At 38.3% G+C, this 144,179-nt stretch overlaps 1 protein-coding gene across 1 annotated transcript; it reads left to right on the forward strand.

Annotated features, from left to right (window-relative positions):
- Positions 1 to 21,915: 21,915 nt before the first annotated feature.
- Positions 21,916 to 114,713, forward strand: FSHR (follicle stimulating hormone receptor). Its single transcript, XM_014057013.2, has 10 exons — positions 21,916 to 22,160; positions 57,342 to 57,413; positions 74,872 to 74,946; positions 75,856 to 75,930; positions 81,406 to 81,477; positions 83,235 to 83,312; positions 95,343 to 95,411; positions 96,085 to 96,159; positions 104,519 to 104,704; positions 111,661 to 114,713. Exons 1-10 carry the CDS (start codon positions 21,940 to 21,942, stop codon positions 112,826 to 112,828), a joined length of 2,091 nt encoding a protein of 696 aa, XP_013912488.2. The 5' UTR covers positions 21,916 to 21,939; the 3' UTR covers positions 112,829 to 114,713.
- The last annotated feature ends 29,466 nt before the right edge of the window (positions 114,714 to 144,179 follow it).

The following is a 144,179-nucleotide window of genomic DNA, read 5'->3' on the forward strand; positions in this document are numbered from 1 at the left end:
GGCTTTGTTTACATGAACAAGGGAAATGCAATTTCCCTATATACGTGATGGTGAACCTATGGCATGCATGCCAGAAGTGGCACACAGAGACATCTCTCCAGGCATGCGAACCATCGCCTGTTGCTCTTCCAGGTTCCGGCGTGCCAGCCAGCTGGTCTTCACTCACGCGGGAGTGCCAGAAACCAGAAGAGCAGCAGCCTGGTGTGCATGCATCCCAGGTGGCTGCTCTTCCATTTTCCAAATGTGCACTGGCCAGCTGGTCTTCATGTGTGCATGCATGCCAGAAACCAGAAGACCAGGTGTCTGGAGCATTTGCGCAAGTCAGAAACCAGAAGAGCAACTGCCCTCTGTGAGCATGCACGCCGGACGACTGCTCTTCCGGTTTCCAGCATGCACACACACTCCTGTTTCAGCACTTGGTGCCAAAAGGGTTACCCACACTGTCCTATATATGGTCCCTCTAACAAAAGATGGTGGAGAAAAGGTGGAGAAAATGTTGCAGCATAGAGATCAGTGCTTTGCAATTGTATTACTTATATCAAGGTAGTTTTTCATCATCATTTTTTTTAATATTGTCTTTATTGTCTTTAACTGTAACATCCAATCAGAGCTTTTAAGCTCCTTCTTTCTGTGGGGTGCCTTCATCTAAATCTTAGCTTCCTGCAGCCCTGGAAAATTAAAATAAGATCTCTACATTTAATACTTATAAAAGCACCTGCAGTGCAGTTGGCACTCATTATATTCTAAACAAGCATACATTGGTTTGCACCTGAAGGCTCATTATCTAACAAAGATGCCAATTGCTGATTCAGCTTGAGTTCACTCAACAGCAGGAGTGAGCATGACCACAAGATTCAAATCATGCCTCGCTTCTATGACTCTGGAAACAGCCTGATTCATAGTCTATCTAATTAGGATAAAATCAAAAACAGTATTGAAAACCCCTGTAGCTTTGCCTTTAATGCCTATGAGGAAAATCTACCAAGATGTGCCATAAAGTAGACCTTGCTGAGGTAATGAACTCTGATAGATTTCAGAGATACAGTTGTAGTCATCTTGGTGATAAGCTCCTAAAATGTTAATTGAGAGAGAAAGAGAATGAATGTGTTTTTCAGACAGATAGGTGAAGAGGCGCTGAAACAGGACTGAAGTGGATTAAAAAAAAATCTCAGATCTCCCCAATTATTTAAAATATATTTCCTGTTAAAATTTCAGAGCTGTCCTTCATAAATCAACCTGCCCAATCACAAAATGAGAGGTACAGAGGTTTTTACACTAATGTGATCGATGTTCATTTTAAGGTGGGAAGGGAGAAAGCAAGAAGGGAACTCTGCTTCATATTCTCTTGCCAGAGACAATGAAGAGCAAAAGGAGGTGAAATGGAACCTAATGTCAAGCCCTACAGCCTGGATGGTCCAACATTAACCAACATCTGAGCATTCATTGCCCAAACTCGTCACTGCTATGACTGCTTACTGCTAACAGCCTAAGAAATCCTGCTTAAGCACATTGTTTCATGTCATCATATGACTGTTTGGGCACAGCAAAGGATGTCCATTGGAGAGGGTGTCAAACAAAACTGAAGATGACAACCATGATGGTGCAATAACTGCGTTGCCTGCCTAGTCTTTGTCTGAACACACCCAGTGAGGGAGAACAACAATCTCTCTGAGTTATTTCTTTGCAGCACTGTTTTTCCTATAAAGAAGTTATTTCTCTAACATACACCTGTGACATAGGAGATCTCTTGTGCACTAAACAAAATATATATCTTCATATATAATTAAGTTATTAAGTCACATTACTTAATGCTAGGAAAAAGACAGAAAATTAAACAGAAATACCACCCAAATTTCCACATAAACTTTGGGTGTAAAGTAAAATATGAGTTTTTCAGATCATGTTCAACTTAAGAGGTTGGTTTTTTGTTTAATTTGCTTTTGTTTCATTTTCTGGGTCACACAATCCTGTAAAATGTTTTTGCTTTTTTCTCATACAATACATGCCAAAATGTTCTTCCATTGAATGTCATGCTTTCTGATTCTCTCAAAACCTTTAATATTTTAAATAATGTAATACACAATAGAAATTCAGAGGGTGGGCAAATTAGAAGCATAGACAACAGAATAACATATTTGTCTCCTAGATAGAGAGTGTTTTAGCTGTTTTTTTAACATGTTTATTGCTCATTGAAATGAAAAAATGTGACTGTTTAGTTAGCCCAATAGTCTAGTTAGTAAAATTTGTTCCTCTTCCATGATCTCACTTACATTCCTGTAGGATTCAATATCTTAATTCCCCATGTCTAGCTTGATTGGGAATGTTTCTTTGGCTTATGGTACTATATCAATACTAAACAGGACAAGTAATGAATAAGATATTTCCAACCTCTTTGGCATGTGAACTGTTTCTAGTCATGGATTTAAGGGAATGGCTTTTCCTGCTTATGCAGCTGATTTATATAAAGTTATCTAACTTTTTACGGAATCTTGTTAATTATTTTCTGAAACCTAACAGATTCTCCCCAGAAGAGATGCAGGGATATCACAAAAGCCAGCAAAAACCTCAGGGCTGAAAGAAGAAAACAAATCAAGAAATATTTGTTTACAAAATTTACAAGATTATTAGCAGAAAGATAACCCTCTAAAAGTAAATTAAATCGAGGATCAGCTTTCTTAAAAAACTAAAAGCATGGCATGAAGAGTAGAGGGAGATGTTTATTGATGAAATGTAAATTTTTATTTGCAGTGAGTCACAAATAAAATGCTTTTAATACACTTTTCTCCCCTTAAGGGAAAAATGAGGGGGGAGGGATTTGAACACCATATGCTGAGCTGACAAAACAGAGGAGGAGAGAATCCCAGTTGATAAACTGCTGGCTTACAAGGACACAGAACACATGCCAAATGAAAGATTTTTATGTGTGTGTACTACTACTACTACTATTACACACACACACACACACACACACACACACACACCTCTTGTGATAGACATATTTCATGAATTACGAAGGCCATTTCTTAAAAAAAATCAGATCAGATGCAATCCTCAGGGTCATTTCTTAGCTCTGCAGTTCCTCCTGGCTACTCATTAATAGCCAAGAGGAAAACAAAATTGGAAGAATAACAAAGCATTTGCAACCACGATTTGCAAAGTGGGACAAACATCTAGCACAGGGATGTCAAACTTGCAGCCCACGGGCCAGATGTGTCGTGTGCTGGCCATGCCCATGCCTGTTTTAACGAAGGGGGGGAAGCAATATATCACATGACAAGGCCATGACAATGTGAGTTTGACCCTCCTCATCTAACAGGAGTGTAGGGGAAACAGACTAATACAGATCATACCTCCATTGCTCTCCATTTTATACACTGATTTCCTTTCAGGTCTAAGATGAAGATTATAGAATTGTAGAGTTGAAAGGGATTATAAAGGATCTCCAGTCTGACCCTCCACAAGTGGGTGCTATCTGCCACTTTGGAATCCCTTTTTCATGGGTATCCAATTTCAGTTTGAATAGGTAGCCTATTATTTCCCCCAAAGTTTTATCCTTATTTCTCATTTGTCTTCAGATTTTCTACACCTGATTTTTCAACAGTTCCACAAATGATTCATTGTCCAGGACCCAAACTACCTGATCTGTCTTTCCCTGAATACGGTCAAGTTTGTCAGAGACAAATAGCACAAGCTTAGCTGAAAAAACTCAGCGCTGCCTAGACTTAGCCAATTAACTTGTGCTCACCACCGTGTTATGCTTGTTCCTGTTTTGTATTTTCTCATTCATCTAGTCTGCTGAGGGAATTGGTTTCTTTGTTTATTGTTTCTTCCCATCCATACCATATGTTCACTCCCCCTTTTCTATGTGAAGTTTTGAAAAAAAATCCATTTAAAATGGTTACCAAAAAAGTGCCCTTTTAGCACTGATTGTAAAATGGAATAAACAGGCTGATCTTCATAACCCTCATGGTCTTCACTACATCTGAGGCTAGATAAGATCCATAAATTGTATACAGATGTGATGGTGAACCTATGGCACGCATGTCAGGAGTGGCACACAGAGCCATCTCTCCAGGCATATGAGCTGTCGCCTGTTGCTCTTCTGGGTTCCAGCGCCAACTGATCTTCACACATGTGGGAGCACCAGGTCTTCGTGTGTGGATTAGAAACTGGAAGACCAGGTGGATGGTGCACATGTGCACGCCAGAAACTGGAAGATCATCCTCCTGGCGTGCACATGTGCACCGGGCAGCTGCTCTTCTGATTTCCAGCATGTGCATGCTCCAGTTTCAGCACGTGGTGTCGAAAAGGTTCACCAACACTGGTCCCTGGGGTTTAAAAGGCACTTTCTCTTATCCATCTTCATTGTCTTGCCAAATACTTTTATTCAGTGACTGTGACCAGCTTGCTCTTCAGCCAACTTTTTCCTTGAGGACTTTGTACTGAATTTACAGAACTTAGCATGTACTTTAATCATTAGGACTCAATAGCCATGTTTATGAATATATAGTTTTCCTGACTGTTTCTGTACAAAATGATATAGATACGATAGCAGAGTTGGAAGGGACCTTGGAGGTCTTCTAGTCCAACCCTCTGCCTAGGCAGGAAACCCTATACTGTTTCAGACAAATGGCTATCCAACATCTTCTTAAAGACTTCTAGTGTTGGGGTATTCACAACTTCTGGAGGCAAGCTGTTCCACTGATTAATTGTTCTAACTGTCAGGAAATTTCTCTTCTGTTCTAAGTTGCTTCTCTCCTTGATTAGTTTCCACCCATTGCTTCTTGTTCTACAGTCAAGTGCCTTGGAGAATAGTTTGACTCCCTCTTCTTTGTGGCAACCCCTGAGATATTGGAACACTGCTATCACTTTTCCCCTAGTCCTTCTTTTCATTAAACTAGACATACCCTGTTCCTGCAACCGTTCTTCATATGTTTTAGTCTCTAGTCCCCTAATCATCTTTGTTGCTCTTTTCTGCACTCTTTCTAGAGTCTCCACATCTTTTCTACATTGTGGCGACCAAAACTAAATGCACTATTCCAAGTGTGGCCTTATCAAGACATTATAAAGTGGTATTAACATTTCACGTGATCTTGATTCTATCCCTCTGCTTATTAGCCTAGAACTGTGTTGGCTTTTTTGGCAGCTGCTTCACACTGCTGGCTCCACTAGGACTCCAAGATCTTTCTCAAAGTTACTACTATTGAGCAAGATACCACCTATAGTGTACCTGTGCATCTCGTTGTTGTTTTTTTTGCCCAGATGTAGATCCTTACTCTTTTCACCATTGAATTTCATTTTATTAGATAGTGCCCAATGTTGTCAAGATCCTTCTGTATCTTAAGCCTAGAGAGAGCCGAGGTGGCGCAGTGGTTAAATGCAGCACTGCAGGCTACTTCAGCTGACTGCAGTTCTTCAGTTCGGCTGTTCAAATCTCACCGGCTCAAGGTTGACTCAGCCTTCCATCTTTCCAAGATGGATAAAATGAGGACCCGGATTGTTGGGGGCAATTATGCTGACTCTGTAAACCTCTTAGAGAGGGCTGAAAGCCCTATGAAGCGGTATATAAGCCTAACTGCTATTGCTATTGCTATTGCTATCTTCCGGAGTCTTGGCTATTCCTGCCAGCTTAGTGTCATCTGCAAATTTGATGAGTTCTGAACTTTTTCCCTCATCCAAATCATTGATGAAGATGTTGAAGATGTTGAAGAATACTGGGCCTAAAACAGAGCCTTGGGGTACTCCACTGCATACTTCCCTCCATGTAGATAGATGCAGTTCCATTGAGGACTACACGTTGACTGCAGTTGTTCAGCCAGTTATGAATCCATCTGGTGGTGATACTGCCTAACCACATTCTTTTACTTTATCTAGTAGTAGGTTATGATCTACCTTATCAAATGCCTTACTGAAGTCCAAGTAAACCATATCGACGGCATTCCTCTGGTCCACTAATTTTGTCACTTTGTCAAAGAATGCAATAAGATTAGTCTGGCATGATCTGTTTTTGACAAACCCATGTTGGCTTTTGGCTATTACTTTGTTTACTTCTAACTGTCCTCTAATTCGTTGCTTGATTATCTTTTCCAGAATCTTTCCTGGTATTGAGGTCAGGCTGATAGGTCTGTAGTTTTCTGGATCTATTTTTTTCCCTTTAAAAAAAAAAGATCTTAAAGACAGTCTTATACTGTCTTCAAATATATTTTAAGTTATTATAGTTTTAAAGGTTTTGTTTAATAAGTCCCATCCCTACCACTTATAGTTCAATATCTTTATTCCAATCACGTTTTACCATTAGTCAAGAAGTAAAGAAAAACTCCTTTAAAAATATCATTTTATTGAATTTTTTTAAATATATAATTGATGGAGACTAATTCATCCCTTTTAAGTTTGTAAGATTTTATACATAAAAAGCAACTTCTCTGTGGTTTTCTGTAAAATAAAAAGGCTTTGTAGTTAATGCAATTTAAGTAATTAAATTTTATCAAGAAACTGACTACAATCAAGAACATGTAAACCTCACTTAATAGTTGTCCTTATTACCAACCCTTCAAATCTACAACAGCACTAAAAAATAACTTGCAACCAATCCTTGCACTTATGACCATTGCAGAATCCCACAATCACATGATTACCACTTGCGTGCTTGACAACCACCTTCCAACAAAAGCAGAGTCAGTGAAGAAGCCAGCAATAAAATCACAAGTCATGGTGATGTGATGTTTCATTTAACAACCTATGGTGATTTGCTAAACAAACAAATGGGAAGTGATATAAGATCATGATGATCAAGTGATGTGTCACCTAGTGGCCACATCACTTTAACGATGGAGTTGCCAGTCCCAACTGTGGTTGTTAAGTGAGGACACCCTGTATATCAAACCCTTTACTGCAACAACAATGCAGGATAGATGATACTATTACCAGATGCATTCATAGCCAATAATGGACCCATATCTATGTAAAGGAAAGTTTGCAGTATGGGTATCCTAGGGCTCTGTCCTTGATCTCATGCTACTTAATATTTTCATATATGACTTGACTGAGGGGATAGAAGAATTGTTCATCATTTATATATTTATTTTTTATCACACCTTTATTATTTTTAGAAATAACTGAAGGAAGGAAGTCTATGGAGATTCTTAGTCATCCAGGTCATGGTTGTGCCAAAGGTGCTTTTTTCAAGAGGCAACTGGACTTTCTTGTTTTTCTTTGAAGATGTTTTGCTTCTCATCCAAGAAGCTTGTTCAGCTCAGAGCTGAAGGAAGGAAACACACATAATATGCCTTCTTCCTCCTATTTTCCTAACAACAGCAACCCTGAGATGTTTTGGAGAGAGGGGGGAGGGAGGGAGGGAGAAGGAGAGAGACTGACTGACTTTCATGCCTAAAGCTGGACAGGAAGAAGAATTCTCCTGCCTTCTAGCCTGGTGCCTTAATCACTAGATCAAACTTTCTCTCATTAAATCTGCAGACAACACAAATCTGGCGATGGGAATTGATAACACCTCAGAAAACAGATTTAAAGCATCACGATAAGCTTGAACATTGGTCCTTATCTGACAATATGCAGTCCAGTGGAGAGAAATGTAAGACTCTGTATTTAGATAAATTTTGGTAAAACCAGATATGCAGGCATAAAATAAGTGGCACCTAGCTTGACAGTAATACTTGCGAGTAAAATCTAGGCATCCTGGTAGACTACAAGTAAAGCATGAGCTACAGGGTAGCAGTTAACAAGAGTCAATGCAATCTTGAGCTGCATCTAGAGAGGTGTAACATTGAAATCATGGAAAATAATAGTTTCACTCCATCCTGGACAGATCACATTGTGACTACTTTGTCCAGTTTTGGTTGCCACAAAAAAAGAATGCTGTGGAACTAGAAAGAAAGTAGAGAATAATGAGAAATGTGGAGAAGGGCTTGGAAGCTAGATGTAATACTTGAAGGACCATCACAGGAGAAAGAAGAAATGATATGAATTAACTCTCCATAGCATGCAATGGTAGGATAAGAATGGTAGGACAAGAACCAATAGATGAAAGCTTTACAGAAGAAAATAAGGGATTTTCTGATCAACGGAACAGCCTGCATCTTGAGTATGAGCCATGGTGGCATAGTGGTTAGAATGCTGTGTTGAAGGCTAACACTGCTCTCATTGCCAGGAGTTTGATTCCTTCAATTCTAACTGGATTAAGGTTGACTCAGTCTTCCATCCTTCTGAGGTCGGTAAAATGAGGACCCAGATTGTTGTGGGCAATAGGCTGACTCTATAAACAGCTTAGAGAGGGCTATGAAGTGGTATATAAGCCTAAGTGCTATTGCTATCTGGCAGCCTTGAGTGCTTCATCACTGGAGGTTTTCAATACAAAATTGTTCAACTGTTTCTCTGGATAATATAGTTGTTTTTATATAAAGAAGGGGTAAGACTAGAAGACTTCTAAAGTCCCTTCCAACTTTATAGTACTACAAAATTATTGCAGAGTAATGCAGTGAAATATCAAAGAAACGCATACTCTAATTGCAAATGCAGCATTTCTTTTCTTTCAGATTAAATTATTCACTTAGCTCTTGGTGAATTCCATTTAACAGTTGTTGTTAAAGCTTATCCCTTATCCAAATCAAAAGATCAGCAGCAAAGGTATCATGGCAAAAATGTGAGCATTTCCCTTCACATGAAATTATCCCCATAGGAGGTTATCTCTGATTAAATAATTGCTTCAATTCTTGCTTTGATACAATTAAAAGGAGGAGAGATGACAGTTAATTGAGGAAAATTGGATGCGAACACTTGAGATAAGCTACTTCAGAAGAGGTTCAGATTATTACCTGCCTCAGGCTGCAGTCCCTCCCCCACCCCCACGTTTACACCAAAACCACTTGCACTGATAACAGTGGAATTTAATACAAAGCAAGTATTAAACCATTAGGCAGAGCTACCAACTGTCCCCATATCTCTGATTAGGCATTTACCAGAGACTCGCTTGTCCTGTGCCCTTACCAACTGCCATAAAGCCAATAGCTAGAAACAAATGCTCTTACAGGTGGCCTTGAATGCCTATCCAGAGATGACCTGGTACCTGTGCCCTGGCCTTTGCAGCAACAAAGGTCAATTTCTTATTTCTTTTACAACACCTTCCTGTTTCTGGTTTTATACTGTTCTTAATAATATATTTTTCCACTTTTATATTCTGTGTGCATTTATATTTTATGGAAATGAACTGCATTGTAAATGGTTCAACTTGTTATGAGTGACACAAAACTTCAGAAAATAAAAACAAATATAAAGGAGCATTAAGAAAATATAAACAAACAGGTAAAGGAGCATTATTGAATATGAAAGTGTGTGAAAGCCATTAAGTCTTCAGGCAATTCCTCTTATTTTTCTCCTGCTTGTTTCCTGCCTCCCTGTTCTTTAATTCTTTTTCTATAATCACTTTAATAGAGCATCCCTCCTTTTTGTTGGCCCTGTAAACATGAGGGGAGATTAGGAATTTTGGGCAACTACTTTCCCTGACAAATTAATCTTTCCATGGACATATAAACGATAATATCAGCTGTTCAATCTCCTGCCTTTGTTTAATCACTACAGTAACATGCAGTTTCTCTTGAAAATTGATGTCACGCAACAGGCTTGATTGTTCATGCTAATACAGTGAAATGACTTCTAATATCAGAAAACTGATGACTTTATTGGAACTAGAAACAGGAATCAGACAGAAATTGTTCAGACACTTAAATTTGTAATTATTATTTAGTCAGTTTTCCCCTTAGTGTGCGGATTGAGTTCCAAGCAGTGGTGGGTTTCAAAAATTGTTTGAACCTACTCTGTGGGTGTGGCCTCCTTTGTGGGAGTGGCTTGCTGCCCATGTGACCGGATGGGAGTGGCTTGCCGCCCATGTGACCGGATATGAAGATGCCGACGACACTTGTCAGAACCACCTTAAATTACCTCATACACAGCACTGGCATGCATAAGAATATGATGTAAACTTGTTTTTTAAAAGGCATCTTTGGTTTGCGTTAAAACAACTTCAACACACGCAATGTTCTGATTGCACCACAAACGCAGTAGTCATCCTTACCTTTCAGAGGCACTGAGTTTTATAAATATGAGCATGATAGTGTAGAATAATCATAACCAGTGGTGGGTTTCAAAAAATTTTGGAACCTTTTCTGTAGGTGTGGCCTGCTTTCCGGGTCCACTGCTGGAACCTCTTCTAACCGGTTCGATAGATTTGACGAACCGGTTCTACCGAATAAGTGAGAACTGGTAGGAACCCACTTCTGGTTCCAAGAATCCCCTGCCAGCATGACTGTCATTGAGAATTGTCGGAAACAATGTGGAGGATACCAGATTAGAGAAGGCTGGTCTATTCACTTGCAACATCATCATATTATCATTTTGTCAGCAGAAATAGTCTGTCCAATCATTATTTAATGGTCAGTTATATCTCATTGCCTGTTTTTTAAGAGCCAAGGTGGCGCAGTGGTTAAATGCAGCACTGCAGGCTACTGCTAGATCAGCAGGTCAGCGGTTCAAATCTCACCGGCTCAGGGTTGACTCAGCCTTCCATCCTTCCGAGGTGGGTAAAATGAGGACCCAGATTGTTGGGGGCAATATGCTGACTCTCTGTAAACCGCTTAGAGAGGCCTGAAAGGCCTATGAAGCGGTATATAAGTCTACTGCTATTGCTATTGCTATTGCTATTGCTATTGTTTTTTGTTTTTTGTTGTTGTTTATTACACATCAGGATGAATGAAGCTCATTGACTATGATCATAGCTAGCCTGGAGCTCCACAAATCTGTAAGCTTTCTTTCCTGGATGGAAGGTTACTATATTTCTGACAGGGCAGAATATATGACAGCTGGATTATGTTCAAATAAACAGCTGCACTCAGCAAAATGTGTCCTCTAGCACCCTAGTTTCCTGATTTATTTGCAGGTGGAAAATGAAGACGGGTTATTGATCTGGACATTAAATTACCCTGGGAGCTTACCAATAACAAAAATGAAAGCAGCAGCCTCCCAACCTACCTTAGCATTTATTTGTTTTCAAATCCCTGCACTTCCTTTTATATTTGAATGGTAATCCTAAATGTACGTCTCACAAATTAACATGTAATCCAGGGCACATCTCTTCTGAAATAAACCTCCCTCTGTTCACTGGGTTTTATTCCCCGGATAAATGAGTACAAGACAAGAGCTGTGAATGGTAATCCTATACCTATGTACCTGAGCTTCAATCCTATTAAGTTCAATGGAGCTTCCTTCTGAGGAGAGATTTATGGGATTCTACTGCTCTGCTGATTTAAGTGGCTTATTGTTTTGTGTGCCTCAAGGATAACATACTGCTTCAGTATTGTAGAAGTTCCATTTATTTATTGCATCTAGCATTAACAGATCCATCTTAAAGGGATATAAATAAATCCCATGGGAGGGTAGCATAGATGTATCTAGGAAGGCACTACCAATCAGTGTAAATGGAATTATAGTCCAGAATCAAGTAAAGCAACTCTTGCCTTCTTCAATTAAATCTTCTCTATTTTCAAAAGTTCCGGGCTTTATATTGGCTATATTGGCTATTCTTGCTTTGAAAAAGATATATACATGTCTCCTAAGAATGTGCTTCAGAATGCTGTCTTAAATGTCCCTAGATGGTAAGAACTGAGATACCTTTGCAAGTGATATTGCTTTTCTACTCTAGTTTCTCTTTTTTCTAATTATTATTATTCAGGAACAATAACTTAAAATAAAACAAGATGCTCAAAAACAAGAGATTTCCTAAATTTTCACCTTTGTGTTGTGTAAAATATTTTCCCATTCAACCTGCAGGAATAGAAGGTCAAATAGTCCACTAGTTGTAGACTTAATAGAGAAAGGAGAAACATTTGCCATTATAAATAGAAATGCAAAACTGATTGGTAACCATTAAATCAGTGGAGTAAGCTGGCTTCTGTATTTTTCCCCCTTATGGAAAATTGTTCATTGCATGGCTGTTGGTGAGGAGGACAAATTCAATACCTTTGAGTCATTGTTGACTCCTGGAGACTGCCATGACAGTCCCTGCAGTTTTCTTGCCAAGGTTTTTCAGAAGTGCTTTGCCATTGTCTGCTACATAGGGCTAAGAAAGACTGACTGGTCCAAGGTCTCCCACGTGTCCCAGTTTCTAGCTTGATGCCTGAACCTCTACACCAAACTGGCTCTCATTATATGTATCTGATATCAGATAATAATGATGAATTATATCAGGGGACATCTGAGTTGATGTCCCCTGATATAATTCTGTACATTCTGTATAGATATCTAGGAAGGGGCTATTAAAAGTCTGCTTCCAGCAAGAGGAAGAAAAGACATCAACCTTCTGTATGATGATTCCCACTTTTACAGAATATGAGGCTCCCTGAAGGGCTCATGGGCTCTAGATTGGCATTCAACATGATTTAAAAACATTACCTTTATATAGCAATTAATGCCTAGCAATGATGTTGGGGTGACCATGTTTTCAATTTTTTATTATTATTTGCTTTTACAATTCAGAGAAACAATTTAACTGTAATAGACTATATAAAAATCTTGCTAATAAAACAACAGAAACAATTATGACATAGAATTCTAGCTTTCGGTCTTCTTTCCTTCAGGACATCTAACAATAGATATATTTAAACTGGGAAACATGACAGGGATAATCACAGTAGATGATTACATTCTAGCCCATACATTAGGCCAAGAAGAGTAGATGAGGCCAATTCATATTGGGATTCATGAAGATTGATTTCTCAAGAGCTCTAAGACTAATTGGGCTTTTCTCTCATTTTGAATTCTGTGTAAAATGTTCTAGAAAAAAAAGTGTTGGATGTGGTACCTAATTTGATTAGCAAAACTGTGAATTTTTTTTATAGAAATAAAGATAGACCATATTTAGAGTTTCCAGTGAAACTATATAATGTTATGGAAAACAAGAAAGTAAAAATCAATCAATACCACTTCCTTTCTTTTTCTTTTTACCTCCAGTCATGTAAGCAAGACCCCATTATAACCATATAGGCCAATTAAAAGGTCATTTGAAGAAGCCAAGCTGTAGTAAGAAATAGTTTCCTCTATAATCTGAATTATGTTTTGCATCAGGTAAATTGAACCACAAATCCAAACCAAATGTCAGTTCAAGAAGATTCCTGTGCTTGTTGGAAAATTACAATGGGTAATTTCCAGTTTAGTTTGCACCTAGCACACTCCCAGCCAATCTCTGTATCCAGAATAGAGAAAGCTACCACACTACTCAATTAAGCCAGCAAAAATGTATAGCTTGATGTTTATCAATTAAACATCAACAAACATTAAAAATAAATAGTTTGCAAAAATGAGATAAAAAGCAGCCAAAAGCAGAGGAAGTGAGTGAGGTTCTACAGGCAAGAGTCTACATTATCTACATGCCTATAAATTTATAGACCGAAAGGCAAAGAACTTTCCAGAGCCATGTGAAACAATTTTCTGGATAATTAGCATGGGAAGTCCCGAAGGGAGTGGCCTTTGGTTATTCCAGCCTCAACCTTCTAATTCTGCTGCTGTTATGCAGCAGAATAGAGATGGAAAGTAAGACATGGGGTGATCTCTTCTCTATTCTGCACCATGAAAAAGACAATTGAGTGGATTGGGAGAATGTATCCTATAAACTTGCCAACAATTTTTTGGGATAACAGTAACAATAGAAACATGGACAAGAAAACAAAACTGAAACTGAAAAACAACAAGCAAAAGCAAGCAACAGATCAAGTCCCTAGATGGCAGCAGTTCATGGCACAAAAGTTCTTTGGAAAAGCCAATTCTCCAATGTCTTTCTAATATGGACACTCCCAGAGGGGATTATCCTGATCTCAGCTGAGAGGCTGTTCCAAAGAGTAGACACTGCCAATGAAAAGAAGAGACTTTGTACCTCAGTAGTCCTCGTTCTGTGAATGTGGACTACCAACAACAGCTACTACTGGCATGTTCAAGTCATTTAGATTGATTCTGGGAATATAGCCTGGAGTTATCTAGTCCCAAACCATAAAGGACTAAATAAACCAAAAACAACACTTTGAATTGCACTCAGATATCCACTGGAAACCTAGGGAGAGTCTACAACATAGGTGATATGAACTATTTAATAAGTGAGCCACTGAAATTTGAACAACCTGCAACTTCTTGATGGTCTTCCGAGGCATTTGTATTGCAGTAATCCAAGCAGATGGTGATGACAGGATGAATTACTGTGACTGAATTCTTTTGCTTCTTTTAGAACCAGAAGTGGTACACACCCATTGTTCAGCAAAGGCACTCCTAGACTCAGCCTTCATTCACTCAGCTAATAGTAGCCATGGGTTTAGGACAACCCATAAGTTGTAGATCTAGTGCTTCAAAGGATAGTGCTACCCTGTCTAGACACAACACTAGACAAACAGCAAGCCCGTTTTATTAAAAAAAATGGGAAGGCAAAAATAGCATATAAAAGCACCAATGAGTACTATGTTTTGTCTAATCTAGAACACTGGATTAGAGCCATTTTTTAAAGATTAACCTTATTTATTTCAGTGGCTCTATTTTCATTTACAGTAAGTCTGATTCCAACCAACTCACTTTAAGTTTCAGGTATCCAATGACTATAGGACCACCGTTTGGGTGATCAAACTGGAAGAGGAGATAACAATGCATCAACTCCCCCCAACCTTAAGAGCATGTTCTGTGAATTTAAAGAAAAATGGATCATGGATCACGTTCTTCCTGATGCATCTCTCTCTCTCTCTCTCTCTCTCTCTCTCTCTCTCTCTCTCTCTCTCTCTCTCTCTCTCTCTCTCTCTCTTCCTCTCTCTCTCTCTCTTTGAAAAATAAGATCAATTACCTAAATAATCTCAGTTTACTTTCCTCAAAACAGTGCTGGAACTTTGTATTCTGTTTGGAGACTTGGATAGATGTTATATTTCTTTCCCATTTCCCCTTTATGTTTTCTGTTATAATGAACCATCCAGATTGGCCGCATTTCCCAGAAGGATTCTCTGAATATTTTATGTCTTGGTTCATTTGGAGCAGTTCTTTTTCATATGCAGATCTGGCTTGTCTGAAACCATGCAAGGTCAAGTACAAAGGAGCTGTATGTTGTTTTTAGACATTACAGAGTGTGTGGCATGTGAATGTAGGGAGCACAAACATGCAGCAAGGCATCAGAAGAAAATGTGTGTTTCTTCCTACCTACCTCCTTTGCGTGATGCAATAGAAGAGACTGGCTTTATTGCTTTTTTCCTTCTAATCACGTCCCCTCACAATTTTCTGTGAGTACCCCAGAGCAAGACACTGAGGGCAAAAGAATCCAGATGGCCTGAGGTTGCATTGAAGAAACATTATTGTTTTGCTGCAATATTAAATTCTGTTAACGGTTGCTCATGTTAAAAGCAATGGCAGGATCAATTCTATGGCTGGGTCCAGTTAGGATATTCACCTATACATTCCACAGGGTCTTTGTTTAAGGAAGGCATGTGGAAGTTGTCAGAATAATAGCAGACCCAGATCAGAATGCTACAGATTGCAACCCCAATACATCTTGAGAGCCTCCCAGGGACAGACGTCATAAGTGTATTTACTCATTGTGATCTATCATAGAATGAAATGTAACAAAGCACAATGAGGATCAACAATGGGAGAACCACTATCACTTTGTTAGGAACAAACTGGTTTTACCTCATAGAGTAAGTGAATGTATATTCCTGTTCATTTGTATATTTGGTTAGCATGACACAATCAGAAGTAAATTTTAGAATGTAGATAAAGTTGATTGGTAACTACACAAAGTCTAAATAAGAAAATTCAATTTGTTTAGGTTTGCTTAGTTCAGTTTTGAAAACTATAAGTGAGGTTTAAAAAAACTGGCTAGAAATGGTTAATACTCACTTAAATTTGCCAGATTGTTTCTCTGTGGAATTTCCCATCGTGGTTCTCCTACAGTGTCAAATGATTTCCTTCTAATCTGAGGTTTTGTGGACAATTGAACCTTGCTTATAGATAGATCACTTTGTAAAGTAGATTTACTTCTTCACAGAAAAATAGTTTGATCAGTTAAAATATCCTCCTTACCTCATGAGCTACCCCTTAGCTAGGCTTTGTTGATCTTGAAAAGGCTAAGCATGATCAGAATCGGTTAGTACTTGTATGGGAGACCAGCACAAATCTTGAGACTATAGAATAATTTGAAAAGGTATGGAAAGAAGCATCCTAGGAAAAAGGCAATTGCAAACGACTTCCAAATTTTTGCCAAGGAATTACACAGATAAATTCAACTCCTGGAAGTCTTTCTCTTTAAGTCATATCTGCTAGACCAGAGTCTATACTTTTTATCTCTTTAAGGTTTGATCTCAACCTGATCCCCAAATACACTGCTTCCCATACTTCTTCCTGAATGTGCTTTGACTTCAGGTCTTTCTCTGATTTTTGCTTCTTCTTCCTTTCATGTTGCCTATTTATTTGTCTCTACTGGTATCAGTACTTTGAAGTAGACCAGGTTAGGAAAGAGACCTCACTACAACTTTTTGAATTCTAATTTATTGTTATAGGGAAAGTGATGGCTAACCTTTTCTGGAATGAGTGTCCACCACCCCCAATGCATGCACGCACAGCCCCCACACACACATGCCCCACCCCCATGCTTCCACGCGTGTGTGCACCAGAGACCCAATAACCAGTTGGTCAGCAGGAGGCGTGTGTGCATGCATGGTGGAGCTGAACTAGAGCAATGCGTGCCAGATGTGGCACACGTGCTATAGGTTCACCATCACAGTTATTAGGTATAATAACAATAATAGAATATCTCATCTTCTCATTTCTACCAAATTGATTCAAAGTGGAGCAATCTTGAATTTCTTTATCATGCACCCCTTATCCTTTTAGATGTCAGCATTTTGAGATATCTCAGATAGGAAACATATAGGAAACAGTATTATGAAAGTTAAACTTATTTTTGTTGTACAGACTCTTGCAAGTCTGAATGCAATTACCCCTCCCCACTGCCTCATCTTCATGATATCTAGGAAGGGTCATGTCAGTGACACTTTTCAAATTGTATTTATGGGTAGGAAGCAGATTTATTTTGTCTGACTGTTGTTTTGGTAGCAGTTCTTCCTCCTGTTCTTCAAGGTTATTCCTACTGTCTATTACACGGCAAACATCAGGCTAAGCTCATGTTTGCATAATGACTCTTGCATTCCTTCCTCAAGGCCATTTCAAGTGGTCTAAGCCCCCCCCTCCACGAATGGCTGTTCTTGTTTGAATTTTCTTATCAAACTAAACTTATCAGATGATTGGTGGCACAAGCTTGAAGCTCCACTACTAAATTTAAAAGATGCCTACACAAAGATACCTGTCCAAGAAATAATACCAACTTAATTTTCTAGGACATCACTTTATTGCCTAAAAACACTAGGTTTTCAATTATATCATGTTAGTAGTTTGCAGTCAATGCAGTCTTTCTTCTTGGATTAGTCTATGACCGATCCAGTCCAGCATTTTCCATTATACAGTGGGCAACTGGATAACTTGGGAAATTCAGAAGTGTGTACAGGAGGGTGAATATTTTCTTATCACATTTAATTCAAGACTTATCTTACTCATCTGACATTTTCTCTCACAGATGTTTAGAAAAAAATAATGCAATGCCAATCTTAAAGTTTATAAATACTCAAAACAAGAACAAAAAACCCCAAATAACATGGCCTACATCTTAATGACCATCAACTGATATTTCCATTTTTCCATTAAGTTTCCAGATCTACTCATAAGCCAAATATTTTCTCTCAGCTGATTGTGGCTCTGACTTTTGTTGTTGTTTTATTTCCCATTTCAGCCAACAATGAAGCTTGCTACTTCAATTGCCTTCAATAACATCTTCCCATACTTGTCTAGTAATTATGCTTCTTTCACTGTCTTCTGTCAATAGAAATAGTCTTCAATAATGCTGCAACACTTTCATTGTTCTTTTTCAGCAACCAGCAACTGGGATTCCTAATTTACATAGGTTTGAGGAGAATGTAACAAATTTCAATTTGCCATTTCTTTTATGAAGCTTCAAAGTAAGAGGGAAACCTGTTTGGGTCTCCTTCAATCTCACGCTTTCCCTGTCTTTAATAAACAGTACATATTTAAAGTTCAAAATATGATACAAACTGGAGAAAGGTCAGGTGTGGCAAAGAATTTTACAAGTCGTACAAGTCACAAGAGATGGGTGGTTTAAATTTGTTTCTGCAGCTAAGGTAAATAATTAGCCTGATTTTTTTCCCTCCTCATAAGCAGGTAGAGATGACATGTTTTGATCATATCACATTCAGAAAAGCCCAAAAGCCTAACTACTAAAACATCATTGATTCCTCAATAAACAGCTAGACACCTCAAAGAATTACACATGAAAGAAATAATCTTCCATTTCTTGATCCATGTCAGAAACAGACATTCTATGATTGTAGGACAGCAAGTGACCCTTAATAAAGATTACAAAGATTCATTCTTTCCAAGAAAGAAAATATGTAGCATTATCAAATAGAATAAAAATACACTTAGAATACATGAGGTAACTGGTGTATGTTGTGCAGCGGAAGCGAGTAGATTGCTTATACTAACACTGGATTCTTTCAGAACAAGAAGCTATATGAATGGTTATGAAGCTATATGAATGGTTATGTAGTATCTCAGGAAGTTCTCAGGAAGAAAATCTCTAACCTTTTTTAATATGTTTTTATTAGGCTATAAAGTATTATAAAATACAAAAGCAAATAAGAGGACAGGGAGAGGGAAGGGGAAAGGGCAAAGAAAAGTGAAGAAGGGTAGGGAAAGAAAAAGAAGCATTGACGTCCGACTCTATCTGTTATAGTAGAATAAGGCAAATCATATTTCTATAAGTTCTATCAGTCTAACCTCTAAAACTCAGAATCAAAGTTTCCTTCTTTTCCATCTCAAGCATGAAGTTTAGAAGCATTTTCTATGTGGAAAACAAAAGTACTTATGTTCTTATCTTTGAACAGAGTAGTCAATTTTGCCATTTCAGCCAACTCCATCAGCTTCTGCAATCATTCTTCTATAGTAGTGTCCTTCCATTTTTGTGCATACAATGTGCACAAAATGTGCATGCTGCTGTCAACATGTATATTAACAAATTTACAAACTTATTCTCCAATTCTTTTTCCAATAGACCCAAGAGGAAAAGTTCTGTTTTCATATTTATGTCCATTTTCAGGATTTTCTATATTAAGATATGGATCATAGTCCAATATTTTTTGCCTTATCACATGTCCATCATAGATGGAAAAGGTCCCTTCTTTGTTTTCACACTTCCAACATACATTTGACACACTTTTATACATCTTAGAAAACTTATCTGGTGTTAAATACCAATGGTGTTAAATATCTAATCTAGGAGGAGTCCCTTGTTGTTGTGAGCATGTCAAACTTTTTAACAATTAGGCAGTGATAGAGGAAACAATTTTGTTAGGCTGGATGGAGTCCCACTTTGTCCTCTATTGCATTTTTATTGAATCTTATACTGTGACCTATCAATTCAGTCTGGAGGCAGGTGGAACCTAAACTGAATGAAATAAATAAAACAAATAAGCATATATTTTAAAAGTAAATGCAACTTTTATCTACCACACACACACACACAAACAATTTAACCTCATAAACTTTTCACAGCTTTTAATTTAAACATTGGAATTAATATTTGGTTGTTAGGTTGTTTAAATTATATCACATCCATCTCACTTTTCAAAGTGACTCTTAATCATAAATCAATGGCTCAAAAACCTGTTTATGGTTTTAAAAGAGTGTACCTTCCCTGTTCCATTACCCCAGCTTCTAATACATGCCTTTAGTCTGTCTATCGTTCAACCTCCAAATGGTTTAACTAGAAACATTGCAGAATCTAAATTGCTCCCTGTCTGAATAAAAAATGAGAATCCCAAAGGTCCAGGATGACCTTCAAACCTATGGCCCACAATTGCATTTCAACCCTGAAAAAATATTTCCTGATTTAATATCTGTTAGTCACAGTTGCATCATAATTCTCCCCCCCCCCCTCTTCTCTCTTAAGCCTCAAGTTTCTTTGAATACCACTATGGATTAAATCTTAACTAAACAATCCTTCTTAGCACTTAAGCAACATGAAAGTATTTTTGCCAAGAGTGTACTTTCTTTGTCTAAAAGCAACTAGACCACTTTCAGGTCAGAGAGAAAGAAGGCATTTACTATGTGCCTACAAATTGTTTATATATACACATTATCAAAATACTTGGCAAACTTTGAAATGAATGCCTACCACATTGTGTCAAAGAATATTTATGGAGCATTTTTCGGTAAGTATGACCTGAAAGCTTCTGATCCTCAACAGGGCACTTCCCACAAATGAAGTATGAGATGATAAACCAGTATGAGTTTGGACCGAATGAATTAAATATAAGGGCAGATGATCACAAGATGCTTCACATATTTCAGTATTAATTTATCATACTTTTAAAAAAATAGAGTAGATTCCAAGGGGATGAGTTTGAACCTAGTCCTCTCCTTAACACACTAATTTTCTACTCAAGTGAAGGTTTATTTAATTTCCTTGCTTGGTTCAGGAAAAAAAAATCATTCAGTCACAACTGCTCCAAAGTGGAACTATCACCAACTAATTCCCTTATCTTAGCATGTTTATCAGAGGTCTAAAGAAACAAGGCCCTCTGACTTAGATACTTACAGATACAGAATAACAGAATTGGAATGGACCTTGGAGGTCTTTTAATCTAATGTCCTGGCCAAGCCGGTGATCCTATATCATTCTGCACAAATGGATGTCCGATCTCTTAAAAACTTCCAGTAATGGAGCACCCTCAACTTCTGAAGGCAAGCTGTTCCTTGGTTGTAAAAAAAATCTCTTATCTCCTGATAAAAAGTTTTTTTTTAATGATGACAAGAAAAATTTCTGCATGAAATTTGGAGGGGAGGGGCTTCTAGAAATCATAAAATATTGAAATAAATCAGCCTTCCTCAACCTTCTAGAACAATTGGATTACAACTCACAGGATTCCTGGTTGGATAGGACTAAATATGTGTAAGGAAGTTTAATAAATTTCCATGAAAAGTGGTTCTTCTTTATTATTTTTCTTCCTCTTTGGTTTTGCTTTGCTTTCTTTTTCACTGTGCTTCTGAGTCCATCATCTGTGTTATCATGTCCATAAATTATTTTAGGCTCCTTTTTATTTTCTCTCCTGACATTCATCTTCTTTTGTAGATTCTAAAAACATGAGAAAAACAGAGCAGCTTCCATATTCCTTTACAGGACAGAAATCTAACAGTTCACAATAACCTGGTCAGGAAATATGGTGCTCCCATAAAGCAGAGGAGTTCATCATGGGGTCCTAGGGTAACATGTGGCCCCCATGGTGGCGTAGATGCTCAGGTTCCTACTGAATTTTAATTGGTAATATGAGAGCAGGATTCTATATTTAACTCTGTGGGGAATAATCAAATGCACTGCACAATTAATTAAGTGTGGATTTAAATTTAATCAAATTTAATTTTTAGTAAGACCCTACCCACCTTGGAGAGTGTACTTGTGGCAATTCACTTGGCTTAAAAATTGTTTCCTAGTCCTGCCTTAAAGAAAGTCAGTCTATACTGAATTACATGGACCAAGTGTAAATGAATGTCAGCAAACAAAATTACTTTGAATATTGCAGTGTGCTAAGTTCTCTCACTGATGCCAAACACCCAGATCTAGAGTGTAAAAAGTACATGACAAGCACATGAAACAGAAACAGTCACATCGTAACTCCACCTTTTCTGAAACTCTGATAGGCTGAAAACCCTGATACACAGAGATGTTCTTCCTTGGGCATCACATGACTCACCACAAATCTTGAAGGCGGATCCTCAGGGAAGAGAGTGATGGTGGGAGGCAGGAGGAGCTTATTTCCCAGTTGCTCAGGGAGGATGGGCAACGTAGAAGCAAGCATGGCTCTGTTTTTCCTCAGCCTGTGGCTCCTCTTGGGGGCTTGCTTAGGGTGCCAGCATCCCCTCTGTCAGTGCTCGGACAGAATGGCATTCATCTGTCAGGAGAGTAAGGTGACTTCTGTACCACGGGACATCCCCAGGAATTCCACTGAACTGTGAGTAAAAAAAGAGAAGCAGACAAAAAAAAAAACAGCCAAGTCAACAACAGCTTTTGTTCTTGTCTTTCTGGGTCAGCTTCTCATTTGATAGGTCCGGTGAACATTTTCAATGTCTTTGTGTGGGGTGGAAGCTTTTGGGGATTGATGATTCTTTCAGAGCACTGCAGCCCTTGAAGTTCATTCCCATGGTATTTTGCAGCTGCAAAATAAGATAAGCCACCTCAGACAGAAGTTTAAAACAAAGTTTCTTTTGACAGCAATGGATGCTTTCAAAGTAATTTATATCAAAACACCCAGTACTTCCTCCCTAAAGCTTGAATTTTAGCCCAGTTGAAACTGAACAGAGCACATCTGCTTGCTAAGAAGCTGGAAATCTGACAATGGTCACTTCTTCAGGAAGAAGGTATAGGTTTCTTGGCATAAATTTGGTGGTTTGTGTTAGGATCACAGCACTTTGCAGAGTTTTGTAAAGAGGCAGGGTGACTCTTACAAAAGTCAGTGGAGCAAATGGTCCTTGTGAAGAACAGCTAATGAGAATAAATGAGGCAGTTTCTCCAGCGGAAGAGTTTCTTAAAGTTTTCATTCATTTTCTACAAACATGAAGCAATTTACAAATTGCTTCCTCGCTCTCCTGGAGCACCAATGCTGTTACTACCTTAAAAATAATGGGTTTTTTTCCATCTCAAAAACGGAACAGTTTCTCCGTCTGCCTGCAGAATACCAAAATGTGCCCATATCTCTGAAGGTACAAAAGGAGTTTATAGCATTAAATCTTGCTTGATACACTTGAAGCCTTTAGATGTCTCAGGGTTCAGTGGAGCTTAGTCCCAAGAAAGTGGGTCTAATGTGACCGTCCTAATGAACCTGATGACATAGCTGTAACTGCAGAAGAGCTGCCTTACATCAGTAAAGTTTTACAGGATTATTGGGATCTTTACAAAGAAGGGACCTTGTAAGTGAATTTGTAGTTTCTTTTTCTGGGCAAAGATCAATGCAACCATGTCCCAAAAGCAAGAATGTATAAAATTTAGACATGAAGATTTCTTCTCTAAATAAAGATGTAATTTAAAAAATATCATATTTTCATGCAAGTCATAGCAAAAAAGTAAATAGCCTGAGAGAGAACTGAAGGTGAGATCATCTACTAGCAAAGTTGTGTCTGGCTGCACCACTTTAGTGTGCAGGTTAGAGTCACCCCTCAAAATGAAAATCTCTCTCTCTCTCTCTCTCTCTCTCTCTCTCTCTCTCTCTCTCTGTGTGTGTGTATGTGTGTGTGTGTGTGTGTGTGTGTGTGTGTGTGTGTGTGTGTATATATATATATATATATATATATATATATATATATATATATATATATATATATATATATATATATATATATATATGCGCGCGCACACACACACACACAGATATGTGTGTGTGTGTGTGTGTGTGTGTGTGTGTGGTGAAATAGCATTAATGGAGAAATATGATACTGAGCAGCTCAAATACACTTTCAGGGCCTTTCCATGGCACATAACTGCCCAGCAACTTTTGTTTCTATTGTGTCCTCATAATATTGCCTTTATCTTATCCCACTCTCCATTCTTCATAACTTACACAGCTTAGAGCCAAACATTTATTTCATTGTCAAATTTATATGGCTGCCCATCTCACACAAAAGTAACAAAGAATAAAACCACCCATTAAAATGTTCTACAAAAGTAGTTACAAATCATAAACACAAATAAGATCAGATAAGGGAATGCATAATTGGGGACCCTCCATAATTAAGCACAGTCCAAAACAAGCCCATCAGGCAGCTAATTGGACAAGATCTCCTTTAAAGCAGCATTGATGTTTGTGGGGACTGTGAAAAAAAGAAAAGAGTAGTTAGAATATCCTGAGGGAAGGACAGGGCTGGTGAGTTGATTAACAAAAGTTCCCCAGATTTCATTCTTTTGTTTCAGACCATTTGTATCCATTAACATTTAGTTTGTTTTTATTTCACTCTTTCAGACCATTAGGCAAGAACATTGAAAAAATATTATGGAGGAAGACACTGCTAAATACCTTGCACTACTGCCAAACTGTATAGTTGTGTTCATGTAAACATTAGGAGTCAAGCTTGACCCAAGGGCATCTTTACCTTTTCATTTTTTGGCAGTAAACCAATGTTCTGGTTTTGTCTCTTAAAAAAATATGTATGTATGTATGTATCCAAATGTGTGTGTGTGTGTGTGTGTGTGTGTGTGTGTGTGTGTGTGTGTGTGTGTTCTGCTTGACAGAAAATCTTAGTCATAGTGTAGAAATGGGCAAACCACCACCCCACATTTCTATCCTAGATAGAAATTATGCTATCAATTGTATTTTTAGTCTTCCTGAGTCTTTTTATGTAAGGAATAATCACAACTCTGCTTTAGATTTTGTTTGAGACTAAATTTCCACAGCAGTGTGCAGTCTGTCTCTTTCGTAACATATATTCTTCTCAGCTGTTCCTCTCAGCTGTTCTTATGCAAAAGTATTCACTCTGCAATCCAAATGTGGTAGAAAAGCAGATGGATGAAAGGAAAAGATAAAAAGTGTCCATTAATCAAACACTTAATAGGCATTGGACCAAATATTGATTCAATGTCTTCTTTTGAGAGTTCAAGAACATTGTGAAAAGTCACACTGGCAATGCCTGGAAGAGCATGTTAGGCCCTAAGGATTTAATAGAAAGATAGGCCATATAAAATCAAGAGGTTCAAAAGAATTATTTAATTCAATCAAATTCAATCCCCACTCAATGCAGGAATCAAATAATCATGCAGGGAGGTAGTAGGATTTCTTTCCCTCTTTCCTCCTGAATCACAGAAAATGTTCCCCATAACCTTTTTCTGTTAGGCTCCTTAGCCCAGTGGTTCCCAAACTTGGCAACTTTAAGACTTGTGGACTTCAACTCCCAGAGCTGGCTGGAGAATTCTGGGAGTTGAAGTCCACAAGTCTTAAAGTTGCCAAGTTTGGGAACCACTGCCTTAGCCTGTTGAGCTGAGTCAGATGGTCAGGATGGGCTACTGTAGTCCCCCTTTCTGTTTTCAATGTTCCATTTGTGCATGAATATCGATGAAAGCAATTCTTTCTCTGGATTTGTATGGTGTGATTAATTCTATCATTGAAAGATCTAGCTGGTCCTTTTATACAACATACTAAACTTGGTTAGTTGCAATTGAGGTTGTGGTATTGTGTGTACGTATGTGCACTTTACAAAATGGGTTTATTTACTAAACAAGCGTATTCACCAAATAAAGCAGGTCCAATCATCATATACAGGCCTACGCAGATTTACCTTGGAAAAAAATCCCACTGAAGGCAACACTTACTTTAGAGTTCACACACTTCCTTACTCATCAAAGTGTTTAGGTATTCAGAGATGTGGAAATGTAGCAAAAATCTCCAAAAAAACCCTCTCCCCATTTTACTCTGATTATTAAATAAGACTACTACTATTAAACATCAATATGAAGATACTGCTCAAAATATGTATTTCTCAAATGCTATAAATATAGCAGTTTGTGCAGTAACTTTGTGCAGAGAATAACAGAATAGCAGAAAAGGGGAGTAGATTATTACAAAATGGTTAGATTAATTTATAGAATACTAACCATTTCTTTTAGTGACTTGAGTTTATATATTTGCTAAAATGTAATATAGTCTGATTTTGGCTTACAGTTCTGCAATATTCAGATACATCTATGCTCTAGTGTGCTTTTATAGATCTCATAACTTGGGTATTCAGATAAAGGAGTCATTTCTAATACAGAAACAAACTTATTTGAAATCATTGCCAGCTCACTGCTATCTAGCATGCTATAAAGTAAAATTTAGATGACCTAGCATTATTATTGCAAAGGTATCACTTGAGAATATCCACAAGTACAGTATGCAGTAAATATGATAGTGTATGCATATAAGAGAGAGAATATAGTTGATATAAAAGAGTAATATAACGATAGCATGCCAGATGTTGAATATTAGATATTCAGAAATGCCTTCTGAGACAAGGAGCTCACTAGATAATCTAAACGAGGCACAATTCTTACTATAGTGAGGATAAAATGAAAAAGGAGATCAAAAGAATATGGGGATCTCTCAGGGTTTCTTTTCAAGAAAAAATGGGTGAAAAATAAGTAGTAAGAGAATATAAATAATTTATTAAATCTACCCAACAAAGTGCACTACAAAGATCCAAGGCAATGCTTCTGAACGTTGGCAACTTTAAGATGTGTGGAATTACCCAGCCAGCAAAGTTTAGCCTTTCATGCAGTCCCCAGAAATGTGTTGTACTTTTCTGACTGCTCCCACACACCTCCAATATCATGTTTTTAACAAGTACATATGTTAGAACCTTGTTTTTTGGCCAACATTTACATGACAGGCTGAGCTAAGTACACTGTTTTCACACTAGAAATAACAACGATAGAGATTATAGAAGTTTCCTGCCCTCACTAGTTTGAAATATTCCTATGAATTTCGCAAGCAATCAAGGTTGCAGAAGATTGTTGCTGCTCTTTGTCTGCTAACTATTGAGTCTAGACAGGGATGATGAGAAGCCTAAACAAAAAGTTGGAATATAGACATCCAACGCTGATTTGCTCGCTCAGTTTTACCTTTAAGAAACAATTCTTTTAAAAATTACTGTCTTTCTGATGACACGTCCTTAAAGTAGATTGCACACTGAAAGATCCAAATTTATCTGCCAGGAATTTTCAATCATTTCTGCTGTCTGATCTATGAAATATAAAAATAGGGATGAGGTATATTTAATGTAATTGCATTCATCAATAGACTTCTCTACCAACCAAAGGCTTGTAATGCACTGCAGACATCAATAGAAAAACCTTCAGATTAAACAAATGCATGTAGTTTTGAACCCGGAACATTCTATAAATAAATTTACTTAAGAGGTCAGATCCCTAGTCTGACCTTGAAATAGCAGTGTTTGGAAGTCAATTATAAGAAGATTTATTACTGGGAAGTTGTACCAACTGACTCTATTAAGTTCAGGTTGGGACATTTCCTTCCAAAAGACAGAACCTATGAGGAATCCAGAACTTTTTTGGTAAAAGGTGGAAAACTGTCTTGATTTCTGCTTCAAAAAAAACATATCCTGATTTTTTTCCCTCCACACTGGTGGCCATTGATAACTATGCTTGGTCTTACATCATCTGCATTGCATTATTTCTAAGATTCACCCTTTATCTTTACTTAATGGTAGAGAATAATTTATGGAGAAAATTAGTTTGCCACTCATTTAGCACCTGCTTCCTATTATAGCAATAACAGTTATACTTACATACCGCTCCATAGTGTTTTTACAGCACTCTCTAAGCAGTTTACAAAGTCAGCATATTGCCCCCAACATCTGGGTCCTCATTTTACCAACCTTGAAGGGATGGAAGGCTGAGTCAACCTTGAGCCTGGTCACATTCGAACTGTCAAATTGCAAGCAGCCGTCAGTCAGCAGAAGTAGCCTGCAGTAGTGCACTCTAACCTTGGCTCTCTCGCCACCTCAGACCCTATTATTTACTTCAAAACAGAGCAACGTATCTGCTAAAATGTTTGACAGGGGTGTCAAACTCGCATTGTCACGTCGCCACGTGATGTATTGTGACTTTTTTCCCCTTCGCTAAACCGGGGTGGGCATCGCCAGTGCCTGACACATCTGCTCGCAGGCCGCAAGTTTGACACCCCAGGTCTAAGCCAACTGCCTCTCTGTCCACCTTCTTAATCAGGACTAGTCCATTAGCACTAGGACAGTCATTCCAGACTACCAGGTATTTTTTTATTATTGAATTTATGTGTATTCCAACATCCAAGTGAGTTTGCAATAGTAACAAAACTGAAGTTTCTTTCTCACCTACCTAATAGTCTAACTTCTAAGAGCCAAATCTTCAGAAAGATATTTTCTGTTGACTGACAGTGGACAGGCTCATAGCAGGTGACGTAAACCTGCAGATTACCAGAGTCTAAGCCATTTGGGGCTTTAAAGGTCAACAACTTTAAACTGTGCAAGCCAGTGGTAGGATTCATTTTTTTCTACTACCAGTCCTGTGGGCGTGGTTTGGTGGGGGTGGCTTGGTGGGTGTGGCAGGGGAAGGATACTGTAAAATCTCCATTCCCACCCCTGGTCAGAACCTGCTGAATACCATCTCTGGTGCAGGCAGTTGTTATCACTCAGTGATTGCAGGCTTTTTCCTTAGGTAAAGAAAGTGAAAATAAGGTAGTAACGTTAGCCCGTGCAGGTAGTCATTTTTGGCACAATAGCAATAGTGTTTTGGGAAAATGCAACCCAAACCTGAGCAAATTTCACCTGAGTCCCAAAATTCATTTTTCCCTAATTCATAGCACCTCTATTTATCTGTATTGAGTTTCAGCTTGTTCGCCCTCTCCCAGCTCATTTCCAAATAGGCATCATTCAAGTGTACTAAAAAGCTGGGTATCATCAGCATTCTGACTGTATTCAAAACCAAATTCCAAATTACTCCCTCAGTGGCTTCGTGTATATGCTAAACAGCATAAGAAATAACACAGAGCTATGTGGAATGGCATGAAATCTTGAGTCATTCTGGACTGGATAGCCTCAGCATAGACTCTGAATTCCTGCAAAAAGTCTAAGACTTAATACTATGGCAAAGAAGAATAGTACACTACATAGTATTCCTATATTTCCCTTGTGACTCAAATGCAGCAGCATTCAAATTTGGCCAGCTGATGGGTGGCGATCCTGTATAGTCTTAACACCTCTCTAGGTTAAAGTTGCAGTTTAGACCCGATTTTATTTTTTGTTTTTTAATGCCACATCAGTTGCTGGTAATATTTCTATAGTTGTTGTTTTAACCATTCAGCCATGTCTGACTCTTAGCTCCTTGTTAAGCACAGCTTCTTTCAGTTGTTGGATGTTCATCTTTGTATCAGTTTTGATGTTATCAGGTCAGCATGTACTTTGCTTGCCCCTTCTTCTTGTTCCCCTAACCATTCCTAGCATCCCTGACTTCTCCAATGAAGTTGCATGCATGACATGGCCAAAGTAAATCAGACATAGCCTTGTGATTTTGGCTTTTAATGATGTGTCTGGTTTTATATGATTCAGCATCTCTCTGTTGGTGGCTCTGGCAGTCCGTGGCATACCTAATAATTTATGCCAGCACCACAGTTCAAAAACATCAATTCTTCTTCAATCAGCCATTCTTAGTGTCCAATTCTCATACTCATACATCATTATAGTGAAGACTATTCTCTAACTAACCTGCTTTTTATATTTATATCAATACCTCTGCTTTTCCAGACCTTATACATGTTAATCATTGCAGTCGGCCTAAGGTTTTCCTGCATTTGACTTCAGGAGCAGAAGTATCATGGTGAACAACTTTTGATCCAAGGAAAATGAATTCTCTAACTAATTCAATTTCTTCTTTATTGATTTTAAACATTGCATGTCTATGTGCACCTGTTATCATTATCTTTGTTTTCCTTATGTTAAAACTAAAACATTTAAATATTTAACATTTAAACATTCAAATGTTTCTATTATCAAGCATTTAATCCTAAATGAAATTACTAATCTAGTAAATATCACAGGGAAAGAAAGGACCAACTTCTTCCAGTTCGTCTACCAGGATATTCTGTAATGCAACAGGCTAGGGACTGACAATGAAGAAGTAGCCAAGTTGCAGCTTCCCATCATATTCCCACTTTGACCGGCTATTTTAATTTTTGACCTTCAGCATTTAATATTCCTGCCCCTTGGCTGCAATAAATATAAATAAAAATCAAATAACAAAAAAAGAAGTTCTTCCTACGTTAGAATCTCAAAACACTCAATGTTTAGTTGTGTAGATGAACTTGTTGATTCCACTCAAGGAGCTCTCATCCCCTCTGATGATGACACCATCAGCAGGGAGTGAGGTCTTATTTAGCCTAAGGAGCAAGCTGATGAAATCTTTAGGCCCGAAAGCTCCTTATTGGGAGTTCTTCAACGCCATAATTCTACAAAGAAAACTGGAAGCAGGAAATAGCTGTTCCCTTCTGCAGAGGTTCCCCCAGTGTGTGCTGCAGTGGGACTTCCCAGGGAAAGAAAGTGACCTGCTATTGGTGGTTCTTAACCTTGCTGCCTAAGGTAGCTTCTCACTACATTGGTCCTTTGGTAAATTAGTCCTTTGCTAAAGGTTGCCATGAGACCAATCTCAAAACATTTTTGTGGTTTATCAGATTATCAGAATGGTCAAAGGTTTAGGGGAAGAGGGGGATTTCAAGGGAAGTCCATGAACTCTGAGAAGACATTGAATGCAAGAATCTCACTGTAGTCACCCCATTCTCATTTTTCTCATCTCTCCTTATCATCTTTTTCATATGAGAGGCCACAGAATGATTCAAAGTCTATTACTGAACATTAGACATGAGATCTGGTTGCCAAGGCAGTTGTTATCACTGGGTAAAGCCATCAAAAAGGTTTTACTGCCAGCATATCCTTGAGGAATATAGAAGATTTACTGCTTATTCCTAGAGAAATTTGGTATGCTGTTTTTGCCAGGGAAGTAGCTTGCCAGAGAAATAATTTCAAGAGGTCATTTGTGCATAGCTTTAATAAACCTTATATAAGCCAGATGTCATTACCACTATGCAGATGATTTATTGCTTATATACCATTCTCAGATAGGCTTGTACAGAGAGTTAAGAGCTTTGGATAGCTGTTGCTCCTTAAATTATCTAACTGAATGCAGAAAAATCAAAGGGGTTCCTCTCCCCACCCCCCACCCCCGGGTCTGAAAAAAAGGAAAAGATAGAAATGGCGAATTGGGAAACATAAAAGTAGAGCAAGTATTTACTTACATTAGCACTGTCCACAAGAGTTATTATCACTTGCATAAGTGGAAATCATAATACTTCCACATTAAGGGGGAGATTTTTTGTTTATTATGAGTCTATAATTTTACTTGTAAGGCAGGTTTAATGTGGAAGTGTATTCCAATACAGTGAATTATACTGTTCAATGTTAGCAACTCCTGAAATAGCACAATTCCATTCTACAATTGCTCTTATCACAATGAAACACAGGGCTTCTTGAGTTACTGTCTCTCATGGGTAAGCAAACAAGGACTCTGTGTACTTCTTGAAATTCCTTGAAAGAAATACTTAAGACAAATCACAAAAAAGGGGGAACAAATAGTTATTAAAACACAGATAAAAATGCCTCTACAAACAAAAGTCTGCTTTCATTCTCAGGAATGAAGGGCTATGTTTATTTATTTACACAGTTAACATGAACATTGTTATTTAACATCTTTATTAAATAGTTAAAACCAATTATTTGGAGATTTGAAAATGTTTTGACGCTTGGCTGTTGTTTCAGTAAGTCAGCCGTGTTTTCCTTCATTATAAGCTGGACTATGCCTCTCAAGTCATTTTCAGGACTCTCCCATAAAAACATTTCTTGGATTTCTCTACTGATTTTATTGATTTATTTAAAGCATTTTATGGCCACACAAATCAGACAACATGGCAATGGATTTTAATAGGCAATAGGTTCTTTCAACTTCATTGATTCATTCTATGAATCAAGAATTTATACATGCAGACGATAAGTGGCTCTGCCCTTTCTCTCTCTTTGTTTACTTTATACATGTCACATGCCACTCAGCAACCTTTTTATATGATCAAAAATTGTTCTCTTTCTAGAGAGAGAGAAAAAAAGATATTGAGAAAGAGACTGATACATATCCCTATATAATTTTTTAAAAAATTATTAGAAGAATTAAGAGTAGTTATAGAAATAGGAAGCCCAACAATATTAAATCATTTGCCTTCTCAACTATCCAGAGAACATGAAGAAGCAGCAATTCCAAAATCTGGCCGTTTTCTACCAGATGTCAGTGGTATAAACTTGAGTTGCTAGGGATGCTGTTTACTTTCTATTATTCGATATCTTTGAGCTCCGCCAACTGTAAATTAGATCCATAGTAGAAAGGAAAACAATGTAGGAGCAATTATATGTAACAAAACTGCAGTTTGAAAGTATAATCTGAGTTGGATAGAAATGAATAGCATCAAATTCCAACAAACAAAAGTCCCTCACTGAATTCATAATTTGCAAATTAAATTCTACTGCTGTGTGAAGGAATGATAGTCACTGACTTAGATGGCTTTAAAAAGAAATAAGAAATTAATGGAGGTCTAGAAAAGGCTATTAGTTAGCTAAATAAATGGTTCACCTCCTGAATGCAATTACATATTAATTGATGGAGGGCAAAGAGGGATTTGCTTGGTCACAATTAGGCCCAGGAATAAAGAATTAAATAAGGACAGGATTATATCCCATGGATAGAAATTGCAAGACAGTGTATTTCAGGTAACCTTTTGGGGAAACTTCTTAATGATAAGTGCTATACAGAATGGAAATAGGGCTTCTTGAGAAATGATGGTAATATTTCATTTGTAAACCCTGTTTCCCTGAAAATAAGACTTCCCTGGGATAATAAGCCTAATTGGGCTTTTGAGCCCATGAGCTAAAATACGCCCCCCCCCCCCCCTGAAAATAAACTCAGCCATTAGGTGACCACGCTCACTGCCTCCTGCACCTCAAAAATAATAAGATCTCCACAAAAATAAGGCCAAGCGCTTATTTAAGGGATCAAAAGAAAATAAGACCCTGTCTTATTTTCGGGAAAACACGGTGTGAGTATAAACCCAGCTTGTTATTCCTTTTGGGAAAAGCAATGTTGCACAAAATCAAAAGTACAAACAAATAAAAAATAGAGTTAAATGCAGTTACAGCAACACCAGTCTTCATAACACTCCACATTTTTCTACTCTTTTTTTAAAAACTTCTCACTTCTATCTTTTTTGAGGATCCCATTAACTTCATCCAATCTTGACTTCCTTGGGCACCCCCTTTTTCTGGAGCCATCCACCCTTCATACATTTATAACTATTAAATAATATTTGAATATTTTTGTTATGTGATTCTCATTCATAATCTCTCTGTAGGAGAAACCCAACTCAGTGTGCTGACTTTTATACTGGTCATTTACTTTAATATTCAGTCCATATATATTCATTCAGCATTGAGTTATTCTTTATTTTATTGCTTTTTATTTTACCATACACACTTACCATTTCCTTCATTCAAGCTATTTTTATGTTTCTCCTGAAATATGCACCTTTTGCTTCCATACAGTGTAACAAAATGGGCAAAAGCTCTCTCTCATTCACAGCCAGTTTTGCTTCTCTCAGCAAACATTCATTACTCCCAAAACAGTACATAACATCCCAGTACCACTCTACTGGCATTTGCATATCCTAAAATTTGTCCTTCCATTTCTCATCTTTAGTGAACATTATATGAAGATACACAAATATATCTATGTCTTCAATGTGTTTTTTTTACTTGCAACTGTTCATTTCATGTTCACTGTTCATTGTTCATGTTCATTGTCAAATATAGCTATTTTGGACTTTGGTACATTTCTTTTCAAATCTATACTTATTACATCACACATTCAATCTAACATTTCATTGCAAGTCAGTTGCATAGTCAGCCAACAATACAGGATTGACTGTATACATACATACATACATACATACATACATACATACATACATACATACATACAAACATACATTACATAAATACGTGTGCCCACAACGACACATTACTTTCATTATATAGCATTATTATTGCATTCATGAACTGTCAATTCCATATTCCCTACTTTTTGGCTAATAAGTGTAAATACATACACTTATTAGCCAAATCTGCCCCTATCCAGATAGGCCAACTTTAATGTTTCCTGATTACATTATACAGTGATAAGAAATTCTGGACTCAGTCAATAAACTTTAATCTCTATTATTTAACTTTTACCCTTTTACCCCACATTGAAGCCTTTCCTCCATTTTCTATCCTTTAACCTAAATTATCTAGAACTTCTAATTTTCTGTTCTGTCTCTTTCTATATGCCCTTCGTCTACTAGCGCTTGTTGCTCTGTTAAGAGAATTTTACATCTGTACCACCAACAGCAAATTTAAAGATGGGTGAGGACATTTGTTTTTGTTTGCTTGCTTTGGTTTTGTATACCTGAATTTGTGTTAAATTTACTACAGTCTATGGGGCTGCACAGAGGGCACACTCATTTTAAACTCACAACAGCAGATGGGAAACGCTTCATGTACTAGTATTTCTTGTCGCTCCTTTGCTGTTTCAAAGCAAAATGGGCCTCTACAAATATATTTCCAGATTACAATCTCACAAAAGGGAGTGAACTGGAATTCTACAATGATTTGTATCAAGTGCTTTTGAAGAGTCTTCTCTGAAGAAATGTAATTAATTTCCTAAAGCCAGAAGCAAGATTTTCTTTTCTATAAGGTCTCTAAGCTGCTGGAGAAGCTGGGGTGGTGTTTATTTTTCTTTAAACTTTTTTTTTATTTTTGAACAAAGACAAACATAAACATTTTTAAAAAATGATCTTCCATTACAAATTGTAGAAAGCGTGTCAGTTGGTTACAGTATTTCCATGCATCTCTTCCATAGTCACCACCTGCTTTTCATATCAAATTGCATATTTTAAATTCACCTATATTCATGTATATCACAATTATTATATCTCAACCTTAATTTGACTATAAGTGTTTTTACATCCTTTTATATATAATATTCAAAATCTGGAATAGGATTATATGATAACATTCCATTAAATCATCCTAAAATCATCCAATCACAATACATCTTTATAACATATTCTAGATAAAACTTTCAAACCTCCTCTCATATCTCCATGTGTTGTTTATATAAAATTTCATATTATCAAACTAATATATCTATTTGTATTGTTATCATTATTAATCATTATTTAACTATAGCTATTGTCGCTTCATTTTATACATACTACTAGTAAACTAAATTTAGCTTAATTTTTTATTATATAGTCATTGCATCAACCTGTATCTTTCCAGTAATAGTACGGTGTTATATCTCTTGCCATTTGTAGCATTAATATTCTAGTTACTTTCTTAATAAATCTTGTATAAACGTATCTTGGCAACATGTTATTCCTTTCGTATCTTATAAAAGCTTGAAACCTAACATCTGTTCTTTCCATCAGCTTATCTTTGGTTATCGCTAGTGCTTCTGTCAAGATTTCTCTCCTTATCTCCATCAATTTTTCTCTCTTTTCTTCTTCTGTGCTTGGAAGTCTGGGGTAGAGTTCCAATCCATCCATCTCCCCTTTCCATATTCCCCTCTTGCCATTATACCAACCACACTCTCTTTGTTGTCAGAATCCACAGATTTCTTATCTCTTTGCTCATTTTTTTCTTCCATCTTATGAACTCTGTCTTCCACTTTCTTCATTTGTAACCATCCTCAGTTTCTCCATCAAATTTTTCTGTTTTGTATTCCATATTCTTCCATTTCTTTTCAATTCTCTCTGTCACAACTAATAGATTTTTAATTTCAAACATAATCATTTGCAATGTTACAGTTTCTTTTTCCTGCTGAGCCATTCTTTCAATTTTGCAGACACTGCCACTATAGAGCTCAAGGCTATTTTAATAAACTTCAAACAGGTTCAATTATTATCTTTCAAGTCAAAATATTGTCTTCCCTCCAATAGCTAGTGATAGAACTTTCAAAAGGCACCTGTATAAACAATTTGTGCTCTTCCTACTATCACTGTTAGTAAAAAAACTGAAAGAACCTTGAATCTCAAGTGATCAAAGAGAAAGAAGAAAAAACAATGTATCAGTCTCTAAGTGGCAGTGTAACTGCTTTCCTGTTGTTACAACCCTCTTTATAATTCTTATTATTATCTTTTTTATATTCCAAGCTTAAGAAAGGGAAAAAAAACCTTACATGGAGATCAAAAACAATCCAATCAATCAAATCAAGGATTATAAAAAAAAGGAGAATTTTAATCCATAGGTATAAGCAAAAGTGAAAAAAGAAGAAAGAATGAATGAATCCATTAAGTTTAAAAAATAGAGAGCCCCTGCAAAAGTTCCATCTATGAAAAAAAATTAGAAACTGGATAACACACTAAATTCAATGCAGATCAATCTCGCCACCTACATTCTTCTGTCTTCAATCTTAACTTAACTTAATTATTTTTTCTTGGGCAGTCTCTTCCTCTAATAATAAAATTTCCTCACCAATTCGACACACTTTCTCTTTCCGCTTTCTTCCCATTCTGGAGCTGTCCCAATTTTACCAGCTTCATTAGCTGCGTTTCGGTTGCCAGAAAAAACGGGCTATTCCTGGATCTTTCAGGGACTTTGCAGTATCCCTGAAATCAGCAGGAGGTGCCCTTCTCAATCACCATCTCTGCAGAATGGTTTAGGTCCACATGGACCGTCCAGCAGCAGAAATTCTACTGCGATCTTGGAGCACCAAGATCGCACATTGTGCCATCGTGACGTCAATTCTCCTCCCTTTCTGTGCCACTGTACTCCCAATGGCTAGAATAGTGCTCTTAAAGAAACCCAGAGGATTAAAAGCAACAGGACAGTAATAAATAATATACATTCCACTGATGTTGACCATCATGGGAGAACATTGAACATTCCCCAAATCATCTCTCCCAGAGTCATGGATTTATTTTTTATAGACAGTAATTAGGAATAAAGTAGTCTTTATATATGGAAGCCATATATTCTGTAAAAAGGATACCACCATTGAGCCAGTCCTGCTATGAAGTACCTGTAGATGGAATTCTTTCAGAAGTGGACTCCCAGCATGGCCTCCCTCCCTCCCCCCTCTCTCTCCCCCCCTCCCTCCCTCCCTCCGTCCGTCCCTCTCTCTTTTCTTATTGGATGGGGAGATTCACTTCAGAGTAGGCAGTCTTGAAGATAAATCTTATGGATGCTGAGTATCTTTTCTTTTGGGAAGGATTCTTTTGCCCCCCCTCCCCTTTTTTATTCTTCTTTATATAGAAATATATAGAAATATGGTGAATGAATTTTTGTCACTGTGTTGAGCTTTGCACCTTGGTCTCCTAGACACAAACCAAACATTCTAACTAATGCATCACATTGGTTTTCCCCTTCCTGGATCCACCACTGGCCCTGTGGAGGAAGAATTTCTTTCTCAATGCTGCTAATCAGTGGCTTAGGGCAAAGCATGGATTGGATTTTGTTTTTGTGCTTTTCTCACTAAATTGCTAAGTGTGATGCTTTTCAGAGTGTCTCTGCGAATCAAGGGTACTTGGATTTGAATAAAAATATGCTTTCCGTTGATAACATTTTAAGAATAGTTTTGGATAATGAGACTGGAATCTTATTATTTTTTTCTATTTTTATTTTAACACAAAGTATCGGTAAACAAAGTTTACAGCAAAAAAATGATTTTCAGAGAGCTGGGATTGTTAACTCCTGTCTTTTGCCTGTAAAATCATATACTCTCACTTACAAATCTGGTTTCCCAACAAGAACTATATGAATGAAAGTGGTCTATTTTTCCTTCTTTGAAAAAGAAATGTAGCTTAAGGTTGTTGTTTTTTACAGAAATGCTTTATGAACTTTACATGCTGTGTCTCCTTCCCTCCCTGCTTTTAAACACACACACACACACACACACACACACACACACACACACACGCTAATTATATAGAATTTTAAATAAAATATATTTGCATCTGCTTTTGTTTGTGAAGTATCTAGATGGAGAAAAATAAGAATGCCGAATTTAAAACAAACTTCTCCAAATAGGAAGACTGATCTTTTTGTCTCTCTAAAACTTTGTGCAAACTCTGCAGGTGTTGAAATAAACTCTGGCTTCATTCCTTATTTTTGCTGATAACCCAGGTGGCTGCATTCTTTCAGCCTGGAGGACATCAAGCCACCAAATCTCTCCCTCAAATGAAGGCTGAAGGAATAGCATCATCCTGCAGCTGGAGAAAGAGGAATGGAAAGAAGTCAAGGGGAGAGAGCTCCCAAAACCTTGAACTAAGTCTGCAAAGAAACAACTATTCATTCAGAGATATAATTGATCCAATAATTTAAGAAAGAAGAGATTTGAAAGGCATGCTCTCCTCCCTTCACTTGGTTTCGCTGAACATTAAAAAACTGGCAGGCCTTGGGATCTGCCCTTGAATAAAGCTTGTATTTGCTATGCAGAGACAGGCATTGCTAGTATAAACACCTTCATCTGGGAATTTTCTACTTAACATAATTATGGTTGCACAAAGTCTTTTCTGTTGCTAGCATCAGGGCTTATCCTGGTTTTTGGTGGTGGTCCCTCCGCTCTGATTGCTGTAGTGTTGTCCAACATAAAAATAGGATAGAAATTTGATAAATGTATACTTTTAAGAAAAAAATATTACTAACACTAAAGTAAACTAACCATGGACAATTGGTTTGTAAAATATGGAACATTACAGCTCTGTGTGGCATTATATGCAGGCATTCATCCACCTACCTGTTTAAATATTTTTCTTTCTTTAGAAATGTATTGAATAATACTGTACCCCTTGAATGAAACAACCCACCTACTGTGTAAAAGGGTGCAGTTTCCATCAAGATGATTCAACTCTTATCTACTATAATGATAGCCCTCTCTGTAAAATGCACATTTTCTATAATGGCAGCTACTTGGTTTACATTTGTCTCCATTCAAAAAGCACCTGAAAAAGTTGGAAGGATTGGCAGTTCCATTTACTATTCTCCCCTTCTCCAGCACAAAGAATTCCCCTTTATTCCTGAAATAGAAGCCAATCCACCCATTCAATTTCAAGTTTGTGATGTTTATAAAGATAGAAAAATTTGGGACTTTAAATTATTTCTAAATCAGCACCTGTAAAAGCACATAGAAGATCAGAAACTGAAAATAATCTATTAATGTAATGCTGTCATTTTAAAAGCTACATCAGTTATTGATTGATTGGTTGATTGATTGACTATGATTATGACTATTAATTATGTGCCATCAAGTTGTTGTTGACTTCTAATGACCAGATAGATAGATTTGTTCCATGTCCTTTGAGTACAATTGGAAAAACAGTGCATACAAACCATGAGAAGTGTTAGTTCTATCCTATTCTATGTTTGTCATGCTGCATCGTTTCCATTTCTAGTTGTCACATGTTAAAGATATTGACAAAAGTGCACTTTTCTGAATTTTGTGGTATAGTTTGCAGCTCAAAACAAAAATGACTATTTAATATGGAAGAGAATACACTAAGCAAACCTAAGCATTTCAACAGAGAGAGAGAGAGAGAGAGAGAGAGAGAGAGAGAGAGAGAGAGAGAGAGAGAGAGAGAGAGAGGAGAAGAGAAGAGAAGAGAAGAGAGAAGAGGGGGAGGGAGGGGGAGAGAAGAGAGAGAAGGAGGAGAGTGAGAGATCAGTGCTAATCATAATTCCCCATCTCAGGAAAAAATAATTTTCAACATTATTTCCATTGTGGCCCTCCATCCTCCACTGGCAATAGTTTAAACATTTGTAGCTAGACTGGATTTGCTATGCATTTCAAACTCTGTACTATTATTATAACACTTTGGGGAAATTTTAAGAGCCTCTATCCATTTAACATTCTGTGATCTATTTTAATTTGTCCTGCTCTTTTAATAAGGGTGACATGTTTTGTAATCCAAGTCTTCATGTTGTTATGAATATTGTCCAAGTCAAGGGGCAAAAGCTTCACATACTGTTTTTTTTTTTTTCGAAATCTTACTTTGAAAAAACTGTCAAGATAAACTGCTGATATGCATTCCAACTAATTATCCTTTATTTGTTGCATTTTATGAAGTTCTCCAAGTAATATGACATTTTAATATAACTTATATAATCATGCCATATGTGGACATCTTGGTTCCCTCAAGATTTTTAGAATGTCTATTCATTTGTATGGAATTCATATGAACTGGAACCAGAAATGTGGAGAAGGAGCAGTTCATGTGCTAAAACATGGACTGAAAAAAAATGCTGCTTTGTCTAGGTCTACCAAGGACATAAGGATGGGAGAGAAGGTGGAACTCTTTGTAAAGGGAACTGACCTCCTAGATCAAAATTTATATTTTGGTCAATTCACTTTGAATTTTGTAGTGTAGTTTCCAAATAATTTGCAATCATACACAAACATGTATAATTATGAAAACTGTGTTTTTAGGGGAATAAATGAAAATGAATGTATCTGCATGTTTGTTTGTGTGTATGTATACATGGGTGCGTGCATGCATATGTGTACATCTTTCTGACTAGTGCAGAAAGAGAATGAAATTGATCCATGTGTTCAGTTTAAATGAAATATACTTGGCTGCTACTGAGAAAATCAGCTCTTCTGGGCTGAAATTAAAGTCCATTTTTATACTCTGCTTGAGAATTATTGAATTGACATTTTAAGTCAAGATACCGTATGAGATTTCTATCAAAGGAAACTGTTGCTTTTCTATTGATTGGGATATTAGTTTGCCTTGGAACATTACAGGACATACTCCAAAATCCATGGAGTGAACAAAATTTTAGAGTAATTTCTATCTCTCAAAGGTTCAATGCTATGTTCTTGAAATTAAGCACAGGGCAGGGAGGCAGGAGAGCAACGCTTGCTAGAAACAGAAAGATAAAGACAATCTGTTGAAATGAAGGCTGTTCTCCCCCTCTTACCTTGCCTGTTTATCTACATTTCAGCCACAACACTGATAATAACACTTGTGTACTGCAAGCAGTACAGGCCAGTAATTTCTAAGCTCTATTTGTCAAGCATTTACTAAGAGAAATTCATTGATTTAATAATAAGTGGCTCCAGTGAGTCCAGGTTATGCAAGTGTGCATATATATGTGTGTATATATGTAGACTAAATGTCCCATACCAGCAGGATTTCTTATATAACCTGTCTCCAATATGCACTAGGCTAACCTATCTTAGACTAGAGTTGTTCATACTTGGTAGCTTTATGATGTGTGGTCTCAGAATTCCCAGAATTCCCCAGCTATCATGCATTAAAAAATAAGGAAATGGATTTAGACCAGGTCTGTCAAGCTCGCGGGCCAGATGTGTCACGTGCTGGCCACGCTCATGCCCTGTTTAGCGAAGGGGAAAAAGTCCTGATACATGACGTGACACCAACATGATGATGTGAGTTTGACACTCCTGGTTTAGATTATTCTGAAAGAAAAGCAAATGAATAGGGATTTGTTTTATTGCAATTAAATATTGCTGATAGATTTATATCAGCAAAAAAAAATTATACTTTTTCTTCATGGGGAGAAACCCTGACTTGATTTTCTCCTATCAGTTAACAAAAATAAAAGAGCCATTATTGATTACTATGTATTTGGATTGCAGGACTAATATAAATGGTCTACACCAGAAGTTCTTGGCCCAAGGTAATTTTCCAATGGCTTTAAGGACTATTCTGCTGAAATATTATTACATGAAATTTAAATTTGATTTATACAATTGACACAATCATTTCTAGAGGCTTCTTTTAGTTTATTGGAAAATATGTGGCCCTAAAGCAGTGGGAATATAGAGGTAATATCAGAGGAAGATCTATTACAAAGCCAGCTAGTGGGAAATCTGGGAGTTGTAATTCAACACACATAACTTGAGGAAACATAGTTGGGGATGGCAATTGTAGAGAGGAAGTTTCCCAATGAGGGCCAAAGTATTCAATTGAATTTGGCCATTTCCTAATGGTAGGAGATTTTAACACAAGCTGATTAATCTTTAATAGCCTTCTTCTGATGTTCTGTTTTCCTATAGCAGAATTGGTTAGTCCAGAAAAACTATAGTTCTGAGCATACGTCACTATTGGTCATGATGGCTGGAGTTATTAGGAGTTGTAGAAAACCAAGCAGGTTTCCCATTATTGCCCTAAAAGTGTTTTATAATGTGACAGAATTGTTCAGATTGTTTTTTGGATTATATGCCAACAAATAGTTTTCAACACCTAGTGACCACATAGACACATTTTCCCCATGACAATTTATTTCTAACCCGTTTTCTCAGAACTCCCAAAGGTGCACCCATCATCACTGTAACTCAGACCATCTATCTGGTGTCGATTATTTCTTTCCACCTTTCCAACATTAGAGCTTTTTTCAGAGAGCTAGGTTTTTACATAATGTGTCCAAAGAAGAATCATTTGAGACTGGCCATGTGGGCTTTAAGTGAGAACTCTGGATGGATTTGTTCGATGAGTCATTGATTTGTGTCTGTGTCTGTTACAATATTTTCACTAATCTTCTTTCCAACACCAAAGTTCAAAGGTGTCAATACTGTTCTTATTTTGCATCTTCAATGTCCACCATTTGTTTCCATAGAGTGTCACATTGCCTGAATAATTCTGGGTTTTGGGGGTATAGATACACTACAGCATTTGACTATCTTTTCCAAGGCCTTCATTCACTGCTACTCTACCAAATGCAATACTATCTAGTATTTCCTGATTCCTTTACTATCAATGGTTGATCCTAAAAGGCAGAAACTATCCACTATTTCAATACTTTCATTGTCAAATCTAAGGCTGGTTATTCTACCTATTGTCATTAGTTTGTTCTTTATATTTAATTTTAGTCCCATTTTTTTCACTGTGCTCCTTAACTTTAAGTACTAGGTAGGAGTTCAGATTCTTGGCTATCAGGGCAGTGTCATCAGCATAGCACAAATTATTGATATTTCTTCCTCCAATTTTAAAAACACATTCATCTTCTTCCAATCAGCTTTCCTTAAATATATTTGGCATATATATTAGACATATTATATATAGACTGAATAAATAAGGAGAGAGTATACATACACTTGTTGCATTACTTCATTTAGTCCAAAGCATCCTGAATTCAAGAGGACTGGTGAGTTAAAGGCCAACTGGTCATCAGTTCTGAAGGATGCACAGGAAGGTAAAAGACTGATAATCTGCCTGAGAAGTAAGTGTGTCTAGTGAGGAATAGCTAACTTGAATATGAGGACATGATAGATGTAAAGCCATATGTATTCCTATTAAGTATGAGGACAGATCAGTACTAAAATTGGAAGATGGGAGAAAACTTAAAGAGGAAGATTAAAAAAAAGAACCTTATAAAACCAATAGTCCATCTAGTTTTCATTAAACTATAAGTTATACATTAATTTCTTTGACATTTCGTACAGAAATGAAATGGCCATATCTTACAAAGAATGTTGGGAAGATAACCTCCAGCTCAATGCTGGGGTTCTACTGATCTGAGAGATTAGGAACTATGATTTATCAACGATTGGAGGATCCCTGGTATAACTACTAAAGAGTGATCAAACTGAACAGATAATTTTTGAAGGATGATAGATTGAAGTGAACAAAAGCCATTAACTTGCTGAAAAAGGTTTTTTTTTAGGGTAGATTTGCTCTTCCTGTTCTAATTGTGCTGTGTGGCATTTCCTGGCAATATTTTTTGTTCTTCTGTTAGAAAATAAGCCTGAATATTAAAAACATATAATTAATCTCCAGTTCTAATTCTTAATATAATGAAGCTAAGCTCCCAGAAACATTTTTTTAGGAGAAGCAGATTATTAACTTTTCCAGTAATCACCTGTCCTGAGGTGTGCAGATTTGCTAATATGCTACGTCTTTAATGGCAAAAAAAGACAGAATTTAAGTATTTCATTGGGACAGGAAAAATCTGGTTTCAACTATAATGTACTTCCTCCCTGAGTTTGAGAAAAGTGAAGATTTAGGACATCAACCACCAAAAAAAAGAAGGCTGCTGAGCTGGAAGTACTGATATTCTCATTAATGCTATTTTTCTTGATAGGATCAGCAAGGGACATTGAAAAGAAACTCAGTATAAAAATACCCACTGAAATAAAACCAAATCTAGCAGTAGTTTTTAGAACCTCCTTTCTCAGCATGGAATGGATTCGTTTTTGTTATCTCATTACACAGCACTGGGATCATGGAGTGACAGCAGATGGATCTCAAGAAGATGAAAGATCACTTGCCAAAGTCAATTATCAAGAAAAAAAATTCTAGCCTCAAACACCCTGAATCTCTAAAATACAGCCAAAAAGAAGGTTTTATTGCTTGTTGCTTTGTTAATAAAGAGGTCTATTGGATATCGGGTTTAATGTACCAATCAATGCATGGCTATGAGTTTAGGAGCTCTGCCACAGGTGCGAGTACCTAGATGACCTAGCATGTATTTAAAAACTAAGCAGGCTCAAATGTAGTTAGTACTTGATAGATCACTAAAAAAACACCTCTAAGCTAAGTTAGAGATTGAAAACAAAATCTTGCAAAAAGCAATGACAAGCATCAAGGAAACTAAATTAAACTACTCTGGAAAAAGCTGGGATTATGTTGTCTTATCTGAGAGAATCTTGTGTGTGTATTTGTGTATGTGCTGTTTGTTTACCAGATTTATATAGCTGCCCCCATCTCACCAAAGCAACTTTTTGTTGTTGTTGTCATTATCCTCAGCCTGAATAAATCCATTGCACGATGAAGGCCTTTTCACTAGAAATTATGGACACTAATCCACAGTGCTGGCCCAATGTAGGTTGATAGAACCATGTGCCACAGTACTTAGAATGCAGTACTGCAGGCTAACTCACTGCTCACTCCAGGAGTTCAATTTCAAACAGCTCAAGGTTGCCTCAGCCTTCCATCCGAGGTAGGTAAAATGAGGACCCATTGTTGGGGGCAAGAGGCTGACTCTATAAATCACTTAGAGAGGGCTGTAAAACTCTGTAAAGTGGTATATAAGTCTAAGTGCTGTTGCTAGATAGATGTTTTTTGACTTTCCAGTCTTGTCTAGGTTTGAGAGAGCATAACTGTCCCCAAGTAATTCAACCAACTTCTAAGCATAAAGGAGCAGTAGAACCCAGAACCTCTAAGTAGACTGTGGCTCTGACTGGGGGGAGAAGGTGCTGTTCAGTTATGGGATTCAATTTTTTTTTACTACCGGATCTCTGGGTGTGGCTTGGTGGGCATGGCATGGTTTGGTGGGTGTGGCTTGGTGGGCATGGCAGGGGAAGGTTACTGCAAAATTTCCACTTCCTCCCAATCAGCTTGGACTCGGAAGGCAGAGAATGGATGTGGGGGCAGTCAGAGGTGGTATTTCTGCTACCAGTTCTCCAGAACTGGTCAGAACCTGCTGAATACCACCTCTGGTGCTTTTGTATCCCTGATATTCATGTGGAGAAAGAGAAAGCATTACATTCTTGTTCTCATGCAGCAGCAGTTTGCCTCTTCTAACTAATATACCCTATCTGGAACCAAGCAATAGGGTTACCCTTCTCAACGCTAGTCCCATCCTGGCTGTCACTATACAGTACAGGAGAACAACAAGACATTCAGTGTCACTGTTGTTAAAGGACATTATGGTAAAGCTGGGAATGTGCAAAAGCTCAGTAAGTGCATTTTCAAGAGTTTCAAAGATAATTTTCCAGATTAGTCTATGCATTAGCCCTTAATTTTTTTCCAGTCATCTTTCTTTTCCTTGAGGGAGATTGAAAGCAAATTATTTATTGCAGAAGTTAAATTGTGATTGTGGTGCATGAAAAAGTATTTTCATCTTCATTTTTAACGGCTTGCAATTGCAGCCTTGAGCACAAAGTTGCACAGATGAAATAGTTCTGCATGGTGAATGATTAAAACAAACATTGAATTCTTTTGTCCTGATAACTCTTTTTAGGGTATCAGTGTTGAGACTGAGAGCATCATGTTTTCATGACTAAATCTACTTGCTGAAGGGCAAGTTCCTGAATTATTTTGTGATGTCCCAGATTTTAGCAGAAGTACCAATACAATATTATATTTTTATTTTGGTTCCTCTTTCTTTCACATTAATTCATTCTGTAACAAAGTTTCCCATTATAGTGGTGAATAGAATGTATGTGGAAAGCAATTTTGTACATTAGAGTGCATGTATGCTTTTGTGCAGGCAATCTGTAGTGACTGAGACAGAGAAACTCTCTGTACTGTCCCTGTTCCCAAGAACCTTTTTTTAAAAATCATACTTGATAACCCAGAATAGGTTTCTATATTCACTGCAAGAAGCGTTTTTCTTTTCCCATTCTGGTTTTTGAAGAAAAAGTTAAATGGGGCACTCGGGTAGTATGTTTTCTGTAGTGGAAGCCCTAACTGGTTCTATATATTTAATATAGGAATAGATTTCAAATCTTCCTACTTGTTCACCATTTATATGCCATTGTTTCCACTGTGTGTGTAAAACTATAAAACTCTTAAACTTGTGAAGACTCTTTTCAGTAATGTCTCCCAAATACACACTGGAACATGTGTATGGGTGTGTGTGAAAATAAAAATTCCTTTCTTACCTCTATGTGTAGTATGTGTGTTCCTCAATCTCAAATCCTCTACCAGGGATGACTGGACGTTTGAGGGTTCTGTGCATTTTAGCTGTTCCTAGCACTGCACTCTTACAGAGGACTCTGATGTTGTGCCTGGGAACTGTTGGAGGAACTCTCCTAACTTTGGAGTCACAGCCACATACCACAATGTCTGATTGATTGGCCAGTACCTGGCTTCCACCTGGATTTGGAAGTCCCACAGTATCTTGACCCTGTAATTCTCCATAATCTTCCCATCTGGACTTAGGAGATTCTAGCTCCGTGATGGCGAACCTATGGCACGCATGCCAGACATGGCGCGCTGAGCCCTCCCTGTGGGCCTGCGTGCCTTCGCCCCAGGCCAGCTCCAATCACATTTCTCCACCGCATTTCACTCAATCAATTCCAACTTCTCACAAAAGAAAAAGATCTCACAAAGTTGGAATTGATTGAGTAAACTTTTTCACTCAAGTGCTTCACAATGGAGGGTGGGGTCCCATCCTCCTACTGGAACCCATTACGACCCAAAACCACAATACGACCCATGCAGCTCTTTCACCCCTCTGCTGCAGTTCCCTATCACCTTTTGTGGCATAGGCATGAAAGACCTGTCACCCTGTCACAGCAATGGTGATGGGCAGAGCCTTAGTGTGAGAGCAAAGCACCTCAGCATTTGCCTTTGTGCAGCAAAAGGATTCCGCCTTCATTGAGGTACATTTGCTGTTGCCACAGCAAAGAGGGCTGTGGGAGAACAGTGGGGGCAGATCTTGCAGGGTGGCTGCCATTCCCCAAGCCTGGCCTTCATCCTCTCTCATCAGTGAGGCCAAGAGAAAGAAGGGGGCGATGTGGGGAAGTGCTCCTCTCCTCTGTCCAAGAGCTGAGTACAAAAGACCAGTGGGAGGGGGGTTGACAGAAGCAGCCCTATTGGCGAGTCGAATGGTGGAAAGGCCTGGCCTGGCTTTTGCAGTGGGACATTGTTTGGCACCTTCAGACATGAGCTGCCTCTTTTGAAATGCACCACGCCTTTTAGGAAGCTGCGCAGTGATGGCTGGGGGCATGGGAGGACAGCAGAGGTATCAGGGATGCCTCCCCCTCCTCAGTAAGCCAGGCCTGGATGAGTGTGGAGAGTTGTGGGCCAAGCATTGGAGGGTCAGAAGGCGCACTCCCACATCGCCCCAACATGTGTTTCCAGCGCATGCTCCTCTGTCCCGAAGTGGAATTGAGCAGGGGGGAGGGGAGGGAGCAGGAGAAGGGTAGGGGGCTTCTAAAATGAGAATCCTATCTGACTTTCCTTTTGGCATGGAGTGGGGGGAATGCATGAGGCCCTCCCAAGCTCTATTTTCTCTGGCAGAGGGTTGCAGGAGGCCATTGCAGATGAAATAGAGCTTGGGAGGCTGTTTTTGCTGGCAGAGTGCTTGGGCCATCACAGGTGCCCCCGAGATGAGTAATGTTGAGCTGGCCATGCCCACCCTGCCCATACCCAGCCCAGTCCCTCAAGGTCAAACATAATCCTGATGCGGCCCTCAATGAAATCAACACCCCTGTTCTAAACTGTATTCATGTATTGGTTCATATAGTCCTATACCCTGACAGCTACAATACCTGATAGGACTTTCCATATTGTAAGGAGACAGGTTATTGGTTGATAGCTGAATGCTGTTGTTCCCTTGTGTGGGTCTTTCATGATTGTCACTAACCTTCTTTGTGCTAACCAGTCAGGGTGGGAGCCTGCTAGCAACTGGTTCATCTTTTCTGCTAGGAATTTGAATACAGCATGTATATCTCAAGACACTGTATTCACGTGTTCAGATCCACCCTTAGCCTATGGAAATTGACTGGGAAATTTATCCAGTCATTCTGTCTTTAACCAACCTACTTTCCTACTTCCCAATATCTTTCTGACAATTTTCCTGACAGAACAATTAATCAGTGGAACAACATGCATCCAGAAGGTGTAAATGCTCCAACTCTGGAAGTTTTTAAGAAGAGATTGGATAACCATTTGTCTTAGGGTTTCTTACCTAAGCAGGGGGTTGGATTAGAAGACCTCCAAGATCCCTTCCAACTCATTCTATTCTATTCTATTCTATTCTATTCTATTCCATTCCACACCACTCCACTCCACTCCACTCTACTCCACTCTATTATATTCTACTCTACTCTACTATATTCTACTCTACTCTGAGAACAAAGTGATGGAAAAAACTCATGGAAGCCACTGGGAGCTCCTAAAACTGCCCCTCCCAAGTAACAAATAAAAGTAGATTTCTCAATGTGCACCAATATATTTTAATAAGTATATGTATCATTTATGCATATCTATTCCCTTTTTTGGGTAATGTGCACATGTTTTATCACTCACTCCTCTGAAATCCATGCAACTAGCTAATAAGAAAAGTTATTTAAAGAATATTGGAAAATATTAAAAACAGAAATATGGCTATCAGAAATGACTATTAGTTATTAAAAGATTGAAAAATCTAATCAGTCTTAAAGATTTGACTTGAATTTTGATAAGTGAAAATGGTTTTAATCAAAATTCATTTCTCCTATAGTAACCTGGATGACCGAGAGAGTTCAGTATAAAAGGAAGCCTGCCTCCAGAGTTCTCCAACTCCCTTAGGAACAGGGGGCCAGAGAGGAGAGGCCTTAGTGAATATAATGATAAATATTTATTACCAATTGGCCATAAAATATAAAATAGCCTTGCAGTTTAAATCATGCACTCTTTGTAATAAATAGGTGTAAATTAAGTAATAACATTTTTCAGTTTGTATAGCACTCTTGCTGTAAATTACCACAGATGTCATAAAAAGGAACCAGTAATATGAAATATTATTTCTTTCATGGGAAATGAATGCTGCACACATATTAAAAATGTGTTCGACAATCAAAAATAGTTTGGGGAATCCCAGTCCTATCAAAAGGTTATAAATTGGACAAAGGGGAAAAAGCTCAACCTAACCCTGATCAGAACCTTCCCCTTACATAGATGGATATCTTTTTTCTTGGATTAGACTGCTATCCAACATTTACCACGATACCAAGCAGAACAGCTGGGAAGAAAGATGGGGAAGGTGGCAAAAAGCACTAGGCAGTGGAAGGATTAACTATGGACCCCATCTGCCTTTCTGGGCAAGTATTTCACTACAGCATATCCTCATGATAGTCAGCTCAGTGTTATTCTATTTATATGAATTAATCTTAGCTTTCTGTCCAAAGACTATTCATGATATCGCTGAATCTTTGATTTTAATAGACAAATTGCCCTTTAATCACTACTGATTCAAAATTCAGAACTTTTTTCATTGACTTCAGTGGCAGTCTTCCCATGTTTTAATGAGTACCCATATTTTTCAGAGTATAAGATGCACCTTTTTCCCCCCAAAAAGAGGATGAAAATCTGGGTGCATCTTATACACTGAATACAGCATTTTTGGCCTCCCAAAACCCTGCCCCCTTCACAAAAACAGACCTCCATAGGCTTTGGGAGGCCTGCAAATTGCTCCTGGGGGCTGGGGAAAGCAAAAATGAGCCCAAACAGGCCATTTTTTGCTCGTTTTTGCTCCCCCCGCCAGCTCCCAGGAAGTACTTTGCAGACCTCTCAAATTCTCTGCATGCAGAGGGTTTGGGAGGCCTGCAGAGTGCAAAAAAATTTTTTTTTAATTTACCTCTTCAAAATCTTGGTGTGTCTTATACTCCAAAAAATACGGTATATTTTTGTGTAATGTTGTTATTTCTGTTGTATTAATATTGGGGCAAAGCCCCCATTTTGTTTATATCATGCCAAGCTGAAGGTACTTTTATTTTGGAATGGCAGACAATGCTGGTGTGATGCAAAAGGACTGCCTGACTAAGGGAATCTTAGAACTTTTAAAAAATCAATTATGTATTGGCAGGAATTGTATTTTAGCCCCTTGCTCTCAGAACAACAGTTATTTCTCAACACACTCCCTGATTGCTCTCTGTATTGGCAGAAAGCAGTAATATACTTCTTTGATCTCAGTGCAACCAATCTGCCTGAAATCACAGTTTGCTTGGAATCAGCCAAAGGTCCCTGGGCTGCTAAGCACACAGAAACAGCTAAGTGACTTATTTTGCAAAACTAAGTGAGGTCAGACCTGGGAAGCAGTTGCACAGGAAACCTCTGGGAAAGATCAAGCTAAACTAAGATGAAAAAAAAGATCTTCCCTGAAAAAAGGAAGGGCCAACAGCATTTATACTGCTGCCAGGGAAATTATGCAGAGATGTTAATGAAGTCTCCAGAAACGAAGGTTGGATTAGGGTACTATTTACCTAACTGGTAAAGGGATCAAAATGTACCTTCCTCCTTGAGAGCCTGTTTTTGATTTTGTTCTTTTTGGTTTTGTTCTTCTTTAGTGAGGAAATCTGTTCAAATCCCTGCAAAGAACCAAAGAAACTAGTTACCACTGAGTGACAACTTGGGGTTAAACTGTCCCACACATCGGGACTAAATCAAAATCCCATATTTTCCTGTTTATCCATACTGGGAAGAAAACTCCCGAGATGTCTGGCAAGTGTTGGACTTCATGTGCACAAGCCAGAGCCCTGATTCTCACAGAATCCCCCTCTCCCCCAAGGAAAAATATGAACTGATGTCTTAACTCCAGAAAACACTGATACTAACAAATACTCTAATTTCTACTTATTCCATTTTTATAGCAATTTGTTCTGTATAATTGTAGCTTATCAATCAGAGCTGTCAAAGTCCCAACCTGCAGGCCAGATGTGCCAGATGCTGGCCATGCCCACGCCTGGCTTAGCAAAAGGGGGGGAGTCCCAATATGTCATATGACACTGCCGTGACGATGTGAGTTTCACACCGCTGCTATAGATGAAAAAGTCTTCTAATTTCTATGTCTATTTAGCTCAGCAGGACATTGAGCACAAAATTGTTATCACACCACTCCATTTCCAAGTAGAAATGGGACCGGTGGATTTAGGACTGAAGATCATACTTCTTAGCTAATGCCTTTAAAATTGTTTTAATTATCTGTGTTCTACATCAGCAGTATTTTGAATGGCTAAGAATTGAAGAAACAGTGGAAAAGGTTAAAGGCAAAGAGCTCCTTTTAAGCACTCATATTCTTCCCAATATCCATTCTAGATGGATGTCAAACTGTTTCTCCTTATGTTTTCCATTCTTTGAGTAAAACAGTGAGAACCAACTTTTCTAATGTTTTATTATCAACAAATGCTACCCAGCTCAAGGAGAATTCTTTATATGGAAGAATTTTACATTTCAAAATCATTGCATTTTTCAACAGATCCAAATTAACTTTAGTTAAATTTGATTATTTAGAATAGATGCCTGCATTTATGATCCCATGGTGATAAGATGGGATATATTAAATTTTTAGAGTTACACGTCATTGTAAAGTTTGGGAATCCATTTTGTTGGCATTATTGGGACCTAGCTGCCCCAACTTTCTTTCGTCCATTTAGATGACTCTGACACATATTCAGACATAGTGAAAAATGCCTTTATGTCTCATCTTCACTTAATTTTCAGATTTTGATATCCCTACTTCAGGGACCTACAACCCCTCCTAAACTAGAAGTACAGCTAGATAAATCCAGGGGTTCTTGTCCAGTGGCTTCTCTGTACTTGAGAGGGGAAATTAGCTTAGTAAAATCCATTCTTTGAGCCTCTCTCTCTTCCCTTTCTCCTTTAGAATTCTCTTGTCCAACCTCCTGTCATTTCTTTTCTTTTTCTTAAGAGATGTGTATGCTTTTAAGATCCTATTCTGTTCACCACTTGTGAAGGTTCTTTACTTTCCAAGGACAGAACACACCACAGCATTGCAGATTTGTACACAATGCTTCATAGCCTTCCCCAACAACAAGCTATTGCTCTCCATCCTACTAGGACTTGCAAAATGGTGTCCAAACAAACTGTAAAGTGACGTAGACCCTTTGTCTCCTACCAAAAGTTCTTACTTGTTGGGCTGAGCTGCTGCCTCAGTGTGGCATATCCTTTCCTAATTGCTCCCAAGCTCCAAGCAGGAATCCCATCATTCCTTGTGGTCCTGGTAGTCCTCTTGTCAGCTTGTAATAGCTGCCAACCTTCAAACATTGCTTCTACTTCCCCATCTGCTTTTCCCCTCACACCTATATGCGCCATCTTAGCATTTGCTTTTGTAAGCTAAGGGTCTGGATGGGATGAAGCTACCTGGACTTTAGTGTCCTTCAAATGCAGCATGTTGCTCAATTAGCCAGGCAGCTGGAAGGCTGTTGTGGATACTTATGAGTACATTTGTGAGTGGGCAAGTGAGCGAATGAATGAATGCATGAGCCCATCTCTCAGGTTTCCGGCTTATAAACTTTTACAGCCTATAAAACAAGAGCAGTGCTGGGCTTTAAGAAAGTGGAGTGGGAGCCATTTCTGCTGGCTGCAGCTGCTTTTCCAAGCACAGAAAAAAGACATATTAGCACCTGCTGAATATTTACTATAGTCTTTCTTATTTTGAAGGGCTTATATGACTAACTATTACTTTGGGAATTAATTGTTATCTAGTTTAGATAACTGCTCTGAAGTTACCTTGGCCATTTTTTGTTCAGATGGATCCACCAAATGTCCAAACAAAAGAGGCAATAGAAAAAGACTTACAGAGGGGGGAAAAACAAAATGTACAGGGGCTTGGTCACCTTCAACAGCTAAAATCCTTTCAAGCTCTTCTTACCAAGAGTGGAATGTGTTGGATGTGAATGGACCACATCTCCTGGTTCTGTTCATTGATGCCTTTGTGAATCTTTAATTCATCTCAGCTGTTGTGCATTTTATGTTTGGCATATTTATACATTTTTACCTATTTTTAACATTTAATATTTCTAGCCCAGAGTCATGTATTTGAGACAGGCAGCCATCTAAATCTAGTAAACACATTTTTACAATCAGTCACAATAGAGCTGGAAGGGACCTTGGAGGTCTTCTAGTCCAACCCGCTACTCCAGCACCAGTCTTTTCTCAAAAACTTCCAATGATAAAACACCCACAACTTCTGAAAGTAAAATGTTCCACTGATTAATTGTCCTCACTGTTAGTAAGTGTCCCAACCTTGCAGACTTTTAGGTCAGTAAGATCTGTCTTGCTCTGCAGGCCTTAGGGTTAAGATGAGTAGAGTCCCCATTTTGAAAAGTTATAATGTACTTCGCCCCCAATTAATTTTTTTGTTGTTTAATAATTTTCAATGATATGTGCCATTTTTGTATTTGTTGGCTTCAGGGGGTTTTTTACTTCCCTTTTTTATGTACCCAAAGTCACATTTTCTGAATTTGGCAATCATTAAAATACTTTAAAAAGTTTTAAAAAATACAGTACATTGAATCGAGGTAGGGGAATGGTTTATGGGGCTCACTAAATAGCAAAATCTATTATTACAGAGCTCATTACAAGAAACTTCAAGCTTAAGTCAATAGTTTCCTTTTACTAATAAATATTCTTGGAGATATTATTTCATTTAATGTGGATTGTAAAAGCACCAGTAATTGACATGCGGCTGTACAACCTCCAGTCATCAGGACATGCTCCAGAAGAATATGCCACTACTGCAGAGCTATGAATTTTGGCTCCGAGGCTGCAGGCATGATCAGTAACATTATGCAGCAGATAGAATCAAGTCAAGAGTCACTCACCCTTTCCAGGCTAAGTGAGAAATGGATGGAGTAGAAAAAGAAAAAAAAGATTTTAAAACAATATTGCAAAGAAAATTTGATTCACAGTTGCTATTAGAAAAGAAATGTGTGCTCTGAAGAGATAAAAGTGAAGATGCATCTATCAAAGCAAGATTGCTGAGGCAAGAACTGCAGTAATTCAAGAAACAATTAGCTGTCACCCCTAAGGGGAAGCAGACTGTGAAAAGTAGTTAGCTGATGATATCATCTTTATATTATGAGTGGCTTTAGAGGAGAATTCTCACTTCTATGGACAAAAAATGATAGTGAAACCTGGAGAAGTGGTCTAATCACTGGCTATTCACAGTTGTCAGAATCAACTTGTTTTAATTTAAAACCCTGTCTGCTTCATTCAATCTGCCATAATCAATGGCTGGGTTCACTTATTATATTAAGGCATTAAAATAACAGGCTTGTTGGATCAGCGAAAGCCCATCCCCAGTTTGGCTTTTTGGTTGTAGAGTAACCATGTAGATGTCTCTCGGGTGCTTGTGTAGCAGGAAACAGAGACATATTTCTCACAAAGTTATTTCCCTGCAATTATCTGGAGGCACACTACTCCCAAGCCGAGACAACAATCTACCAGCCCATAATAGACTTGTCCAGCATGAATTTATCCAATTCTTCTTTAAAGTCATCCAAGGTGGTGTCCACATTTTGGACAGGTTAATTATGTGCTATGTGAAGAAGAGCTTGCTTGTGTCTGCACTAAATTTTCTTTCAATCAGTTTGACTGGATGACTGCTTGTCTTAATGTTTGAAAAAGGGAAGAAACTTCTTCCTATCTATCTTCTCCATGTTGTGCATGATTTCATCCATCTCACTCATGCCATTTCTCACACATCTTTTTTCCATGTTAAAGAATCACAAATATTGTAGCTAATTTTCAAACTCCACTAATACTTTTGGATTTTCTCAATAGCACTTTTTCCACCTATTTTTTTTTCCTTTTTCAAACATAGTGACCTGAAATATAGACTGTTCTTCAGCTACAGACATACTGTACTGTAGATTTGTATAGGGATGTTACAGTGGTAGCATTGTCCATCCCTTTTAACTGAGATCTTTTGAATCAGTCACAATGTTCTGATTCATACATATTTGAGGCCTGTTCAAATAAACGTTATATAGGTCAGGGTCTCTTTATTTCAATGCATCAAAATGAATTAAAGCACATTACTAATTTAGTAAATCTAGCTGTTGCACTATTAGATAAAGGTAAAGGATCCCCACGCACATATGTCCTAGTCGTTCCTGACTCTAGGGAGCAGTGCTCATCTCCGTTTCAAAGCTGAAGAGCTCTCCGAAGACATCTCCATGGTCATGTGGCCAGCATGACTAAATGGCAAAGGTGCACGGAGCACTGTTATGTTCCCACCAAAGTGGTCCCTATTTTTCTACTTGCATTTTTACATGGTTTCGAACTGCTAGGTTGGCAGACGCTGGGACAAGTAATGGGAGCTCACTTCGTTATACTGGGTGATTCAAACCACCAAACTGCCAACATTTCTAATCAACAAGCTCAGGAACATAGCCACTAAGCCACCGTGTCCCTCTGTTACACTATTAAACATCCTTAAAAACCATAGTGGTTGTGTTTAGATGTAACACTAAGTTAATGTAGGAACATCCCAGAGGAAGCTTTATGACATGCTACCATTTATCCAGAGTGAGAATTCTTTTGGGCATTAATTTTGCTTATTAATCTCAGAATATAAATGTTTTACTGTAATGGTTCCCCTGTTAAACTCTGGTTAATATTAAAACAACATTCTTGGCTTGAATGAAAAACTATTGGACAGCAAGTTGGGTGGCATATGAATTTAGTAAATAATAAATAGTTATTAATTGAAACAAAAGCTTTTGATTTTCCAGGAAAAAAAATAGTAAATTTTTAACAAATTTAAAATTAACTAAAGGAAAAAAGAAAATTGTAGAATCTAAAGTTTATGCAAATAAAACTAAACAATTGTCCTATATTTTGAGATGGATAAGCTGAATTTTAAAACATTGCTTTGATCCATATTGATATCAGTTTATGAATGAATTATTTTGATGAATCAGACAAAAATGTCATCTTATTCATCAATCTATTTCAAGGAGTGAAATGAATTCCCACTGAGAATGGCTCTGGAAAGGCCATTTAATAGTGTTCCCCTATATCATGTGATACAAATTTAATGTATTTAAAGGATTATGAATTATTATGGCTGGAATCATTAAAAAACCCATCTTCCATTTAGTTGCCTAAAACTGCTTTTCAGTTGAATTAGGCTTTAAAATTTAAATTGACCTTGGATATTTTTTATCTATTTTGGTTTTGGTTTTTTTTTTTGTTATTATTCACTTGTTTTATTTATAGAACACCCAAAATCTCTAAACTGAGCAATGTTCAAGCTCTCTAATTTGGCCTAGTAGATTTGCATGGAGACCAAACTCAAAACAAGCAACTGATATGCCTTTTTACAAATAAATGTAAGGAGCTGGCACAGTGCCAATCAGATTCTTAACTTTTAGTTCTGCATGCTGCTGTTGAATTTTTGGGAACTGTAGATCCTGATTAACTCTTGCATATCCTTCAGATGATAAGTATATTCCAGCCTCTCTGCAATTTCTGCTTCTAAGCCATCACAAAAGCATCTAAAACAATACCCTGTGAAGTTTGCTTGCTAATTACTGTATGCATTTTATACAAAATACTTTCTTTTGCTTATTTTTTTATAAAGGACTCTCATAACATTGCTATATTATTAACTTGCTAAGTATTTCATTTTTATTGTGGTTTATTATTATTTTTATCCAGCCCATTCTCTCATCTTCATGGTTGAGCAGTCTTTTACTCATGTCTTTTCATTTCTTCTGAACTCTGCATTCTGACAGCTACATCACACTGGAGCCATGGTCTACTAGCTATATTTCTTCTGCCTATGATTCATTTAACCTACTCTGTTTCTATTACCAAGGTAAAAAAAAAGATGCACATTTTTCAGAATCTCACTATCAGATTTAGGAGAAAGCCCAAACTGAATAAGTTTTATAGCATCTCAATAACTTAGTATATTTTGGCATGTAATCCTAGTTGCTTTTTAGTCAAAAAGTGAATCAAAATTAAATATTATGCAGTACTTAATAAAATATGCATCTTCTTGTGCTTTTGGGATATTTTATTATGCAGTACTTAATAAATAAAATATGCATCTTCTTGTGCTTTCAGGATATTTTTCCTCACCAAAATAAGAATCATCCCCAAAGGAGCTTTCTCAGGATTTGGAGAAGTGGAAAAAATGTATGTATTTTCAAATATACTCAGTATGTCTAGTTTATATATTTTCATGCCTTGGTCCTTTGTATGCCTTCTCTTCCATGACTCACAGTGGTTTTAATTCAACTAGCCTAGAGCAACTTCATGCCTTCTAGATATGCTCGACATCAGTTCCTATTATTCCCAGCCAATATACAGAGCAGACACTTATAAGAGTGACAATCCAATTATAAGAGCTATCAAATTGAATTAAACTGGAATGTTGATGTGGATTTAGTGAATGATCTGCAAAGAGCAAAACAGAAGTAGCCTTCCAAAGCAGTGTTATCTAACAACTCGATAGAGAGATGATAGAGATGTGAGATAGATAGAGATAGAGATAGAGATAGAGATAGAGATAGAGATAGAGATAGAGATAGAGATAGAGATAGAGATAGAGATAGAGATAGAGATAGAGATAGAGATAGAGATAGAGATAGAGACAGAGACAGAGACAGAGACAGACACAGACACAGAGACAGAGACAGAGACAGAGACAGAGACAGAGACAGAGACAGAGACAGAGATTGCATTGGCATCCATCAGTTTCAAAAGACTATGGTATCGTGTTGTGGAAAGAGGTAAAGCTGGAGTGTCCTCTCCAGAGCACGAGGCCTGGGTAGATTAATATGGAGGATAGACTGTTACCCAAGTAGCATATCCCCTCTCCACTTGCTGAAATAGTCCAATGGAACGGCAGAGCTGATACGATTGGTTCCAGATGCATCGTAGGAGTTACCAGAACACAGTTGTGCACAGTCCCAAACTGCTTCCTGGACTCCGGCTCCGGATTTTGCCTCAAGGTTGACTCCTGAAACCTTTTCCAGTAGTGGATATATCCACAAGGCAATGGAGATTTGTAATCAGAGTTTCTCTTCTCCTAGAACATGGTTCTGCTGCTTTATCTGTCGTTGGGGTGTAAAGCTTTGTTCCGCCTTCAAAACCATTGACTGTCTTCTCCTATAACCCTGGAAAGGGGCCCTTACGAGGTGCTACTAGCTAGGCCAATTGAACCAAGGTTTTTTAAGGAGGTGTTACTTCTCCATTACTCACCCTTTGTCCTGGCTTATGACATGCAGAACCTGACTTCCCAAACATTGAGCCCAGGATGGCGGGTTTAGATAGAGATAGAGATAGAGATAGATGGAGATGATAGAGATATACATACACACACATATGGGTTTTATTATAACTCAGTTGAACACCAAAACCAATGACAGGATAGACATTTGCAATGTTATTGCAAGACTAAGCAGCAGACTAATCCATCAGGAGTCAGAATTCTATGTAAGGCTTGGGGGGTAGCATCACAGCATTGTGCTAGCCATCTTGCAGATTGGTACATCTCCATGGAGACACCCTTGCTCTTACTTGTTTGTTCAGAAAGGGCTTCTGAATTGAGCTTTGAATCTCTGCCCCAAAGTACTGCGCTGATAGCATCAGGAACAATAGCAATTGTTAAACTTCCCTTCTCTTTATAAAATATAAATCATCAGTACCAAAAGTGCTTTTTCAAAAGGAAACTGGAGTTTCTTGCTTTTCTTTGAAGACATTTCACTTCTCATTCAAGAAGCTTCTTCAGCTCTGACTGAATGGTGGGGCACTTGAATAGCCCTCTCTCAACAGAAGGGGAGGGATATAACATTTCCAGTCTACAACAAAGTCCTCTCAGGAGTTCCAAGAAGGTTCCACACCCATTTGCACTACTCAGGTTACCTTGAGGATACAGATAAACCTTCAAGTGGCCTCAAGGACTCTCTAAAAGAATACAAATGACTAGCTGTCTACAAAGAATATAAATCTTTCCATTCCCCATCATCCAGTCAGAGTTGAAGAAGCTTCTTGGATAAGAGGAAAGATGCCTTCAAAGAAAAATAAGGAAGTCTAATTGAAAGGAAAAAAGGGGGGGAAATAGATCCAGGAAACTACAGACCTATCAGCCTGACCTCAATACCAGGAAAGATTCTGGAAAAGATAATCAAGCAACGAATTAGAGAACAGCTAGAAGTAAACAAAGTAATAGCCAAAAGTCAACATGGATTTGTCAAAAACAGATCATGCCAGACTAATCTTATTGCATTCTTTGACAAAGTGACAAAATTAGTGGACCAGAGGAATGCCGTCGATATAGTTTACTTGGACTTCAGTAAGGCATTTGATAAGGTAGACCATAACCTACTACTAGATAAAGTAGAAGAATGTGGGTTAGACATTGGATGGATTGGATGGATCCACCAGATGGATTCGTAACTAGCTGACCAACTGCACTCAACATGTAGTCCTCAATGGAACTGCATCTACATAGAGGGAAGTATGCAGTGGAGTACCCCAAGGTTCTGTTTTAGGCCCAGTACATCTTCATCAATGATTTGGATGAGGGAATAAATGGGGAAGTCATCAAATTTGTAGATGACACCATGCTGGCAGGAATAGCAAACAATCCAGAAGATAGGCTTAAGATACAGAAGGATCTTGACAAACTTGAACATTGGGCACTATCTAATAAAATGAAATTCAATGGTGAAAAGAATAAGGCTCTACATTTAGGCAAGAAAAACAAAATGCACAGGTACAGTATAGGTGGTACCTTGCTCAATAGTAGTAACTGTGAGAGGGATCTTGGAGTCCTAGTGGACAACCATTTAAATATGAGCCAGCAGTGTGCAGCAGCTGCCAAAAAAGCCAACACAGTTCTAGGCTGCATAAACAGAGGGATAGAATCAAGATCATGTGAAGTGTTAATACCACTTTATAATGCCTTTGTAAGGCCACACTTGGAATACTGCATCCAGTTTTGGTCGCCACAATATAAAAAAAGATGTGGAGACTCTAGAAAGAATGCAGAGAATAGCAACAAAGATGATTAGGAGACTGGAGACTAAAACATATAAAGAACAGTTGCAGGAACTGGGTATGTCTAGTTTAATGAAAAGAAGGACTAGGGAGGCCTGATAGCAGTGTTCCAATATCTCAGGGGTTGCCACAAAGAAGAGGGAGTTAAACTATTCTCCAAGGGACCTGAGGGTAGAACAAGAAGCAATGGGTGGAAACTAATCAAGGAGAGAAGCAACTTAGAACTGAGGAGAAATTTCCTGACAATTAGAACAATTAATCAGTGGAACAGCTTGCCTCCAGAAGTTGTGAATGCCCCAACACTGGAAGTCTTTAAGAAGATGTTGGATAGCCATTTGTCTGAAATGGTATAGGGTTTCCTGCCTAGGCAGCGGGTTGGACTAGAAGACCTCCAAGGTCCCTTCCAACTCTGCTATTGTATTGTAATTGCCTCTTGAAAAAGCACCTTTGGGACAACCATGATCTGAATGACTGAAAATCTCCATAGACATCCGTAGAGAACTTTCTCAAGAAGGAAAGTGGGGTAGGTTTGGTTCCTTCACCCAAAGCAAAATAATTATATACTTGAAGTCTTTATGTCTGCTTTTTGATTTTACCAATATGTTAAAGCAAAGCCAAACAAGGCAAATTACATATCACCCAATTCCTATTTATTCATAAATCATAATTAAGGATACCATGGTTTATCTCATCACAGTTTAGTGTGTATATCCAGCTAAACATAATAAATATGCCACATGATAACACAAGAAATCTTCAACCAATAACCCCATTTAATACAAGTAAAACTTCTTACAATTCAAAATATTCCTTTGGCCATCAATTGAAAGTTGCTTCTCAGTAGACAACATTAAATCCCGATTCTTGGAACAACAGAACACATGGAAAATATGTAAATTGCAGTGTGAAGGTCATATCCATCAAGAAATTTGATAAGAGCCCATATTTATTATTTAATTCTGTGGCAGAGAAAGAAATATCCAGACTCTCTCATGATCCCAACTCCGCAAAGCTCAATCATCCATTTCAGAGAATACACTTATTCAAGGACTTAATGCTTCTCCTCAATGCTCTTCATTCCCAAATGCATTTTCACTGCCAGCAGAGACTTTGGAGGGATTGGCCTGAATCTAGTGTGAACTCATTTTCCTTGTGAAAGCTCTTCTTGCTGGCAAAATTTAGTACATTGAAATTTTCATTCCCATTTTCTACAGATAAGGCCTTAGAGAGAGAGCATATTTGGAACCATCCTTTCCTCTGAAAGGATGGGTGAATTTTTAATTCATGAAATCTCTGTGGGAAATATATATTTATTGTGAGATTTATTTATTTATTTAAGCGGATTGGCAGGTTGCTAGAATGCCATATATGTATTGAAGTATATAATTTGTATACTGCAGACAAAATAAATTTTATCACATAGAAGCATTACATTATTAATAGTTGTTTCCTTCAAACAGCATACTATTCGTTTTAATATCAATGTACATGTGCGTGCACATGTGCAATCATGATGTTATAGAGCGGGAGGAAGAAGCTCACACAAGGAGTTTCTTGTTCTATGTGCAGATATATCACTTGATTATGTAGTTTGTGTCCAGCAATTATCATGACTACTGCCGATAAATGTTTTAAGGCTTATATGTTTAATTTGTCAGCTATTTCATATTTCATTGCTACTTCTCATCTGCAGATGCTGCTAATGCTGATTGGTCTCATTTGCATATTCATTACATACCCCTGTTTTCAGAGCAGTTTCCCCACAGAGTTGCCATAGCACATTGGTGTATTTTCAAAAGAAAGTCACTCTTTAGCATTTAGACTTCTGTCTTTCGATTAACAGTATGTGTCCCTTGTATCACCTCCCGAATGAACACTTTTTCACATATTATACAAGGTTGGCAGCTCGTTTCCAGGTAATGAAAGACGATATAAACCTTTTACAGATAGATTCTTCAGTTGTCCCTACTCTCTAAGGAGTCTTGGTAATTTGCATAAACTGCCCACTCCAAGTAAGCACATGGAGAGCCTGCCTCATTTTCTGCCTTAGTTCCCCCTCAAGGCTCAGAAAAGTCACCAAGTGGGAGAACTGCAATCTCCCAAGAAATCATAATTTAGCCTACTGCAACACACTCTACACAGGGTGGCCTCTGAAGAACATTTGGAAATTTATTTGGTGCAGAACATGGCTGTGCAGGTAGTAAATGGCGGCAGGTATATGGTGCATATGATGCCACTTTTATGTGACCTGCATTGGTTACCATAGGCTTCTGGGTGGAATTCATAGGGCTGGTTGTCACCTTTAAAGCTCAGTTTACTTGAAGGATACCTTTTTCCAAATGTTTCTATCCATCTCCCCATTCAACATGATCTAGCAGATCAGCCAAAGAATGTCAGTTGGCAGGGACTACAAAATTGGGGTTTTTTCTGCAGAGGCCCCTGGTGTATGGAATATTATCCCTTTGGAGATTACAATGGCCCAACCCAATCATTTTTTCATAAGGCTCTATAAACATGGCTAGATTTACAAGTCTGGGATACTGAATGTGTAAAGGGCCCCATTTTCTGACTTTATTGCTGACTATTCAGGTACCTCAGCTACTATGACTATTTATTTAGGATGCTTTTATTATTTTTTACTGTTTTAAAATGTTTTAGTGTTTTAATTGTAATACACAGTTTGTTTTAAACTGTAAGCCACCCAAAGTCATTGATTGAAATAAGCATCTATAGAAATTCAATACATAAATCAACACACACACACACACACACACACACAAACACACACACACCTTGATTTGCCAAACTTCAAAATATCACTTTATTGACTGTTTAAACTCAAAACATTTCAATAACACATGCACCCATATCATAGAAATGTTGTTGTTGTTAGTTGCGAAGTTGTGTCCGACCTATCACGATCCCATGGATAATGTTCTTCCAGGCCTTCCTGTCCTCTACCATCCTCTGGAGTCCATTTAAGCTCACACCTCAGTGACTCCATCCAGCCACCTCATCCTACATCATCCATCCCCTTCTTCTTTTGCCCTCAATCTTTCCCAGCATTAGGCTCTTCTTCAGTGAGTCCTTCCTTCTCATTGGGTGGCCAATGTTTGAGTTTCATTTTCAGGATCTAGCCTTCTACAGAGCTGTTAGAGTTGATCTCCTCTAGGACTGACCAGTTTGATCACCTTGCAGTTCAAGGGATTCGCAGAAGTCTACTCCAGCACCATAGTTCAAAGGCCTCAATTCTTTGATGCTCAGATTTTCTTATGGTCCAACTTTCACAGCCATACATTGTGATTGGGAAAACAAAGCCTTGATTATACACAATTTTGTTGGCAAGGTGAAATATAGAAATGCACAACTCCGAAGAAATCTTTAGAAGGCTTCTTTATCTCACTGAACCTGAAGTATTCCTTTATTGAAGGAAAACATCCCATCCCTCTTCTTCCATACTATCTCCTTGAAGGTTCAGAAAAGGTTCTACCCTGTCTGAGAATAATGATGAACTTGGTCCATCCCATGCAACATTTGCCCTAGCAAGAATACTTCTTCTCCAGTCAGCTTCTCAAATGAACCTGGATGAGACTGGACATCATCCAAGTCTAGCTTGCAAGTAAGGCAGAAAAGCCCATAGCCATTTCTTGCTCTTCCTAACATTAAAAAGAACAAGTTATGAAATAAATATAAGGTACTTGGTTGCCCTTTCATGATATCCAACATCAGTTGTCTAAAACAGCTGCATCTCTAATGCCAATCCAGCTTTATTAAGCTACTTAGCCCCTTGTTGGTCAAAGCATGAAAGAATGCACCTCCATACCCACCCATGATCCTGTATGGCTTTGCTTTTAGCCTTCTGAGCTGAAAAGCAGAGTGTATCATAATACTGCAGAAACAGTCCAGATTTTTCTATTTTCCAGAACCATTCATAGGCAGTGAATCTAAAAATACAGACATAGCTTTTGCAGCATGGGATTCTCTTACATCTTACACGTACTTGGAGAAAATGGGGAAATCATTTCAAGGACTCTGGTAATTAGGAGTTTTATTTTATTTTATTTTAACATACATATATTCACACTTAACAAAAAGTATCAATCCACAGCACTAAACTATCTGATTATTCCCTACAAATCCAAAATAAAATCTGGAGCGTACAGCCTGCAAATATATATACTGTATGTATGTATGTATGTATGTATGTATGTATGTGTGTGTGTGTGTGTGTGTGTGTATATATATATATATATATATATATATATATATATATATATATATATATATATATATATATATATATATATATATATATATATATATATATATATATATAATGTTTTTATTTGTGCTGATAAATAAATAAAGGAAGACTAGTATAGATCTATTTCAAGCTATTTAGCTCTCATCAGCTAAATAGCTTGAAATAGATCTATACTAGTCTTCCTTTATTTATTTATCAGCACAAATAAAAACACAAATATAACAAAGGCAACAGTAAAAATATTGGGTTTCTGTCTGGATGGACTCTTGTGACGAGCCTAATGACAGAGAGTGGAAGTGTGACCTTCCTCCCACACTTGGGCATACCAGGGGTTGTGACTTTAAGTATATATATATATATATATATATATATATATATATATATATATATATATATATATATATATATATATATATATATATATATATATATATATATATATATATATATATATATATATATATATATATATATATATATATATATATATATATATACACACACACACACATATATATACACATAAATACATACATACACACACACACTCTGTGTGTGTGTTTGTCTGTGTGTGTGTATGTACTCTATGAATAATAACAAAAATGAAACAGATCATAACTTAAAATAAGACAGGAAGCAAAGTCTTCATTTCATTCCAAAAGTGAAAGAGTGGACATGTTATGCCAGAGCTACAAAACCCCTAAGCAAGCGAGCAGCTGGCTCCATGACATTATGTGTTTGTCCAGAAGGAGAAAAAGACCCATGAAGTTGCTTCGGTGTGTGTGAGGGGGGGGGGGTATTGGCTGGGAATCAGGAATGGCCAAATTTTCTAATTCCAACCTAGGATGTCAGTCTAAAGCAAACCTTGTTTGGTGAAAAATACAATTCTTTTCAGATTCTTTGATAAGTTCCACTGCATGGAACACTAGGTAGCTGGCTGTTGGGTTTGCACTTGCAAACCTTTTCAGAACTGGTAAAACAGGTTCTAGCCCCATGTACTTCCATCAGTTGCTATTAAGTATTGCTCTGAGCCCATTAACCTACACCTCTAAGTTACCAAATACCTCAAGAAGTGAGTTTACAGAAGATGTGATAAATGTAAGTTAGAAGAAAGGTCCTGTTCTCCACAGATTTATACAATCAAGGGACTTTAGAATAAGGGAAAGACAGGCAACAGAAAACAACCTCAATGATAACATTCAAAACCCACCAGGAAAAACTTGAAAGACGTTATCAGGTATTCTGGGAAAAGGATAGAAAAGCAGAAGCCTCCTCTATTTGACAAATGGTGAGGCAGAATTTTTGACATTATTTCAGCTATTTGTGTGGTTTTAAAAAGATCTTTCAGGTATCTTAATTAAATTACAATTCATAAAATGCTTCCCTTTGAATAGCATCTATATGAGTTAAATATCAAAATGCACAGAGAAGTGCATGTAGATTAGGTGGTCTGTACTCTCCACGGTACACTCTCAGAAAGCAACAATGTAGCTGTTATGCGTAATCACTACTAATGTAAATTAAGAGTATTTAACTCCCTCTTTGTCCTAAGGCCAATGTGCACACTGCTGAATTTTCATAATCATATGCATTTCTTCTCAAGCACTGGAGAATAGCCTTTAATATGCTTTTCTTATTCTTAAAAAATTGGCATATGAAAAAAAATCTGTTTGAATGGCAGAAACTAGATAAAATATGCCACAAATAGTTTGGATATTCAACCAATAGTCTGTGGGTTATATTTCATCATTGAAGTACTTTTAGTTGAGCCTAAAAGAATTTTACGGCATTTGTTTATTCTGTTGCCTACTGAAGATCCAGGAGCAAAACTGCACATACTTCTTCCTGGCGTAGATTATTGCTTAGAAGAACGATATGCAATCCTCTCAACCCAGGGGCCACAACTAAATAGCTGACTATGAAACATAAAATCAGTTATTTGCTGCTGAATATCTGCAACCTCCAAACACAACCGGATCATAATGTAGACACTCGGCAGCAAATAACTGATCTTCAGCAATGTGATTTGGGCCTTAAAATAAAGTAGCAATTATCAAATCTATTTTCCATTTCAATCATCCACCTAAAACAGCCCAAAAGGCAAAAATATGTGTTGAGTTCCTCACTCTAACAATTCCCTTCTATGGCTTGTTTTGCTCTATCCACCTAACTAGGAGAGCACCTGACAGATAGCTGTTTACCATCAAGGCCTATCAGTGTGAGTGACCTTGACCACTATGTTATGTTTTCAGTTTCTTGAAGAAGTAACAAAAAGGAGTTGATCGTTTATGTTATTCCTGCCAATAATCTACTACTACTGGCTATCAAAGAGCAGGTATTTTCCTAGATATATTTTAAAATGTTTGGAATCAATGGGCCAAGAGCAATATTCCATAAAACCATGAGACTTTATGAAACAACCAGAGTGTTAAATATTTATAAGCTCAGCCTATATACCTAGGTCAACCATTATATATACATACCTGGTTATATATGAACCATTATATGGGGAAAATGGTGCGCAGAGGAAAAGTGATATTTTCTTCTCAGCTGGGTACCAAATTGTAGCTATTGACTTATCTGCAGAACTCAGTGGGACTATTTGCAGCCTGCACAATGCTTTCTCAACAATTGCTGAAGCCTTGCAACAAGGCCACTACAAAGAGTTGGCTCAAAATGATGGCATTGATTTCAGCAACCCTAACTGTAGTTTAAAATGCAGAGAAAGAATGATAAAGTTCTGCACTTTTTAAGAGCGTGCAACATATTTTTCCCATTTATGGAGCAATTACATCCTGTTGTACATTATTATGTTTTGCTTTTATTTCTCTACAGTAAAAGATGTGTAGGCTTTTGCATTTTAATTTGCATTTTAATTTATAGCAACCTCCTGTGCCAAAACCTTAAAACATAGATGAGTTTAGAACTTTGCTTCTTAATTGGCGATCTGCAGCTATTCTGCCATTTCTGCATAATCAGAAAATACAAAAAGAAATATTTAAATGCACTGATTTTAAAGTTGTGGCGTAATGTGAAACAGGAAAAGCTCTGAACATTAAAAAAAATCATATTCATGCCTAAGAAGAAAAACAAAATGAGGTCTGTTCCTTAATTCTGCTATTCTTTCTCATTGCTTTTTAAGAAAATCCATAGCATTTGATTTGAAGCTGACCTTATTTAATCATACTGATTGTGAGAAGCTGAAGGCTAATTAGAAGACAAGTTGCTACAGTAATTTCTGGGCCATGAACCAAAAGAAAGAATATTTGGTAGTTTTACCAGAATTGTTTATAGAGAGTAGCTGAGGCTTTCAAAATTAAAAGATAATTCATCCAAATCAGTTGTGGAACACAAGTGAGTATATGATCTATCACAAGGAATATTTTTCTGCTGTTTATTTTCTTTTCACAATTTCTAAATTATGTGCCACTTTAAAATCATGCCACTTTTATTAAGAAATAATAGTGTCCATGTGTGCACGTACAAATATATAACATAGATCAGAGGTGTCCAAACTTGGGAACTTTAAGACTTGTGGCCTTCAACTCCCAGAATTCCCCATGCTTGCTTTGGGAGTTGAAGTCCACAAGTCTCAAAGTTCCCAAGTTTGGACACCCCAACATAGATAGATGGATGAACAGGCACAGTGGTCAACAATTTTCTATTGGATTGAGGCAGCAATGGAGTAGCTGCACATTTCTGTTTAAGACCTAAGAACCTGAACCAGAACTAAAATTTTGGCAGAAAAAAATTGCAAGATATTAGAATTAAACAGAACAAACATATCTTTTTCTGCTAAAGTTTACGTTAGGCTTATAGGCTAGAAGAAGAAGGATGGAAGGGAATCAAAGAATCCATCTACAATGGTAGTTGGCAAGATGTGATTGGATACTACTATGCCTACAGATATCTTAGCTGGTACTTACAAAAACCTCCATCTACAGTTTATCTTTATTTTTATATTCCTTTTTTAAGATTCTTTAATTATTTTAAAAATGAGAACCCATCAACCCATGACATACTAATCTTCCACATTTTTAAGAGTACCAGTGTTGTTTGTCTGTAAACAATCTTATGAAATAAGCAATGTAAGTGGCTGCCAATTAGTATATCCCACAGCCAGGAAAAAATGCACAGGTAAGCTAGGATGGTACAGAACAACCTGACATGTTACAGGGGATGACAGAGCAATCATGAAATGTTGTTTTCAGGTAAATGAGGGTAATGTGACCAGGTCACATCCATCATAGTGGATATTTTATGAGAACATCCACAACAAAATTGAAAAATTCAAATATGCTCATCAGCATCAGCAGAAAAAAAGTATTGACTGTTCCTGGTCAACAATCAAACGTGTGTGTGTGTGTGTGTGTGTGTGTGTGTGTGTGTGTGTGTGTGTGTGTACCTTAAAAACAATATAAGTGGTAACCATATAATATTGGTGCTATTTATATAGCACCTCATTAGGTAGCACCTAACATATTATTTTTTAAAAAAAGAAATGAAGTATAGGAAAAATAGGACAAATAAAGATTAAAATGTTTTTAAATTTTGTTTTTCCTATTTTTAACAGTAGATATTCATAAGTATTTACTTTGATTTGAATATAGTAGAAATACAGTAGTAATTCATACATTTCACTATAAAGGGAAGAACTCTGTCTGGATATTAACAATGGAGCCATTTCTAAAATCTGATAATTAACTTGGACCAGAAAGGACAGCATAATGTAGAATAACGTCTGGGGTCAAGCACAAAATTTACAGATCCTTCCCAAAGAAGTTTGCAAAATGTAACACAGGGGAACACAGAATATGACAAGGTAGAAAAAACATATAAACAAGAGATCCAGTTGTAAAAATTACATTCCTTGGAGGTGTGCTATATATGCCTGTTTTGGTGAAGACAGCTCTCAGTTGGTTAATTCTACTGGAAATTTACATTCAAGATAGAATAAGATAGCAAGAAAATACAGAAATTAAGGAACTGCAGTATTGTAGCAATTTGGTGATGAACTACTTCATCTACAAACGGAAGGTTTAGAGAAATAGCCAGGGAAAAAAACTAGACAAAGTAGAGAAGTTAAAAGTAAAGGTTCCCCTCAGACATATGTGCTAGAAGTTTCCAACTCTAGGGGGCGGTTTTCATCACCGTTTCAAAGCCGAAGAGTCAGTGCTGTCCAAAGATGTCTCTGTGGTCATGTAGTTGGCATGACTAAACACTGAAGGCACACAGAACCCTGTTACCTTCCCACCAAAGGTGGTCCCTGTTTTTCCACTTGCATTTTTACATGCTTTCGAACTGCAAGGTTGGCAGAAGCTGGGACAAGTAATGGGAGCTCACTATGTTCTGTGGTGCTAGGGATTCAAACCACCTAACTGCTGACCTTCTGATCGACAAGCTCAGCATCTTAGCCACTAAGCCACTTACAGTAGAAAGCTAGCAAGATCTAAATAGAGACCAAATATTCTGATTATTAATTTTGGTCTTCTTGAGACTCAAACCTATCTGACTAATTATCTGCCAGAACATGAAAGGAGGAAGAGGAAGGGAAGGCAGTGATAGCAGAAAAGTTTAAAATTTAAGCAGCGTAAGCCTGACTATTGGTTTTCTTCTGCTTACTTCTGAATTGCTAGACCTGCCAAAATAGTAACTTCCTCCTCTGCTTCTTTCTGCATGCTGTATAAATTAAAAGATAAATATTACAATTATTTTAAACCTAGTGCGTTCTCAAATAAAAAAACAATCCCTTTAAGAGGGAGCTAGTATTCAAGGAGGTAGAAGCTGCATCTAGTTGTTCAGCTTGGCTGAATTGCAAGAGACAGCTCATAAACCTAAAAGACACATTTTTATAGAAGATGGGTTGGTTTGTTTTATTCACAATTTGATTTTTTTTAAAGTGAAATATAGTGTCACTGTAAAGCACCTGCTGTTCCCAGCTTCATCATAATGTGTAATGTAGTGGAATTAGCAATAGAAATGCAGTTAATCGCATTTCTCGTTATGAGTGGATAATTTATATAAGGGTGGATATAAATTTTGATGTTTGCATTTTCTAAGTTGTTTATAAGGTTAATTAAATAGGGTCTTTCTCTACTGTCTCTCTCCTGGGGGAGAAAAATAATACTTAGCAGCCCAATTTATTCTAAGAACCTTGTCAAATGCCCTAAGTGGATGCAAAGAAGGTGTGAAGAAAGGAAGATATTAACATTTATAGTACATATCTCAGCTTCAGCCTCCAAAAGTTCACCTGAGAACCTGAACCCCATATTTACATATTGTATTTCTGAACCTGTCCAGTCTGCCTTTAATATACACTGATTGTCAATCAGATCGGCAGAAAATTGGTTTTTTCTGTGAAGATTTCATGTTTAATGGAACTCCTTTCTCATGGGAGATATATCTGGAATCATCAATCAACCTTTTAAGCAGACCTTTAAAAGTCATCCGTTTTGAATTGTTTTTCACAAAGTGGCTAGGAGGATTTTGTAAAAATTTCTTCATTCATAAAGCTTATGGCTTAAAATTCTATTAATTGTTAAATATACTATTTATGAGTGTATTTCTAGTCAATGAAACCTTCAAATGGCTAAATACTGTGTGATATTACAAATTTCCCATTCTCCACTTTTAAGGGCTAGGCCCAGTGGTGGGATTCAGTCAGTTTTCACCTATTCGGGAGAACCAGTTGTTGACTTTCTAAGCAGTTCAGAGAACCGGTTGTTGGAAGAAATCTCCTTTTGGTTTTTGTTTTTCATTTTACAGGGCTAATCCTGTAAGGAAGGCAGGAAGGAAACATTCTGGTGTTGTTTCTAGCCTAATCTTTATTGCCCTGCTTACAAAAACTGCCTCTCTGGTCAGGGGTGGGCTGCTGCCAGCATTACTGCCAGTTTGGCGCACAAAAAAATTTTTGCGCGCCAAAATCCGTGCAGGTGCTCATTTGCACCTAAAAAGGTCTGTCCATGTGCACAACATTAGAAAAGAGAAAAAAAAAATTTCTGCCTATGAAGATTATTCTACGCATGTGCAGGACCAAAAAACAAGATGGCACCACCGCCAATAGAACCGGTTCAGAGGGCATTACAGGCCAAGTTACTATCTACTTGGCCGAACCTGTCCGAACTGGTAGGAACACACCTCTGTCTCCGGTTAACACTTATTACATTGTAATCGCTAAGGTGAAGCACCCATTGACGTGAGTGATGTTGAGTTGGCCATGCCCACCCAGTCACATGACCACCAAGCCACACCTACCAGGCCAGTCATTAGAGTAGAGAACTGGTTGTTAAATTATATGAATCCCTCCATTGCTAGACCCATTAAGGCAGGTCTTTCCTATTTCTTTCATTGACTATTAAACAATTGTGGGCTCCTGCCTCTTTTGTCTGATTGTTTTCTAAACGATATTGCTTTCCGCTTTCCTCAAGGTGGTCCATGTATTCCATTACATCATGTTAGACATGCTACATTGAGAATATGGATTAGGTACAAATCCAGGTTGTGCTCAAAAACACCTTTGTGGCTCTCAGCACAAGAAGCATTTTAAAGGCAAGAAATAATAGGCAAATACAAATGGTTAACTTATTATGAGATACTACAATTTTGTCACAGGGAATACAAAATAAAATCAAGAGAAGAACTGGTAGCAAAGTAACATGGTTGTCAGTGGTTTCCTTATTTACAGTTATTAGAAAGATTTAAAGGAGGCAAAAGAGTGTATGATTATGATGATTGTAAGACTGAGTTTGGAATGGTCTGTTCAACCACCCCGCTTTGCACCCCAGGTATTGTTTAGCTAGGGGTGGGTAGAAAACAATGAAGGATAAACATGTTCCTCCTGGAGCTTGGGGGGGAGGGGGGAGCAGCCATTCCCACCTGTTACCAAAGGAACCTCAGGCACTTAAAGGGAATAAGTGCAGCCTTAGCTCAGCAGAAATGACTGGATTCTATCATTAGCCCACCTCGGATAATAAAGCGCTATTGCCATCCACGCTCCGGCAGGCTGGGAGGGGGGATAACTTCCAACAAAACACAACAACTGGAGAAAAGCAGCTAAGGGCAAAGAAGCTTGTCCGGTGAGAGCCACATGCTACTTTTGCCTTAGATTCCTCTCCTCCATACGCACAGCTTTCCTCCCGGGCTCTCTCCTGGCTACCTCCCCAGCTGCTTCTTTTGCCATGCAGTTTCCCAGCATGACAAAAGACTTCCTTTTCCCTTCGCCTTCCAGCCCACAAGAAGCTCCAGATCTGAGCCAATCCACCATTGCAGCTTGGCCCGGGCTGCGGGGAAACCTCACTAGCGGAAAGCACTTTCTTTTGCCCACGGTGGAGTTCAGGCGTTCTCTCCTCTCGCCCAAGACCCCACTGACCCACCTATTTGTTGGAAGTTTTGGTAGGCTCGCATCCCTCCCCCCCCCCCAATCTTCCTCCTTTTGCAATTCATGCAAGGTTAACTCAACAGAGAAGACTCAATCCATGGCAACTGGCATTGCATGTATTAAAGAAAAAAGAAAAAAAGGGAAATCTGAAGGAAAAGAGGGAGCATGGGGTGGGGGTGGGGGCATCAGAAACGGAGAAAGCGAGGAGGAAGAGCGGGCGCTATGCTGCAGCTTTAAACAGAATGACAGAGTTGGAAGGGAAGGGATCAATGACTGCACTGGACTCATCACTTACTCTGCTGCTGCTGAGTCAAAGGAAGAACCAGCGCCCTCTACTATGAGGCAGGAGAACTGCATGCATCACCTACCTCTGGACTACTTAGGCTTAATTCTGCTTGAGCGATCATAAAACGCCTAAAAAGTCAGACTAGATGAAGCACGCAGTTCTCCTGCCTCATAGTAGAGGGCGCTTTTTAAGATTCTTTTTTAAACAGTTAAGCAGAGACATCTACGGTGAGGCAGCAGCTAGCTAGCCTCATCTCAGCACTCGCCTTTTTCCTTTTACATTTTTTTTCTTTTTGTGATGGGAGTGGTGAGGCTGTGCTTCCCCTGCTTCATGTGACTGCACGTCACTGCTATACCGTATAGACTAGAGTCACCCCAAACAGCAAGATGGGTGGTAAAAATTTAATAATAAATAAAATGTCATCAGAGAAACTGTCTAGAATATATAAAGTCATTTCAAGTACATATTGGAAATGTATAAAATATTGATGATTGATCTGGAGCCTGTTCAATGGAAGTACAAAAAAATCTGGGTTTTACTTTATGTAGATACATACATACATACATATCCATCATGTTGTATCTTTTCAAGGTAAGTACATTATGCAGAGCATGGAAAGGAGCAAAAAATAGTAGTCCAAATAAATTAACGGCATAAAATTCAAGGGAAAAAAACCTCATGTGATGAAAAGATGTCAGCCTTGAAAATCATGATTACATTTTTGGAAGAAAAAGGAATGTTAAATGATTCACTGTTTTTTTTTATTCCCCTTTAACACAGGAAGATCTCTAAAGTAAATCCCACTATTGTCAAACCCACACTGAGTCCAGTTAGACTAACACCTATATATTCTATGTATGTGGACAGGGTTAATAGACCATATCAATTGAGGAAAATATTTGTAGCTCATGGTTGGAGGAAAAACAACCAAGTTCAGAAAGCATCAAGGACCCCCTTATTAATACATCATGCTAAGACATACTGCAGCCTGGTTTGCTTGAAAACTGTTTGTGTATCTATGGATATATATATATATATATATATATATATATATATATATATATATATATATATATATATATATATATATATATATATATATATATATATATATATATATATATATATATATATATATATATATATATATGATAAACATAGCCAACCTGTCAACCGTGATTAACATGTTTATTGCTGTGATATTGCACATTCTTGCAAGTTGTTACTTATGATATTAATGCCAATATGAACAAGCGAAGTTACATGGACAGCAGAATGACCTGCATTACTTTAGTTTCCAGGCAATCATGTCAATACAAGTGATGAAGATATAAACAAACCCCTGAAAATTGAAAAGAAAGTTTTTAAGCAAGTCTGTTTCTTGCTGATGGTTGATCGCAAGTACAGTACTATATCTGAAAGGAAAACTAGGTTAACATTAACCTTTAAATTGAGAAGATTGTGTCTCATTTTTGGAGAACAGCTTGTGCTTTAAAAAATCTTTTAGAGATATGATTTTAAAAGCAATAGTGTGTTTTAATGGACTCCAGTTTACAGCTTTTTAATTCTTGAAGATTACCAAATTTATGAATTATTTGTTTTCATACAGACAGTATTTATCCTATTAACATTTCCAGTCATTTTATTTCCATTTCCTTGACAGAGAGATCTCTCAAAATGATGCACTGGAAACTATAGAATCAGATGTTTTCTCTGACCTACCCAAGCTTTATGAAATGTAAGTAATAAATTGAATTTAAAATAGAAAATCTCATAAAAATATAATCAACTAATTGATGAAATGGTATGTTATTTATATTTAACAAAAGGGGGCAAAAGTCTATTTCTATCTCACCATCGTTAACTACCATGACCACTTTTCCTTGCAGCATAAAAAAAATGTACAATTGTTTTTATTTTTTTAAAAAAAAGAAATTAGCCCTTGGCTGCCATTTCTTTACTTCGAGACTGAGTAAAATGGGTAAGCAATATTTACCTACCAAGCTGTATGTAGCTTGTCAAATATAAAATTTCACTATAAACTTGACATCAAGTAATTTGTTTACAGAAAGGCATACTAAGGAAATCACCACAATCTCCCGAGGACCATTACCCTACAGAAAATACTTTTCTGATGTCAGTGTAATCAATGTGTACACCATCATATGATAACTGTAGCCCAAGTACAAGCTTATTGTAAATCAACTGTTATCGCAGTATATTTCTATTGATCTGTTCTTAACAAAGGACTAACTTATTACATAATAAGTTAACCATAAATTGATTTTTTGAATTTGATTTTGGCCAGAGTTTATCTTGAAAACTTACCAAGGATTATGATCCATCTGGCAATTCCTTTCTTTACTCCAAATCATCCTTCCTTACATTGAATAAGTCAGTGCTTTAATATTTCCCCTTTGAAACTGTTTATTGTCTTAGATTATTATTTGAAGCTTCTCCTAAGTGCCACCATTTTCAATATTAGGCAAGCAGGAAAAAAGAGGCAACCTTTTCATGACGTGGTACCACGTCTTCATAATACTCTCCATGAGAATGTATGGTGGATTATGCTTTATAGTGATTCTGTTCACTCTGAAAGAGCAATACAATACACATTCATATGGACATTTTTCTTTTTTCCCTACAGAAGGATTGAAAAATCAAACAATCTCATATATATTGATAGACATGCATTCCAGAAACTTCCCAGTCTCAGATATTTGTAAGTCTATGATTTATGTAATTGTTTCCAATCAAGTTATTTTTACATACAGTATTCTTTTTATTTTGATTTCTCTACACAATAACCATCCATATAAATTACTTCCATGTAATTAATACAATTGCTTCTGTTGCGAAAACTGTTCATATTCCAGTTCAAAAATGAAAGTTTTAATGATGATAATATTATTTTATTTCAGGTTCTGCAGCTTATGCGTTTACTGTTATATATTTTTAGTGCTTGCAAAATGTTAAGAGTGGGGATAAAATGGAATCATTCCTTGATAAGTGTGGTAGCTTCTTCCTTTTCCCATTTCCATATATGAAACATATTGTGAGCTTCTAAAGCCTTTTGGGAAAAAGTAAAGTGTATAATTCTAAGAACTGCAAGTCACTATCAGAAATATATTTCTAACATGGTTATGTTTAAGGAGCAAAGGGCAATTCTGCTCTTTCCTTTGCTGCTGTAATGATCCACATAATGATCCAGAAGAGCATCCTGGTTCTAAGAGGGTTTGTTTTTAATGTACTCCATTGACTTAATTGAAGACATGGTGCTCTTCTGTCTATGATAGATATTTGCAGTAAAGGGGCAGTCTACAGGAAAAAGTCTAATAGCCCCTCTCTTTATTATCTTCTTACCATTCTCTGGTTACAGTCAGCTGTTGGAATAGGAATTAGCACTTTCCACGTGCATCAAAGATTCATTCCTGCAGCACTGCCTACAACAGATGCTCTCTTTTTCCCAAGTAGCTCATATATTCTTTGAATATATGTGTATTGTATTAAACTTGAAAACAGGCAAATATTAATGATAGAAAAAAAAAGGCTTCACATCCTTATGGTTGAAGAAACAAGTTTAAGGATATAATGGCCTTTTCTTGTTGTTATTGTTTCACTTTTTACAACCAAAGGCCTTTTTTTTTAACCGCTACTTAATTTGTGATGGAGATACAAGAAGTTAGGCTCAGTTTGATTTGGGAAAGTGTGACCCATTTGATACTATGCTGCCATTTCTTATTTGAATTCCTAAAAACTGTGGTCTACACCTGAGGCAAATTCTACAATTTGTATTGTTGTTGTTGTTGCTTTAATTATTTTTGGCACTGCAATGTATTCACAAATGCTATGCCAGACCAGTTCCTTCCCAGTTTTATTTCACACTGATCAGTTGATGAGATATAATGGAAAGGCAAAAGAACCTCAGCATTTCATCACAGCATTACACACTCCACTGAGAAAACTTGACTGGCTTTTTAAAAACTTAATGAATAAAGAAAAGGGACGGAGCGGCAGATACCAGTGTACATTAAATTTTCCATTTCTTTCAGTCACCACATTATTTATTGTGCACTATGCCATATCTTCAGACTTTTATATTAGGAGGAAAGATGCCAAAAAGGGGATTTTGTGACTCACGCTGTCATAAGCAAATCTAGCTTCCCTTACCAGCTTTGCTTTTTGGAATCTCATTATCATATGACCACAAGGCTGTCGTAAATGCAAGTCAATTGCAAAGTGATCACATGGCTGTGGGTGTAGTGAATCTTAATTTCGAAGTCAGCTCATAAGTCATTTTTGCCCATACCATTGTAACTCTGAATCCTTGTTAACAAAATGGCCGTGATAGTAACATCCTACCTTATTGGTACTGATAAACTCATAACCGGTTTTGTATTCAGGTAGTCCTCAACTTACCACAGTTCATTTAGTGAATGTTCAAAGTTGCAACAATACTAAAAAAAAAGTGAGTTACTGTATTTTTCGGAGTATAAGACGCACCTTTCTCCCTCAAAAAAGAGGGTGAAAATCTGGGTGCATCTTATACACTGAATATAGCATTTTTGGCCTCCCAAAACCCCACTCCCTTTACAAAAATGGCCATGCATAGCCTTTAGGAGGCTTCCAGAGTGCTCCTGGGGGCTGGGGGGGCAAAAATGAGCAAAAAACAACCTGTTTTTTGCCCCCCCCAACCCCTGGGATCACTCTATAAGCCTCCTAAAGGCTATGCATACCCTTTTCTTTTTACAAAAAACAGGCCCGTTTTTGTGAAAAATAAGCCTTTTTTCTCATTTTTGCCCCCTTCAACCCCCAGGAGCACTCTACAAGCCTCCTAGCAGCTATGCATGCCCTTTTTTTAACCCAAAAATGGGCCCATTTTTGTGGAAAAAAACAGCTATTTTTGAGAGATCTGCAGAGTGCAAAAACTTTTTTTTTAATTTGCCTCTTCAAAATTTTGGTGCGTCTTATACTCTGAAAAATACGGTATATTTATTAGAGTTGGTTGGTTTGAAACTAAAGCAGCATATAAGCCTGAACAAGCAAGCAAGCAAATAAATAAACACAATCAGCCTATATGAAATCATGTTTTTCAGACTTATGATCTTTGCAACATCTCCAGGGTCATGTGATTAAAATTCAAATGGTTGGCAACTGGCTCATATTTAGGACGGTTAGAGTATCCCAGGGTCAAGTGATCACCTTTTGTGACCTTCTGACAAGCAAATTCAATGGGAAAGCCGGATTCACTTAGTAACCGTGTTACTAAATTAACAATTGCACTGATTCACTTAACAACTGTAGCAAGAAAGGTTGTAAAATTGGGCAAAAATTCACTTAGCAACTGACTCACTTAAGCAAGACAAATGTTGTATTGAATTGTGGTTGTAAGTCAAGAACTATCTGTACTGAGTCATACACAATTAGGAAATTATGTTTACCTTGCCAGATGGCATGATTTCTGGGCAAATAATATTACTGACATCTCTCATTTAGAAAAAAAAAAAGCCCTGCATTTTTATATACATGTCTGAACTACAGGGGTAACTTCGGAGTAAGCATAGACAGAATTTAGCTCCATGTCACATTTTATTTCTATTAATATATGTTTCAATTGGGAAAAAGAAATTGCAATTACTTGGTGTCCTTCTCCCACGTGTTAATTTTTAAACTCTCTAATTAACTTTAAAATCTTAATCAGGCATCCATATAGATTAATAATGTAGTTCAAACTAAAATGCTGGTCAATAACTATTTTATGCTTTCGTTGTTGAGTTATAAAAAATACTGAACATGATTAGGGCCCAATTATGTTTGTTAAATTAAGTTTGTTTCATTCATTCTTTCTCCATCTCTCACCCTTTTTTTAAAAAAAAAGTGTGCTCTTGACTTGCTTCCAAAGATTTTTCATACAGAGCATAAAATTGTTAATTGCTTCTTTCTAGCAGACCAAATGGACAATCTGTTTCCAAAATGGTAACTTGTTGCCTTTTTCAATGCTGTAGATAGAAACCTCATTAAAAGGAAAGAGTAAGGGGAATCATTATCTGTATGATAGTGTTTTGGATTTTTAAATTGCACCACTGGGTGCTTTTATTTCCACAGTTGCTTTACATTTATAATCTGGATTCTAGAATGCTGTGTCATTTCAAGGGATAGGAAAGAAATCCATCATAAATTCCTTTGTCAGGTTCAATGGCAGAAGACACCAACATGGAATCTTCCAGAACAGATGAAAACACAATGTGTTGAGTTGGCTAGCTTAGGTCTCAATGTTTCTTTTACTAGAATGGACATTTGGGAAAGCTGCATGAAGAAAAGCGTACCTTGGATAGCTTTAAAATGTGTATGTAGAAAAAGTATAATGCGGTAAAGTGGGGTACAAAAGTAGGTTTATTAGGAAAAGATTAGGAAAATTTATACGACGATTCAGGAGTTGATTTTAAAATATTTGCAGGACTTGAAAATGTCACCTTGGACATAGACTGTATTTATTTGTTTGTTTGTTTTGCTTGCTTACTTGTTTGTTTGTTCAGGCTTATATGCTGCTTCAATCACAAAACAACCAACTCTAATGATTATAATCCCATTCATACATTTTTACTCTTGAGAGATTTGATGGTTCATGTCCTAACCTACACATAGTTCAAATTTGAAAGCGGATGGGATTTCCCTGCCACTGAAATCCATCTTGAATTTGCTATATAAGTGTACATCCTTAGGGGCTGACGAGGTGGCAGGCTCCTAGCACCAGGGGAGAAGCCCTGGCAAGAGTTCAAGCTTGACAATTCATACTGCAGTAAAAGTGTTCTCTTTCGCTCCACTTCAGAATTTAAAAATATCCCCTTGTTGCAACATGGCCATATTTCACAGTGTTGTACAAACATACAGTTTCATCTCTGAAACATGTAAGCGAGAGAATCGTATTCCTGGAGAAAATCTATGTGATTGCCAAGAATTTTGTTTTGAATTGTTTACTTTACAAATAAATATAATCTAGTTACTTTTCTAAAATACTATAGGGACTCCTCGTCTTATGACCACAACTGAGCCAAAGATTAATGTTGCTAAGTGAGAAATGTGTTAAGTGAGTTTTGCCCCCTTTTACAATTTTTCTTGACTCACTTGTTAAGTGAATCACTGCAGTTGTTAAATGAGTAACACTGTTGTTAAGTGAATCTGACTTCCTCATTAACTTTGCTCGTCAAAAGGCCATAAAAGGGGATCACATGACCCAGGGACACTGCAACCGTCATAAATATCAACCAGTTGCCATGCATCCGAATTTTGATCACGTGACCATGGGGATGCTGCAATGGTCGTAAGTGTGAAAAATGGTCATTCGTCACTTTTTTCAGTGCTTAATAACTAATAAGACCTAATCACTGTATATGAAATAGGAGGAGCTGAAAACCCTAAAAGAAACACAAGCAATTTCACCATTGGCTAGATACTCTCAGGAAGTCACTGGCCACATTCTGGCCTACTGAATAAGACAAGAACCGATTTGCCACCCCTCCTTCTGAGATGCAAAAAGCAGGATGTCATCAGTATTCATAGGCTCTTGGCCGTGGTGCTTAAAAGCCTTCCTTTCCCTGCTGTTTTGCTCTCAAGCAAATGCTGTGAGGATATGAAATAAGTCAGATAATAAACTGCTATTAGGCTTTGAATGGCAAGGATGACGGAAACAGTGCAGAACATTATGATACTGATTTGAAGGTTGGCTTTGGAATGGATCCAGTTGTTCCTTATGTTGGATATGTGACTTACTGCCACATACTCATTAGCCCCTCTGTGACACAAGTTTTTTGTTGCTTCTTTTCATATTTCAGAATCCCTCCAGAATCACCATAAGTGGGAAAAAGCAAAACTTGCTTTTCCCCTTTTAGTATTGCTGAGCTGAGAAGTATGCAGCATATCTGCATAAAGTGGTTTACTGGAATCAGAAATAATGGCACTGACAAAATCACAAGATCATCCAGGGACAGCCTTCTCCAGTCTAGTACTCTCTGGTTCTGTGGGATTATGAATTCCATTGTTTTAAACCATTTTTCATCTCCTCCAAATATATTGAATTAACAGTGAATATTCTGGCTTGCAGTTACACAACTGGAGGGCATCCATGGTGAGAAGGCATTTCTCATGAGCCTTTTCTTCCTCCCATAACTAATTATGACTATATTTTCTCTTCTTTTAGGTTAATATCGAACACTGCCATCAGATTTTTGCCTGTTGTTAACCAAGTACATGCTTTGCACAAAGTTGTGTTGTAAGTTTTTTCTAGATATTTTTCCAGTTTTAATTTTAGGAACATATATATTGTGTGTGAGAGAGGGGGGGAGAGAGGCAGAGACAGAGAGAGACAGAGACAGAGAGACAGAGACAGAGAGAATCAAAGAAAAATAGATGTCTAATGAGATTCTTAGTCATCCAAGCCATAGTTGTCCCAAAGGTGCTTTTTCAAGAGGCAACTGGACTTTCTTGTTTTTCTTTGAAGATGTTTCACTGGAAACATCACTGGAAGCTTTCAATAAGAGACAGGACTGCTATCTGTCAGAAATGGTGTAGGGTCTCCTGCTTGGGTGGGGGGGATTGGACTAGATGACCTACAAGGTAGGAAATGGTGGGGAATGGAAATATTTATACTCCTGTTGTACTCAAGGAGTATAAATCCCTCCATTTTCCCACCATCTATTCAGAACTGATGAAACATTTTGGATAAGAAGCAAAAAATCCTCAAAGAAAAACAAACCAAAGTCTAGTTGCTCTTGAAAAACACCTTTGGGAAAGAGAAATAGGAGACATAAATATATATATAAAATTATAAATGAAATGGATTCCATCCAGATTACAATTTAGCTCATACAAATCTTCAACAGAGTAAAAACTCAGATTTTAAACTTTCAACACAAAGATGAAAATAAAAATTGATAGCGGATAATACATATTTTATTTCTGGAAACTCTTGAGTATTGTTCATCCATACAGTGGATAATTACAAAAGCTTCAGAATTGAACAATAGATCAAATTAAAATAATCTGGCTATGTAAAATTCTTTCTAGCAAGATGCGGTTATCAACATCTTCGAGTCTCTGGGAGGGCAAAAACTTTCTCCCCTGGGTTCCAGATGCCCTCAGGCCTTCCAAAATTTCTGGGAGGCCTGTTTTTCCCCCTCCCTGAGCCTCCGCACAGGCTTTGCATCCAAAATTGGCCACATGGAGACTCCTGAAAGGGGTGGGATGGGGTGAGAGGGGTGGAATGGTTGGAGGGGCCAGCCAGGGGTGGGATTTGGAGGTTCTCCGAACCATCCATAACTTTAGATATAAGTTCTCCCAAACCCAGGCAAACCTGTAGCAGCCCACACCTGCCTACATGCCCTTCCCCAGATCTGCTTCTGAGAGCTCCTAGCCTCTTCAGAACAAGCACCGGGACAAGATATAAAGCTACAGAGGGAAGGAGCAATTCATTCTCCTTATATCTGTTGTAACAGTAAACACACCCCACTGGAATTCATTCGTAAAATACTTTTGAAGACAACAAATTCATTTTGTGCAAGGAAACCACATAACACTGGCATTTACACAAGAATAGGTTTCCAGAAGAAATTAGGATTTACCTTCCAACTCTCTTTAAAATCAGACTTTGACCTTTCCTTGTTAATTTCAAATTCTGTTATGCTGATAGTGATTCGCAGCAGAGAGCATTATGTGTGGTGATTGCTGGTTGGAGGTTCAGCCACCATAAAAAAGAACTTTGGTACATAACAGAACTTGGTCCTCGATAAAGTATTATTAGTTGTTATGTAAAGTACTTGTTATATATGTGCATGTTTATATGATTGCAATTAGGCTCTCACTTCGTTTTTACTTTGGTATCTACTACTATAAAATCTTACCTTCCCCCTCCTCCCCTCCCAAAAAAACTTCCAAAGTTTAAAGAATGAGAAAAAGTGAGGTGCTTCTTCAACAACACTGTATGAAAATCCACGTTTGTATCCCTTCCCTTGTCTTCTCTTTTAATCTCAGAGATATTCAAGACAACATAAATATCCGCAAAATTGAAAGAAATTCTTTTCTGGGCCTAAGTTCTGATCGTGTTGATATGTAAGTTAACATCTGATTTTATACAGATATATGTTGTTTATTTTTTTGCCTATTTGCATGTATGTCAATCTTTCATTATCTCAGAAGTTTTAAAATTGAGATTTATGAACCGTTATTCAAATGTATTGTACTAAAATAGTGCTGTCTTGGAAAAAAAGGAAACAAGAAAATGCAAATTTTCTTGACAAATAAGGACAGTTTGGCAGCTGAGCAATAAAAATCACCTTGGTTTCTATTGTTGCTGATTTATCCAGCTCAGTCTCTTTTCTCACAGCTTACAGCATGTCCTATATAATGCTCCCTTTTCCATGTCCTCATTTTCTCAAGTTTATACTGCTTAACCTACATGTTTTTTTTAAAAAAATGCAGATGCTATAGTGGGCTTTGGATTTACTACAGCTTTCCAACTGATTAAATTTCATGGATGTGAAAACAGGCTTCAGTGCTGACAGAATTGAATTGCTTTACTCCTTTTGCATTCAGTCCCCCCCCTTTCTCAATATGAAGCACATTTAAAAATTAATGATGCTCCCATTCCTTCCCCCTTTCACATGCCAAGACACTCTATATCATTCAAGTGCCACTCAAAGTCAGCAGGATGGCTTCTTATTTCCTGTCAGCTCCCAACATTCCCTTCTCATTAAATGATGGGGAGAGCGACTGATTATTTGATACACTTGTGCATAATGTTAATATATCATTACTGGTACTTCACAGGACAGTGTCATGCTGCCTGCTTGGAACCTTTTGCATTGTGCAGGAGCAATCATGTCTTTTAGTAAATCAGCATGCAGCCTTGACACTTCTGTCTATTGGGCATAATGGGGAGGGAGGGGGGAAGAGATGATGGATGGATGGATGGATGGATGGATGGAGAGAGAGAGAGAGAGAGAGATGGCAAAACAAATGCCTGCTTTCTCTCACTATCATTATGAGAACAGCCAACATTTGCTTGTGCCACTTCCAGAAGCTTCATTCCGAGATGCTTCTGACCAAAGACAAGTTAAATAGAATTCAATCTAGGTGGTTTCGGCACTCTTTTCCAACATGTTACATGTTGCTATCTCTGTTTTATATCCACTTGCATAAAACAGTGGGTGGGGTGAGGATTCCTTATGTCTGTTCTCTAAGCTGCTAAAATAATGGATTCTTCTGAGTTGGTCAGGATGACCTTCTGCAAGATCCTATCCAATTCTGTAATACTGAACTCTAAGATTCTGGTAAGGTATTGCTGTGAGCAGTAATAAACCAGGCAAAAGGCAGCTGATTGCAGGCAAAATTCAAGTGTGTGGTCTGATAAGGTGCACATGATGAGCAGTGATAAATCTTCCATTTTCCTTACTGAAAAGAAGGAAGATTAAGAAAGGCCCATGTGTGTAGTAAGAAGTTAATTTGCATTGCAACTGGTTCTAAAACCAAGCCTTAACAATTTACTTGGCTTGCTGCAAGAAACCCTATCACACTGTAGATTTCTGGAAATCTTGTAAGAGGCATGAATCAAGTGTTAATGCTGGATCTCAGCTTCCATCTTAATTGGTTCCTTCATGTATTTATTCATTTTATATACTGTCTTTCTGTTCTTTGAACACTCAGTAGATTTAACAATATAGAAACACAAAATGGAAATAATATAATCATAAGGCAATTAAAACAGCAAGTGCTAAAATCATTTACATTTGATGGGCTATGTTAAAGAGATATATTTTTATTGCACTTTTAAAGGTGAAAAATGTGCTTCAAATGCAATTCCTGAATTCCATCACAAGCAGCACCCCAGGCAAAGGTCTTCTCCCACATGCTCATGTTATCTTCCTGAGCACCATCCAGCTTTCCTGCCCTACCTAAATATTTTTAAAGTTATTTTAATTAAACAAAATTAAAATCATTCCATAAAGTCTTAGAAAATAAAAATAATGGATGGCTGCAGCTGAGCGTAAGCAAGACCTCCTTCTCAGGAAACAAAAAAAACCCAAAAATCTAAGTGAAACATAAAGCAATAAAGAGATCCTTGGAACTAGAGGTTCATCTTATTTTAGAACCTCTTCTTTGAAGATCCCACACAGCCATCAATATGATCTCAAAATTACATACTTGCCTACCAACATTAGAAAGGCAGTATAGTGCAATCTAAAGCCATGTTCATATTTTTAGCTATCATACCGCAGACTAAATGAGCATCTTCTGTATTCTTTCATTCATATTATTTTATAAAGATGTTACGCAAGAAGGCCCAGGAGAAAACCCTGCAGCAGATCCTCTTTCCCTGATCTCTAACCTAATGAAAAGTTGCCAATAAGCATTATTCTAGCCTTCCAAGAGCCTCCTGTCAGGAAGTAATTATCTGTTGGATGACTTCTCAATCTGAATTTTCCCTCAAAAACAGCAGTTTGTTGTTTGGAGGTCCACCTCATAATTAGGTCTTCTCTCCAATGCCACAAGAGCTTATGTCAGGGCACCTGACAGTGAAGCTCTTTCTCTCTGGTTTGTCACCTCCAAAGGCATTATGGAAGGTTTTTTGGTAAGCTGTGATAGGTTCTGACATGTATTGAAGATGTGACACCAAAGGGTGCGTGCCTTTCACTGTCAAAAGGGTAATCTCCCCTACCAAGAACATAATTGATTTCCACATCAACCTTCACACACACTCTCGGACCTTAGATAAGTGTATCGCTTGAATGGGCAGGTTTCGCTCTGGATTAGAGACCAAGTGTGAAGGATTTCTGACAGTTTAATTAAATGATTCATTGTTAACCCATCACTCAGGCCTGCCACTTTGGGTTAAGAGTGAATGAGCCTTAGCAAGTCACAATAAGAGCAGAGAAGAAAGCAAATTATGCGGGAGGAATGATAAATATAGCTGACTGTAGATTGTTTGGGTTTAAGCAAGGACCAGAGAGAGAGGGAAAGGTATATTAACTTAATTATATCCCGAGGAACAAATTCTCAGCATGCTTTGAGATTCCCTGGGCAGACTCCTCGGGTTTTACTATCATTCAATCATTTTGCTAGCACATTCCATATTCAAAGAAATAGTATATCCTAACATATTAAATGTTTGCACAGAGGAGTGATTACAGAAGGAGGACTGGGATTGTAGAATGGTACGTTCAGACGACCAAGAACTAGCTTGAATAGCAAGGACTGAGTAGAGGGCTCACTAAACTAGTTTAGTTTAATTATCCCTTATTGGGGATGATGTAATTGAAATATAAAGAGAATATATCCCTATTCCAATATGTTTACAATCTTAACATTTGCCCCAGGAAAGGGAGACAAAAGCAGGGGTAAACATGCCCATTCATTTATACCCATTCTTACTGTATCTGTAATACATACTATAGTGATATCTTCATATTCTACTATAAGGAAGTGTGAGTAGGTATAAATTATTTAAACATATATTCTGCCTCTATTTATCCCTGTTTCCATTTCTTTCTCCCATCTCTGACAATGTGAGGACAACTCTGGCAAGCAACTAACCTTTTTGTATTATGTAGTACACTGTTAATGGATGGTGATGACTGTCCTAAACAAAACACAGAGATTTGATATTTCGAAAAATGGTAAGATTTGACTAATCAAATTTTACTGTAGGATAAATCTGAAAGTTTTAAGTTAGTATTCTTACTGGTAAATTGCAAGTTAATTAATAAATTAATTGTTATATCGGGTAAAGGAAAGGCACACTCAGGCTTAGGTAGCAACAGCTCTTTATTAACAGAAGTCAACTATGTACAATCCAGCAAAGGTTCAGTCTGACAGCAGCCCTTTTATAAGGAGCTGTCAGACCCTTCGACCAATCAGGTTGAATCTCTATTTCTGCCAGAACAGAGGACCTTGGTGTAAACCATTGTAACTGATTCTGATATCTAACACCCCTCCCCTCTTAGATGGGATCAACCGACTTGTGATGTAGTCACGCAGGTAGGGGGCTTTCTGGTGGCGTGCCCAGACCTGCGCAGTTCAGTTGGTGGGTGTTCTTCAGTTAGGTCAGACTGACCTCTTGACTCTGTGGCTTCACCTAGTGGAACTTTTCCCAGGCCGTGGCTGGAGCTTCTAGAGCTGGTTCACTCGGAGCTCGCTGCGGGCCTGCAACACTAACAGATAAGTGCCCCGTTACCTTCGGGCTTGAGTTGTCTGTGGAAGAAGTGACTTCATGCTCCTTTTGGGTAGGGCTTTGGCTAACTCATGCAGGAGTTACCTCTGGTTGCCTAAGACTGGAGTTGGAGAGGCGGCCACAGAGTTGGTCAATGTGCCATCTCCACGGTTGTCCTCGAGCTCTACTAGGTAAGAGCAAGGTCCAATGATACCTATTACTGTGGCAGGAATCCACAGAGTTCCCCAAGCATAGTTGTGGGCATAAACTGAATTCCCTACACTAAAGTTCCTTATTCTGCTTGTCAATTCGGGGGGCGATGTGGTAGAGTAGTTTGGGTGTAGCCAGTCTAAGTGGGACTTTAGCCGGCCCATTAGAAGCTCAGAAGGGCTTCTCCCAGTGGTAGCACTTAGCATGATGTGCTGTATGAGGAGGAATCGATCAACCTGTGTTTGCCAATCTCCCGGGCCCATCTTTTGCAGATCTCACCGTTCTCTCCACCTGGCCATTGGAGGCCGGATGGAATGGAGCAACAAGGGCCTGTCTAATTCTCTGCACTGCTAAGTAGGTCTCAAACTGTATGGCCGTAAATTGTGGCCCGTTGTCAGAGACCAAAACATTGGGCAGGCCATGAGTGGAGAAAAGTCTCCGTAGTGCCTTGATGACTGTGGTAGAGGTCATGAGGACTACTTTTCGAGTAGGCGCCCACAACTACCATGAAAGTCTGGCCATGAACTGGCCAGTGAAATCTATGTGCACCCTAGATCATGGTGCTTGAGGTCACTCCCACTCCTTAGCGGAGCCTCTGGAGGAGCTGGTCTGGACTCCTGGCATGATGTGCAGGTAGCCACCTATTCTTCTATCTCCCTGTCCATGTTAGGCCACCACACGTAACTCCTGGCCAAAGACTTCATCCTGACAATTCCAGGATACCCTACGTGCAAAGCCTCTAATACAATGCGCAGTTTGGGTGGAACAACGACCTGGTCCCCCCACAGTAAACAACCATTTATGGAAGGAGGAGCCAACATCACTCGACTGTCTGACCCCGCCGATGACACTTTTGCCCTTGGATGGTCTGGCAGGACCTAACCATCCCGAAGAGACGGTAACTGGGAAGACAAAACCTTGCTGGTCGCAGGGACACCACAAAGTCCCTGATCGACCCAAGGGTAGCACTTCCAACTGGCGGAAGAAGCAAGAATAAAGTGGCAAATTCAATCCCTATTGGACTGCCTTAGAAAGTTTTTTGTTCCTGTTTGTAACAATGTTTTGTGGATTGAAGTCATTGCCATGTTTCCTGTTTCTCCGCTTGAAATGTATTGACTGATCTTTTTTCCTTTATTTTTTTTTCTACTACCTTAACTGTTTCTCTTGGTTTAAACTAAAAAAAAATTCTTACTTTAATAAATTCTATTTGTTATAAAAATACACTAAAGGTGCTTAAGGAAAAAGCATAAGGAAAAAATAATTGAATCTGCCATTTGAAAGCCTGAGCTTGAAGTTTTCTCCTGCCTTGAAACAATGTATACTTTGTTTTTCTCTATTTGACTTCACTGACTTTGGAATGGAAGGGTTTGGAATTTGTTTATAAAACCTGATAAAGACTCAAGGGCATGAACAATGTTTTGCTAGTGCTCTTGGAAAATATTTTGGCAAGAGAGGGAAAGGAAAGAAAGAGACAAGAAACCACAAAAGAACTTGTGCTTAAGATTGAAAATAAATATAGATATATTCTTCAAAAAAAATTGACAGGCTAGAGTGGCAGATTCCTCTTTCTTTTTCTTTTTCTTTACATTCCTTTGCATTTTAAAAAATGGATCAATATTTAGATGAAGAAAACTTAATAATCCAAAACATCCTGACTGGACTCCAAAACATTTTAGAAGAATTTGAGAGATTTGACAAGAAATGGGATAGACTAAGGGATACCACAGTAAAAGAGGAGAGTGTTGGAGTTCCAGAGATTAAAGAAGAGAATAGAAATACAGAAAACAAAGACAAGATCTTAGATGAACCCATTAATGGAGTAAATGTGAGTGAAAGTGAAAAGAAGGGAAGCTGAAAAAGTGACTTTGACAATTTGGAACTTTCTCCCAAATCCCAAGATGCAGGAGAAAAAAAAGAGCAAAAAGGATGGAATTAAGAAGACAAATCCATCCAGAAATAAGTTTGATAACCAAAGTTAGCGTTAATAACAACTCAAGGGCAACGAAACTACATGAGAGATCCTTCAGGCCACAAAGTACGGAGAGAAATTTTAAACTCTGAAAAGGTGCTAGAAAGAGAATTGACACAACAGCTGGCGAGAATTGATATAACAGCTGCTACTGGAAAGACACCGGTTGATAATGCCACTCAATGATAAAAAATTAGCTAACTTTTGATGATTAATAAGTAGGGATTTTAGTACTTGGTAGACTGTTTTAGATCATCATTGAATGCTTATTTGTTAATATATAATTTACTATGATATTAATAATGAAATGATAACCTTAATTAGGATAAATAACCGGGCCACAAATTGTAAATTGAGATCTGGTGAAAAGACTTACAAACTTTACAAACTTTTTGTTTAAATCTTGTTATGAAGGTATAAATAATTTGGATTAGAAGAGAGGAGACGTGACACAAATAGCAAACAATTGGGTTTTTTTTTCTTTTAACTATAATATTAATGTTACTTTTGAAGATTATTAACTAGAAATGTCAACATCTTTCAGATTGTCTTAGATTTTAAATGGTTATTTTATTAACACTTATTAATAAATTTCTGTTTAGAGACCGTTATAAAGGTAAATCTCTTTTTGGCCTGTGGAGAGGAGAGGTGAGAAAAATAGTAAAAAATTTATAGCTAACTACAATAACAATAAAGAAATGTTAATGGACAATATTCAATGATATATTTAGGTGTGTTGTACTGGTAAAAGTAAAACGGACAGAAGAGTTAATCGGTGAGTTTGGGGGGGGAGAAGGAGAGGGAATGTTAGATATCCTTTTAATCGACTTTCTTTTAGGATATGGTATAAAGATGAAAAGTTATGGCAGATTCATTGAGATTGGGGAAAAAATGCTAGTAGGTTGTTGTGTCCTTAAAACTCTAATTAAATGAAAATTGTGATATAGTGATAGTAAAATATATAAATTCTATAATGTACAATCCAAACTGAATGAAATATATGTAATGATTGTGGAAGAAACACACGAAATATACCTGTAACCAATGGATACACTTTCTACAAGATGTAATGAAAGATAGTTTTTTCTTTTGAGTTTCTCTTTAATAAAAACAATAAAAACTTTTTTTAAAAAGTAAACAACCATTTATTACAGACAGTTCGTCACGTTTGCAGTAAAACATTTTAAATTCAGACCTGACAAGCTCCTTGGGCCACCCCCTCCACCCCCAGTTCAAAACTTGTTTGAGTGTAGCGACTTTTGTAGAGTGGTAGGCAACATCATTAGACAAGACAGGACCAGTCTCTAGGCAGTCAATGAGGAGGACTGGCATCTCGGGGGTAGGGTCTGCAAGCAGTTCAGGCAGTGGGCATCGACTCAAGGCATCGGCATGCCCCAATGTAGAGCCAGGTCAATGGACGAGGCGATAACTGTAGGCCGCGAGGAAGATTGTCCATCTGGTCTTTCGCGGTAACAAAGAAGCAGGTGTAGGCCAGTCCCCAACTAGCAAGCTCAGTAGTGGTTTGTGGTCTGTGATGAGTTCAAAGTCACGGCCGTAGAGGTACTCATGGAACCTTTTAATGCCGGCGACTGCAGCAGAGCCTTATGGTCCAGTTGGCTGTAGTTCCGCTCGGCAGCAGACAAGATTCGTGAGTAATAGGTGATGGGCACCTCGGTTCCATTGGGCATGCAGTGGCTGAGGACAGCTCCGATGCCAAATGGGGAAGCATCACACATTAGAACAAGTAGCAGAGTCTGGCAGTATTGGAACAAAAACGTGTTCGCTGACAGCAGGCTGCTTCAGCTTTGCCCCAGGACCACTTTGTATTCTTATTGAGAAGCCAATGTAAAGGTTCGGCAACTGTGACTTTCTGTTTGAGAAAGACACTGTAGAAGTTACGGACGCTGAGGAATGACTGCAGCTCAGTCTGATTGTGAGGTGTAAAGGCATCCTGGATTGCCTTAATTTTTTTGTCGGTCGGGTGAATCCCAGAGCTGTTGATGAGGTACCCTAGGAATTCAACCCCTGGCACATTAATTTGGCATTTTTCCTTTTTAAGGCAGAGGCCTTTGTCTCTGATTCTGGCCAGAACAGATCTCAATCTTTTAAATAATTGCACCTTATTTGCAGCCGATACCAAGATGTTGTCAAAATAGGGGACGACTCCTGGAATCCCCTGCAAAAGCCGTTCCATGATGCTTTGGAACAGTCCAGGGGCGATACTAACTCCCAATTGCAGGTGGTTGCATTTGAATGCACCCCTGTGCATCACAATGGCTTGGGCTTCCGCTGTGGCACCATCTGCAGGCAACTGCTGGTATGCCTGTGCCATATCTAATTTTGCAAATACTTTTCCGAGGCCTAGTGAGTGCAGCAAATGCTGTACAATGGGTACAGGATAAGCGCTTTGCTGCAAAGCTTTATTTATTGTGCACTTGTAATCCACACAGATGTGGACAGACCCATCAGATTTGACAGGTTTCACTATAGGGGTCTCCCAGCGTGCATGATCTACCAGCTCTAGGATTTCCTGGCCTATTAATTTGTCCAGTTCCAAATCAATTTTAGGGTGAAAAGCAAAAGGTACTCTCCTGGGTTTTAGCCTGATGGGGGCTACATTGGGGTCCAAGTTAAAAGATATTGGGGTCCCCACATACTTACCTAGACCAGTGCCAAAGATGTCCTCGAACTCCTTAAGGAGTTACTCGGTGGTTTTGTCTCATATGGCGTTGATTCTGGTCACTTCTAGGCCCAAGACTTCGAACCAGTCAAGCCCCATGAGGCTCTGCAGGTTTGCATTGACTACCATCACTGGTAGCTGGCCACAGAAAGTCTTGAATTTCACCTGGAAGGTGCCCTGGCCCACGATGAAGACTTGACTTCGTAGTCGCAAAGGCGTATGTCAGGAACCCGTAGATACTGCTTCTTAAGGCTAGGGATAGCCTGCTTGAGTGCTGCCCATTATGGTCAAGGATGACCCAGTGTTAATCTCCATTTCGTATGGAGAGTCCTCGATGAGGACTGTGACTTTCAGCTTTTTTGGCCGCTTCGTGGGGACTTGGCTATGGAGGTGTGGTAGGTGACACTGGTGTCACCTTATGTTCGCCATGGTGGCAGCTGCCATGCCCCTTGGTTGGGCCTCTGCTGGCAGTTAGGGCGGCTTCTGGGCTTCCATGTTGTTTTGGCAGATTGCATTGCAGAAATGGCAATGTGTTCTGAGATGGTTTCCTCTGCAGCCGACGCAAGGCGGAAAATGCAGTTCAAATTTTTGCACTGGCTTGGTGCGGTCACTGCGCATGAGGTAGCTGTCATCTTCGCTCTCTGAGTCTTCAGGCTCTGTAGCCTCGCGATGCACACCTGCGCTCTTCGTGCACTTTTAGGACTGTTTTGGCGCTGCAGGGTTTCCATTGATTTAAGGGCAGACTCAGTGGCCCTGGCTTCGTCTAGGGCAATTTGGAGCATCAGATTAGATTTCGCTAGTAGTCTCCTCTGCAGGCCAATGTCTCAAACACCGCATATGATGCGGTCAAGTATCAGTTCATCGAGATCTCTAAACTCGCAGTACGCTGCGGCCTTTCTGAGTGCCGCAACCTATTCATTGATGGATTCACCCTCTTTCTGGTTACGAATGTTGAATTTGTGCCTTTGGACATGTTTAGACAGTCTGGGAGCATAGTGTGTCCTCAGTGTCTGTTGTAGCACCAACCAAGCAACCTATTGGAGTGGCATTGGCTTCGACAAGTCCTTTGCTGTCTTGAACACCTCTCGTCCACAGTAGCTCAAGAACATGTTTTTTTTCCGGCCTTCAGGAAGGCCCATGAGGTTGTTGGCTTCGAGGAAGCAGTCTAACCTCAGCATGTAGGATTCCCAGTGCTTGGTGACAGGGTTGTATGGAGTCAGTGGGGTGTGCATTGACATCTTGTGTCCCTGAGCATATTTGAATTTGCCACTCAAAGATGGCTGCTTGATGCTATGCCGAGCTCCGGGCTGGATTTACTTGCTGGACTGTTGTTCTCTTTTTGTTTGCCTAGTTGCCTTCCAATTCAACCTTCATCACCAGTGTTAGATCAGGTAAAGGAAAGGCACACTCAGGCTTAGGCAGCAACAGCTTTTTATTAACAGAAGTCAACTATGTACAATCTAGCAAAGGTTCAGTCTGACAGCAGCCCTTTTATCGGGAGCTGTCACATCTTTCGACCATTCAGATTGAATCTCTATTCCCACCAGAACAGAGGACCTTGGTGTAAACCATTGTAACTTATTCTGGTATGTAACATTAATAAAATAATTTACATTGAGAAAACCAAACATATCCAACAATACAAATAGAAAAAATTAACTTAATTTTTGTTACTTCAAACATAATTTGAAGTAGGAATAAATAGCAAACAGTTAAGAATCTCTCTCATAGTTTGCAACAGACAGAGGAAGCAATCCTACATCCTTCTAACCAGAGCATAGAAATATCCCACAAAAAGTTTTAAAAGATACTTCCTCATGATCTGTTTTTATTTAAGTTCTAACCTGCCACATAGGCAGCCTAAAGTCAGATTTAGCTGTTTCAGTTTAAACTAGCATTGACATCTTCTTTTGTCATGATCTTTTAATTTTTTTTATTGATACCCACCTTTATTATTTTTTATAAAGAACGCAAGACAGCAAACAATCTAATACTCCTTTCTCCTATTTTCTTCACAACAGCAACACTGTGAGGTCGATTGGGTTGAGAGTGAGTGACTGGCTGAAGACCACCCAGGTGGTTTTGATGGCTGGATTGGAACCCACCATCACTGGGCATTGGCTCCATGACTATTTTCCTTGAGCTGTTGGATAAAATTAGATACCTAATTTCTGCAATAATATCTGCTGTAGTAACCAATTAGTGCTTCAGAAAGTGCCAACTAGACTTCATGGACTTCTTGAGTTCATGGGTTGAGTGCTTGTTTTTAAGAGAGGGGGAATCTGTTTTTTTTTAATGTGAGTTTAATGCTCTTTTGAAAGAGCAATAACTTTTGTTTAAAAATAAGGTCGAGAGCAGGGATGTTAAACTCAAGGTTCGCAGCCCAGATCCAGCCTGTGGGGTACTGAAATCTGGCCTGCGGGGCTGGCTTGGAAATAGCAAATAGTTTTGACCAGCAGGGTACTGTAGGGGGACTCCCAGGCTGAAAATGGTGTGTGGTGGGGGCACATCCTCCCCCCCCCCCGCACCTCATTTTGGCCAGCACGGTGCTGCAGGAGACATCTGCCTGTCTCCCACCCACCCACTGGCCCACATAGAACTACAATGCTGATTCGACCCTCAAAGAAATCCAATTTGACACCCCTGGACTAGAGTATAGCCATTTAAATTAGAAGAACGCTAGACCTCTTTTCATGAATAGTCTGCTTGAAGGACACAAAGAAGCACAAATTTGCCTCTTACCTGACACTCAGAATATTTTAAAGACAGCTACATTCTCTGCCTCAGGCACTCATTGGCACTCTTAAGTGCTTTAGCACACATTAAAGAGAGTGGTTGATCCTTGGGTTTTTTTCCACCACTAGGTAGTATTCAATGGGAAAGTTCTGGAATTCGCCCAATCTTTTTCTTGAACTTGTTCCTCATTAAGAATAGGGGGAAAGGAGAGGGACTGGAAGAATGAATCAAGTTGATGCAAATGTGTTTCAGAAAAATGTAGTTATTTAACCAACTGTTTGAACAACAGTTTGTGCTTAAAGTCTTTTAGAGATTAAAAAACAACTTTTTTTCTTGCAGAAGATTGAATAAAAATGGAATACGTGAAATTGAAAACCATGCCTTCAATGGGACTATCTTGTCTGAGCTGTGCGTATATTTCTATTGTATTGCATTGTAACATTACGATATATTGCATTACTTTATATGAATTTTTAAAAATATTTCCTATGAAATAGTTACTACAGCAAAAACTTTCATTTCACTTTCTCACTGTTTAAAAGTATACTATGTTCTCTAAACTATGGTTATATTAGCAGTGTGTGGGGAAATATTTTTGCCCTATGTCAGTAGCATAAGTGGGAGGAAGAATGAATTTTACCAAAGCTTTGTACTTTATATATCCTCTCTGCCCAATATCTGGAATGGAACCTATATACTTGCTTAAAGAATACCCAGTGAACATGACCAAGAGAAATCTAAATTAAATGAAATCATTTAAGCAATGCAATTAATTGAGTGAAGGGATGAAATTAAATCAGACTTTTTCCAAACTTGTAAACCAGGAAGCCTCACAGCATCACAGCAATATTTATTTTCTGAAGGAAGCCTGTGAAGCTGCATGAAGCTCATTTTTTTCTTGGGGAAAAATGTGGTTGGATGGCCTTTTGTTTTTCAGATGTTTTTCATCATAAAGCAACCTTGTCAAATGTCACAGGGAGTCTGTGAGCAATTAGAGAGGTCTCTAAAGATACACAAATATGTAGATACCTTCTTAAAGTACCTAGCTTTAAACAATTGTTGTTTATTATTTCTCTAACAGAAATCTGAGTGATAATTATAACCTAGAAAAGTTACCTAATGAAGTTTTCCAAGGAGCCCATGGACCGGGTTATTTGTAAGTAATAATTCTCATTATATCTTTACCATTGCTGATCCTTGTATAATCTCAGATAAGTAGATTTTAAGATATCATCACAGCTCACATTAAAAAAATGCATGTGACTTTATGAAATTTAAGAAGCATTTAAATTTCATCACTGCATGAATCTCTTCGCTCTGCACTGTATATTTACTTTTGATTTTTTGCTCCCCTAAAGAGCACAAAATAATTAACACATAATTCTCAATTTATGATTCATTTAAGGAGCTTTGGGTATATAAAGAACTAAGGAATGTATTTCCTCATGAACTAGCAATGGATTCCAATTTAGATAATCTAAAAGAGAGTGAGAAAAAATCATAGTCAACAGAGTTATAGCTAGTAGAGGTTAGAAGGAATCTTAGAGGTTTAAAAGATTTAACAGATTAACAGAGTTGGAAGGGACCTTATAGGTCATCTAGTCCAACCCACCACACAAACAGGAGACCCTACACCTGATAAATGGCAGTCCAATCTCTTCTTGAAAGCCTCAAGTGATGAAGCTCCCACAACGTCCGAAGGCAAGCTGTTCCTTTGGTTGATTGTTCTGTCAGAAAGTTCCTCCTTGTTTCTAGGTTGAATCTCTCCTTGGTCAGTTTCCATCCATTATTCCTTGTCTGGCATTCAGATACTTTGGAAAATAGCTTGACTTGGTCATCTAATCCAAACTCCTATTCATTTCAAAAATCCAGTGGAATCTCTATTGCAGATAGCCATTCAGTCTCCTTTCAAAAGTATTCACCAAGACAGAGTCTCGTTCTTCTAAGCAGACTGTTTCATTACTTAATTCATCCTAATATTCCACCTGAATCATCTTCTTTTAGTTTTCAACTATTGATTCTGTCTTGATCTGATAGGCTTATAGGTATTTGTAGTATGTTGCTACATCTGCCTTTATATTCACTTTTATAAACAAGCCTATCTGCTTTAAGATTTAGCCTCTGGACTTCTTAACTTGGAGGTAGATGCTCCAGCCTCTTCATATCTTTTTGAAGCTGCAGTGTCCAGAATGAGACCCAGTACTCCAATTCAGCATAACAGTACAAAGTATAATGGATTAAATGAAAACTCCATATTCAGAGGCATAAACATAGAAGTGTTTCAGCATTTTGTGTGTGTGTGTGTGTGTGTGTGTGTGTATGTTTGTTATTTCACACCATATTGTAATATGTTATGGATAGATACACAGATGATGTCATCTTGTTATTCTATTCTTCATTGGACAGTCAGCCAGATTTTCAGACTGAATTTGGCATTTTGTCCATTTATCAAGTCCTTTCCAAGGACTTGGAATAGGCAGATGTGGATATTTGATGGTCTTTAAGATATGACCACAGTATGTAAGCTGTCCCAAGTAAAGCTGCCTTTTGCAGTTAACTGATGGTGATTTTGTCAATGCCAATGGTATTCAAATAGTGCTCCAGTTGTTTTGGGATTCATTGCACCCAAAGTGCCTATATTAGTATTATCAAATGTATTTGCTGCCCATCTAGCATTTCAAGGCAACACTAATATGATAAGGCTTCATACCACCTTTATCATTCTGGAATTATTATTTCTGATTATAATTATTAGTAGTAATAAGGTAAAGGTAAAGGTTCCCCTCACACATATGTGCTAGTCATTTCCGACTCTAGTGGGTGGTGCTCATCTCTGTTTCAAAGCCGAAGAACCAGTGCTGTCCAAAGACGTCTCCATGGTCATGTCGCCGGCATGACTAAACACCAAAGTTGTACGGAACGCTGTCACCTTCCCACCAAAGGTGGTTCCTATTTTTCTACTTGCATTTTTACATGCTTTCAAACTGCTAGGTTGGCAGAAGCTGGGACAAGTAATGGGAGCTCACTCCGTTACACAGAGCTAGGGATTCGAACCGCCAAACTGCCAATCTTTCTGACGACAAGCTCAGCGTTTTAGCCACTAAGCCACCGTGTCCTTATATTGTTAGTAATAGTATCCCTCAAATCAAAAGCAATGGAATAGATCAGGGTAGCCCCCAAAAGAGGAAGAGACAAGAAGCAGGAAGTCATAAGTACCATGACTCTACATAACATATTGTATAATATATGCAATAAATTTCCACATATTCTGATCTTTTTCAACAACCTGTTGGACAGCAAAACTATACTCTTCCCATTACAAAGCCACCATATTCTACTCATTTTTATTTAATTTTCATTGCTATTTTTGCCTTTTTAATCTACCTTCCTAAGCAGGAAATCCAACTAATTCCTCTACAGTTTTTGTATTCACTATATCATTTACTTATCTAGGGGAACAGTAACAGATTTGTCCAGCTGGCCAAGCATAAATACACAGGTTTAATATACTGTATAGCAGTGACGTGCAGTCAGGGGAGGCAGGGGAGGCACAGCCTCACCACTGTCAATAATGAAAAGGAAAAAAAATGTAAACGGGAAAAGGCGAGTGCTGAGGTTACGCTAGCTAGCTGCTGCCACACCGTAAATCACTGCCTGTTTAAAAAAGGCTCTAAAAAAGCGCCCTCTACTATGAGGCAGGAGAACTGCATGCTTCACCTAGTCTGACTTTTTAGGCGCTCGAGCAGAGTTAAGCGAGGGTTAAAAACCAAAAAAATCCCGAGGTAGTTAAGGCACACAGTTCTCTTGCCTCATAGTAGAGGGCGCATTTTTTAGAGGCTTCAACTCTGTCATTCTGTTTAAAGCTGCAGCATTGCGCTCACTCTTCCTCCTCTCTTTCTCCATTCCTGATGCCCTCCACCCCACGCTTCCTCTTTTCCTTCAAATTTCCTTTTTTTTCTTTTTTCTTTAATAAATGCAATACTCAGGCATTCTCTCCTCTCCTGCGACACCCCACTGACTACAGCGCTTTTTTTCGCCCGCCTGAGCTGTGCCACGAGCTCGGGCGGGCGAAAGAAAGTGCTTTAGGCTTAGGAGGGCGAAGGAAAATGCTTTAGTCAGTGAGGTGTCAGGGGAGAGGACTGCCTCATCAGCCATAAACCTCACCGCACATCACTTCTGTACAGCCAATCCATATGAAAACCACATAATTTGTTTTGACATTTCTCTAGTTACACCAGCGGTATCTGCAAATTTTCCAATGTTTCCATATTCTCATGTATTTATTATTCACTTTTCATCATTGGTGGGTATTAAATTGGATAGCATTTGCTTCAAATTCATTCTTCAACCTATGAATTTTAATTCTCATGCAAATCTCTAAAATATACCTTCTATCATTCCTTCACTTCAATTTCACCCCAAATCATTTCATCGTTTTTATTTTTAATTCCCTTCACTCTCCTGCAGACACCTTTTTAGTCATCACCACATATTTCTAAAATAATGTTATTTCAATCAAAATTACTCTACATTTTCTGTCTCTTTTAATCTTAATTGTGCCTTGTTTTTACTCTTTATAAGCAATATACAGTATTTTTCTCTCATCTTTATTTTTTTGCAGCACTAATTCTTTTATATGCATTTTTATCCATGTGTATATTTCATCATTCTCCAAAAATCCTTCTTACTTCTTACTTACTTTATGTACAGCATTTTAATTGCTATTTGGATGGGAATTCAGAATTCAAGACTTAAGAGAGACAACCATGCTATTTAATAAAAGGTTATTCATTATGCTGGAAAAAAGAACAAGAGCAAAAACATTGATTTATCTGGCAATTCTGTTTTTACTAAGCAAAAATGTTACTTCAAGCCAATCGTTCTTGTAATTGAAAATATATTTAGTGTAAGGTGGCAGATGTCTAGAAGAACACTGTTCCATGAAGTTGGCCAGGATAAAAAAAGGCAATTCATCATCTATGATACAATGGTAATAAAACAGAATAATTCTCATAAAAATAACTCAATATTTGAATTTAAACAATTGGATGAAACTGAATTGCAGTGAAATCAATTTGATAATCTTTTAGTACATATTTTTATTCAGCTCCTGCTTACAAAGGTATTGCATTGACATTGTCCTAAAGGAAATATATAATCTACCCCTCCCCACATCCACGAACACATACAGAGACACATCTCATCTCATCTCATCTAACGACTCATCCCCAGAGAAACATTTATTGTTTAAATGGAGCTCTAGTAACTATATATCCAAATGTGAAAGGTATACATAAAGTAGAATTGGCATCCTGTACAGAGAAGAAAACTACATCTAAGGATTTTCCAAAGAGGTAAAGGAGGACACATTTGTAAATTTGAGGATCACATGAGGCTAATAGTGTTGTGACAGATGAGCTTTTACCATGAAATAGTAAAAAAAAAAAACCTAACCAAAATAAAACCCATATTCTCCAATTAATTAAAGATGTAAATAGCATATTTAAACAAGAGGTTGAGGAATCACTTATTTGAATTATTTTCCATATAACAACAAAATGGAAACTTGAATAGATGTGGAATTTCAAATAAATTTTGTATGGTTAATAGCGTTTTGTCAAAAAATGATCTAATTTTCCAAAGAAAAAGCAATGCAATGCCAACCTTTGGAATTACTTCCTGGTGAACAGGGAAATTGTCATTTTCCCAGCTGGTTTCCAACAAGCAAAGGGACCGGGAAAAGCCAAACTTGCTTAATGACTGCGTGGTTCACTTAACAATTGCAGTGACTCACTTAACAACTGTGGAAAGAAAGGTCATGAAATGAGGAACCGTCTTGCTTCGCAATGGAAATTTTAGGGTCAATTGTGGTTGTAAATCGAGGTCTAGCTGTACAGTATATGGAAGTAATCCCAGTCCCTTAAAATTGAAGTGTGCTTGCCTTGCATTCTAAACAACAAAATATCCAACCATTTTTTTCTTAAATATTTAAAGCAAATGTTGTACAAAATCTCCCAATGCAATAAGCTTAACACTGTATCCTGAAGTGTTGGAATATGAAAACTGTCTCGTTCACATAGTATGTGAAAATAGCAATGAATTTAAATGTATGAATTTAAAACTAAGTTTGGAGCTATTGTTTATTAGCCAATGTTGCACTCTATTTTATACAAAATGCTTCCGTATCAGAAAACACCCATGTTCTTCTATTCTAGACACCTGTAATGTGGACAGCTATTTGTCTATGACCTTCTATAACAAATTCATGGCTTTATACAGAGATACAATAATATCAACACCCAACTCTGCTCACTGGATAGTTTCAGATAACTGCTATTTGAGGAGAAGTTTTAGAAGTTACTTGAAATCTTGTGGCGAGTTTGCTGTTTAATCTGCTAGTTTTGCAAAAGGAGATACTACACAGTAAAAATAATTCCTGTTGCTCAATGCAGCTGTGCTGAGCTGCTTTCCTGGCACAATTTGGAAGATATTTGGTCACAGTAGATCAAATATGGATAAGAGAGCCAGTTTGCCTAGTAGTGGTTCAGGCACCAGACAAGAAATCAGGAGTTTCTAGTCCCATTTTAGGCATGAAAACCTGCTTGGATGAAATGAGGCCAGTCACTCTTTTTTTTTCCCTTCTTTCCTTACTTCCTCCTTTCCTTCCTTCCTTCCTCCTTTCTTTCCTTCCTTCTTTTCCTTCCTTCCTTCTTTCCTTCCCTCTTTCTTTCTTTTCCTTCCTTCTTTCTTTCCTTCCCTAACTTTCTTCCCCCCTCCCTTTCTCTGTTGTGAGGAGTTGGAAGGAGCATTAAATCTGCTCACCGCCTTAAAAGTGGGATTTTTTTAAAATGGCTTTTTTTTTTAAAGTGATTTCAGCCGGGATGCCTTTAGTACTCGCCCCATCCATCCTCCCATCCTCCTTCCAAAAAGTTGATTTAAAAAGCCAGCGATCTGCACCCGCTTCTCCAGCGTTCCTGATTCAGGGGCAGAGGTGCCTGGCTGTGCCCTGTTCCCCCCTCAAGGCTTCGCGTTAAAGCCAAAAAGGACCTCCACAGAGATGGCTCTGGGAAGGCATGGCAGGAACGGGATGCTGGAGAGCAGCTTTCGCTTACAGCCTTGGAGGGAGGGGGTGTTTGCAACCCTGCCCTGCTTGGCACCCCTCGTTGCTTGAATTGGGGTGCTCCGTTTGGGGGGGATGCAGGAGATCCAAATAAGAGGCAGGCTCAGCCTCCGCTGGGATGGAACAAGCAGAAGGAAATGCAAGAGTGGGGGATTTATTTATTTATTTATTTATTTATTTATTTATTTATTTATTTATTTATTTATTTATTAGACTTATATACTGCTTCATAGAGCTTTCAGCCCTCTCTAAGCGGTTTACAAATTTTTTAGCAAATTGAGTCAGCAACTTGCCCCCACAGTCCGGGTCCTCATTTCACCCACCTCGGAAGGATGGAAGGCTGAGTCGACCTTGAGCCGGTGAGATGTGAACCGCTGAACTGCAGATCACAGTCAGCTAAAGTGGCTGCAGTAGTGCACTCTAACCACTGCAGCCTTCCCCTGATTGCCTTCACCCAAGCCTCCCAATCCTTTCAAAAGCTACCCCCATCACCAGCCTCTCCCAACCAGATCCCTGCCTGCCTCCCCTCGGCTCACCCAAACCAGGTTGACAGCGGCTTGCACGGCATGGCTGCAGGGAGAGCAGCGCCCGAGAGAAGTGGGCAAAAAAAAAAATTCCGATGGCTGAGCCGCTTGGCCCGGGACCGAGCCTCCTCCTTACCATCGCTCTCCCTGAAGAAAAACGGCACGCGTCAGTGTGCACACATGCAGGAGGGGACGGGGGGGGAAACCACTGCCCTCTAAAGGCCACATCGGGAACGATACTTCAGAGAAATAAAAACTTTTTTTTTAACGGTGTCCTTTTTAAAATTGATTTGTTTTGGAAAATCGGGACTTTTTGAATACGCCACGGGACACGGGACAAATTATTAAAAATCGTAACTGTCCCACCAAAAGCAGGACATCTGGTCACCTTAAATATGAGCAACTTCTATCTAGTTGCCTTCCTCTGTTCAAAAGTTTTATTTCTTTTCAAACAAACATTTCATCATTCCTCAATCAGTAAGATTTGGATATGCTTGTGCACTCAGAACCATAAACACATAAAATAATAATGCCAGGATGAAAGCTTCTTTTCCAGCAACAGGTATTGCTAATGACAAACTACATTTTTCTAAATATTTTATTTTTTATTTTTAGATAATTAGCACCAACTCGGCCCAAATTCTTCAAAACAACTATTTTGTGAGCCAGAAATGGCCTTCTTGATTCTTGGCAGGACTCCGTAGTCTTTTTTTTCTTAGTGGTCATATTGATCTTGTCCTAATTGTCAATTTTCTGCAATGAACACAGACTATTCCCTCCAATCCCTTTTCAGCCACAGCTTCTCCCTTCAATCAGTTTTTCTCACTTCATCAGTTTTCTGTTATCATCCAAACCTCACTCTTTTGGATTTCTTTTCTCCTTTAGGCCACTGATGTAAAATGAAAAGAGTTCTGCCCCAACTGCTAATCCTGCAGGATATTTGCCTCCCCTGGTGATTTAAATCTATCCATTTTCATCTTTCAGCTGCACTGATTCATTCTGAAGCATGAACACAGAACTTCTTCATCAATCCCAGATTGCCATTTCTGCAAAAACTTCCTATCTTTTTCTAGCCTAGTACTCAAAGAGATTGCTTGCTCTTGGTACCCTTATTTATTTACCACCTTCTCTTCTGTAACTAAAAATTAACTATTTTCTACTTCTGCAGCTAATTTCTACTTCAAATGCTAATCTGTGATAATAAGGGAAGGTCATGAACATTCTAATTTCTCAAGAAAATGTGTCAGCTCAAGCAGAACTTTGGCAAACCCTGTGAATTCTGAGAAGGCAAGAGATGTTTTCTTTTAAGCAGCAGAAGAAGAAAAAATAAGCCGTGATCTAAAATCAAAAGAGGCAAACTGTTAAAGTATCAGTAAGAAAAAAAAATAGTCAATAAGTAAATGGGTTTTAGAGACACTCCATCCTGAGGGTCAGAAGGGGGGGGGACTGCCAATGACAGTAAGATTATAATTAGAGCAGGCTAAGGAAATTTCAGTGCTTGTTCCTTTAACAACTATGAGACCATTTTAACTTTGTAATTAGCCAAAGTGAAAAAGCTGCTCATGATGAAATCCCATCTTCATAAAAAATAATAAAAGTATGAATCTTGTCTTTTGGCTATTTTAGCCCAAAGTTTACACATTTAAAGAGAAAGTAGATTCAGTTCAAGTGCAGTATGTCTACTACAGGTAAGACCAGCCATTTCACAGGAAAGTGCTCCCAATCTTTGTCCAGGATTGTACAACCTGTACTTTTTCATTTCTTTATCAAAGAAATGCTAACAAAGCTGATGTTGAAGTATTTCCAACATTCCAGAGAAATCATTAATAGAACTGTATAGCATCTGAAATTCTCATTATCTTTTCTTACAGGGATATTTCTGAGACAAAGATCAGCCAACTGCCAAACATTGGTCTAGAGCACATTGCCAAGTTGGTAGCGAAATCTACTTACAACTTAAAAAAGCTCCCTCCCTTGGACAGGTTCCATGCTTTGATTGAAGCAAACCTCACATATCCAAGCCACTGCTGTGCATTTGAAAATCGGACTAAACAAAAGTGAGTAGCTCATTTGTTTTCCATGTAGGGTTTTGATGCATTTGTAACTGCCACAGTCTGCTTTGATTTTCATGACTAGCCTGAGTAACATGCAATTTGTTTAATATGCGGGACAGGAGAGGGGAAAAAAATCATTCAGCCCTTAGGTTTCTCAGCCCAGCAAAAAAAACATAAATGTTATCAAGGGTGGGATTCAAATAAATAAACAACTGGTTCTCTGCCCTAATGACTGGCTGGGTGGGCGTGGCCATGGTGGGCATGGCCAGGGACTGTGACAGGCAGCACTCAGCTTCCTGCACCACCCTGGGAGCAAAAACAGGGTGGGGGCAGGCGCACCGCATCCCCCTGTGCCCCATTTTGGGCCAAGTAGGCCTCCCTGCACTTACCTGGGAGCCAAAATGGGTCTGTGGGGACTCCTGGAACGGGCGGGGCAGGAAGGGGTGAGGCCAGCCAACAATTTAACAACTGGTTCGCCCAAACTGGACCAAATCAGCTGAATCCCACCACTGAATGTTATAGACTTTCCTTCTCTCAACAAGTTGGATACTGATTGTAGTAGCCAAGTTTCTTCCTGATTAACCAGAGATGGACATGTGGCCCTCCAAAATATGTTTACACTCTATTTTTAATAGTCCTAACTAGAGGACAATAACATCTGGAAGATAATAGACTATTTACTTATACATTAGATCTTGCAAATAAGAGAAAGATGGCGATTAAAAGAAATTATGTTCCTTTCTGGCTTTTGGCGGGGTGTAACAGGGACTTCAAATGGTGGCTATATCAACAAGGATTTTTTGTAAGAATTAATGAGGATTGGGCAAAACATTTTATTTATTAAACTTATATAGTGCCCATCTAATGAAAAAATGATTTTGCATGGTGTACAAGACTATAAAACAGCTAACATATACAAAATGATTAGTATTTTTTTTTAAATAATTCTGAGGTTCATTGGGCTAAAATGACATTTCTTCCTTAGAATGAGTGTTTCCTTTCAAATGTATAGAAAGGACTGAATAGCAAAAGCCAAATATATCTCATGGTATTCAGATATTTTATTGACTCTAACATTGAATATTTTGTATAAAGCTCTAAATAATTCTTAAGCTTATTAAAAATGTAATAAAAAGCCCTCTAGATTTGAACAAAATTGGTTTCTTGGTCCTATTTATGCCTAATAGCTAGTAGCTCCTCCACATATTCCCACCAGAAGCTCAAAAACATAATTGGACTATTTTGACTGTCACCAAGAAAGATAAAGGAATTTTCAATTTTTGACAGTAGCTTAAAGACAAACAGGAGGCATTTTACATGAAGAGATGAATATACTTTAAAAGCTAACATTCTCCATTTGTATGCCTACCTGCCCCTTCTGAATTCAGCAGCTATGTAAAGAATTCCCTTTCTACCCAAAGTATCATCAGCTCTTAGCCCTCTTCTCAAAAGAATGGATCCTGTGAAAAAATATCTCTGCAACTTTCCCTCGTTTAGAAACACAAGAAGGATAAAGCAGGCCTTGGCATTTGGACGGCCTTCGGGCAGGAGAAAAATGAAGACAGTGAAACAGATATCACCACTGTGTTCATTTTAATAACTCCAGTTTTCAGATATAATCATTAGCACAACCCCCCATGGAGTTTCACTGGTGCTAATCGTCAGTTCTTCTCATCATCTTAAATCAGACTTCCTTCATGTTGATTTGCCATCCCTGTAAGACTTAGGCCTTCAAGCATCAAGAGACCTCCTCATTTATTTCTGTCTTTTCAAGTATTCTTTGAGATGTGCACAATGACCAGTTTAATTAACCCTTAGGTTCTTTCAGTTGCTTTGCTGATTATGTTTCTAACTCTTCCACAAATGTATGTTTCACATCAGAAATGGGATGTTCTCAGTCTTTGATATTTTAGCTTTCTTTGAAATAACACCGACCTTCAGCATTTGATATTTATTAACTAGGACTCCATACATGGATGTCTTGAAGACTGCAGCAGGGCTATACAATCTTTTCAAGCCAGCATTCATATCTGAATAATATGATATGATAAAAGTCCACCCCAAAAGTAGGTAGGGACAGATAAATAATTATATTGATTTGATTTGAATATAAATGAATAGTTTATATGATCATTACCTGAATATTTAATAATTTTGATAATTTTCACCATAGAATAGAATTATAGGGGTGGAAGACAGCTTAAAGGTCTTCTTCTTCAATCCTCTACCCAAGGCAGGAATCCTTGTACCACCTTGGGCAAATGGTTACCCATTTGTTCTTGAAAACCTCCAGCAATGGAGCACCCACAACTCTGTGAGGCAAGCTGTTCCATTGATTAATCGTTCTCACTGTTAGAAAATTCCTCCTTGTTTCCAAATTGGATCTGCTTCTGATGAGCTTCCAGCCCTGCTTCTTGTAAAATATTTTACAAGATTCATATTTTAATTTAATTTTAAAAATTTTACCACGGTTTTAAGAATTACCATTTGCTGAAAATTTTTGAAATGCCTTTGTGGGAACTTATAAAAGAGTTTCTGAAAACATATGCAATACAAACTACTGATCCTCCCATCATTGGCATATATAGATTACATTAGAAGCAAAAGTTTATTTTTCTTGAGCAAAAAGTAATTATTGCTTTCTCTTACATGTTCATAATCTTTGGGGTACTAAAACTCTTTTCTGATTTACCACCCCATCCACAACAGCTAGTGAGATGTCACTACATATATGGCTATTTTATCAGGCTAAATTAACCTCAAGAATCATGTGAAGGTTACAGAAGTACTATACATAAATAAGAGAGCAAGTAATATATTTACAGACTGTTTGGAAGGTAGCCAAGGGCATGTTCACACCAGTGTTTTGCCTTAGTTAAGGATTGGCTCTAGATTTCACAGACATAACCACAGTTTATTTTGGGGAACTGAGTTCATTTATAGCAGAATTCTGCCACAGTTTGTTTGAAACAGTGGCGATGTTGGTATTTTCTTCTGGATTGCTAACAACCTTGTAGAAGGTTTGTTTTCCCATTGGCAAACCTAAAGCCTCAGCCTTCCTTGCATTCCTATCATAAAGTTAGTTATTACTGTTTCCACACCATCACCATAGCAGCTCCGTGTTCTGCCTCTGAAGCTTAATTCTTCCAGTACATATTCTTAAGAATTCGTTTCCTCTCTCCCCCATTCCAGCCACATGCAATCATGATGGATTTAAAATATCACTGCAAAATTCTTCAAACGTTACATCATTTTTACAATTTGTAAGGGCTTTTAGACAAAACTGAGTACCCGTATTTTCACCCATATAACCCGCCCACGTAAATAACCCGCCCACGCGAATAACCCGCAGGTTTCCAAGATCATGTAAAATATTTTCTGTATACCCCGCCCTCTTATATAACCCGCCCCTGGCTATGGGCAAAGCGACCAGGAAGAAGCAGGAGGCGAGAGGAAGCGCAGGCGGTGCTCGGCAGCCCGGATTCTGCTTCGCCGCCAATTCAGCAGCTCCTCGCCTTCTCTGGCTTGGAAGTCCGGCAGGAAGGGAAGGCGGCGGCGGCGGCGCGGCTGTGGCTCCGTTTTCAGGCCAGCCGCCGCCTCCCCTTCCCTTCCTCATGGACTTCCAAGCCAGAGAAGGCGAGGAGCTGCTGAACTGGCGGCGAAGCAGAATCCGGGCTGCCGAAACCTTTCAGTGAATATGCTAATGAGGAAGGAAATTAAGATGTTCTCCCAGGCTCTGGATCTCTGCAGTCACTAACTGTAGATCTTTTTCTCCCAATCTCAAAAGCATGGAAGCAAAGCAGCCACATAACTAATCTTATATTTGCGTGGGGCGGGCGAGCGGGGGGAAAGGCAGCCGCGGTGGTCTCCTCACCTTAGTGGCCATGGTGGGCTTTTGGCGGCGTGTCTCCCCGCCTCGGGAGGGAGCGACCAGGAAGAAGCAGGAAGCGAATGCCAGCCAGCATCCCTGCCTTCTTCCTCCGAGAGCCGCTTCTTTGCCAGCCTCTCAGCTGATTGGTGGCAGGCAGCCCCCGTGACACACAGACCCTTTGCTGCCACGCGGGGCGAGCGCTGCCAGGGAGAGATCCGGGGGAGAGGAGGGAAAAGGCGTCCCGAGCAGAAGTTTCCCTTCTCCTCCCCCTCCCGCTGACTTCTCCCCAGCAGCGCTTGTCTCCAGCCGTAGCAACCCTGGCGGCTCCCAGGGAGACTGAAAGGGGCGCAGCAGTCTCCCAACCACCAAGGAAGGAAGAGGAGCCGGCCCTGGGCTGTTGGGAGAAGCGCCCTAACCCTCCCTTCCCTTTGGCAGCCGCTCGGCAGCCCGGATTCTGCTTCACCGCCAGTTCAGCAGCTCCTCGCCTTCTCTGGCTTGGAAGTGCGGCAGGAAGAGAAGGGGAGGCGGCGGGAGAGCTTTTCCTCCCACGGAGTTCAATAAAGTAGATGGAAGGGAGGGAGGAAGGGTCCCTCCCTCTTACTTTCCGCCCATTGAGATGAACCAGAGCCCTTCTTGAACCAGAGCCGCTTGCTTTGATATAAAGTCCATCTATCCATCCATCCATCCACCCTTCCTAAATAACACCGAAACCTTTTACAAGAAAATCCGAGGAAAATCCAAGAAAATTGACAGATGAGGAAAAGAAAATTTTTCCTCATCTGTCAATTTCCTCCCTCCGACTTTGGTGTGTTGGTACAAATCGTCTTTCGAAGAGAAATGCCGTTTCCAAATAAATGCAGCTTTCCCCGCCTTTCCAGATCTCTGCCTTGATTTGAAACGAACCTTTAAGCTCCATAAACCTCAGAAACGTTTCCTACGATGAAGGAGCCGGATTCTCCCTTCCTGCCGTTTGTTCTTTGCCAGGGAATTCAACGCTTTGCCTGCAAGGATCGTGGGAAAAAAGGGGGATTTTATGGGGAGAGAAAACCGCCCTGGGACTCCCAAGTCCTAAGAATCCAAACTCCGAGATCAGCTCCGTTCTTCTGGAGGGGAGTGGAAGGAAATATGTTTCCCCAAAAAAGAAAAAATCCATATCCCCAGATATTTGTAAGAGGATTTGAGCGGATTTTAGTGACTGCAGAGATCCAGAGCCTGGGAGAACATCTTAATTTCCTTCCTCATTAGCATATTCACTGAAAGGTTTCGGCAGCCCGGATTCTGCTTCGCCGCCAGTTCAGCAGCTCCTCGCCTTCTCTGGCTTGGAAGTCCGTGAGGAAGGGAATGGGAGGCAGCGGCTGGCCTGAAAACGGAGCCACAGCCGCGGCGGCGGCGCCGCCGCCTTCCCTTCCTGCCGGACTTCCAAGCCAGAGAAGGCGAGGAGCTGCTGAATTGGCGGCGAAGCAGAATCCGGGCTGCCGAGCACCGCCTGCGCTTCCTCTCGCCTCCTGCTTCTTCCTGGTCGCTTCGCCCATAGCCAGGGGCGGGGTTTTCACGAAGGCGTCCCGAAACCCAAGCAGGAAAAGGGAGAAAAGGAGCCCGAGCCGCCGAGCCAAGTCTCCCCAGCCCTTTCCAGTCTGGTTGCACGTGCCCCCGATGGAGAACGGGGAGCCGAGGTAAAGCTGCCTCCCAATTCCTCGAACTCCCAAGCTCTCCCTTTAGTTAATCTGTGTAAAATATTTTCTGTATACCCCGCCCACTTTTATACCCCGCGGGGGCATGTGCGGTAGGTAAAAATGCATATAACCCGCGGGTTATATGGGTGAAAATACGGTAATTGGTTGCAAGGCAGTATTTGGGAGATACTTTTGCTTTTCATTTTTTAAAGTTAAACTTCCTTTGCATTATAACTGGGCTGCAAGATTCTGGACAGCCACTATGTGTATAGTAGCAAACTGCATTCTCTGCCACTCTTTACTGTGATCTAGAAGGCATCTAGATTTGTAGATATATTACTCCTAATCTTAACACCACTCAATTTTGTATTGTGTGTATGTGTAATTACAAAGTGGGGGAAACTTCTTTAAAAAAAGGGGGCAGGTTGAAAACACAAACAAATTTTTTTGCGGGGGGTGGGGGGGGAGGCTTACCATATGACCAGTTATAGCTCAAGCAAGTAGCTGCTGGTATATGTTCCTTTTCTGCTTGGCATGTAAATAAGTTTATAATCCAATCGGTACTGCATACTTTCGTACTTCTTTCCTATCAGACAAACTATAACATATCAAACCAAAAAAAATAAAAAAAAGATGGGGATTTTTGTTTTATTTCACTGACTAGCACTATAGAACATCTGAATTCAATCCAAGTTTCCCACTCACCCACTCTACCCTCAAGGGAAAAAAGAGCAGAAGTCAAGTTTATTCATGTGGACGATGATGATAATGTGCCTATACTTTTCTGATCATACAGCAGAAAAGTGGCATAGAATAAAGGGGTGGGAGGGAGTACCCACTGCCACTGCTGCCCCTCCACCTCCTTCCTTTGCTGCCACTCCTGAATTAGTCTCAATCACCAGCATCATCTGGTGAGCATCTGATGAGTGTCCTCTCCCTCCTCCCTTCTCCCTGGCAAAGGGATGCTTTGTAATGACAGAGAAGGAGGGTATGAATTTTGTGCCCCTGTAGTCATGTGACTTTTATTTTCTCTTTTTCCCACCGAGTAGTACACTCTCACCATTGACAGCCTCTTCTCTGCCTTGTGGAAGGGAGGACACTTAATGATGCTCCTGGAGACTGAAAATTCCATCTCTGATTTTCTTACCTCTGTTAGCCATCGCTCTTTGTTTTAAATGTTGGCTACTGCTAAAGGAATTACCTGCTTAAACTTCCCCACAACTTAAAGAAAAACATCTGCCTGGTTTCCTCCAAACTTGGTAGCCATTTATGATGTCTTCTGAAGCAATCTATTTTTAAAAAATAAAATTTTGTTGACATTGTTAGTATTTTCCCAGAATTCCCATATTAGTATTTCTGTTAATATTGGCACCATATATCCCAGGTTCTGATTATACTATTTTTATCTTTTTCAGTTCTGTGATGCACCCTATATGCAATAAATCTGCAATTTCAGAAGACTCTGATGAGTTCAGTTTTGAGCTGGATGAAAATGATTACTATCACGCTCTATGTAGAGAAGAGTTTAAAGTGGCTTGCTTCCCAGAGCCTGATGCCTTCAACCCATGTGAAGACATAATGGGCCACATAATTCTCCGAGTTCTGATATGGTTCATCAATATCTTGGCCATCATGGGGAACCTTGTTGTGTTCATCATTTTAGTTACTAGCCAATACAAGTTCACTGTCCCTCGATTCCTCATGTGCAACCTTGCCTTTGCTGATCTTTGCACAGGTATTTATTTACTACTGATTGCAATCAAAGACATGCAGAGTAGAACTCAGTATTATAACTATGCTATTGACTGGCAAACTGGGGCTGGTTGCAATACAGCTGGTTTTTTCACTGTCTTTGCAAGTGAACTCTCCGTATACACTTTAACCGTCATCACCTTAGAACGATGGCATACCATCACCTATGCCATGGAACTAGAACGCAAAGTCCGCTTCCGGCATGCAGTGATAATTATGTTGGTAGGATGGGTCTTTGCCTTCACAGTGGCCCTCCTTCCCATATTTCAAGTCAGCAGCTACATGAAAGTTAGCATCTGCCTACCTATGGATATTGAAACTCTGCTTGCTCAGACCTACGTCATGTTTTTGTTGATATTAAATATTCTTGCCTTTATTATCATCTGTTCCTGCTACATCAGCATCTACTTCACGGTGAGGAATCCCAATGTTTTCTCATCCAACAGTGACACCAAGATTGCCAAACGCATGGCCATACTCATCTTCACAGATTTCCTTTGCATGGCACCAATCTCCTTTTTTGCCATTTCAGCATCACTCAAAGTCCCTCTGATCACTGTGTCCAATTCAAAGATCCTCCTTGTTTTGTTCTACCCCATTAATTCATGTGCCAATCCATTTCTTTATGCCATCTTCACCAAGACATTTCGCAGGGATTTCTTCATCCTACTAAGTAAGTTTGGCTGCTGTGAAATGTACGCTCAGATTTATAGAACGGAAACCTCCTCTTCTGTTCATACCTCCCATATGAAAAATGGGCATTGTACACCAGCTCCTAAAACCAGCGATGGAACAATTTATTCATTAGTGCCTCTGAATCATGTGAACTGAAGCAGAATGTCTAAATTTATGTCAAAGGTTATCGAATAGTGATCTTTGTTTCCACGGCAAGATGAAGGCAATTACAAGAGATGACAGATGTTTTCCATAATCTCAAATTGCTATTTAGTTATTTAGTTCTCATGCATACCACACTAATATAAAATTCAACTGATGGGGTTAAATGTAGTTATCAATGTGTGATAATATTGCTGAAATATCTTGATTTAGCCAACTTGATAAAGCACATAGTGTCAGCTGCAAACTTAGCTATATTTAAAATAGATTTATTCAAATCAATGAGAATTATGTTGATCATCAATAACTTTAAAAAGTTCTCTACTTACTATGACTAGCTCTGGATCTAAGCTATTTGTGAATGTACTCTCCAAACTAAACTGGTTTTTTTCATTATAGAGATCAAAGTAGTAATATATTTTTGCTTACTACAGGCTTCTTTAATGAGCAGATAAGACAAATTTATATCAAGTTGACACTGGTGTAATCCAGATCAGAACTATCTGCTATAACTGACATTTCCAAAATCTTGGGCAAGTTCATTTCCCAGTAATTTTCCTACCTGAAATCTCATTAAAGAATCTAAAAGACCAGAAATGAAACCTTTATGTACAAAATGCATGTTGTGTCACTTTTTTAGTAAGATCTTCCTACATTTACCTTAGCAATAAATGCCAAACGGTCTGAGACTTAATAAAATTAGGTGATCAAATACTGTACATCGTTGGAACTATAGATCCTTGCTTCCCTTTTTTACCATTCTTCAGATCAAAGAAATATGAAAGCCATACAATCTATATAATGCAAAGGTCAGGAATCTCCCATCCAAAAGCAGAAATCTCAATCCAGATCTTTGTGAATTGTCAAACATAAATCTCCTTTATAGTCCACTCTAAGTTACTGATACTGGTCTGTTCCTTGATTACAAAGCTGATGGAAGAAACTAAATTATAAATTATGAAAGGGATTCCTGGCTACAGATGGTTTGTTTCATGTTGTCAAAGATTTGTCAAATCCTTATTTACCTGCAAGAGTAGCAAAGGAACACTACCTAGCTAAGGTAGTACAAGTTTCCCCACATGACAAACTAAGGTACGGAAAAGGAGAGATTACAGTTAGAAAAATGATATAATAAGTTATCTTCTCCCTCCCTTCACCATTAAATGATGGGTTCAGAAAACATGATAATACTGTATGTATGTATTGCTAGGCTTGGATGACATGTTGAATAATTTATTATTGCTTAACCAAATTATTATAGCTTATAATTTTGCCTTAATGTGATCTTAGTTCTCATAATAAATGTAGATAATAGTTGGTGGCTGGAGAAGGCTCCTGCATATTCCTGGGACAGCAAAGATGATTGGCAAGCAAGTGCTTGAATACTTAATACTAGACATGTCACTAGAAGGCAAAATCACAAAACTGCATCTTATTTACCTTGGCCATAACATGCCGTGGAATTCATTGGAGAAAGTATTTATGTTTGGAAGTGTTAACAGTAAAAGGAAACTAGGACATCAAAGAATAAGGTGGCTGGACACCACCAAAGCTGACATCAACCAGAGCAAAGAAAAACTCAAAGAACTAGTGCAAGATCAGAAGATGTGGACACCTGGCCCACAGAATTACCAAGAATCAGATTCGCCTGAATGGATAACATCGTCATCGTCAAGAAAGCAGAACCTCCTAACTCCAATTTTGGATATATCTTTTCAGAATGGAAATGGATTATAGTTAAGCCATTGGGGAAAGAAAGGATGATCAAGGGCAGATGTGATAGCATGGACTTTTTTTCTTGCCCCAGACTTCAGGACCAGAACCAGTGAATTAAAGCTACAAGGAAAGAGTAGGACAAGACTTTTACATGAAGTGATGACCTGTCACATTTCTCGGACAGAAATCAAAAGGCTATCTGGCAGAAATGCTATAATGGATACTACAATGGATTGGACTAGATCATTATTTCTCAATCTCAGCAACTTTAAGATGTTCAACAGAATTGTGGGCTCTAGACAATGTTAAGGTCCCTTACAATCCTATGATTTAGGAAAGTAGTTTTTTATTGTGGACAGTCTGTATGGATTTCATATTTTAAATAGACTGTTTTTGATATCTCTTGCTCACAAGAGTAAGCCAGAAAACATTTTTTGCAATAATAATAAAAATTCCAAAAATGTTGCTGAGCCTCAATTTTGTATCATTTTTGAATGCTAAAGAACAGGAATTAAATTTATAATGTAAGAAGATCTTGCTCAACACCCTCACACATTTGAACAAAAAAAACAGAAAACATATTAATCCAACAACATTTTGCAAATAACACAAAAAACATTCAGTAAGATTGGGATAAAATATAGCATAACAAGGAAAATCACTTTTAGGGTTATTGTAATTGTAATTGTAAGTTTATTTATAGGCCGCCCTTTTCCCTGAGGGGACTCAGGGCGGCTTACAACTTGTGGGGAAGGGAATACAGACAGTGACATAGAAAAACAGTACATAATTAAAATAGAAACAACATTCATCATTCGGGTGGGGACGAATTACAATCTTTAACCCCAGGCCTGACGGGATAGCCAGATCTTGAGGGCTGTGCGGAAGGTCTGGAGGGTGGTGAGGGTACGAATCTCCACGGGGAGATCGTTTCAAAGGGTCTATGATAGATAATAGATTGAGCACAATACAGATTGTTTTTAAATTCCTTCTCCCAAATTATTTTTGCATTTGAAGTTCCAACTTCTCTTGTCTTGCTTCCAGCTTGACCCAACTATAATTGTTGTTGTTGTTGTTGTTTGGGTAGTTTAAATAATTAAGTCTGAGCTAAACTTTTTCAAACCATTTAAGAGAACAGAAAAACTTATTCTTTTTCTTGATGAACTTGAACATTGGGCGCTATCTAACAAAATGAAATTCGATGTTGAAAAAAGTAAGGTTCTACATTTAGGCAAGAAAAACAAAATGCACAGGTACAGTATAGGTGGTACCTTGCTCAATAGTAGTAACTGTGAGAGGGATCTTGGAGTCCTAATGGACAACCATTTAAATATGAGCCAGCAGTGTGCAGAAGCTGCCAAAAAAGCCAACACAGTTCTAGGCTACATAAACAGAGGGATAGAATCAAGATCACATGAAGAGTTGATACCATTTTATAATGCCTTGGTAAGCCCACACTTGGAATACTGCATGCAGTTTTGGCCGCCACGATGTAAAAAAGATGTGGAGACTCTAGAAAGAGTGCAGAGAAGAGCAACAAAGATGATTAGGGGTCTCGAGGATAAAACATATGAAGAACCGTTGCAGAGACTGGGTATGTCTAGTTTAATGAAAAGAAGGACTAGGGGAGAGATGATAGCAGTGTTTCAATACCAGAGGTTGCCACACAGAATAGGGAGACAGACTATTCTCCAAAGAATTCTCCAAAGCTCCTGAGGGTAGAACAAGAAGCAATGGGTGGAAACTAATCAAGGAGAGAAGCAACTCAGAACTGAGGAGAAATTTCCTGACAGTTAGAACAATTAATCGGTGGAACAACTTGTCTCCAGAAGTTGGGAATGCTCTAAAACTGAAAGTTTTTAAGAAGATGTTGGATAACCATTTGTCTGAAGTGGTGCAGGGTTTCCTGCCTAGGCAGTGGGTTGGACTAGAAGACCTCCAAGATCCCTTCCAACTTTGCTATTATATTATATTATATTCTTCCTCTTCATTTGATAGATGTAAAAATTTAGGAAGTATTCATTATACACTGAACTTCCTCATCCAGTTTTTTTCTCTACAATAGTCCTGTGAAGTAGGATGATCTGTAAGTAATTAATCCAAGTGTAAGTAATTAATCCAAGTCATCCAGTAGGGAATGTGGAAAAAAGAGGGAATGGGGGGGGATCAGGAGTGTCAAACTCACATCGTCACATGATGTATCAAGACACCACCAACCCCCCCAACCCCCCCGCCCCCCCTCCCCCCGCAGGCCATGAGTTTCACACCCCTGCTATAAATCATTGCTGGAGTTGTGAATTTGCCCTAAGAATCTGTTGGGGAAATTCTCCTTTCCCTGGAGAAATTGTGATGGAAGAGTATGCTGCTTTCTTACTAGATGAGAGTTTGGTTTCATTTGGTTTTATGACTGCTGTAAGGGTAATTTAACTTTCTACCACCACTAATACATTTAGTTAAAAAAATAGTTGTGAAGCTTCCACCTGTATATTACTCTCTATCACCCTAACAAATGAGAGGGTGGAACAGACCTAGAAGTTGTGGAGTGTGTGTGCTGGGAAGCACACTTGAAGCTTTAGTAACCATTAAACTTGGCTTGCCTCAAGTATTTTCATGGTATAATAACTCTGAAAGGCAAGGTATGTTATAATCACTGTATTTCAAGTGAGCTATGCCAAGGCAATGCAAATTCTAGAGGTCTGCTTACAGTAAAGCTTATTCTGAAAGTTGACCAACAACTTCTTATTCTCCAGTCTCACTTTAAGAAGTTCTCAATCATTTGAATATCTGCACCGTTGCTCTTTAAAACCTCTCCCCCCCCAAAGTACATTCAAAATACTCCAAATGTTTGACCCACCAATAAGGGAGGAGCTCTTGTCTAGAAAGAATGCAAGCAGGCACACTTTTTGCACTCCCTATGACATTGCAATGCCCCATTCAGCTCAAAAATAGTTTTCCCCCTTTTCTGTATTTGTTAGTTGAAGCCAATGGAGAAGTCTTTGTGTCAACAGGAGATGTTTCACCAAGTGAGAACATTCTTACCACCTTCCAAGTTCAAGTTATTTTTCCTTCCTCATATTTTTTCCCTTCAGCCCACCTGCAACTTTAGAGAGACAAACTTGACCTCTACCTTCTCATTTAGCTGGAATGTTGGCTCAGTCATAGAAAATTCTAACCCCAAACTTTCATTTAGAAAAATAAAATGTACCCACATATCTTCTCTGAAGCTGCTGATAGCAGTGACAAATTATCTTCCCAGCACTATCAGAAGCCTTATTGATGCCTTTCAATTATACCATGTTCATACATTCCCAATTTGTTACTGCCCAAACTAATAACAGAGAAATAATAAATAACCTCAAGAGACAAGAATGGGAGGAATTTGTTAGTGAAGTCCCAAATAAGTGTTATCCTTATCTGCAGCTCCAGTTATCTGACCCACAGTCTACAACCAGGGTCGAAATGACCTTTTGGTAGAACTAGCCCACAGCAAGCCAAAAAGAGCAACTAAAAAACAGTAACTGAACACTCAGAAGAACATAACAGAAGTATGCAACAGAGAGAATAAAGTTAATAAACCTTTTTGTTCATATGAAATAAGAAATGAGAATTAAAAAATTTCAGAGTTACCTTTTGCAAATAACAATTGTCTGGAGAGAGAAATAAAAAGTCATCTTACTCTTTCTCACTAACCCATTTTAGATATGGTTGGTTTGGATGCAGCATATTGTATTACCTATGTGAGTTTCAGTGTTACAGATGTGAACATTTTCTAATATCAGGCTTGCATATTCTTTTTTTTAAAAGTTTGTGACCTATGAACAGTTTGAGAGTCCCTAGTACAGAGCATCAGCCCGCCATTATTCCATAGAGCAGCATTTGAAGTTGGGGGTGGGGTATATAGAGGTATGTTTGAATACTTTCTCCTGTTTAAAAATAATTAAGTAAAATTCCCTGACACACAAAATTAGAATAGAATAGAATAACAGAGTTGAAAGGGACCTTGGAGGCCTTCTAGTCCAACCCCCTGCTTAGGCAGGAAACCCTACACCACTTCAGACAAATGGTTATCCAAAAAACTTCTTAAAGACTTCCAGTGTTTGGGCATTTACAACTTCTGGAGGCAAGCTGTTCCACTGATTAATTGTTCTAACTTTCAGAAAATTTCTCCAGTTCTGAGTTGCTTCTCTCCTTGATTAGTTTCTGCCCATTGCTTCTTGTTCTACCCTCAGGTGCTTTGGAGAATAGCCTGACTCCCTTTTTTTGGCAGCCTCTAAGATATTGGAACACTGCTATCATGTCTCCCCTAGTCCTTCTTTTCATTAAACTAAACATACCCAGTTCCTGCAGCCCTTCTTCATATGTTTTAGTCTCCAGTCCCCTAATCATCTTTGTTGCTCTTCTCTGCACTCTTTCTAGAGTCTCCACATCTTTTTTACATTGTGGTGACCAAAACTGAATGCAGTATTACAAGTGTGGCCTTACCAAGGCATTATAAAGTGGTATTAACACTTCACGTGATCTTGATTCAATCCCTCTGTTTATGCAGCCTAGAACTGTGTTGGCTTTTTTGGCAGCTGCTGCACACTGCTGGCTCATATTTAAATGGTTGTCTACTAGGATTCCAAGATTCCTCTTTTTCAACATTGAATTTCATTTTGTTAGATAGCGCTCAATGTTCAAGTTTGTCAACATCCTTCTATATCTTAAGTCGGAGTGCTGGCTATTCCTGCCAGCTTGATATTCCTGCCAACTAGTATTCTTCCTCCAGAATTTTTAGACATACAAATGTGGGGGCAATCTGTGTGCAGGGATTTCCTTCTCTAGAGAGTAAACATATACAGTTCATTCCTCTACTTGGAGCATTTCCCCACAGACATTTGCATTGTTTCTAAGTAGGAGGAGCAACATGGTAACAACTGAACCCCTCTTTTCATCTTTTCACATCGTATTTTAAGATTTTTAGTTCTTTGTGCACCCCAACTATTCCCAAAAGCATTTCTGTGCTTCATTAGGAATTGTTTTGGTTTTTGCTGCCCTGGCTTTTCTTTGTTTAGAGTTTCTCGGCTCACAGTTGATTTGGGGAGGTGGGTGTATTCTGGGGCACACATGGATTGAGTGTGGACTTTGGAATACTGCTACAAGCCTCAGTGATAATTAACAAAATAACAGAATGACAGGATTGGAAGCACCTTGGTGATTTCTAGTCCACCTTCTGTTCAAGCAGGAATCCCTACACCATTTCAGACAAATAGTTGTCCAATCTCTTCTTAAAAACCTCCACTGTTGAAAATCCACAACTTCCACTGGTTATCCTGGTAAGAATAGGCAATAAGAAAGGCCAGTGGAATTGTCCAAGTGAAAATGGATCCAAAGCTAAGAAACATTGTAGGGCGGATCAGTGTTTTTAGATAAAGATCTGAGTACAGAGAAAATATTTATTGTTGAAAACTTAATGTCAAAGTTTTCAACAATAAATATTTTCTCTGTACTCAGATCAGCCATGCGATCCATCATGACTGTTAGGTAGTTGAGCCAGTGTATTTCCAATTGAACTGCAGTGTACAAGAATCACACTGGATTCATTTTTATAATAGAAGCACTGGAATAATAGAAGCACTGGAAGGCCACACTTCCCATTATCTAAACTTTTGATTTACATCATCAGGCTCCTGACTCTCTTCTTCCTGTAAAGGCTAAACTCCCACACTTTTCTGTTGTGATATCAACTACAAATTAGCAAATAACTGAGAACATTTTTCTCCTAGAGCATGATCACCTCCTCATAAACAGCTTCAGATGGATCCACATCACTGATTGAAAAGGGAGCTCTCAATAATGTTCATCATGAGGCCTCTTAATCAGGACCATTCCCTACCTTCAAGAAGGACCGTTTTTAACAGCAGTCATGTTTCCACTTGATAAAACTGTAATAACAAGGAACAATCCAGTTTACTGAATGTGGAAGAAAAAGGTATAAGTCCACTGTTTCTTAATTTCAGCAACTTTAAGATGTGTGGATTTCATCTCCCAGCCTGCTGACTGAAGAATGCTGGGAATAGAATTGATGTTTATGCATCTTAAAGTTGTTGAGGTATAGACTCAGAAAGAGGTTAAGTAAAAAGGAAAGTTGGGTTAACAGATTTTTAAGGTTTGGTGTGATTTATTTTCCCGTGAAATTCCTTCCTTTTAATTTGTATAAACACTCAGAACAGTTTAATAATTTGTGCTTGTCATATACTTCTATTGAAACTCCACCAAGCTGCAGTAGGAAAAGCAGAAAGAAATCTGAGCCACACCATTTTCCTCCAAAGGAACTTTTGGCTCCTCTTTTTGGCCTTTTTTTCTTCTTGCTGGTTCTTATAACAGCCTAATATGACATAAGGTTAAGCCTAGGTTGCTCATTTTTTCCATCCTATCTTCCAAGCTCTTCCTTTTATTTGTGCCTTTTACATTTAGAAATGCTGGGGTTGCTTTGCCTAGAACCAATGGAGCAAAAATCAAGAAAACCTCTAGATGGCAGCCAGAATTAGAGGTTTCAGCGTCACTCTACTGGTGGTTAGCTAAAGTTTTGCAACCCAGATGTGATAACTCTTATCAGTTACCAACCAAGTATTACAGTAGAATGGGTTATCTGCAGTGGTGGTATGCAACCAGTTTAACAACCAGTTTGGTGAGTGGGCGCTTTGCACACGTGCACATCTAATGTGCACTTCACACACATGTGCAGGATTCAAAAACTGCCCATTTTAAGCTTAAAAACTTACCTTCTATGTCAGCGCCAGTGAGTAAAACAGCTGACACATGGCAATCTGCTGAGCTGTGTGAATCAGCTGAGCTTAAAAAACAGGGAAATATAGGACAGGAAAGGGCAAGGGTAGGAGGACGGGGTCAACTGCTCACACAAACCAGCTGAATCCCACCCCTGGTTATCTGAAAGAGAAAACCAGACTTAGTTAGGGTTTTTTTTTAAATGTAGATAAGGGGTCCAGTATCTTGGGCTTTGCCCATGTCTATGCATAATTGCTTTGCATTTCAGACAGTCCAATAGAAGTGTTCTCTGCTTCTGACAATCCCCCTTGGCACTTGTTATTTACAAAGGATTCAATTAATTGATCACCCCGAAGGAAGACCAAGAAATAAACCTACATTGAACAAGAGAGAGAGCACCCATTTTTGGTATGTGAGATATGTTGCCAGGCACTGCTTTTCCACCTTTGACTCCTCTGCTGAGCAGACATCTGTGTTATATGTTTTCTCAGATGAAAACCTCTTTTCCTTGAATACTACATATGCAGTTTTCTCAGCAGTGTTGTTCCCTGACAATTCAGAGGGAATGAAACCATGCTGCCAGTTAGTTTTCTCCCACACACAGCTGCAGAATCTGTTGAGTTGCATTTAGCAATGTAGAAGTAAAAACCACACATAGGACAAAGGTGCTTTTTCAGGAGGCAACTGGACTTTCTGGGGTTTTTTTAAAGACATTTCGCTTCTCATCCAAGAAGCAGCTTCTTGAGGGATGAAGAAGCTGTCTTGGATAAGAAGTGAAATGTCTTCAAAGAAAAATCAAAAAGTCCAGTTGCCTCTTGAAAAAGCACCTTTGGGACAATCATGACCTGGATGACTGAGAATCTCCATAGATATTTGTGTATAGTACAGTTTGAACAATATCCATGTACATGGAGATACTGGATAAGAGGAAATCATGTTATTAATGGATGGATTGTTTCCTGTGAAAGAGAATAAAATTACACAGATTCTCACTTGTTTACTGGCAAGTACATAAAACATCCATTCTATTTTCTTGGCACCCATTATCAAAGTGGTTTATTATTGCCTTCTTCCAGGAATAACAGAACAGAATAACATAATAACACAGTTGGAAGGGATCTTGGAGGTCTTCTAGTCCAACCCCCCCTGCTCAAGCAGCAAACCTTATACCCAGGATGGCAAACCTATGGCATGCATGCCACAGGCGTTGCCCTGTCAGCTGGCCAGTGCACATGCCCATGCTGGCCAGCTGAGTTCAGCCTTTTTAAAAGCCATTTTTCGCCCTCCCCAGGCTCCAGAGGCTTTATAGGACCTGGGGAGGGCGAAAAGAGCCTCCACCCACCCACCCACCATGGAGGCCCTCCAGAGGCTTCAGGAGCTTCCCTGAAGTCTCCGGAGCACAAAAAACAGCCCTACGGGCAAACCGGAAATTCGGGAACTGACTTCCGGTTTGCTCATAGGGTCGGTTTAAGCCCTCCGGAGCCTTCAGGGACCTTCAGGAGACTTCCATGAAGGCTCTAGAGGACTAAAAATGACCCTACGAGCAAACCGGAAGTGACTTCTGGTTTGCTCATAGGGTCGTTTTTAGTCCTATAAAGCCACTGGAGCCTGGGGAGGGCGAAAAAAGCATGCAAAAAATGGGGGGATTGCCTGTCATGTGTGCATGCACACTGGGGGGATCACGCATTGCATTATGGGTGTGGCACACCCATGTACAACCCCCCTGCGATCCCCCCACTTATGGCACATGAGCCAAAAAAGGTTCACCATCGCTGCCTTATACCATTTCAAACAAGTGGTTATCGAATGTCTTCTTAAAAACTTCCAGTGTTGGAGCATTCACAACTTCTGGAGGCAAGTTATTCTAAGTGTCAGGAAATTTCTTCTTATTTCTAAGTTGCTTCTCTCCTTGAGTAGTTTCCATCCATTGCTTCTTGTCCTGCCTTCAGGTGCTTTGGAGAATGGGTTGACTCCCTCTGCTATCATGTCACCCCTAGTCCTTCTTTTCATTAAACTAGACATACCCAATTCTAGCAACCATATGTTTTAACCTCCAGCCCCCTAATCATCTTTGTTACTCTTCTCTGCACTATTCTCTGCCAAACTCACAGTCCACAGGCCAGGTGCATCACACGCTGGCCATGCCCACACCCAGGTAGGAAAGGGGGGAAAGTCGCAATATGTCATGTGACACTGCCATGACGACATGAGTTTGATGCCTCTGTTCTAGAGTCTCAACATCTTTTTTAAATCAGATATTTCTTCAACTTCTCAGTGTAGTCTATGGCCCTTGTTGGCTGCCATCCAAATACTGACTAGGTCTGATTCAGGTCAATCAAGGTTGTTAAGGTGCTGCCATAACATTTGTGACTTTGACTCATTTACGTAATGTTTCTTATGATTGGCATCTTCCAAACATCTGTATGAGATGGTATATCTTCCGCTTCCTTACATTACCTAGGGAAAACTGAGGCTGAAAATAAACCAATGCTGAAAGGACATAATATCAACCATAACTTTTCAATATGGAATATAATAAAGATGAAAACTATAGAGTGCAATGAAAGAATAAAAATAACAATAACAATAAAAACAGATATATCACCAATATAACAGCATCTCATAGAGACCCTACTCAGATGTAACTATACTGCTTTGTTTGTTCAAGCAGTTATGGTACACATAAATAATTGCCTGAAACCATAAGGATAGAGGAAAGTAAAGAGTTTTAGAAATAGAAAATAACTACTTACAGTAGAAGGTCCTGCTTTGTTCTTGAGTCCAGCTTTGACAAACAGGTATGGAAATATAGCCTCCAGTTGAATTAATCCTTTAGATGTCCTGGGTAGTTATTACAATATTAATTGGATTAGCACAATGATATCCACAGGAATAAGACTTTCATCAAAATAACACATCAATATCCTGTCACAATGACACATGTACCCTCCCTTTAATGCATACATACAACATCACAAAATGTGTAAAAAGGGGGAAGAGTTTCACAACACCTATTTAAATCCAGCCCATTTTAAACTTTTTTTTTCTTGTCTCACCAAATTTGGTCCTGTTCTATCCTGTTGTCTTACCAAGAAAGTTGCCTTACTGATAGACAGATAGGTTGAAAGTCCTGGGCCATTTTACATAACTTCTTTCAAAATTTCATGGAGATGAAAAGAATAAAAAGGGAACAAAAAAGAGAATGTGTTGCACTCACATTCACTTTTTCCCCCTCTCTTCTGAGAACTGTGTAAATTTTATCAGACTACTAATATTTTCATCACAGAGGAATGGATTTAGTTCTCGGTGTCACCCCTTGGGGCCAAAATGGGATAATATAGTGGCAGCCTTATATTTAAATTCACAGGTATAAATCACATTCAAATCTGGTAGTGATGAGGAATGCCCTTTCCAAATTCTTCTTTGTTTCTCCTACATTTAGCTCTAATGGCTTTTGTAACAATAGCAGCATCCAAGTGCATTTCAATGGCACTTTAAAGTCAATAATTCTTAAAACAACTCCACAAGGTTAAGCCAATATTATTATCTTTCATATTTTAGATTGGGAGATTGAAGGTGGGAGAAAGTAGTTTGCCTAAGGCCAACTAATGAATATATGGCAGAAACGTGATTCAAACCAGGGATTTTCTGATTTGTAGCTCAGTCATAATGCTTCACCTACGCCCAGTGAGGAATAAAAAATAGTGTTCACTCTAGCAAGACAACCAAGGAAAAAATGTCCATGTCTCTGTGTGTGTGTGTGTGTGTGTGTGTGTGTGTGTGTGTGTGTGTATGAGTGTGGGTGTATGCATGTGTATATCGTACAGCAAATGCAGAAAACATACAGATCAACAGGAGAAAAACGCCCTCTTATTCTTACAGTGAACAATGATAGAAGTGTATCTCTTTTGACTCTTTCTAACGAGAAATTTTAGAGCAGCAATCTTTATAAATTACTACCTAGGAGTGAAGGGCACCATACTGTAGAATCCAGAATGATGCTGGGTAACTGGATTTTCTACCAAAGAGATGAACTGTGATGATAAAACGTGCAGTTGGCCCAGGATAACTGAGCAATTATCTGTGGATGCTGACAGCCAGAAAAGTCAATCTGGAAAAAAGTGCTAATATTTCAAACCCCTTCCCAAAACGCCCTGCATAAATAACCATTTACAGGTGGTCATTATTTTGTTTAGCTACATTTCCATGTCATCTCATTCTGTGATTATAGATAACATTACTGGTACTTAAAGTTGTTTAATGACTACAATTGGGATTGATAATTGTGTTGTTAAATAATGTGGTCGTTAAGAGATTACATGATCACAGTGGACTTATGACCTTATCCGTCCACAGTTATTAAGTGAATCAACATAGGTTGCAAGCAACTCATCACGTGATCATAACTTGTGATTTTACCACTAGCTTCCCATGGATACTATGTGACAGAAGCTAGCTTTAAAGCATGCAAGTTGTGGTCACGTAATATCTCACTGTGGTAATCACATGACTGCAGAATGATGTAACTATCATATGTCAAGTTTCCTAACGATGTTGTAAATGATTCATAATAATAGAGCCAATGTTTTAATACAAAAACCAGTGATTTATTGATGGCTTCATAAGATAAGATTTGTTCGCAGCCAAATCTTTGCTCTGTTTATCTACTTCTGAACTTTACCCCTGTTCCTTTTCTCCCCTCAGTCTGTGTCAGAAATCACGTTACCCAATAGATACACCCATCTCAAACCAGCTACTATAATCTGAGATCCGACTCCACTGACAGTATGTGCGGAATGCACTCCCACTCATTCTGTCCCCATGACAACGCAGAGAGTTGACATCATAAATATCTGCCCATTTCAAAGTATCCAAATCTTGACTAGGGATCCTGTGACAGTCATAATTGCCAGAACTGGTCATAAATTACTTTTTCAGCATGGTTGTAATTTCAAACAGTTATTAACCAGGCATTCATTAAGTGACGACTACCTGTATCCCAACATTTGTTGCCTATCAGCTACTCTACTATCAAGCCCATGAAGAAATATCAGTTTGGATTAGAGCTAATTATGAAAATTAATAGTTATTCACTGTCCAGAGTCACAACATTGAGATGGGCAGCCATGAAAATTTAAATAAATAAGAAAAGAATTAAATATTCCGTTCCCCAAACTCATATTTCTGAGGTAGCCTGTTCTGTCCCCATTCATCCCTGACCCATTGTGCCTACTATTACATTCTGTTAAATGTAGTATCAGGTAAACTCTGAATCAGTTTCATTTATAAAAGATGTTATAGGTTCTGCGTTTATATAGAATAATCATGTCATGATCCAATTCTTAGTAAACCTAAATGGAAATCTAGGATACACTCCTGTATTCACTTAACTGCAAATGATCTCCATAGAACTGAATGGGATTTTGAATAAACAGGTCTAATCATGCCAATAATAAACAATATTTTTTAATAAAAGAATAGATTCTAGTCCTAGATGAACATTATTTCTTGTGCAAAGCAAGGATTAGAGAGAGTAGAATTTCTCAAGTGCATTTGGACTCCTGGTTCCCCATGTATGCAAAACAATATTATACAATGTGTGTTTACTCATAGTTAGTTACAATGAGTTCAGTATAATTTCATCAGGTTGGTAGTAGTATTTTTAAGATTGTTCCCCAACAAGTTGAGGGAGGACTTTCATTTTGAAATCAACTCTGTCACTAATTATTCATTTTGCTAGTGATTCCCAAGTTACTTTAAAGCCAACTTATAACTTCCACTCTTGTTCTTACTATATGTTGATCTCCAACTACATGTAGGTCTCAAAACACTTTCACTTTGGTTTAGTCTCTATACTTATGAGTATTGCTGAGAGTACTTTCATCCAATCATTACTCAGTCCAATTTTGAGCTTATCCCAAAAAGTAACAAGTTTCTAGCATTTCTTCTTCACACATAGTCTATGTATTTCTCCACATGTATTTGCATAGATTTGTCTAGTGGTTTTCCAAACATTCGTCACTATAGAATATTATGGAGGAGATTACAGAGGAAGTTTGCTTTTTGAAACTATTGACAAATGCACTGAGAAACGTTAAAAGCCTTCTGTTTGCTATGGTTTGAGATCTATAATGTTGGGCATTCACCTGAGGTGGGTATTAACTCAACAGTTCCCCAATGTTGCACAGCAGCAAATCCTATGAACGTAACAAGGTAGAAAAATTGCTTTAGATGGTTTTCCCCCAAAACTGGCCAGAATGAAATGATAGCTATGAGTTGGATTGTAGAGGCATGCAGGCACTCCCTCCAATTGGAAAACAATCCCAGAGACACAAAATGAATTTGTTAGAATGTGAGTTTTATCTGTGTCTTCAACAAACAACCCAAAACAATCCAAACACATTTTCTGAAGGCAGTGAGGAGCCGCCCGCTTTAAAATATAATTTTGTATCAATGCACTTATTTGCAAACAACAATGGACAATAGTGTACGCAACCCAAGAAATGAAGAAAAATCAGCACGTTCCTCGGAAAACAAATCCAGATCAGATTCCCATTCTAGTCACATAGCCAGCTTTGTAACTAGTTGTTTCAAAAACAAAGCACACCAACATTGGAAGTCTTTTCAGAAAAGCTTCAGGGCAGGAATTGGTCAGGATAAGAAGAGCTTTCTTTACAAATGATCCAAAGTTCTTCATGCCCTCCAACCCAACCTGAACCTGGGAGAATTCTAAATATACTCCTTCTTTGCTCAGAAAATGAAATTATTTCCCCAAAACCTAGGAAAGCCAGGAAGAGTAATAAGTATCTCCCTTTCCTTTTTCCTGCTGGCCTCTTGTCTGAGTGGTCTACCAGTGAATGCCCCTGGACTGCTTGGGAACCCTCCTTACCTAATGTGCAAGTGCTACTGAAAGTTTGCAGGACTTATTTGGAGGAAAAAGACAGGGAAACAAGCTGCTTGTTCTTTCATAGCATTTCTAAGTCTTCCTGACACATAAAAAATCATGGAAGCTGCAAATAATTAGAATTCAAAACCGATCAAATATGATAGCCTAGTTATCAAAAAGCTGAGCCCCTGTTGAATTATTATTATTTCATCCGCATGAGAAAGGATCAGGGAAATACAGTTTCAGATTGATTGCAGGCAAATGAGCTGCCTGCTTCAGAAATGCCAGAAAGGAGGTGCTGACAAACCTTTTTGTGGCAGCTACTGCCACAAAAATCCTCCATTGCTGTTCTTCTCCCTAAAAGAAAGACATTTAAAGTCTGGTTCTACCTTTGCCCAGGAGTTACATCACTGTTAAAAAAACTGGGTACTTTCTCTTCATAAGGCACAACATATTATTGCAGTGACTCCAAAATTTGGACCAGTCCAATAAGGTAAGCAGTGAGGCTGGGATGAAGACGTACTGTCTGCTCACAATCACAACAACAAAACAGCCATTGTTTGCTCCTAAGAAGGAGGTGGGTGAGTACAAATCCTCTTACTGCAATCTCTGGAAATGAAATCCTGCAGGAGGATGCACTAAAGGAAAAGGTGCATTAGTTATTCATTAGCAGACCAAAGGATGCTGTTTTTCGTGGGACACACAGTTCTGTCTTGGTTTTGATCATTAAAGCAGCTGCAGGAGCCTTATGCTACCTCTGAGGGGTTATGTAAAGATTCATTTTCTTAGTCGCTTCAAATATGGATTTAAAAGTATTAAATGCCATTCTGTTTCTTATTATTTGCAATTATCTCCAAAGAGGGAAAACTGTGGGGTTAACTGGAAAGTTTCTGGGGGGACCAGATTGTTTTGTGATTCTCAAAATTTGAAAGCATTACGTCATGCACCACACAGACACACAGAGACTCAGAAAGAATGAGTGGTAATGTACATTTGTATGTGTCTCCAGGCTGCAGCTCCTAGTTAAAAAGAAAATGAAAACTGAAAGCTTCTATTTAACAATAGCATCATTTTGGACAAAAGATTGTCCAAAAGCATATAAGAAGTAAAAAAAATCAAATGCAAAGAACACAGCCATATACTATATTCTTGGCACTTCCAAAAGATTGTAAGTTCCATGGCAACATTATTGAGTTCAGTTTCCTTTATATAAAACAGCATGGAAAATGTCTAGACTCTTGTTTTATTTATAAATATGCAAGTATTAGAGCAAAATAATATATCTTCAACAAGCAGTGAAAAACTAAGGATAAGGGGGAACTTAATTCACATGTATTTGAATAAAAATGTTTCATGGACACATTTTTCCATTTTTAAAAACATTTTTAAAAGAAAGCTTGGCACATTCCAATATCAACTTACATGTCAAAGATGTAGCTAAATAAAACATGTTAACTATCAGCATGAAGTTATGACAAGGAGAAATTGCCTAGCCTTACTTAGTAGATTATTGTATATCTGGAGACCCTTTAAAAAAAAGTCCTCTCTTTCATCCCTGATGGTGGTGCAATGTGGGGGCATTTTTAAAAATATATGAAGAAAAGTTTCAGGAATTGGGTTTGTCAAGTCGAGTGAAAAGAAGGAATAGGGGTGACATGACAGCAGTGTTCCAATAATTGAGAGGCTGCCACAAAAAAGAGGAGGTCAACCTATTTTCCAAAGGACCTGAAAGCCGAACAAGAAGCAACAGATGGAAGCTAAACAAGGAGAGAACTAACCTAGAATGCAGGAGAAATTTCCTAACAGTGAGAACAATTAACCAGTGGAATGACTTGCCTTCAAAAATTGTGGGGAGGCTGGAGGCTTATAAGAAGAGATTGGACAGCCACTTGTCTGGAATAGTATAGGGTCTCCTGCCTGTGCAGGGGGTTGGATCCACAACCTTCCAACTCTGTTATTATGTTATTTCCATGTAACCATACCACAAATATGCTCCAGTTACACCATGGAAACACCTGCAATGTTGTTTTATTCTATCAACAGCCAAGGAGAATCCAGGTTTCCCTATATGGGTATTAAGTAAGAAGGTAGTAGCTCCTTACTTAAATTGATAAGCATTCTATAATGCTTCAGCCTCATTGCATTAAAAGAAAAATCAGGTGACCAATGATCAGAGAGGTACCTGGTAGCCATTTCAAGCTGATGGAAGCATGCTTCCCTTCCCTTCAGTTCCGAGTTTAGTTCATATGTCACCATTCTATTATTGTCTTCTTATAAAGTTTCACACAATAGTACATGAAATACAAAGAAAGCTACATACATAAAACTGAAATGATAAGTTCAGCCTCTCCCTCCTGGTATTATCTCCTAAACAAATATGGAGAAATATAGAAACTGACTTTTCTTGCTTATATAAAAAGAGGAGAGAAAGAAATCCTAAATAAAGATTGTTCATGATGAAGCTTCGTTTTTAGTCAACTTGGGTTATGACAAAATAGGCTGTAGGAGGAAGAACATGGGATTGAATCCTGCAATCAGATCTATTACACTCCTGTTGCAGTACACGTTCTACTCCAGAAAACTTGGTTGATGGATACATACATATGCCATGTTACCATTACTCCCACCATGCACAAGTCATTAGCCAAGATCTGAAGCTTACCAAAGGATGAAATGGATTTTCAGAATTTGGAAGCTAAAATCAGTTAATGAAATCAATAACCGGCTCTACGATGTTGGCATGTCATGTGAACTTAGCTACTGGCCCAATTGTTAAATAGATGATATACAGGTAGTTCTCGACTTATATTTATTTATTGACCATTCAAAGTTACAACAGCACAGAAAAAGGTGACTTATGACTAGTTTTCATACTTACAACCTTTGTAGCATCCCCAGGGTCACATGATCAAAATTCAGATGCTTTGCAACTGACTTATATTTATGACAGTTATAGTGTCCCAAGGTCATGGGATTCCCTTTTGCAACCTTCTGACATTGGAGAAGCCAGATTCACTTAACAACTATGTGAGTAACTTAACAACTGCAGTGACTCACTTAACAATTGTGGGAAGAAAATTCATAAAATGGGGCAAACTCACTTAACAGATATTTTATTTAGTAACAGAAATGTTGGGCTCAATTGTGGTCATAAATCGAGGTTTTCCTGTAGTTTATTCAGACAGTTGATTTAAGGCAGGGGTGGGAAACCTTGGCCCTTTTATGACTTGAGGACTTCAATTCACAGAATTTCTGAGACAGCAAACGAAAAGAGCTTTGGAGGCTAAACGAGGTTGGGATAAACTGGACCATGAATTCAAGAAAATGCAGGTGTATATTTTGGTATACTTCAATCTGGATTTGTTTTTCTTTCTGTTACTTGCTGTTTATTTATCTCCCAAAGCACATACATACATTCTGGAAATGAGCAGTGAAGAAATACTCATTTATGAATAATAGGCAGTTTAGGAGACATTCTGATTTTAAAAACAATGAAAATGATGAAAATTTAACAGCTACAGCTCTACTGAAAGTGGATAATTTTAAACTATCAAAGAGGATTTCATAATATTCATTATTTAAAGAGCATTCTCTTTATTAGTAACACATTCATATAGGGGAAACACGTAGCTGTGTGTACCATGTGAATAGAATGCAGAGAAATTCCCAAGATGGCTTGTTGTGTTAACACGGCACAATAAAGTCCTTGTCATTGTCATGGGCTGATGCATCTTCAGAATGTCTTTCTGCTTTCCCCCTGTCATAATGGAGAAATGACAGGAGCAGGACAAATCTTGAAATGGAAATGTTGTTTCTCAAATTCAATTCTTTCCTGAAGTGGGAAAATAGGACAACTGGCAGCCTGTTTTTATCCATCCTCCACTGCTACCTTTCTATCAGATATTACAAGCACAAAAAGCTTCTATGACTAGGTTGATTTGTTAGATGGGGAGGAAAAATCCATAGTGGCGTAACATGTTTATTACAATCAATCAGAACACATAACAGCATTTTTTGAAAGAAAAGAAAAAGGACATTAAGCAAACTGACTCATTCGGATTTCAGGCATCATCTAATATTGTATCAGGACTTCCATTCATACAAAAGGACTTTCCCTCCCACTCCTTCCTGTACATTTCTCTGCAAACTGCAAATCTGTTCTTGAATCCCTGAAACAGACTTTATGAGGACAAGGGAGAGGAATGAGGAAGAAAAAAAATGCCTCTACCCATGTCATCCATTGAATTTACCCTAAGGATCCAGCAAACAGAGAATTATATAGCTGCTGTTGTTGATACTAAATGTATGTCTTCTCTTTTTGCACACCAAGAACATACATGAACACATTAACAGGGTACAAATTTAACAGTCCTTCCATTATTTATTTTCATTATCTGGTTAGTGCAAGAGCTATTGCTGCTGAATAGGCAGGTTCCATTTAGTAATGATTTTTAATAATTTTAATGGGCTTATCCTCTATGGATCTGTTAATGACCTTTTAAAGCTGTCTTAACAAGTTGCCAGCTCAATAACTTAAGGCAATGGATCTCATCAGCTAATTATGCATTGTGCTATGAAGGGCTTTCTTTCTTTCTTTCTTTCTTTCTTTCTTTCTTCCTTCCTTCCTTCCTTTCTTTTCTAGTTGTTCTAAATCTACTGGCATTCCATTTCATTGGTCCCTTCACTTTAACTTTTGAAAAAAGATAGCAGTGCATCTGCCAGCCATCTCTCTTTTGCAGAGACCTTGAGTAAAAGAAAAATAGCTCTTTACCTCAGACAGCACAATCCCAGCTATGGGTCACCAGGAAATATCCTTTCTATGAGCAGTGTGAGTACAAAAAGCAGTTTGACCATTTTGACTCCACGGTAAATTCTATGTAAGAGTGAAGGAGGTGAGAAAGGAGGAAAAAACATGAATTTCTTTTGCAGAAGAATATTGTGAGACACAGCGGATAATTTCCTTCAGTAGCAAGGAAATAAAGTTGTATATGGCAGAAAGCAAAATAATTACCTTTGGGATTAACCATGCATAGTTAAAAAGGATAAAACTAGCTGTCAACACATACAGTTTCATAAAGTGCTGAGGAAGTGGGGTCAGGAATGGCTTGCAAACCACGGCCATCGTGACAAGTACAAGGTTGCCCCAGGAGATCAGAGCCCATCTCATGCAGGAAACCACGTGTTACATCTTATCTTTGCCTGAGAACAGTTGGGTTTAATACAGGTTTAATACAGGAGAACATTTCCACCAGGGTTTTTGTTTTGGTGTTATTGTTTTATGTCATAGTCAGATCACTTCCTGGTCACTTTAAGAGTAGGGAGCTCTAGAGAGCTCTGGAGAGGGGGAGGGAGACCAAATAGGATCGCCAGCCTTAAACACCATATGAATTCAATCAGTTTTCTACACCCTCTTGGGAATTTTCTTAAGGAATTCACATATTAGAATTCTGTATGAAAATACAGGGTTATTTCATAAAATTTTGATCGTAATATTAGTAATGGTAGCAGCAGCAGTAGTGATGGTGATGGTGTTAAGATCCTGGAATCCCATCCAATGACATTGCATATGTTGCAGGGGTGAAATGATACCAGTTCAGACAGGTTCACCCAAACCGGTAATAAAAAAATGCTACTGGTTAGGAGGAACTAGTATTTCTGACGATCAGCTGTGACGTGTGATTTATATTAGCTAGAATCATCAGATTTCCTGCTTTCTAGCTAATCTAAATCATATGACACAGTGGATTCCCCCCCCCCCTTGTTGTTCTATTTACAGGCTCACTCTACCCACCCACCTGGACATCATCACATCCCATTTTTGACACTCTGTGCATGCACGGAAGGTCCTACACGTGCTCACATTTGCAAACCGGTAGCGAAGGTAAGTTGATTTCACCCTGATATGTTGTGTATCCACAAGAATCCCCACCCTTCAATCCTCGCCATATGTAATAAATAAAAAAAACCTTTTTTTTAATGTAGAAAGATTAAGGGTGAAAGATGGAGGCACAATACCCATGACAACCTCCCCCCAATTATGCAATCATTGAACAACAATATAACATACTGTATGTAATAAGCATCCTGTCTCTCTGATTCCAATAACTACTTCACATGCTTATCTCAAAATATACTGCCAGCAAAGGCAGAGCTTAGCAAGTGAGGCCAGATTTGTGGTCACTAAGAAACACAGTTGTAACACATGACATCATGTGGACACATTACTTAGCAATAGGAATTCTGACATCCCAGGTTGCTGTCATTAAGCAAGGACCCCGCAGGTTGTTAAGCAGGGACCTCATGTGATTGCAACTTCCAATTTCTTGCCTGCTTTTCCATTGATTTTGCTTGTGGGGAGCCAGCAGGGAACGTTGGAAATTGCATTCATGTAATGACAGCTTGCTGCAACAACTGGAACTCTGAGGACCAGTTCTAGGATGCCATTTGTTCAGTACTGTTGTAATTGAATGATCACTGAACAAAGGGATGTAACCTGAGAACTACCTGTATTTGAAAATACTCAGGTGAAAACAAACTAAACTGAACATTGCAAAGAGATAAGATTATCAGGGTCCATCCCTCTAGTGAGGGATGCTTCAATGTTTGTGTTCACACAATGAGCTAAATTCTAATGAAGGAGACACAATTATGTAGCAAAGGACACTTTATCATGACAACCATATTTCCTAAGGATGAATATAAACTCCCACTTCTATTAAACTAACATGTTCTGAAAACCCCAGCCAGTTTGAAAAAATATTCCATGGGAAATGCCCTTTCCTATTTGTTGATGTGTTCATGTGTTTTGGGGAGAACCTTTCTCCTGTGAAAATTGAAGACTTTCTTTTCAGGCAGATAAAATGCAGCATTTTCTTATCTGCAGGGTCAGCCGGTTTATTCCAGATGCCTTTAATAAGTGGTGCATAGGTTTATTCTCTGCCCACAATGAATAACACAAGTTACTTAACAGTTACACGTATCTCCCTGAACAAATGCTCACCAAATCCGCAGGAAATGTGGTAAGCTTATTGCCATGCAGGTTTTCCCCAGTCCTCCAGTTGGGGGATACATTATTATGATAGCTTGGCTAACTTTCCCCTGAGGGAGAAATAAAACCCGGATGATGAGTAGAGTTGTCACCATGGCAACAAACAATTTCCAATTGAGGTAGGGAGAAAAAGACGGACTCCCACTGAGTAATACAGCATGGTGCACTGTTTCTCTTGCTGAGTCCTTGACACTTAGGAGTCTATTTATAAAAAGACATAATCACAGACAAAGCACAGGTGGAGCATGCCATGTTTTTGAAAACAGATTCTGGTGAGATGGAGGAATTCTTGCAGTGTTGCTTTCCCAGTGTACTGTAGAAATAGAAATGCACTTAACATTCTCCAGTTTCATATTTTGGGTGGAAAAATAATGCTTAGAAAGATCACTGTTAACTGTAAAATATTAAAATGTTTTCCCCCCAATTCCTTTCACATTCCTTTTTTCTTTAAACTTGCTGGCTGATTCCATCTCCCTTTTTTATTTGGGTTGTAAAAACATATCCTTTCCCTTTTCTGTGGTAGTTCCAACATAACTTGATCATCTATCCTATCCACAAAAAAAGAGAACAGAGTCCGATGCTTTGATTTATGACCATAATGACTTACAACATAAATTCCAGGTTTCGTTGTAGCTTAAAGTTGAGGAATTCTTGTATAGATCTAGACATATGATTGTGTATTGTTATAAATATTGTTTGAATATTTTATATTTTCCTTTCATTTACCTTATCCTGATAAAGAAAAATTAATTCATGCTGACCACTTTGCATAGAAGTAAGTCTCACTGACTTACTTTCGCAGAAGAGAATGAAAATTACTTTCACAAAAACAGAAATATAGCATGCAAACACCATGCAAAAATTAACTTAATGTTCTAAATTTTTAGCTTGAAAAAGACACAGAATGGCATTGTGGTTTTATGAAATAATCAATAAAATCTATTTTTCAGCATTCTGATCCATTAAACAACTGAACAAACATCACTTATAAGTGACTTTGGCAGCATTTAATCATATTAATTAGGTCAAAAGCCACCAGTTTCAGTGTTAGTTAAAAGCACTATAATATCACAATCATAAAGCAACCACTAAGTGACAGGAAGAGTTTAAATGATGAAAGTTTAACACACACATACACAGACTGGTCTTTGAGATTCAGTTATAAAAAAAAATGAATCAGAAATGATGTCTTCTTTTCATCTGACATCATTTCCTACAGAGACTCATTTAGTGAATTTTAGACACATCTTTTTTTTTCCAGCTAAAATGAAAATTCTTGAATGTAAAAATTAATCAGCTTTGTCTGGATAAGATATTTTAAAATAGAGCTAGTTTTCTGAGCATCATTTCTGTGGGGAAGGGGAGACTTTTTTTCCCCATGCATTAGAAGAATCTGCTATTTGGTGGCTAAGTGGGGAATTGAAGTAAACATATTGTCAGTAGAATGCAGCTATTTTTAATTTGTTTTGATAATCAAACAACCAGTTCAGTGTACTAAATCTAAAGCTAATGATAATTTTATTGATTTTGCATCATTAAAGATGTGTTAAATATGTTTTTTTCTCATGCTCCTATGGATTGTTCCAGTATGAAGATCACCTCAGCAGACACCATTATAGGTATGATTGCTCTTGGTGTGAAGGGAAGTTGGATGTTAATCTAGACTCAGGTCAAGGTCTGACCTGTTCATAAGTTCCATCTACATGCAACAGCATCTACCTTATCTCTAAGCAGATGCTTCAATAATGGTAATTGGACTTAATGCAGTAAAACACTCAGACATGCGTCTCCTCAAACCCAGAAATTCTTGGCTGAAGCATCTCTACATTGATTAATTAAGTGTGTGTGTGTGTGTGTGTGTGTGTGTGTGTGTGTGTGTGTGTGTGTGTGTAATATACATATATATATATTACACACAAACACACACACACAATTATATATATATATAATGTGTATGTGTATATATATATACACATACACATACACATACACATACACACACACACACACACACACACACACACACACACACACACACACACACACACACACACACACATACATATATATATATATATATATATATATATATATATATATATATATAATCTGCCTATTTGCACATGGTGACTCATGGCGGCTTATACGAATATAAAAACATCATATATAAAAAATAAAACTAATATAATATAATAAAATAATAGCCCTCCCCCCCACACACACACACCGGCGACAACACATCACACAAGCCATTTAATTTGTTCTTCGTTATGAACTCTTCAGCACAAAAATCACCACAAGAGCCAAATCATACATCTGATTTTTTTTTCCTTTAAAGGGTACTCCAAGAGAAGTTGAGCACTGAGCATGACAGAGCATTGGTAAGCCTCATTCATTTGGAGCCAGGTATACACTGAAGCCTTCTTGTGATTAGCTAGTTATGTAGGGGTTTTTTGTTTTGGGCAGCAATAGAAAAGTGGTTTGCCATTGCCCTCTTCTGGGATATTTGTTAAATTTCCCGGTCTGGCTGATAACCTGGGATTTGCATTCAAATAGTAATCAGATTTGATCTTTGCTTTTTTTGAGATTAGGCAAAGTTAGGCAGATACTTCCAGCTGAGTTCTCAACTGATATCCTCTTTTCAAATAAATCAATGGGAGTAAGCGAGGGAGACAAAACTCCAAAGATTATTTCTCATGGATATATCCTCTCAGGTATACAGAAGACTCAGGAAATTATATATAAAGTCAATGTGGACAGGCATCAAAATCTATGAAGACATGGATACATCATGATATGAACTATGCTTCATTATAAGGTCAATGCTGAATGGAACTGAACAATGACCTGAGTCAGCATAAAGCTGTTCTATAAATTTTGGGATGAGTTTGGAAATTGATTGACTGAAAAGCCCTTCCTTCAGCATAGATATCCAATTTGTGCTACCATGATCTTACAGCAAACAACACTATATCCTACTCAGAATAGACAAAAGAAGACAAAATTTCCAAGAATATAGGCATCAGTCCAAACAGGTTCTGGCCACGTCAAGCTGTCATCTGAGATTTCCAGTACAGACTGGCATGAAATCCAAAGTGATGCTCATCTATTGCTTTCCACTCTATTGGCAATTGTCTGGGAGTCATGGATGTCAACATCCCAGGCCTACAATCTGTAGCTTAATGTGATTTGACAGACAAGCCAAACACAGCATGCTCTTCTCAAATCTTAGAAACTAGCAACTCACATTAGTAAATGAAGTTATAATTTCTTTTATGTGAGATATATTGTTTCTGCAGGAAGCTTTTCAGTCCCCATCATAGCCTTTTTATCTATAGATTGGTGGATGCACATTGGTATGGTTATGATCATGTAGAGCAAGAATTTTCAAGGTTTTTCAGGCCACAGAATCTGCTAATTAAAAAAAAACTTGAAAGCCCTGATTAAGAGGCGAAGGCCTAGTTGGCTGCATCTGAGTGATTTCGAGGGTTTAGAGGATTTAAAGCAAAACCTTATTCTTTTTCAATGTCATATCTATAGATGATGTCTTACCTATAGTTAATCAGTTGAGGAAAGGGAATGTTTAAAAGCTTATTCTTATTCAAATTTCCTGGCTTCAAAAATCCATCAGTCAAATTGGCTTGAGAGGGTTCTAATTTCCTACTGAGCGAAGGAAATGGAACGTCATTAGTGCAGCCATAAGCCATGATTTACAAACCACTGCAGCCAAAGCCAAAATAAACATTATAATTCAGTGCAAAATGAGAACCCACCCATTTTTAAAATTGCATGTACAGGAATTCACTCAAAATGGTTTATGGTCCCTGATAGGAAGATTCTTGAGCAATTCTGAGATTTGCTGCAATGATTAAATGTGTTTATGACCCCTGATAAAGTATGTGATTTTTGAGATGAAGAGTCCTGAAGCAATCCTGCTCCAACCCACAAAAAGCAACAAATGATTGATAGATAAGAGAGAGAGAGAGAGAGAGAGAGAGAGAGAGAGAGAGAGAGAGAGAGAGAGAGGGAGAGAGAGAGAGAGAGAATCATTTTTATTTCAATCACATTTTGAACTGTGTATTGTGAACAGGTGACAATTATGCAAAACATTAAATATATTTTTAAAAAGGAACTCAACAAACACCCTCATCTTGTATCAAGAAGACTTAGAATTTATGCAATTCATTATCAAATCCCAATGACAGCATTTTGTGATAACATGAAACATTCAAGCTCTTGCTTCTAGCAAACAAGTCAGATAGAAAGATATTCCCCACCCACCTATGGTGAGATGCCATAGCCAGGAATTGAAAAATCAGTCACAATGAGAAGGGCATTGGTGTTCCTTGGCCCTAAAATAAATCTGATCATCTTGCTAGGAAATGTCTGGACTTGCTAATCCTGGCATTTTCATTCTGACAGGCAGAAAAATGGCTCTCCTGAGGGGGCAGGAGAACTTTTGGAGACTGAAAGACATCTTAAAAGTGCAAATTACACCATCACAATACTCTTTCCCCTTCTCTCTAGTGAGAATCCTGTCTTCTTTCATTCTCTCAGTCATTTCTTTTATATATAGAGATGTATACACAGTCTCCTAATCTTTCATTCCTCCATTGTTAGGCTTCAATGGCCAATCTCCTAATGGGGTTGAGACTCAATTTCTGATATCTCTGATATCAATTTGTGATATCTCCAGCAATGTTAGATTCATTTCTTTCTTTGCCGTTTGTTTGTTTGTTTGTTTGTTTGTTTGTTTGTTTTTGGAGATGGTTCAGTTGTTTCCATTTTGCATTACTTCTCTCATTTATATAATTCAATCAGTTGATGACTACAATCTCTTTGTCTTTATAATGATAAATTTATTAAAGGATACACTTTCAGCAACAAACACTAAAGCAATTAATAATAAGAAAAAGAAAAGGTGCAGAAAAGGAAAAAAATTGAAATAGAAAAGAAAAAATAAGAATATAGTAAAGAAAAAGAAAAGAAATGCATAAAGAAGTTATTTCCCCTTCATCACAAGTATAAACAATTGTATTAATTTATTATGTTCTCTTAAAATATAGCACAATATATTTTCCTCCCATACTCCATCACTTAACTATAAAAAGGTAAAGGTAAAAGTTCCCTTCGCATATATATGCTAGTTGTTCCCGACTCTAGGGGGTGGTGCTCATCTCCATTTCAAAGCGAAAGAGCCAGCGCTGTCCAAAGACGTCTCTGTGATCATGTGACCAGCATGACTAAATGCTGAAGTGTACAGAATGCTGTTACCTTCCCGTTGGGAATATAATCTAACTGTTGGGTTGGCAATATATACATCATGTAACAATACTGTACCTGTTTCTTTAAATCATGCTATAAATGTGATTGGTTGCTGTTTCCTCAATCGGCCATAAGATGGAGCCAGAATCACTGTTAGATGCTGATCTGATCTGAGTGTTTGGAAACTGGCTGTTAGAAGTGCCATGTGGTGATCAGCGTGAGCTATTGTAAGTTTTGCAACTGCTAGCAAACTTTGTGTACCGGACTGTATGTATGATTATGGACTATGTTATTTGGATCATCCTTTAACTGAAAGTCATTGATGACTGACTGTCTTAACCGTGTATGATTTGGACTGTTTGATGGACTCTGATACCTCTATTTCCACGAAAGTAAAAGCCTATTTAAACTGCAGTGTCTTTGTATGCTGATTTGTGTGTTCTTCAACAACACTCTCACAACGCTTCTCTGAATGCACTTGCTCTCCCAACGGGGAGCTTACCTAACACTTCCCATCAAGGTGGTCCTTATTTTTCTACTTGCATTTTTACATGCATTCAAACTGCTAGGTTGGCAGAAGCTGGGACAAGTAAAGGGAACTCACTCCATTATGTGGCACTAGGGATTCAAACCACCAAACTGCTGACCTCTCTGATCAACAAGCTCAGCATCTTAGTCAATGAGCCACCACATTATCTATAAACAAATCCATAAAACCTCATCATTTCTGTCTTCATCCGCAAAAAACCATTAAGGGTTATCAGAGATAACAACATATCTATTTTAACTTTGATCAAGTAAATTAATATTTTATTCCTTCCTTTTACTTCTAACTAACTTTCCTTTCTTTCTTTGTCCTTTTTTATAAGTTTATTCAAAGTTTAACTAGCCTCTTTTATACATCCATTGTAAGAAAATTATCCCAGGTACTTTCTTGGATTGCTAATTGTATAGCCTTTTTCATTATTAACACATTATTGGGTTACTTTTGTATGTCAAGGTAACATCTTTTTCCATGTCATTTTTGTACTCTGTTATTTTTAAATTCATTTTTAAATCAGTCTCACTCATGTCTGGTAATGCTTATTCCTCTTCCACAGCATTTTTTAAACATAGTCTATCTACAAAAGCAAACACTATTAAAATTAACTTCTAGTTTCATTGCTCATTGTTCCTTCAATGTGTCACATTACAATTTATAATTGTAAATTGAGTTTGAATATTCTTGTCCTTCAGAGGTGGGTTTCTCCCAGTTTGGCCTGGATTGGCCGAACCAATAGTAGCAGCAGTGGGAGACTTTGCCACCCATCTGGATGCTTCTGCACATGTGCAGAAAAGCCACATGCAAGCGCACCCAAACTGGTAGTAAAAAAATTGGGAACCCACCACTGTTGTTCTTTAATTATTCTCTTTAGTTGCCTCTACTTCCCTCTAATGTCCAACCTTAAAGTCTTATTTTAATAAAATTATTTTAAAGAATTGAAAACAAAAGCATTTTCCCCTGGGAAAGTTTCTTTATAATTAATTCCAAAGTCTTACTTTAATTTTCTCTGGATCCTTTGTCTGCAACTTTCTAAAATCAAAGTTTTAATCACCCTTTGGCTATTTATTTAAAAAGTTAGCTCTTGTTGTTAAAAAAAAAACCTTCTTTTGCTAAAATTTGAAAGAAGTTCACCTGGTACTCTAAAATGTCTTCATCCAAAGGCTCCTAATAGCTGAAAAGCAGTTAACAAGCAATTTGCAAGAGTGATTAGAAAAGGAAGTATGCAAACTTAATGCCCTTTCAAAAGTGTCAATCATGATTTGAGAAAGATGGCTATTGTCTCATCTGCCAGAGCTCTAAATCTTCCCAAGACCATGGTCTTTCAATCTCCTTGTGAGGAGCAGCTGTCTGGAGCACTTGTGGGAAATCTCAAGTTTTTTTCTTATCCAAAGAGGAATTATCAAAGAGGAAAAACGTAGAAGAAGAATCAGAAAGAAATTACCAATGTACTCTCTGGCTCTTCATTGCTCTGCATATTTGGAAAGTCTACCATTTCTTCAATCTACCATTTCTTTCCTAGAAGTCCCTTCTTCTCTAGAATCAGACATAAGAAAGCTCTTAATCATTTTATTACCCACTCAAAATTCAGCTCATACATCCAGGTAATGTGCTCTGTATTGAGAACTAGAGATGAAGGGGTGAGAAAATTGACCCAGAAATAATATTACTGATCAAAATTGGAAAAATGTTAGATCAATTTAAATCTTTGTTGTTCTTAGTTGTGAAGTCATGTCGACCCCATGGACAACATTCCTCCAGGCCTTCTTGTCCTCTACCATCCTCTGGAGTCCATTTAAGCTCACGCCTACTGCTTCGGTGACTCCATCCAGCCACCTCATTCTCTGTTGTCCCCTTCTTCTTTTGCCCTCAATCTTTCCCAGCGTCTAGCTGAACAAAAACTTTCTGAATATCCTTGGTTCGAGCAATGGATTTAAGTAATGGCAATCCTATGCTAAGGGATGTGGTGGCTCAGTGGCTAAGATGCTGAGCTTGTTGATCAGAAAGATTGGCAGTTCGGCAGTTTAAATCCCTAGTGCCACGTAATGGAGTAAGCTCCCATTACTTGTCCCAGCTTCTGCCAACCTAGCAGTTTAAAAGCATATAAAAATGCAAGTAGAAAAATAGGAACCACCTTTGGTGGAAAGGTAAAAGTGTTCCGTGTGCTTTTGGCATTTAGTCATGCCAGCCACATGACCATGGAGACATCTTTGGACAGCGCTGGCTCTTCGGCTTTGAAACAGAGATGAGCACCGTTAGAGTCGGGAACGACTAGCACATGTGTGAGGGGAAACTTTACCTTTAATCCTATGCTGGTTTACTTAGAGTTCAGGTCTAAGCTACACAATATGTACAAGGTTCATCATACTCCTTTCTGATTTATACTAATGGTGGCCTACGTACAAGTTACAAATTGAAATACTGCACATAGTAGGAGAGATTTTAACTTTCTCTCCCAGATCAGAAGTTAGGATGCATCAAGAATAATTTTAAATTTTGCAAGGTCAGCTGGTGATGATACATTACAGATACATTCAAAATGTTCAGTGCTTGTCTATAATCTTACTGAGACTAGAGAAGTCATTATCGCATCTGTACTAAATAAATCACCATGAGGACCATTAAAACCCCAAATCTATTTTATTACTTATAATATCTGGCATGGGGCAGAAATGGCAGAGTTGGAACTTTTGGGAAATTTTGAATGTCATTTTTATATAATACTACTATACCAGTACATCATAATCATTTTATCAATACAAGAATACTTTCAATAGCTCTAGATTCTCCCTGTACTCAGTGAATTTGCCATGCAAGCACTGAGGAAAATGTTTGGTTCCCCTTCAATAGTTCAGATATGAAAGTGGACATTTTCAAAAAGCATTGCTGAGACCTCTATTCTTGGCGCATCGTTTTGCTCATTCCAGCAATGCTATAGAGGCAAATAAATAAAAGATTGCATAATCTTTACAGCATTTCTGCTTACAGTCCTTATGCAGTAAGATGCAGTACTGCAACTCTTTTTGACATGTGCTGAAGCTGCCTGTGAACAGCCAAATTTCAGAATTCCCAAAGTGTATTTCTTCTCTCCCAAATATCTACCAAGGTTTGAATTGTGCTT

This window comes from Thamnophis sirtalis, unplaced genomic scaffold (assembly GCF_051295495.1).
Source record: "Thamnophis sirtalis isolate CommonGarterSnake01/CBP01778 unplaced genomic scaffold, rThaSir2_p1.2 scaffold_6, whole genome shotgun sequence".
NCBI lineage: Eukaryota > Metazoa > Chordata > Lepidosauria > Squamata > Natricidae > Thamnophis > Thamnophis sirtalis.

Excerpts from the sequence above, each read along its gene's own strand:
- FSHR (XM_014057013.2), top strand. The coding sequence starts at position 21,940 with ATGGTGGGAGGCAGGAGGAGCTTATTTCCCAGTTGCTCAGGGAGGATG. Across the intron at positions 74,947-75,855 it reads CTACCCAAGCTTTATGAAAT|AAGGATTGAAAAATCAAACA; the intron begins GTAAGTAATAAA and ends TTTTCCCTACAG. Across the intron at positions 81,478-83,234 it reads GCTTTGCACAAAGTTGTGTT|AGATATTCAAGACAACATAA; the intron begins GTAAGTTTTTTC and ends TTTTAATCTCAG.